Raw genomic sequence first — 119,690 nt, forward strand, 5'->3', positions numbered from 1 at the left:
AGCATCATGCTGTGGGGGTGCTTTGCTGCAGGAGGGACTGGTGCACTTCACAAAGTAGATGGCATCATGAGGAAGGAAAATGATGTGGATATATTGAAGCAACATCTCAAGGCGCATCACTCAGGAAGTTATAGCTTGGTCGCAAATGGGTCTTCCAAATGGACAATGACCCCAAGCATACTTCCAAAGTTGTGGCAAAATGGCTTAAGGACAACAAAGTCAAGGTAGTGGAGTGGCCATCACAAAGCCCTGACCTCAATCCTATAGAAAACGTGTGGGCAGAACTGAAAAAGCATGTGCGAGCAAGGAGGCCTACAAACCTGACTCAGTTACACCAGCTCTGTCAGGAGGAATGGGCCAAAATTCACCCAACTTATTGTGGGAAGCTTGTGGAAGGCTACCTGAAACATTTGACCCAAGTTAAACAATTTAAAGGCAATGCTACCAAATACTAATTGAGTGTATGTAAACTTCTGACCCACTGGGAATGTGATGAAAGAAATAAAAACTGAAATAAATCATTCTCTACTATTATTCTGACATTTCACATTCTTAAAATAAAGTGGTGATCCTAACTGACATAAGACAGGGAATTTGTACTAGGATTAAATGTCAGGAATTGTGAAAAGCCAAATACATTTAAACTAGGTTAAGGTGTATGTAAACTTCCAACTTCAATCGTGTGTGTGTGTATATATATATATATATATATATATATATATATATATATATATATATATATATATATATACAGTATATTATAATGTACTGACTATTGGTGCTGTGTGTTGTCCATGTAATTATTAGGCCATATGCAACACTACATTGTATCCTAGCTGCTCTTCCCCTTTCATATTAAGTAGAAGGAATATAACAGTCATTGTAACAGGTACTGTATTCTATTGTTGCGTTTTTAGAGCTAATGAAGTTTGTGTAGATTGTGTATAGTATTGTTACATTGCTTTTGTTGGAAATATATATGTCCTAGTTTTTCAGTAACACATGTTCCAATGATTATAAAAACCACTAAATATAAGTATTTAATAGATTAATCACTTTATTTATATCAAGGAAGTACAGTACCAGTCAAAGGTTTGAACACACCGACTCATTCAAGGTTTTTTCTTTATTTTTTACTATTTTCTACATTGTAGAATAATAGTGAAGACATCAAAACTATGAAAGAACACATATGGAATCATGTAGTAACCCAAAAAGTGATTACATTTTTTTGAAATATATTCACTAATTTCCTGTTAGAAATGATCACTTTTTTTGAGAATAATCAGATCCTCCTGCGACAAAGCTGGTCAAATTTAAGATCCCACATCTTTATTTGAGATTCTTCAAATAGCCACCCTTTGCCATGATGCCAGCTTTGCACACTTGGCATCTCACTTGGAAAGCTTTTCCAACAGTCTTGAAGGAGTTAGTCACATATGCTGAGCACTTGTTGGCTGCTTTTCCTTCACTCTGCCGTCCGACTCCTCCCAAACGATCTCAATCGGGTTGAGGTCGGGGGATTGCGGAAGCCAGGTCATCTGATGCAGCACTCCATCACTCTCCTTCTTGGTAAAATAGCCCTTACCACAGCCTGGAGGTGTGTTGGGTCATTGTCCTGTTGAAAAACAAATGATAGTCCCACTAAGCCCAAACCAGATGGGATGGCGTATCGCTGCAGAATGCTGTGGTAGCTATGCTGGTTAAGTGTGCCTTGAACTCTAAATAAATCAGACAGTGTCACAAGCAAAGCACACGATAACACCTCCTCCTCCATGCTTTACGGTGGAGATCATCCGTTCACCCACACCGCGTCTCACAAAGACACGGCGGTTGGAACCAAATCTCCAATTTGGACCAATTTGGACTCTAATATCCATTGCTCGTGTTTCTTGGCCCAAGCAGGTCTCTTCTTCTTATTGGTGTCCTTTAGTAGTGGTTCCTTTGCAGCAATTCAACCACGAAGGCCTGATTCACACAGTCCCCTCTGAACAGTTGATGTTGAGATGTGTCTGTGACTTGAATTCTGTGAAGCATTTATTTGGGCTGCAATTTGAGGCTGGTAACTAATGAACTTATCCTCTGCAGCGGAGGTAAATCTGGGTCTTCCATTCCTGTGGCGTTCCTCATGAGAGCCAGTTTCATCATAGCGCTTGATGGTTTTTGTGACTGCACTTGAGGAACTTTCAAAGTTCTTGACATTTTCTTAAAGTAATGGACTGTCGTTTCTCTTTGCTTATTTGAGCTGTTCTTGCCGTAATATGGACTTGGTCTTTTACCAAATAGGGCTATCTTCTGTATACCCCCCTACCTTGTCACAACACAACTGATTGGCTCAAACGCATTAAGAAGGAAAGAAATTCCACAAATTAACTTTTAAGAAGGCACACCTGTTAATTCAAATGCATTCCAGGTGACTACCTCATGAAGCTGGTTGAGTGAATGCCAAGAGTGTGCAAAGCTGTCATCAAGTCAATGGGTGGCTACATGAAGAATCTCAAATATAAAATATATATATTTTTTTTTTTTTGATTGAGTCCATATGTGTTATTTCATAGTTTTGATGTCTTCACTATTATTCTACAATGTAAAAAAATTAAGAAAAACCCTTGAATGAGTAGGTGTGTTCAAACCTTTGACTGGTAGTGTATATGTGTGAAATAGTTATCTATTCCATTTGTAATGTATCCTTACTTATATTTTGAAACACAACTGTATATTTCCGAAATGTTTTGAATAATAATATTAAAGGTATTTTAGTGTATATGTGAACCAAAGAAGGGTATGCTTACAAATATATATAAATACCGCCCTTAATATAACCAATAGATGGATTAAGATATTTGTATAGTAATGTGTAACTCAGTCACCACCCTTAACCTTAGTGCAATCTATGTTGTGTAATTGTAATATGTCTTTGTGAATCACAGTGACTGAAATGTTAGAACGTCACATGACTAGCTGTGGGAGGGAAGCTGAGCTCCGTCAGCAGATTTGCTGGTGCTTTATTTAGTGAGAACCACAATGCTAAACTATCTGGGGAAAGATTTTACCCTAGGGACAAAAGATTGTTTGTATTTTAACAGTGGCACATTTTTAGAGCGTTGACTGTTTTGAAGTATTTCACTTCATGAAGTGGGCCATTAAATGAAATATATCATACCTTTCAAATCTATAAACTATTTCATGGATTTTTTTGTCTTTACATGTGCACAATATTATCCTGTGAGAATCGACATGTTGTAAAAGACCAATTGTTTGTCATTGAGATGTTGATTTAAACAAAACAAATGCACAGTTATGGTGATGTTGTTTCTGTGATAAGATATATTGAATACATTCCTCAGTGGGATGGATATCCCCTGTCAAGGTAGGCACTTTAACCTCATACTATGTATAACACATTACTGTCCTATTTACAGCATTAACAGAAATCTCAGCTTTAATAACATTTGGGGGCATATTTTTGCTGTTCTTGTTAATGAGGTCCAATGATCATCTGCTATGCATCGCACTGTTTAAATAAATCTGTGGCTATAAGTCTGCTCGACTTGAGTGAAATGGCTTACTGTTTTTCATACCCTACTGTGTGCAGTGATCTTCCTATAGCACCCTCTGGGGTCCTGTTTTTGGTGGCTGAATAATAAAAAGGCTTTAGGTGACAGACCTGCCTTTATGGACTCAGGTCAGCCATGGGGAACAGCAATGATGTGGCTTTAGGTGACAGACCTGCCTTTATGGACTCAGGTCAGCCATGGGGAACAGCAATGATGTGGCTTTAGGTGACAGACCTGCCTTTATGGACTCAGGTCAGCCATGGGGAACAGCAATGATGTGAGAGCAATTTGGAGCTGATTTACCTCAGACACTCGGCCTTTGCCACCCACCATCCATCCATCATCAGATGCAACTGAATGCAGTCATCTCAATGGTGAAGTTGCATGTTCAAATACTCTGCATTTACAAAGTATGAATATTTCTGATTGCCCAAAAATGGAAGTTGCAATTCCACAGTACCAAAATCCAGTATGGGCAGTAAAAATTAACAATTCAGGTATTGATCTTTTCAACCATGGCCAATGAACTGATCAGCCCCCCACTCCCCCAGGCCAAAGATCTGGTATGAGCAAATGTGTGTGTATTTCCAGTGCCTTGTCCAAACTTTCCAAAGACTCTATGTGATTGTCATTCTCCATTCCTCAAATGAATCACCCTGGAGGGGAGTTTTATTGGCTGATCATCTCACAGCTGAGCTTTCACGAGGCCCTGCCGTGTACTCCAATCCTCCCATTAATCACACTTTGAAGATATTTCTCATAAAAAGCATCACACTGTGCTCCCTTTACATTTTTTTTTATCTCTCAGAGAAGCCCATTTCAAGGCTCTGCCTGGGTGCATTTTATTTGAATCCAGTGATACAGGAGCGGAGTGTTTCAGTGGTGCTAGGCGAGATACTACCCCCACCCCCTTGTGAGACACTCCTCTTTGTTTCACGGTTCACTGCCGTGATCATTATGGACGTGATGTCATTGAATGTTTCGTAAAGCAACACAAAATACAGGATTGGAAATTGAAATCATAAACCTTTCTTCTTTTCTTTGCATCAAAGTGTGTTAAATAAAGTGGTTAGTTGTTTGCATCAGTAATTGTGATAATATTGTCTGGCCTTAATTGAACTGATGCATAATTATAATTTGGAAGCAGGTGTCTGAGGCTCTTGAAATAATTGAAAGTTAATGAAAACAAAGGAGCTGCATTAACTGAACCAGCATTTGTATCATCCAATAATTGGCTCCTTTAGTCATCACAGTCCAGTGACTCAGCAGAGACGAATGGCTTCCCACAGTAAGTTACATTTTCAACCTACACTGGAACATAAATATTAGTCCTTGGACTTCTACACAATGCAAAATGTATCATCTCCAGACCTATATTAGCATCCCCAAGACTGTTTGAACAAAATGTCAATTTTAACAGAAACATGTAAGAGGAATATGTTCTAATTTGCATTGATGTCACAGCCTTTACATTCTCATTCATTTTTTAAAAGTTAACCAATCACAAATGCTTTGGAACAGCTCTCTGATATGGAGCATAAAATTCATATTGAATTGTTTTTCATATTGCTCCATCACCTTAATTTTAACCAAGCCCATCAATTCCAATTACAAGCATTATTAAGCTTTGATCAAGTCCAAAGCAGGCCTTTGAAAATAACAAGCATGGCTGATTTCCTCTCTATTTTCTCAGTCTCTCGGGGTAGACTGTCTATGAACACCAGACTGTGAAATGCCTGCTGTCTAACTGGCCACTGGGATGACCACCCTCCATTTCACACCATCCACAATTACAACTTATCTGTGCCCAACACACTGCCTATGAGGAGATGGTGGTCCTAAAAAGGCTTTAGTTTTCCTGTCCAGTTGAAAATGAACCAAACCCAAGGTTCAATCGGAATTAATTTAGCTGACCTATTCTATAAATCATTTACTGGTAGTTTGTCAGAATGTGTCCAGATATGGTATTGGTTTCATGTGCTTGTAATACAATCTTTCCATCGATTTTGTGGGATATTGATATTTGTGATGATTTGTGCTTTAGAGAGGTCTTAGATGCAGCATCTTCCTCCTAACCATAGCACAGGGAGTTTCCTCTCAACAGTATCTCTTTGCACCTCCAGCGTCCTCATGTGGTCACTGAGGTCCCAGACATTTTCCACACCATAGGGTTCTTCCCTATCCCCCCTCAACTATAGAGCTCTCCTCTCATATCTATCCATGAGTCTAGTCATTGGGTTCCTGATGTGCCAGATCCATCTCCCACCCTGGGGAATCACTGTCACATTATGCTCCTGATAGATACTGACATTCCCATTGTGCGCGGCTAGTCTAATGAAATGGTGATGATGATATTGACGGGGGCTCATTGCCATGCCACCCCCTTTTCGGTCTCTCTCTCTTTCATGCACGCACGCACGCACACGTACTCCATAAATAGCCTCTTAATAAAGACCATATCTTCTTAAATGTTGCTAAACATGTTTATTTTCATCCATGCCTCTATTCCAAAACTCTAGGCCAAGTGGAGAGGAGTGTATTATATTGTCATAATCATAGTTTATTCATTTCTTCTTTTGCAGATATATAAAAACGGCAATATCTCTCAGTTAAGGGTGTTTTAGCAGTGATGGTAACAATGACATTAATTATCAAACTGGGGGCCTGGGCTTTTCACTCATAATGCAATGATCATAGTTCACAATTATCTAAATAGCCTCTTATTGACCTTGTGGTTCACTCCCAGTGCAAGGCTTGATTTGTCTTGGCAGAAAGCAAATGTATAAGTGCAAGATGAATAGTGCGTCGACAGCAACTTGTTCATTTCTTTGGCTATAGTGTCTGAACCCCTAATGGGGCTCTTGTTAAAGTTGAGAAAGACTGCTAGTAAATGTCTCTCTTAGACAGTTTCTAAAGGCAATTAGTGTTTGCCAAGAGCAATTACACTGCAGCCATGCCCCTGTATGCTGATTACCATCATGTACTTTATAGGAACAAGAGGACCCACGGAATGTGACAGTAATGCAGTGCTCAGCCTCACTCTAACATGGTTCAGTGTTTCTAACATGAGGAGGGCTGACACTGCCAGGGTACTAATTATGAGCCATGAACTGGCCTTGCAGGGTACACGATGTCAGTGGTTGAAATGAAAATAATAAACAGTGATAACTGTGTGATAAACATTTCACCAGCATGAACCTGTACTGAACTGCCAGCTAAACACAGACTTTTCTCTCCCTCTCTGAGGAGGACTTTATCTCTGCCTCCCAGCACAGTATGTCTGTAAGATACAGCTCCTCTAACCACAGGCTCCCTTTATTTTGACAGTCTTCTCTTCCCCGGGGTAATGACCTGTCACCGAGGATTCATTAAGTTTATGTCATTAAAATACAAACCCGCTGCAGTGCACAATTCAATTCATTTTTTACACTCGGTCTGATTATGCCTGCAATCACTAAGCTCTGTCAGAATATGTTTGGAAGGCTCTCATTAGCTTCACTACTGGACCACAAGCAGAGAGCCAAAGCCAGACAGGAAGGAGATCATGGCTGGCGAGCACAGCTCTGGAAGATCCATTCACCATCATGACAGGCCAGGCCAGGCAGTTGGTGTGGTCAGCATGGCAGCCCAGAGAAGAGACAGCTCTTTGCCACGTGGTGCACGCTGAAGGATCAAACATGTGGACTGCCACATTTAACCCAGAGGTAATGTATTTGCTCTGCTCTAAAGAGTATTGTAACCCTTACCATAAATTAAAATATTGGTCATCTGATCTACCTACTAATTTTCTTGTCCAGATTGTTGCCAGTTCATAAGTAAAATATACTCATTTATTTTACAGGCTTCTGTGTTTAGCATTCGCTAGTATTGACATTCCCAAACTTTTTGGGTCCTTCTTCAGTAGTATTCACCATGAAAATGTTGACTCTCACAAAACGTCCAGGTCTGTTTCCTGAAAACTCCCCAGAGTATATTTTATTGTACTGTAAAAATTGATTTTCAGGTACACTAAGAATACTATATTTCCTTGGTCCAGACTTGCAGTGTAAATCACTTGGAGGACTGAATGGGTATAAATCTGTGACAGCCACATAGAGCGGCCCTGAGAGGAATGATGATTGCAGGGACTTAAGGCGTCAGCATGCTGCTAGTGAAATACTGAGTTTATTTATTTACTTCTAGTAGGATAGTGTCATTGTAGACACTAGACCGAGAATTGTTCACTGATTAAAAGTAATAGGGCCAAAAACTGTAATGTCACAAATGTAATACTTTAGCACAATATATGAATCATATGTATAAATAAAAAAAGTATTACCATAGTACTGAATTCAAGAATTGTAAATGCAGTATGCCTATAAAGGCACACATATTGTATTAATTTCTGTCCAGGAATGCAGATTAAGAATGATTTAATTCTTACAGTTGATCAGAGTCAGTGCTACGTGAGCCATGGTGATCATATTGCCAGGACCACCCATACGTAAAAATGTATGCACACATGACTGTAATTCGCTTTGGATAAAAGCGTCTGCTAAATGGCATATTATTATTATTATTATTATTATTATTAAAATACTTGTAGAAGGACAGAATTATTGTTGTCCTCCCAGCCTTGAAAGCATTGGCTATAAGGTGAATGCACCAATTTGTAAGTCGCTCTGGATAAGAGCGTCTGCTAAATGACGTAAATGTAAATGTAAATGTAGACCATTTTGAATATAATGTGTAAAAGGCGAGGGCAGATAATGACTATCTCTTTCTAGTATATGATGGGTGTAGTGCTTTGAAGTGGGGGTAATTTGGCCTCAAAATCAGAGCACAAAGGTATCCTTCCGCTGTGGAGATTTTGTTCCCAGTATGATAAATTGTCCCCCTTATAATGGCAAAAGGCCAGTAAAATGGAACTTTTACAACCACAGAGTTCATAGAGGCCTAGCCTAACATGCAGTACAATAAGCTACTGAATCCTTTCATAGATATCCTTCTTTGTAAGATAAATAATAAGCTTCCTTTAAAGTTAATGTATTTGCTTAATCAATACATTAATGTTTTGTACAATACAAATAAAGGTAATTGACTAGATGTATAGGTTTAATATTGATTAGTAAGTCTAATCTCTGATATTGAGAGATTCATTTCACTATCCAAACAACCCCCTGCATTTGGCAGATGTTTATCCAGTCCGCCACATTGGTTGATTCATCTCAGCTGTATTATTGTATAAACAAAATCAATGCTTTTCTGCTTTGTTTAATTTCACACCCCAACAAGAGTGGAAACAGTTGTTTACCTGTAATATAATTTTCACTCCAACATATAGGCTACTAAGTAATTTTGTTCACAGCAAGAGGCTGCTGTGGAAAGCTACTCTAGATCAGAGTATATCAAGTTGATCACATGGACATTCATACTGAAGGAGCTGCTCATGATTGACGAGTGGAAGCACAACCCTGAATAACTTTATTTCAAATGATATGATAAGACCTGCATCACAGAGATATTCAATGATGTATTCATTAATCTGTGCAACCCACGTTCCTTATGATAGTGATCTTCTCCCTTATCACCACACGATCCTCTTACCTTAACCTTGTCCACTCCTGCTCTGAGATGACAACAATATGCAGTGCTCCTCCCAATGATGGTACTGAACAGCACCATCCAGCACCTATGGAATCAACAACCATGTTGTTGTTTTCATTTACAATGTTTATGTCAGGTCGTCTATCATCCAACTGTTCAACATGAAATTCCTTTCTCATCAAAAGTAAGACCTGGAACATGATGGAACATCATGAGACACATTGATAAGGTTCCACTTGGCACACCTGTTTTGTGATGATTCCCCAATCATGAGATACACTGCCTTCAGAAATGTTTCATACCACTTGACTTGTTCCACATTTTGTTGTGTTACAGCCTGAATTCAAAATGTATTAAATATTTAAAAAATGGTCACCCATCTACACACACTACCCCATAATGACAAAGTGAAAACATGTTTTTAGAAATTCTTGCAAATGTATTGAAAATGAAATACAGAAATATCTCATTTACATAAGTATTCACACCCCTGAACCAATACATGTTAGAATCACCTTTGGCAGCAATTATGTCTGTGAGTCTTTCTGGGTAAGTCTCTAAGAGCTTTGCTCTTATTGTACAATATTTGCACATTATTATCTTTACAATTCTTCAAGCTCTGTCAAGTTGGTTGATGATCAAAGCTAGACAGCCATTTTCAAGTCTTGCCATAGATATTCAATTAAAGTCAAAACTGTAACTGGGCTCCTCAGGAACCTTCAATGTGGTCTTGGTAAGCAACTCCAGTGTATATTTGGCCTTCTGTTTTATATTATTGTCCTGCTGAAAGGTGAATTTGTCTCCCAGTGTCTGTTGGAAAGCAGACTGAACCAGGTTTTCCTCTAGGATTTTGCCTGTGCTTAGCTCTAATTCATTTATTTTTATCATAAAGAACTCCCTAGTCCTTGCCAATGACCATACCCATAGCATGATGTAGACACCACCATGCTTGAAAATATGAAGAGTGGTACTTAATGATGTGTTGTGTTGGATTTGCCCCAAACATAACGCTGTAAGTCGCTCTGGATAAGAGCGTCTGCTAAATGACTAAAATTTAAATGTAAACGTATTCAGGACATAAAGTTAATTTCTTAGCCACATTTTTTGCAGTTTTACTTTAGTGCCTTGTTGCAAACAGGATGCATGTTTTGGAATATTTGTATTCAGTACAGGCTTCTTTCTTTTCACTCTTTCACTTAGATTAGTATTGTGGAGTAACTACAATGTTGTTGATCCATCCTCAGTTTTCTCCTATCAAAGCCATAAACTCTGTAACGGTTTTAAAGTTACCATTGGCCGCATGGTGAAATCCCTGAGCGGTTTCCTTCTTTTCCGGCAACTGAGTTAGGAAGGACGTCTGTATCTTTGTAGCGACTGGGTGTATTGATACACCATCCAAAGTGTAATTAATAACTTCACCATGCTCAAAGGGATATTCAATATATTTTTTTTTTTTACCCATCTACCAGTAGGTACCCTTCTTTGCAAGGAATTGGAAAACCTCCCTGGTCTTTGTGGTTCAATCTGTTTTTGAAATTCACTGCTCGACTGAGGGACCTTACAGATAATTGTATGTGTGGGGTACAGAGATGGGGTAGTCATTCAAAAATCATGATAAACACAATTATTGCACACAGAGTGAGTCCATGCAACTTATTATGTCACTTGTTAAGCTTTTTACACCTGAACTTATTTATGTTTGCCATAACAAAGGGGTTGAATACTTATTGACTCAAGACATTTCAGCTTTACATTTTTAATTAATTTGTAAAAAGTTCTAAAAACATAATTCCACTTTGACGTGATGGGGTATTGTGTGTCGGCCAGTGACACCAAATCTAATTTTAATCAATTTTAAATGCAGTCTGTAACACAACAGAATGTGTAAAAATACTAGGGGTGTGAATAGTTTCTGAAGGCACTGTCTAATTCTAAAACATGGAAAATAGCCAATGCAAGGTGATTTAACATTATATGCCCTTCACATGAACAGCTTTTTTCTTTAGAGTGACCTTAAATAACCATTAAATAATAGCATAACAATTGTATAGCCGGCCGCGACCGGGAGACCCATGGGGTGGCGCACAATTGGCCCAGCGTCGTCCAAGGTAGGGGAGGGAATGGCCGGCAGGGATGTAGCTCAGTTGGTAGAACATGGCGTTTGCAACGCCAGGGTTGTGGGTTCGATTCCCACGGGGGGCCAGTATGAAAAAAAAATAATGTATGCACTCACTAACTGTAAGTCGCTCTGGATAAGAGCGTCTGCTAAATGACCAAAATGTAAATGTATAAATACATAGCCTACTAAACTGCTCAGAAGGGGTCTTTCCTGAGTTACTTTTTTGTTTTCTTTGTAACTTTCCATATCACACACATTCGTTTGTTTAACTGGATAAAATCGTATTTAAAATAACACATTGAACACACAACAAAGCTACAAGGTTTTAGTACCTTTTATTTTTGATGATGCCAGAACCCAAAGACAGTACAGTATGAAGATAGGCAGAAACTGCTTCTCCAATAGAAATCCTCGATCACGCTTGTATGCGATGTCATGGCGACGTTGGCTAGCTAAGCGCAAGCGCAGAAAAACGTCAACGGTTGTCTTGCGCCAAACTGCGCCTGTGCATGCCGTCAAATAAAAGGCACTCCTTCAATATATAGTTGTTTTTGACGAAAATGAAAACGTGTCAGTTTGTCAATTTCACAAGGTTGGAGTAATAACATGTTCAACTACTCAAGACACTGGCTCGAATCTAAATTGTGCTTTTAGATATCGAGAAAATTAACAACAAAGGAACAATGTTTCACTTATCTTATTGACCTCTCAAACCCCAAACCGCGGCCTTGTCTGCTTGGCAAGCGTTCCCGGAAGTCTCGCGATGTTGTGTCTCTGGGTTTAGAAACTCTCTCTTGCAGTGTACCGGAAGTGTTGCTATGTAGGCAATTTTGCCTATCTTTAGCATTATTCCGGAAACGGAGGAAAATAATAGCTACTGTGGCTAGCCAGCTAATCGCAGTTTCCCCACAAGAATATCCAGGGTTCGAGGAGACATGGGGGGAGCACAGAGCATCGAAATACCTGGAGGAGGATCCGAAGGTTATCACGTCCTCAGAGTATGGATCTTTGTTAGCACATGGGGTCATGCTAAACCACGAGCTGTAACTGGGATATCTGATAATGTGAACAACAGAGAAATGCTTGTCAACAGACTGAATGATGTTGCGGCCTTCAGGTTGCTGTAGCCTGTCAGTGTGTAGTTTAGGGGCTTCCTATGAGTAATTCACCACATGTTTGCCGTTCAGAAAACAAACAGTGTGTAGTGTAACCAATTAAACAGAGCAATGTCTGACAACGAGTGACAACCTGCTAGCTGATTTGGCTAGCTAGCTTGCCAGCCAGCCATGAAGCTAGGCCATCACTTGACTTGAGGAACCGGTCTGTCAATGTGCAGTGACGGGGTGTGATGTCCTTTCAATCCAGAACACATTTGCAAAGGGCGCTCTAAAAGTGTAATATAATATGAATATGCCATGTGCAAACCTCCTGTCTCAATTTGCAGGTGCAAGAGAATTCCCCTGGTCATCGTGCAGGATTGGAACCATTCTTTGACTTTATTATTTCCATCAGTGACACAAGATTGGTAAGCTGTCATTTCTCGAATTATCTACCTCCTGTATCTGTCAGATCCCTTGCAGCTCAAATATTTTCAAAGCCAGGGATACAAGACAACCAATAGGTGGACTAACTTTGTTTACAGGTGATGCACTTTAACATGGTTGTGACTAGGTAGTTACAACCAGAAGTTACTTTTTGTAGCAGGTTAGGAGAGCATTTTACCTAACCCTAGCCCTTTTCCTAACCCTAACCTAATTATCCTGATCCTGCTACATTCATTCTCTAAACCTGCTGTATAAGTTATCCTAACCTGCTGTGTAAGTTCTCCTAACCTGCTGTGTAAGTTCTCCTAACCTGCTACGAAAAAGTCACATCGTAGCTGTATACCACCTAGTCAAAACCCTTTAACATCTGCTAACGTCTTCATTTTTGTCAGAACAAAGATAATGACACGTTAAAAGACATGCTGAAGGTGAATGTGGAGAAACCCATCAAGATGCTGGTATACAGCAGCAAGACACTTGAGCTGAGGGAGACAACAGTCACACCCAGCAACATGTGGGGAGGCCAGGGGCTGCTGGGTGTCAGCATCCGATTCTGCAGCTTCGAAGGAGCCAATGAGAATGTCTGGCATGTTTTGGTGAGTGAATCGCCTTGAAGTTTAGAGCTGTGGACATGAATGAATGTAAAACTGGAAATGCCATGATGTGTAGCCTAATCATGATGTGAAGACTTTCAGTAACCAGAGTGCATTTATTTACAATATCGGTCTGTATTCTATTTCTTGTCCTCAGGAAGTGGAGCCAAATTCTCCTGCAGCCCTGGCTGGTTTGAGACCACACACTGACTACATCATAGGTGCAGACACTGTCATGAACGAGGTATGTGGAATGCCTTTCTTTAGTGACAATTCAATTATGTTCTCCCTACACTAAGCTGTTGATGATGATGATTGTTATAGTGTTTGACTTTGGTTTCCCCGCAGTCTGAAGATCTCTTCTCCCTCATTGAAACGCATGAAGGGAAAGGGCTTAAGTTGTATGTGTATAACACTGACACGGACAACTGTCGGGAGGTGGTCATCACTCCAAACTCTGAGTGGGGGGGAGAGGGCAGGTATGGCATTGACATTTGTTGTTAATTCATTTAGCTGACATGCCGATAGGCTGCCTCGTAGCACACTAACTCTCTCTGACCTTATTCAGCCTAGGCTGTGGGATTGGCTATGGCTACCTACACAGGATACCCACACAGCCATTTGAAGAGGGTAAGAAGATCAGTTTCCCTGGACAGATTCCAAGTGAACCGGTTTCCCCACTCAAAGATGGCTTCACAGAGGTAAAACATTTTTGTAAATTACCGACTTCTTTTCACTCCCAATACCTGCCAGTCACATGAGGGAATTTGTATACAATGAGAATATTCTACAGCTCCAGGTGTTGATCCCAGTTTTAATTTGTCCCTCAGGTTCAGCTCTCTGCTGTCAGTCCTCAACCTGCAGTGCCTTCTGCTCCTACTGGGTTGGAACAACATCTCTCTGACCTGTCAATCAGCTCAGCTCCTCCCACTGTCCCAAACGCTCTACAAACAGGTGTGCTAGGTATCACTACTCTTCATTTAGATGCATATTGCTTACTGACTTGATATCACCACGTAAAAGATTAGTATACTAGGTGATGACAGAGGAAGGCCCAAAAAATTGTCAAAGACTCCAGTCACCCAAGTCGTAGACTGTTCTCTCTGCTACCGCACGGCAAGCGGTACCGGAGTGCCAAGTCTAGGTCCAAAAGGCTCCTTAACAGCTTCTACCCCCAATCCATAAGACTGCTAAACAATTAATCAAAAGGCCACCCAGACTATTTACATTGACACCCCCCTCCTTTGTTTTTACACTGCTGCTACTTGCTGTTTATTATCTATGCATAGTCACTTTACCCCTACCTACATATACAAATTACCTTGACTCGGTACTGGTACCCCCTGTATATAGCCTCGTTATTTTATTGTGTTACTTTTTATTTTATTTTTTACTTTAGTTTATTTAGTAAATATTTTCTTAACTATTTCTTGAACTGCATTGTTGGTTAAGGGCTTGTAAGTAAGCATTTCACGGTAAGGTCTACACCTGTTGTATTCGGCGCATGTGACAAATAAAAATGGATTTGATTTGATTACGATGGTTTGTGTTTGTCCAAGGAGTACCTACTGTACCACTGTTGCCTAGCCAAGTCGGCCCCCTGCTAAGCACTGTACCTCCAATCCTCCCTGCTACCACGTTACCAGGTATGTGTTAGACACGGTTCTAGTTTGGTAACAATATTATCCTGCATGTATAATTTGCATGTGGCTTTGTGTATTTAATTATATTCATATTTCCTGTACAGGTCTAATGTCGTTACCCGGAGGCCTACCTCCCCTTCCCAACCTGCCCAATTTGAATTTCACTTTGCCAGACTTCGGCACTGTATCGTTACCAGGTATTGGAGGGATGCCACCAGCAGGTACTGTCAATGTTTTCAAGATTCTTTGATGGTTTTTAAGATGTACAGTACCAGTCAAAAGTTTGGACACACCCACTCATTCAAGATTTTTTTTCTTCTACATTGTAGAATAATAATAGTGAAGACATCAAAACTATGAAATAACACATATGGAATCATGTAGTAACCAAAAAAGTGTTAAACAATTCAAAATATATTTTCTATTTTAGATTCTTCAAAGTAGCCACCCTTTGCCTTGATGACAGCTTTGCACACTCTTGGCATTCTCTCAACCAGCTTCATGCGGAATGCTTTTCCAACAGTCTTGAAGGAGTTCCCACATGTGCTGAGCACTTGTTGGCTGCTTTTCCTTCACTCTGCGGTCTAACTCATCCCAAGCCATCTCAATTTGGTTGAGGTCGGGGGATTGTGGAGGCCAGGTCATCTGATGCAGCACTCCATCACTCTCCTTGGTCAAATAGCCCTTACACAGCCTGGAGGTGTGTTTTGGGTCATTGTCCTGTTGAAAAACAAATGATAGTCCCACTGAGCACAAACCAGATGGGATGGCGTATCGCTGCAGAATGCTGTGTTAGCCATGCTGGTTAAGTGTGCCTTGAATTCTAAATAAATCACAGACAGTGTCACCAGCAAAGCCCCCCCACACCACCTCCTCCATGCTTCACAGTGGGAACCACACATGCGGAGATAATCCGTTCACCTACTCTGCGTCTCACAAAGACACAGCGGTTGGAACTAAAAATCTCAAATTTAGACTCATCAGACCAAAGGACAGATTTCCACCGGTCTAATGTCCATTGCTCGTGTTTCTTGGCCCAAGCAAGTATTTTCTTCTTATTGGTGTCCTTTAGTAGTGGTTTCTTTGCAGCAATTCGACCATGAAGGCCTGATTCACACAGTCCCCTCTGAACAGTTGATGTTGATGTGTCTGTTACTTGAACTCTGAAGCATTTATTTGGGCTGCAATTTCTGAGGCTGGTAACTCTAATGAACTTATCCTCTGTAGCAGAGGTAACTCTGGGTCTTCCTTTCCTGTGGCAGTCCTCATGAGAGCCAGTTTCATCATAGCGCTTGATGGTTTTTGCGACTGCACTTGAAGAAACGTTCAAAGTTCTTGAAATGTTCTGCATTGACTGACCTTCATGTCTTAAAGTAATGATGTACTGTCGTTTCTCTTTGCTTATTTGCCACTGCTAAATGACTAAAATGTAAATTTGAGCTGTTCTTGCCATAATATGAACTTGGTCTTTTACCAAATAGGGCTATCTTCTGTATACCACCGCTACCTTGTCACAACACAGCTGGTTGGCTCAAATGCATTAAGAAGGAAATAAATTCCACAAATTAACTTTTAACAAGGCACACCTGTTAATTGAAATGCATTCCAGGTGACTACCTCATGAAGCTGGTTGAGAGAATGCCAAGAGTGTGCAAAGCTGTCATCAAGGCAAAGGGTGGCTACTTTGAAGAATATAAAATATATTTTGATTTAACACTTTTTTTGGTTACTACATGATTCCATATGTGTTATTTCATAGTTTTGATGTCTTCACTATTATTCTACAATGTAGAAAGTAGTACAAATAAAGAAAAACCCTTGAATGAGTAGGTGTGTCCAAACTTTTGACTGGTACTGTATGTTTATTTGAATACTACTTTCAGTAATATTGCTAAAATGTTCCACCTATGTTCCTCAGGTTTCCCTCCATTGGCCCCTCTTCCTCCCCTAAATCTATCCATGCTCAACTCCCAGCTGCCCCTGGTCCCAGGGGTAACTCTGCCTCCATCTGAGTTCACTCTTCCACCTGTCTCCGCAAGCATCAAAGTCTCCTATGAGCAGAGACCTGCCCTCATGCTGAATGCAAAATCCTCCAGTGCCCCAGTGGTCATTGACACATTGACAGAAACACTCCTCCCTACACCAGTGGCCTCCTTTGAACCAACAGAAGCAGCAGTGACCTCTGAGTCCTCCTAACAGAGAACCATCTACCAACAAGCTCTATTGTATTTAAAACTCAACAATAAATAATCTGGAAACACTTCTAGTTGTACTACTGAAACTATGGTTGCACCCCTAATTCTCCACTATTTTCTAAAAGTGTGTATACTTGCACACTTCCTGTCATGGATTTACATGCTCTGGATTGGTGTAATCATTGGCGAGTGTGTTTTTTCCCCCCACTGTTAAATTCATGATGGGAAGTGTGCAGCCAAGTGCACACTGGAAAAAGGGTGTAGAATCATGATGTAGCCATGGTTGTTGAAACAACAGCAAGAGTCCTCAGAAGGATGGGAGAATTGTGTGAGAGACCCACTTTAGTAAATTGATACTGCATTACAACAAGCTACGGTCTCTATTCAATCTGTGTTGCGGAAGTTCAGCTTTACAGCGTGATATAAATTTAAAGGCAATGTTCCTTTAGTGGAGACTGTATTCACGGTAAACGCTGCATACAGTGGGGAAAAAACGTATTTAGTCAGCCAACAATTGTGCAAGTTCTCCCACTTAAAAAGATGAGGCCTGTAATTTTCATCATAGGTACACGTCAACTATGACAGACAAATTGAGAAAAAATCCAGAAAATCACATTGTAGGATTTTTAATGAATTTATTTGCAAATTATGGTGGAAAATAAGTATTTGGTCACCTACAAACAAGCAAGATTTCTGGCTCTCACAGACCTGTAACTTCTTCTTTAAGAGGCTCCCCTGTCCTCCACTCGTTACCTGTATTAATGGCACCTGTTTGAACTTTTTATCAGTATAAAAGACACCTGTCCACAACCTCAAACAGTCACACTCCAAACTCCACTATGGCCAAGACCAAAGAGCTGTCAAAGGAACCAGAAACAAAATTGTAGACCTGCACCAGGCTGGGAAGACTGAATCTGCAACAGGTAAGCAGCTTGGTTTGAAGAAATCAACTGTGGGAGCAATTATTATGAAATGGAAGACATACAAGACCACTGATAATCTCCCTCGATCTGGGGCTCCACGCAAGATCTCACCCCGTGGGGTCAAAATGATCACAAGAACGGTGACCAAAAATCCCAGAACCACACGGGGGGACCTAGTGAATGACCTGCAGAGAGCTGGGACCAAAGTAACAAAGCCTACCATCAGTAACACACTACGCCGCCAGGGACTCAAATCCTGCAGTGCCAGACGTGTCCCCCTGCTTAAGCCAGTACATGTCCAGTCCATGACTGATCCGTGTAAAGGAAAGAATGAATGGGGCCATGTATCGTGAGATTTTGAGTGAAAACCTCCTTCCATCAGCAAGGGCATTGAAGATGAAACGTGGCTGGGTCTTTCAGCATGACAATGATCCCAAACACACCGCCCGGGCAACAAAGGAGTGGCTTCGTAAGAAGCATTTCAAGGTCCTGGAGTGGCCTAGCCAGTCTCCAGATCTCAACCCCATAGAAAATCTTTGGAGGGAGTTGAAAGTCCGTGTTGCCCAGCGACAGCCCCAAAACATCACTGCTCTAGAGGAGATCTGCATGGAGGAATGGGCCAAAATACCAGCAACAGTGTGTGAAAACCTTGTGAAGACTTACAGAAAACGTTTGACCTGTGTCATTGCCAACAAAGGTATATAACAAAGTATTGAGAAACTTTTGTTATTGACCAAATACTTATTTTCCACCATAATTTGCAAATAAATTCATTAAAAATCCTACAATGTGATTTTCTGGATTTTATTTTCTTATTTTGTCTGTCATAGTTGACATGTACCTATGATGAAAATTACAGGCCTCTCTCATCTTTTTAAGTGGGAGAACTTGCACAATTGGTGGCTGACTAAATACTTTTTTTCCCCACTGTATGTGAGCTCAAAGTAGCAATCAGCAGTAGAAACAATAATGCGTGCTCCCCACCCATTTTGGGAAAAAGCTGAGGGATGGGGCTGGGGAAATGTAACCACTCAAATTCATAGACAGAGCTATGATGCATGGACTGACTGTCCATGATATCAAAATTATAGTTTTAACCATGTTTTGAGGCTGTGTGTGTTTACAAACATTGGAGTAAAACAAGCTTATATTTCAACTATGGTAACCCATAAAGAACCTGAACTCTGCTCATGAGGCATTTAAAAGTTATATTCTCCAAGAATCAATAGGTCCATATCAATTTAAGTCCAAAAATTCTAATCGCGGAATCTAATGCTTCAGCTTGTACAAAAAGTACTAAAACAATGAATATGAATGAGTGTGTAATTGAATCATCCCTTTCTTGATTAAATGGGTGTATTTTTCGTCTTGTGTACTCTTTGTATGAGTTCACACTCATACTTTTAAAACCACAGGGTGTCAGTGTAGGACCACAATGAAATGTGACATTGTTCAGCTGAGTATATTCCTTTGCAATGGGATTGTTCATTGCGCACTCACAATTACAAAGTTCGTGAAGTGTACATGTTGGGTAAAAAATATTCATTACGGATACGTCATACTTTATATGCAAATGAAACACTCATGTTTGTTGCTAAAGATCCAAGTAGGTTCAAACAATTATTCCCCAAATGAAGTTCAAAAGTGTTACATGGAAATGTGCACGATTCACCACTCTGTAGGCCTAATGCACGTAGCATAGGGTCTATTGAGCCCTTCAACATTTTGTGCTAAGTTTTTCGATGGTCAGTGGAACAGAAGATATTGGTGCTGGCTCCCAGTTGCTGCTAGCATTAGAACCAACGCAAGCCTACTGTCTTATTGGGCAGTGTAAGGAACTCCATCATACCCACAAATAACCTGACGGTCACCTAGCTCTTCATTCCCCATCTCGTCGGTCGCAGATGCCTGACCGCAACGACAAGGTGTACTCATCCTACTTTTATCTTCCCCCGTTTCAATAATGACGCCCTTATCCATCAAAATATACACAAGTCAATGGAACACAGGCGCACTTCTCCCACCAATGTCTCCAAAAGAAGTCACTTATATGGCATGCTGTGATTTCCTGGTATTTATTATCATAGTCATCATGAATTATTTTTACAGAACTGTACAATTGTACCCAAAGTGGATCATACAGCCCTTTAAAAAGTAAGAGTAACATCAAAAGCAGCTAAATGAAAACACTCCAGGACATCAAATGTACAAGTAAGGGAAATTGTTCAACCTTGGTACAGAATGGTACAGCTGCAATTCAAAATCATCTTCTGTACAGAAAATATACATTTACTCTTGAAGGAATTATTTTAAATCGTCCTGCATATTATTCTGTACATTGCCATTTGTCTACATTTGGTTATTTTGTGCATTCAACATTAGTATGCTGCCTGGGCCTAAATGACAATAGATGCAACTTGTATGCTAAAATTACATTCTCATGGCTAATTGTACAACTCAAATTAAAGCCTAACACTTTCTCTGAAAACAAAAACCAAACATACAGCCAAATTGATGGTGAAATCATTGTTGAGCTACAAAAACTATGAATGTCCGCTCCTTAAGGAAACTCCTTGCAGCTTAAGCATTTGCACCCTTGCAGGAGCATGTTAATTATTCTAAATGGCGGGCTGCCAGGTATCCCTTAGGCTTCCACCAGCAAACCAAACTCACAAGTGTCCAGTCACATTTCTTTAAGGTACTTTGTCTGTAGCAGTGCGCTATTCAACCTTTACAATGTCATTCACTTATGTTCTTTAAACATCCTTTCATTAGTCTTTAGAAAACACCCATTTGAAACCCAGCACAGTCCAGGCGAAGGCCAAACTCCACACCATTCAGTCTGCAGTGTCTATGGCCAACGGACCCCCTCGTCCTTCCATACACCGCTAGTTGGCAGGCAACTCCTCTCACACGGTCCTGTGGGTGAGGGGGCTCTGCAGGCGTGGGCCAGCCAGTCAGTAATTCAGTCAGTCCAGGGCCAGCCCTCAGTATGAAATTATGCTGGAGGAGGCAGGTCCTGAGCCACCAGCACCCAGCTGCAGGTTCCCTGTAGAGTTGGACCTCCTCATATGAGGGAGCAGGTAAGAATCCCTTCCCAGCTGGTGAACATCAAACCTGTCCTCCTTCCTGTATGCCAGGCAGCGCCTTATAAAGGACTTAGGGAATAAAGGAGACATTGTTCAAAACACAGCACTGAGAACCAATTAAAATGAAACATTGGAGCAATATGTTGAGTATGCTGGTGATCATAACTTTTATGGCTGGACAGAAAAGCGTCTCAAAAGGGGCTGTAATGTCTGTCTGTGCCTTACTATGAACACTAGAGGTCTCGACAAAAGCAACGCTAAATACAGGAATTGATCAATCATAAAAAAATGCCAAACTATTATAAAAGAAGATTAAGTAGAAGTGACAATTGCAGTCAGATGGTAATATTCAGAACACAAATTCTCTCTCACCTTTGCTTCATTACTGGCAACAGGCTTGACAGGAAACTGAACTTCGGTTGCATTAAGTATTGTGTTCTCCTGCAGGATATCCTGCTGAGACTGATTGTGGCCGAACGGCTGAAACAGAAATAAGGCGACGAGTTAACATATTTTCACGACACTCATTTTCGTAAGTCAATAAAACCAGTTCTCTTTAAAACATACTTTTCTTCCATACAAACACTGGAAAAAGATGACGCCCACAGACCACACGTCCACCTTGTTGGAGATCTTTGGAGGTTCTTTGCCAACAACAAAACACTCCGGTGGCAAGTACCTTTGAGAAAACAAAAACAAAATGATATCTGCCCATATGTCAAGCATAATATCACCCAAACCACATGCTGGTCCCATGATACAGATGTGTATATGGTGGCATTTCTTTTACCAGTAGGTCCCTGCTCCTTGTGATGTCAGGTCCATGCCATCTGCACCGTAGCTGTCGTCATCCATGATTTTGGACAAACCGAAGTCTGTGATTTTGATTTCCCCACAAGCTGTGCCATCCACAAGCAGGATGTTACCTTGAAATTGGAACAGAACAAATGAGCACATAGCATCAGAAATAATTGGGAGCTCTTTACAGGGTTACCAGAATGGGATATAATTCCGGTGTGTGTGTGTGTGTGTGTGCGTGAGCGTGCGTTCACCTGGCTTGAGGTCATAGTGGATGATGGGGGGCTTGATTTCATTCAGGTATCGGAGAGCATTCACAATCTGCATGACGATGGAGCGGGCCTCCTTCTCAGACATCAGCTTGTGCTGCTTCAAGTAGAAGTCCAGGTCATTGCCTTCACAGTACTCCAAAACTGTGCAAAACCTGTGGGGGCATCATAAAAGGAGAAATGTGTAAAAGGCAGTGACGATAGGATGTCGTGAGAATATAAAGTGCATTCAGAAAGTATTCAGACCCCTTCACTTTTTCCACACTTTGTTACGTTACAGCCTTATTCTAAAATGGATTACATCTTTTTTTCTCATCTATCTACACACAATACCCCATAATGACAAAGCGAACAGGTTTTTACAAATGTATAAAGAATAATAAAATACCTTATTTACATAAGTATTCAGACCCTTTCCTATGAGACTCGAAATTGAGCTCAGGTGCATCCTGTTTCCATTGATCATCCTTGAGATATGTTTCTACAACTTGATTGGAGTCCACCTGTGGTACATTCATTGATTGGACATGACTTGGAAAGGCACACACCTGTCTATATAAAAAGGTCCCACAGTTGACAGTGCATGTCAGAGCAAAAACCAAGCCATGAGGTCGAAGGAATTGTCCGTAGAGTTCAGAGACAGGATTGTGTCAAGGCACAGATCTGGGGAAGGGTACCAAAACAGTTCTGCAGCATTGAAGGCTCCCAAGAACACAGTGGCCTCCGTCATTCTTAAATGGAAGAAGTTTGGAACCAGCAAGACATTTCCTAGAGCTGGCTGCCCGGCCAAACTGAGCAATCGGGGAGAAGGGCCTTGGTCAGGGAGGTGACCAAGAACCCCATGGTCACTCTGACAGAGCTCCAGAGTTCCTCTGTGGAGATGAGAGAACCTTCCAGAAGGACAACCATCTCTGCAGCACTCCACCAATCAGGCCTTTATGGTAGAGTGGCCAGACGGAAGCCACTCAGTAAAAGGCACGACAGCCCGCTTGGATTTTGCCAAAAGTCACCTAAAGACTCTCAGACCATGAGAAACCTGACAGAGCTTGAGAGGATCTGAATGGGAGAAACTCCCCAAATACAGGTGTGTCAAGCTTGTAGCGTCATACCCAAGAAGACTTGAGGCTGTAATTGCTGCCAAAGGCGCTTCAACAAAGTACTGAGTAAAGGGTTTGAATACACTCAGTGTTTTATTTTTAATACATTTGCAAAAGGTTAGAAAATCCTGTTTTTGCTTTGTCATTATGGGGTATTGTGTGTAGATTGATGAGAGGGGGGGAAAAACTATTACATTCATTTTAGAATAAGGCTGTAACGTAACAAAATGTGGAAAAGGTCAAGGGGTCTGAATACTTTCCGAATGCGCTGTATTGTCAGTACAATAAGCAAGGTTAACTTACGTGTCTGTGTCCAGTGAGAAGTAGTCATACAGCTTGACGATTCTGGGGTGGTCCAGCTGCTTGTGTATTCTGTACTCCCGACAGGCGTGTCTGCAACAAGGTGACCAGTTACCATGGGCAACCAACTGAATGACTCCAGGCAGTAGGAGCGCAGCGAAGTGGAGGTATGACTGATTGACTGGATAACCCAGACATTAAGCTGATGGAGTAGAATAATGATAGGCTTAAAGCCTGTGCATTACAAGTAAATAAATAAAAACTCCATCGTCACGGTGATTCATAAAACTGAATCGATACCGCCACAGTGTTGATGAATACAACATGCAGAAAATGGCAACGATTTAATGTCAAACATACTTGTGATAGTTCTCCTTTTTCTCCTCTCTCCAGTTCTTGTTGAGCTGGTGAATTTTCACAGCAGCATAGCGTTGCTCAATCAGGTCAAACGCCTATAACAGAAAAGTTCTGACTGGTCCATTCAAACAAAGACTTGTAGATGCAACTGATGAATACACAGGTTGAATATAAACTCACCTTGTAAACTTCACTAAAGCCTCCTCTTCCCAGAAGATGTAACAGTAGATACCGCTCGTTCAAAGTCGGATGGTCTTTGAATCTTTCAAAGAAACAAAACAAGGTCAGACTCTCTTTACGAATTAACTCGTTGGTAGGACTTTCACCAACTCAAAAACAACCAATCCATAGAAAGATTAAGTTCTTAAAGAGGGATCTCATTTTACATCGACTGGCAGAATGGAAAACACAGACATTCAGAATGACTTGTGACATACTGTGGCAAGCACCATGACATGGCCATTACTGCCTCTCCAGTGTCTAACTGAACAATCTCTATGGTTGTCAGCAGGAGCCCCTGTGCGTATGCCCTGACGTCACAGAGATGCCAGTGATCAGACTCACTGTGAACTGTCCTCGTTATTTATTCTCTTAAGTTCCCGAATGTGAAGGTTCCGCACTCTCTCCAGACGCTCCAGCTCCACCTGGATTTCAGCTTCTTCCTATAAATGATTCACACACACAAACATACAGAGGAACATCAGAGGACTGACTACAAGGAGAGGGGAGCTCATCAAAACCCACTTCTATACCTCGGCTGACTAGCGGTTGAATTGGTAGCAAGTCTGTCTAGGGCAATCCCTCTTGATGCTTATTCACCAGGGAAACAATAGAATTAACTATAGGTTGGGGATTGGGAAAATGTCCACAGAATCTCTAAGCAGAGTGGAACTGTTTGTGGTTCTATATCAGGGAACAGAGTCAGGATGTCTAATCCCTATTTAATTGACTTGATGATCAATGTGACACAGTAAACAAAAAAAGGTCAGCTCGTGATGCCTAGACCTGCCAGGTTGGCACACTGACCTTTTTGAGATGCCCGAGTCGTAGTTTGTAGATCTCTTCCTGCTCGTGGTACTCAGCTAGAGTCAACCTTTGGAATGAACCAACAAAAGACCATGAGAAAATGAAAGCAACAGGATCAGGCATCTTTGTTCATAGATATCTAGCGTCTTGGTGTGCTTAGCTAAGCCAAACGTCGGGAGGACAAGGGCACTCACAGCTGAGGTAGGCTGGGCTTGAGAAAGGGATCATTCTCCGCTCCATTCACTGCCTTGGTTTTGCGTTGCTTTGGCTCAGAGTTTGTGGTTGGTGCTTGGGAGTTGCTGGATGATGGGGGTTTCCTCTTGGCTAGGAGTTTTCTCTGCTTCTCGATTTCCTCCCTCTGTTGATTTATCCACTCTTGCTGTCTGCAGATAAAGATGTTCTAATCAATACAATTTCTGCCAAGCTTGTGTTTTACCCTGGATAAGGCTTTAGAATAAGAGGAAAATGATACACTTCAGTAGAAATTCCAGTACAAATTCTACAAATATATTTTCGATACCTGAACAGATTGAACTTTGTTGAAAGAGAACGACGTGTAGCTTGATAACCATATCACAGTTGAGAAAGTTAAGTTGACTTGAGAAAACTTTGACCCGGAGACTAAGATACTCAACTTGACTAGGTTTTGGAAGGCAAAGCCATCGGTCCACTGCTCTGTGAAGGAGGCGCCATGTCGCACAGTGGTGAAATGGCCTAATCGTAGTCTGTCCTGCATACTCTTTTCCCGGCACGCCTGCTTCTCCTGGGTGCTCTAGGCAACACAAACACAATGACAGACATCACTGACTGAGTACTCATACCACTGCACTCATACAGACTTGTCAATGTAAAAAAACTAGACGCGCTAGCTTCAGACATTTCGCCTTGAAATAAAAAGGGAAGTACCTTTTCTATGAGCAACTTCTTGCTCATGGTGATGCATTTATTTAAGCGTTCTTTGTACTTTTCAAGTAATTTCTGTTGTTCGTCTATCTGTCTCCTGAGATCACAGTTTGCCTATGGAGAAGAAACAAATTAGGTTTATCATATTACAATCCTAGTAAAACCAAAGCCCTCACTCTTATCGTAGAAATAAGACCGTTGCAGTTAACTTTCCAAGCATGTCAGTCTAGCATTGAATAACACACATTTTTGTACGTACTTTAAGTCTACGTGCAGCACGATGAGACGTTTTAATTGATCTGTGTGTTCAGTGGTGTCACAGTAATACATCACTGACGCTTAAACTCAATGAGGGAGTTAAGAATGTTCCGCTGATGTGTTGTTTGTGCCCATTAGCCATCTTTTCCTTACTCTAAGCAAATCATCTATTCTTCCTTCTTTTTTCTCAAGGTCCAGGTTCTTGTTACTTTCAAGGGCAGCCAACTTTAGCCCCGTCAGGTCAGTCTGCAATTAAAAACAAATAAAGAATGTGTTAAGAATTTGTTCTAAACACACAATCCAAAGTGCTGAACACACATACTATAGTGGTGGTCATCCTCACCTGCACACATTTGATTGCTAACTGCTTTGGATGCATCACATGGTCCCCAAAAGACAGACTCGTAGGCGATGAGCTGTTTTGCCTAGTCTGAAACCCAAGGGACAACAATTGTTAGCATATCTAAATGGTACCGTCAATTTCTTCGAAACATTGACTATGTTTAAAATGGGCCATTCGGTCTTGGACAAGGCTACTTGCTTTCTTCATATGTTTAAAAACCAACAAGCGATAAACAAATTGAAGTGGTTATGGGGTAACTTACACTGGAACCCTGCACGGAGTGGGAATGTGAGTTCTGGGGTGAGCGGATCACAGAGGGGAGACCTCTCACAGGACTGGACCCGTTCCCTCCATGGAACTGGAGAAAGAGAGGCCACCAGTGTGAGTGACATCATTGCCTGCCACTTGGCAACAAAACCGGAATAAAGGAGGCTTTCTGTGCCTGTTTTGTTTATTTCAGCGCTGGCCTCTGTGTGAAATGGATCACATCACGGCTTCAATGATATTCTCTAAAAACACAAAACCTCTCAGCTGAACATCAAACGTGGTGCTCCACTACACAGGGACTTAGCACGGCTCACTCACGTTAAGAGTAGAATTTCTATTTAACACATTTAGAATGCTGCTCCCCCCCCAAAAAAATAGTAACTTACATCAAAATAATCACTAATTTTGGGTCCTCGCACAATAGACTTCCCTGTGAGAGAGAAAATATAATTAGCATTGACTTTTATACAGCGATGACTGTATCTGGAGCATAAAAGAAACAGCTTGAGGAAAGTTACCTTGGCTGCTTTCTGACTGGATGTCAGGTTTCCTTTTTCTTCCTCTGGACAATTCAGAGTGTTTCTTTTCAGGAGTCTGTAAAAGAGAAACTGAGTTTCACTAATGACCACTATCATCTGGTAGGTTGTACAAATACAGTTATTTTGATTCCTTGAAAATGTCCAGATTAGGATTAAATGTCTGTGTTTGAAAAACAAAAGCATTGTGAATATACTGTAGCAGCAGCAACACATAAAACCCAAGTCTACAGCCTGCTAGGGAGTTCCTGAATGTAGGTGAACTGACCGACCAATGCTGCCTGCCGCCCAGTAGCTGACAAATGACGGGGAACATAGCCTAGTATCCAAATACAATGAGCACCTACCGAGTATGCAGGAGAGCTCCCCCTTTTCACGTCTGAGCTCTGCAAACAAAAAAGAAAGGCAGGAGGGGTACAGAGAATGAGTTCAACGTAAAACTAAAATACATAACTAATCTAGTTTATAATTAGCCTGTTTTGAAAGAGATTCATTGTAATGGAAAGCTTTAATGAGGTAGTTGTGCAAGAATTTCAAGTGGGGAGAGGATGCTTATCTATGACCGACGCAGCCCCTTGTTGGCAGTTTTGGGCCAAAGGCTGTGAGAAATAAAGAGGAAAAGCGACTACAGGAGATAACTAAACTGTAGCACAGACTAACTAGCCTTTTCTAATGTCTGTGATTCAAATCAGTTTGAGCTAAACATAAGAAAACAAGGTATCGCCAAACAAAGCAAGGAATCAGCTAAATTAACCATTTTCATTCATCAAGATAGAGGATATGAGGATTATTTCTGCCCTACAAAAAAAAGCATGCATAGAAATGCTTAAACTGCGAAAACACTAACCAAATCTAAGTCTAAAAAGAGGAGCCCATTTCAACAGAGCACAGGAATCCTCTTGATATTTTTACAAAACAAGATTTACAGGCCCCAGAACCAGGACAGAGCCTTGTGCAGGGAATCTGCTGACAGGTGCTGGTCTGACAGTGTCACCAGTGCATCATTAGAGAGTGTGTGACATATGGGGGGCATCTGTTTGGGTGACATCTGTGCAGATTCATCATCTCTGCGGCAGAGAGGGTTTATTCTGCCTCCTCTCTCTCCCCTCCTCGATCATGCTCGCACACAGGCCTCCATCAGTGACTTATTACAACAGCCGATGAACTACACAGAGGGGAGGGGAGCAGACAGTCACCCGCACAGTCAGGCTGCTTATTTACTTGCACACTCCACATTGCAGAGGTTCAGACTTAGGTTAACCTTACAGTCCACCACCCCACACACAGGCTGTGCCCCTCCAAATTGTAAGCCATTTGTGTTTTCCCTTCATTAGCAAGCTGTGCTGCCAAACACAGGAGAGCAGCGTGGAGGGAGGCTCAGACTCAGCATGCAGGATGAAGATGCCCGTGATCAAGCTGCCCTGGCAGAGGCACAGACCGTGTTTGTACAGAGAGGTAAGAGCTCGTGGCATTATGAGTCACAAGAACGCAGTTTAATTACAGCAAGATTCCGCACATTTTTACTCTCTAGCTCCATCTTAGGTTGCGTCTGACGTTTTCACCAGCGACAAGGAGGATAAGAGGGCCCAGCTCCTCTCCCTCTCTCTCCGTGTGAACTCCCTGCTCACACCAACCAGCCCACATCCAATCAAAACATAGGTCTAATCCAAACAAGATGGAATGTCAAAGACTAAAGAAACAAATCCAGAAAAGCCGTGGATACCAGTTATACTGTCCGACAGCCTGTTCAAACAAACTGCACATTGATGATAACATTATCATTTTTCACTAAAACTGTAAGAACATCATGTTAATAAACATACCTCTGACTCTTTGTCACTGGAGGACCCCAGGCTTCCAAAACTTTGATTTGAACATTCATTATTTGTCAAGGCCTGAAATCAAAACAGAAGTTCATTAGAATATTATTTTGAAACATAATTTTAGTGAATTTGGCAGTACGCCCAACTGGCCTCACAACCGCATATGATGTGTAACCATGCCAGCCCAGGACCTCCACATCCGGCTTCTTCACCTGCGGGATCGTCTGAGAACGGCCACCCGGACAGCTGATTAAACTGTAGGTTTGCACAAACTAAGTATTTCTGCACAAACTGTCAGAAACCATTTCAGGGAAGCTCATCTGCGTGCTCATCGTCCTCACCGGGGTCTTGACCTGACTGCAGTTCGGAGTCGTAACCGACATCAGTGGGCAATTGCTCACCTTCGAAGACCACTGGCACGCTGGAGAAGTGTGCTCTTCACGGATGAACGCCGATTTCAACTGTACCAGGCAGGTGGCAGTGTGTATGGCGTCGTGTGAGTGAGCGGTTAGCTGATGTCAACGTTGTGAACAGAGTGCCCCATGGTGGCGGTGGAGTTATGGTATGGGAAGGCATAAGCTACGGACAACGAACACAATTGCATTTTATCGATGGCAATTTGAATGCACAGCGATACCGTGACGAGATCCTGAGGCCCATTGTCATGCCATTCATCTGCCGCCATCAACTCATGTTACAGCATGATAATGCACGGCCCCATGTCGCAAGGATCTGTACATAATTCCTGGAAGCTGAAAATGTCCCAGTTCTTCCATGGCCTGCATACTCACCAGACATGTCACCATTGAGTATGTTTGGGATGCTCTAGATCGACGTGTACAAAAGCCGTGTTCCAGTTCCCACCAATACACAGCAACTTCTCACAGCCATTGAGAAGTGGGAAAACATTCCACTGGCCACAATCAACAGCCTGATCAACTTTATGCGAAGGAGATGTGTCACGCTGCATGAGGCAAATGGTGGTCACACCAGATACTGACTGGTTTTCTGATCCACGCCCCTTTTTTTTTTTTTTTTTAGGCATCCGTTACCAATAGTTGCATATCTGTATTCCCAGTCGTGTGAAATCCATCGATTAGGGCCTAATTTATTTATTTCAATTGACTGATTTGCTTATATGAACTGTAACTCAGTAAAATCTTTGAAATTGTTGCGTTTATATTTTTGTTCAGTATGCATGCATGTATATATACATAAAGTGTAATCATATTTTTGGGAGTGGCGTCAATGATTTAGCAGTGGCGGGGCACCGCTGCTAAATGAATATAGGGGAAACACTGTGTGAGTGTATGAGGATTATCGGGGGTTTGAGGCACGCTCACTCACTTTGGTTCCCCCGCTTGTGCTGCCAGTGCTACCCCCAGTGCTGCCACTGACCCCGCCCATGAATCGAGCCTCCAACAGCTCCTGTCTCCGGGGGTCCAGGCTGTGCAGCTCCTCCATGGTGTCTGGAAGAGAGGAGCAACACCTCAGAACCTGCACACTATCATATAAACCACTTATTGCCTACTCCTCCTAGCGTTGCACAGTATACCGAAACTTCTGTACTTATTCAATTAAACAAAAACAATCCTAGAATTGTTATGTTTGGTACTTCTGTCAAATGTGTCTCACATGATTGAGAGGATTAAGTCTATCAGCTCCCCTTTATAGCGTGAAGAGAAAAGAACCTGCTCCACTTACTCATTCATTGCTAAAGCCGTCTGGGCTGCTCCCCCACTCATGCTGCACAGAAGTTAACAGACTTGAATAATGCAAGACGGCATGTATAGAAGATGACACTGTTCATTACTGTTCGCAAAACAATGTCCATACATGCCAGAACACTTTTACAATGCAAGACGATACCGGTAGCTTCCAGATTTAATTGTAGGCTAACTTTCCTTGCTAGCTTACAGCTGAATGAATTTGTGATACCATAATGCAAAATATGATGAATTCAAAGCTGATTGTCACCAAAAACTTAATTAAACTTTAATTCACTTATTCTCTCTCACCACGAAAAACTCATTAACTTCTTCAACTTCATTACTTTCTTAAAGAGACAGCACACACTTTTATAATAGAAGAGATTGCTTTTTCTATGCAAATGCTGTTGAACAGTACAATAAAATAATAGCAGTTGCCAATGAAATAAGTCATAAATGGAAGGGATTGTTTGTCATCTGTAGCCCCATGAAATCAGCTAAAACAAGCTCAATAACTCAATGCATGCACACACTCCTATTGAATAATACGCATTCACCTGTATTGTGGATAGGCCTAGGCTACATCTTGATTTACCCAGTTTATGAATGGAGATTTACCATTCAATAAATGATTACCACTATGTTGTTTTGTAGTTAGATTGGTAAAAACAAAGTCAAATTGATTGTATGATTGTATAGTTTATTAATTCATATATACATGGGTCTCTATAAAATGAAGATACAAATGTTCAAATGGAATGATATTGAACTCAAAAGATGCCCAACAATTGAACAAAGCAGTAGCTGAGTTTCTTGGTCTCGATCAAGTACAATTCTTTGACTTTGGCTAATACGCCTTCTTTTATTTGTTTGCGGTATCGTTTTGGTATCGCGCATTGTGATACTAAACCTGGTATCGAAGTTAAAATGATGGTATCGTTACACACTCACATACCTGAAAGCAGATTAGATCTGACTGCATCATGATCATCACCTATTCCATACATCTTTACAGCTGGAACCAAGATGTGTCCCAGCCAACACCACTTCCCTCGGAACCAGGTTAGTTCAGTTTCATAGCTGCACAAAACAAAGACTTCCTGAGGGACATGGCACCTCTCCATGACATGAGTGCTATATGCCCTGAGAAATGGCTTAGTCCTGACAAACAGTAGGCTGAATTTAGCTACAGATTGTAACACCAGATGATGTGATTTAACAAAAAAAATGGGTATCCATTATACTGGGAGTTACAGGTTAAGTACTGTTTGGTGTAGCACAGAGAATTTTCCACTTACCTTAGCAATAAGGTCTTAATCCTCGATTCGTGGAAACAGGAGTCTCATAAAATGTCTCAATCAATGAGAGAAGACTCGAAATAGACAAGATGGAAGCGTACACATTGTTGGATTACTTCGTGGATAATTTTATTTATTTATTTTAATAACGGAGCATTTTCTAAATTCCAACAGAAACCCTGCAACTGGACATTTTATGAGACTCCTGTTTCCACGAATCGAGGACGACGACAGTAAATCGCCAAGCTAAGGTTGGTCAAAAATGATCTGTGCTACACCAAACAGTACCTAACCTGTAACTCCCAGTATAATTGATACCAATTGTTTTTTAGTTAAATCACCTGGTGTTACAATCTGTAGGTAGGCTGAACTCTGTATCTTCATGCAGCCTACTACTCAGTATCCTTGCGTCTATCCTCTGTATTCCTTTATACAAAAGGAAAACCAGACTGTCCGTCTTTTTATAATTTGTTCATGACAAAAATGAGACAAACAAACTACAGAAAAATACACCATTATCTGAAAACTGTTGCATTTCATTGATTTGCTCTGAAGCTCTGGACAGAAAAACTGAGATCAGGTATACAGCTAATTCAAGAAGGAAAGTCAGTTTCTGCCTGGCACAAAGTCTTAACTGCAAGGTAATAACACAATTGACTTATAATCCTGAAGGCCTTCGGAATAAGACTGAGAATTTGTCCTGGGGAATACCCTGATCTAAGGCTGCAGAGATAATCTGTTAAAACAAGGCATTACCACAGAGCTATCCATTAAGCACAAACTAAAATAAGGGTGTGATAAAGCAAAACTAATGAGAGGATTGTTCCCTGGTCACACACAAAAGAACAGCTGAAAGCAATTTCTGAAATGTTTAATAGGCTAAATGTCTCGTTACTTCATGTCTGAACAGAGAAGGGGAGACAATTTCCTTATACTCCTCAAGATACCATTCTATAAAAACTCAAATATTTTATATTGCTTAATCCCGGTACATGGCTGACAACATTCTGCCTGATGAGTGTTGGAGGCCAGGATAATAGGATAATAGCCTAGGCCAGTGGTTCCCAAACCTTTTCCACTCTGGATCCCCCATTCCCCACCACAGGAAAATCTGAATTTCCTGCAATTCTACACATTTTGCCATGTCTTATGTGTTTTCATGTGATATCTGAGGGACTCAAACATTCCAAGAAAATTAATGGCCTACAAAACCTAGTAAGTTGATCTGGACATTTTTATTTACAAGTTATAAATAGCTCTAAGGTCTGCAATGACAAGAGGAAAACTGCTGATGCATTACCCAATTTCAAAAGTTGCACCTTGTGCATTCTACTATTACAACTTCCAAGAGTAAGTTGAAAGCCTCAGAATTCCTAATGATTGTTTATTTTTTTTAATACACTGGCCTAGGCTAGATCTTCATAATTTGACATGTAAACAAGCACACAGCATTAGGCCTACAGCCGCAAAAACAGGATTTCAACTAGTAGGCTGGATCCTAAACAGTCCAATCCTCTTCCTTTTCTCAATCTCCCTCAAGCCTGAGGGACTCTGGGAGACAGCTCAGCTAAAGGAATTCTCCAGGCTACAGCCTCAGAGCAGACTCTGTGGGGGTCTACTTACTGACATGGCCTTGCTCTAATAAGCACTTTATTTTGGATCTACAAAGGGCTATGAGGTCTCATAACACCTGTTCAGTCAGTGCATCATGTCTGCCGCAACACTTCCACTGTCAAGAGTCAAGACCATAGATAATGCCAGAGAGACACTGATTTTGAATACACCTCATGGAATCCAGACATTAAAACGGAATTCAACAATACTCAAAATTGTATTGAACTTATTAGAACATTCTTTCATTTGCCCAAGTTAATCATAAGACACGAACAAAATGTATCAGTGATTGTATTTTCCCTGCTACTTTCTGAAATGGCACAGGAATGCCCTTATCTGTGTGTGCGGTGCACGCATGTCTACACCTTGTGTAGCCCTTAGCGATGATGCTAATGATAACCATCTTCTGGTAGAGATGGAAAGGCTTTCCCAAAAACCTACTCAATTAAATGTTAGGCTACTTTGTGGTTATGCCTACCTGCCAGAATGATATCATGATTACTTTAATCAATCCAGTGGCCAATCCAGTGGCAACTCCGCAATCACATGAGAGCTACAGAAACATCGCTAACCAAACAATGTATTTTGCTAGTGTGCACTTGCATTAAAGGGTAACTACACCCCAAAATCCAAATTTCTTAGACCTTTTTTCCCAGACCTTAAAAGTGGTTTCCTGATGTGGTTTAAGCATTGTTGTGGACTAAGAACATCCAATTGTTACTTTTCTATTAACAAAGTGTGATTTTGCCAGCGAAAACCTGAAAAATTGGAAAAACAACTAAACAGAATTTGGGAAAAAACTGAATCAGGCAAAAAATAAAACAGATTTTACAGGGCCCTAAGAATGCAATGTTATTTTATAGGGCACTACAAATGCAATGTTGGTCAAAAGTGAGTCTACATTTCATTTTCAAAAGGGCATTCGGGTACTGCCATAAATCTTCTGAATTCGGCTCAACTATCCAGTATAGTTGAAGACTGGGTGGAGGAAACGCCTAAATAAAAGCCCTATGTTTTCTGTGTCCAGTACCAGAACATTACAAGCCCCTCTACTCTGGTCAGTACGACCCATGGTGGTTTCCCATCAGCCTGTGGTTTAAGGCACCCACAGACAAGACGACACAGTTCCTCTACCTTGTCTAACATGAGCTTGGAGAACAATGCAGGCCTGTCTCCAAGACAATTCCCACTAGTGCAGTGGGCCCAAGGGACATGGGGCTGGCTGTGTCACTTGGCTTTCACATAAAAGAACACCAAAGTATCAGAGCTGGAACAGAGAAAAAACATCTATATCAAATTCTTCTCTGGCAGTTCTCCTTTAAAATCAACACCCTTACATCAACCTAGCAATTAGCCCACAAAATAGGCTTGTTCTGAAAAGATGAATGCAAGAGCAAGAAATTAGGCCAGATATCACTCATTAGCACTACCGTTGTCATTTGTTCCCTGTATCGGCATCACTTGACAAAATCCACAAGAACAATCTAACTACCCATCGTTCAATCTACTGTCCTATCCAACAATTTCTAATTTCACGAGAAACAAGACCATTCCAGCTCATCTTACCAAAATGTCCACAGAAAAAAATTATGCTTGCCAGCCAACTTCTTATTGCCAGGGAGCTTGCCAGCCATCTTATTATTGCCAGGGGATAGCCTAATCAGCAAGAACAAGTGAAAAAAAGACGAACTATACTGAACAAAAATATTAATGCAACAATTTGAAAGATTTTACAGAGTTACAGTTAATATAAGGAAATCAGTCAATTAAAATGAATGAATTAGGCCCTAATCTATGGATTTCACATGCCTGGGCAGGGGTGCAGCCATAGGTGGGCCTGGGAAGGCATAGGCCCACCCACTTGGCAGCCAGACCCACCCACTGGGGAGCAAGGACAAGCCAATCAGAATGAGATTTTCCCCACAAAAGGGCTTTATTAGCTCAATAATCCTCTGTAGGTCCTCTGTAGCTCAATTGGTAGAGCATGGCGCTTGTAACGCCAGGGTAGTGGGTTCGATCCCCGGGACCACCCATACGTAAAAATGTATGCGCACATGACTAAGTCGCTTTGGATAAAAGCGTCTGCTAAATGGCATATTATTATATTATTATTATTATTATTATTACAGACATAAATACTTCTTTTATTCAACGTATAAACCATGCCAAGGCATAAAATAGGCTAATTTAAAAAATAACTAATCTACAGCCTAGTTTATAGCTCATATCACATTCAAGCCCATTTAGGCTACTATTCTATTTGGACAGATTTTGGCAAGAGTGAAACCTCGCTTTGCCTCTTCCTTTCTGATACTATGGATGCATACAAGGACCGGACATTTTTCATTAAGAGCTTCATGGAAACATGCAACAATAGCAACCTTATCGTCTTACAGTTCAAAAGGCTATAGCCTATTATTGAACATGCAACTCCTGTTAGCTAATAAAATGCTAATAAAATGTCATTTTCAAACATTTGCCAAAACACAATTAGCGGAAAACAGTTCTAAACCTAATGCGAGCAGTTGTGACAAAGATTAAAATCTCAGTTAGAAATTTAGAAAGAGGGGGAATCTAATAGCAACAACTATGATGGGTTGCTAATATGACTACGATTGTGCCTTTGGCTTCTGGACAACGAAAGAAAGTTGATATGAAAACCAATTGAACAGGAGAGAAATGCTGGTTAATGGCATGAGGAAGTCCTTATAAAATAATTGCCTCTACAAATGGATTTTAGCAAGGCTACTTTGAAGCAAGTTAAGACATGCCTCATTATTTGAAGTAAAGTAAAACATGCAGGTTTCAAACAATTATACTGCCTCAAGCTCACATTGCAAAGTGGTGGGTTACGGGCTAATAGTCAACGGTAGGCAGACTATAGCCTATACATCCGAATGGCGAATAAGAGGCGCACTTTAATTACGAGTTGAGATTAAGAAATAATAATAGCTCCTTTTATATCATGGCCACCAAAGTTTAACACACGATTGCATTTAGATTTGTTTTTTGTTGCCCAATGACTGGACTTACAAAAGCAGGTTTCACTCCAGTAGCCTACAGACTTGAGCTACTCTTGCACGGTCTGACAGGTGGTATGCTATTCCACTCCTCAAACTAGGCTCTGTATGCTGTGCAAATGTGATAAATAAGATGCATGACTACTAACGAAAATACACACGCGCCAATTGAATTCAACATAATTATGCAAATTATCCTATAGACCAGTAAGTATGACTGGTCAAATGTATTTTTGGCAGCTAACCGATTAACGGTTAAATGTTAACATCCCTAATGTCAACTAGCCTACTGTGATTGGAGTTTGCTGTTCATCTGCATAGTCTGGTGGTCGCTGCAACACCAGATGCAGGCAGTCTAACTGCCAGGGAATGCAAAACAGTCGAAAGAAATAAAAAGACAACACCCTGGGGACACAAAGGATCAGGTACCACAGCAGGTTCCAAGGCACCCAAGATGGATGCCACTTTAGCTCATTTGTAGAGTAGAGGTGAAAAAAATGTGGTGCTCTGGGGTTCTAGGGAATCTACATACAAACCAAGGAAGATGCAGTGCAACACATAATGCTATGCATCTCCAGTTAGAAACATGCATTTGATTTAATGCAATTGTATGTAACAGCTGCCCAAGTGGAACTTGCATTATGTAGACTACGGTATTTAGCATTTTTCAGTGATACTGTAATCATAAGCAGCAGTTACGCATGGCAATAACATCATTCAGAAGTTCATCAAAAGTGGAAAAGTTGAAAGAATAACATGATAAAATTAAACAAATGGAAAACCATCCATGATTTACCACATTTAACCTAATGAAAACAAGCGAGTGTGGTGCCAGGACAACCTCTCCCTCAGTTCCTTTGTGTCCACATCACTTTTCTATTTTATGTAACCTTTATTTAACTAGGCAAGTCAGTTAAGAACAAATTCTTATTTACAATGACGGCCTACACTAAGACCTATCATGGTCCAAACACACCAACACAGTCGTGAAAAGGGCACAACAACGCCTGTTCCCCCTCAGGAGGCCGAAAAGATTTGACATGGGACCTCAGATCCTCAAAAAGTTGTACAGCTGCACCAGAGAGCATCCTGACTAGTTGAATCACTGCTTGGTATGGTAACTGCTCTGCATTCCGACCGCAAGGCGCTACAGAGGGTAGTGCGTACTGCCCAGTACATCACTGGGGCCGAGCTTCCTGCCATCCAGGACCTCTATACCAGGCTGTGTCAGAGGAAGGCCCTAAAAATGGTCAAAGACTCCAGCCACCCGTCATAGACTGTTCGCTCTCCTACTGCACAGCAAGTGGTACCAGAGTGCCAAGTCTGGGACCAAAAGGCTCCTTAACAACTTCTACCCCCAAGCCATAAGACTGCTGAACAGTTAATGCAAATAGTCCGGGTAGGCATTTGATTGACACCATTATTTTATTCTTATTTTTTGCACAGGCTTGATGTACACTCACTGGACTCTAACCACACACACATACTACACTGACACTCCAACACACACACAGACATGCATAGACGCCACACACACAAACACATTCCTTCACATACGCTGCTGCTACTCTCGTTTTTATTATCTAGTCACTGTTCCCCTACCTACATGTACATATTACCTCAATTACCTCGACTAACCCGTACCCCTGCACATTGACTCGGTACCAGTACCCCTTGTATATAGCCTCGTTATTATTTTATTGTGCTACAATTTTTCCTTTAGTTTATATAGCACATTTTTCATACTTCAAAAAAAAACATCTGCATTGTTGTTTAAGAGCTCATAAGTAAGCATTTCACAGTAAGGTTTACATCTGTTGTATGTGACAAATAACAGATTTTGATTTGAGAGTAAAGCGAGTGAGAGTAACATGATGTAGAGTGCTGTAATGTTATATCTAGCCAGTAGATATTTCAGTGCATCATGAAGTAACTTGAGAAATGTCATGTAACAAGGATGTAGCAGAGTTAATGATAATGCTTGCTGCCAAATATCATTATCCCCTTCACAGATTGCCTAATGATTTTAGGATTGAAATGAAGCAGACAGACAGGTGCTATAGAACACTTTTCAAACTGTTCTGAACCATGGGCCCCCATTGAATGTGCAGATTTGTCAGGAAATTAGCTTTAAAACAGCAATTTCTCTCTCAGCCCCATGACAAAACGTGGAATTTCAGGAAACTCGGTCCTGGCCCCCTCCAAAACGTGCATCCGCATAAAAACAATATGCGCATTTTGCCACCAGAGATGTGTTTCCATCAAATTGACCTGTTGCGGATGAAAGGCTGTTTGTGATGACCTAGTGCACGTGAAAATAACTTTTGCGGTTAAATTCCCATGTACCAAATAAAGAATATAAGTTATTAAATGGGTTTCCATTACATTTTCAACTCTACTGTTGAAAATGTGAGTTACATCGCTAATGTGCCCACTCTGGTCTTGGCACGTGCACTTTAGCCAACAGATCGCAGATACAGTGCGGTTACGATAGCCTACATGAGATTACTATGGACAAAAGAGTGAGATTATTTTTTATTTGCCAAATGCCAGCCAAGCATCGATCATGTCTCCAGATATTTATTAGAACGCTGAATCAACCGCGTGCACTTTCACCACCTTGTGAAGTTCATATATCTTATTTTATATGTAGCCTAACAAACTGCATGGTTTCCCAAGTCGTAGCGGAGGACCACACACCATATCATCGCATGACTTCAAATGTACTTCTATATGATGGTTATTATATTAATATTTGCACATAAAGCCATAATTTTACCAACAAAAAGATCCCACCTTGCTAGTGTATTTTGTTTTGTCAACATGTTGAACGTTTACAGACAACTTTGCTGTTTCTATTAGGCCTGTCATTACCTTTTTTATCCAACAGTACTTTACTCCCATAAAAAGGTTGGATGGAAACCTGGTTATAGTTAGAAATAATTTGTACTCTGCAAATTGACCGCAAGAATCCCAAACAGATGTAGTATTTGACAAAAACAGAATCATTTCAAACCTTAATAACATTGGGATATGATGAAATATGCCTCTATTTATGCATGGGAACAGATTCCCTAAATTAAAATTACTTTGAAATAGTTTCCTGGTGATTTTACAGTCTTATGTCCAAGACTATTATTGTTATTTTTTATTTGTTATGTTTTATTTTGCTCAGAAAATATAGACATCTAAGGAATGTGACCATCACAATGTCTAGAAATCAGTGCATCACTGCTGACAGAACATAATAATAATAATAATAATAATAACAACATGTACTGCTACCTGGTGCAAACAAAGATCACAACAATAACAAGGCATGCAAAGACCATCACAAAGACTTGAGTTCTCATGCAGAACATTTAGGCTGATTACTTGCCGAAAGTAATTTACACATTTTAGTCATTTAGCAGACGCTCTTATCCAGAGCGACTTACAGTTAGTGAGTGCATACATTTTCATACCGAGTAATCCACTGCCCTATTACAAACTATTGCCACCGTCCTGTCCACACAAACCATTTAATGTGCATGCTGTGCTGTTTTTAGCACAGTAATAGTTGATGGATACTTGATAGTCACTTATACTGTTCTTGATAGTCAATGAGTGCAATACAATTCTGATTACAAACACCAGTTTCTGAATCTGATATGCTCCATTGCACAGTGGGTTTTCATGACACAATTGTACTTAGCTGATTACTGCAATATAAAAACATACAATCCCAACTTCATGTCTAACTGTAAGTCGCTCTGGATAAGAGCGTCTGCTAAATGACTAAAATGTAATGTACAAAAAAAAGGCAAGGACGGTCGCCAAACACTATTACATTAGCTAGATATCGATAAGGAGTAAATCATTCTAGCTGACTACTGTATATATTCATGTAGTCCACAGAATCGCATGAAAATATCGCAATACTGAATCCATGGGTCCTCCATGTCACGTCCCTGTTTTAAATCAGACATCTTAGCTGGTTGGCTAGCAAATATAACATTTAACAACCGATAAAGTAATAGCCAACATTGTCTTTGTAGCCGGTAGAGACAGCTAGTTAGTAGTAACGTTAGCTAGCTACCTGATAGCAAATTCTGTATCGGAAACTTGCTAGCCAGTAAGGCAACTAGCTAGCTCGCTACTCCACTTCAGCATGTAAATAATTAATTAACTTATATCACGAGCAAAGTACCAGTAGTTTACAGTACCGTGCTTAACGTTAACTAATTAGCTAGCTTGCATCATACTATTTCTCATGGACATTTGCAGTCAGACACCACCAGTTAGCACTGTAGTGGCTAGCTAACGTTAGCAGGCAGCTGCCCATCATGCAGGCTTCCGTGTAACTCAGTCGCAATTAATTTCAAGACGATTCTTAGCACGTACCACAAAACGACTCACAAAACATGTAGCAAGTACTTTTGCTTCCAATATTATTTTACAGTACCTTCCTTGGCCTTCACCACTGCCGTGATTTGTTGCTGAGAAAGCAACCCTTGTTGTCGGGGACGTGGAGAGCTAGGGCCAAGATGGCGTCCCCTCCAAACTTCCAATGTTACTTTGGACACTCATCAAGCTACTTTTTGAAACGACAAAGCAAACAAACGCCGCTGTCAGTGGCAGTAAAATCTCGATTTTTGAAACCTGGTAATGTTTAGACATAAGCCCAGCTGCCACCGGTAACCTCACAAAATGTTGAAATTTAACATTTTGGACATAAACCTCCTCACACCTCTGCAGTGCGTCTGGAAGTGCCCTGTGCTGTTGTACCTTACTTCAAGCGTCACGCATCGTGTGCAAACATTATCGCGAGGTTCATGCACCCAGGCAAAATGTCACTGGTGAAAAAGCCATCAAAAGTATGTGTGAAAGAGAACGTATAACTGATATACAATATATGGAAGCCCGTTCCCGCCACCCCCAAAATAATTATGACTAGGAGTTAGTAAATCAGTAATGAGATAGTAAATCTGAATTATGAGATAGTAAGTCAGAATTATGAGATAGTAAGTCAGAATTATGCGATAGTAAGTCATAATTATGACATAGTAAGTCATAATTATGAGATAGCAAGTCATTATTGTGAGATAGTAAGTCGTAATTATGAGATAGCAAGTCATTATTGTGAGATAGCAATAGCAAGTCATAATTATGACATAGTAAGTCATTATTATGAAATAGTAAGTCATTATTATGAGATATGTAAGTCCTAATTATTAGATAGTAGTTTGGATCATTGAATAGTCCTTCAGTTTGACCCATTTTAAAGGGGCAATCTGGGATTCAAACATTAACAAAGCATTTTCTCCACCACTTTATTTGGTAAACAGCTGAGGAATGTGGCAGGAGAAATGTAACCACTGTCAAATACATAGACGCAAGGACTTCACATATGGATGCAAGGACTGACCATCCATGAGAACAAAATTATAGTTTTAACCATGTTCTGAAGCTATACAGTGTTTGTTTACAATTACATTTTCTACAAACAATGGAGTAAAACAAGCTTATATTTTGGGTTCTAAACGTTGCTCATGAGGCATTTCTAAGTTACATTCTACAAGAATCAATGGCTATATAGTAATAATTCAAATGTCAAAAAATGGATGTACCAATCCCAGATTGCCCCTTTAATGGATTGAATTGAATTAATTAATTAATTAAATCTGATGTCAACCAGATGTCATCAAACAGGCACCAACTCACATCAACAAAACTCTCCAATCAACAAAATCACCACAAACTCTATCTTGCTTTGTCTCACACACACACACAACGTGATTCATTTAATTTAGAAATTGATATAGCAGTACATAAACATGCACACACACACGAAAATATGGAATAAAATGTAGCCTATTGAATTCTATCAAAATTTGAGAATATTTTAACACTTGCATAGGCCTATTGATTCAACTCTAGCTAGCTGTATGGTGTCAAAATTGAATGAAAAAATTACCCACTATTTCCATCAGTATCTGTTACAATAATAAATTAGCTTCCAAGCACTTTTCACACTATGATCTACCTAAACGTTTTTTTTGCCCTAGAGTTAGACAATAAGCAAACATAAAATTACAATAATAGCTACTGAATAATATTTATTAAATACCATGAAATATATTTTAACACTTAAAAATAATACAATTACAAATTTAAAAAATACATTAGTAAGCATGTTTCTTTGTTGAAAAAGTCACATGTTTGGTTCTGTTTCAGGTAGGACTGTCAAAAAAACCGAGTAGTCCTATTATGACATCAGGGTTCCAATGTTTCCTAATTTTCACATTATTTCCCAGTGAAACATAACAAAATATTACACTGGAACGCTCTTTTCACCAGACATGCAAATCATTTCATAATTCAAACATTATTTTCAAAGAGCAGATGTGTGTCAGTTACAATGGAATCCAACATACTTTTTCAATCCATCATCCTCAGCCAAGAAGTGGGTGTACAACAGTTGTGGCTGCTGAGGGGAGGACGGCTCATAATAATTGCTAGAATGGCGCAAATGTAATGGCATCAAACACATGGAAACCATGTGTTTGATGTATTTGATACCGCTCCAGCCATTACCACTAGCCCGTTCTCCCCAATGAAGGTGCCACCAACCTCCTGTGATGTACGAAGTGGTAAGACTACAAAGATTTTGGTGGCAAAAATCGACTTTTAATTATTATTTTAGAATGTATTTCCATACAAAGTTGATTAAATACAGCATGATGTATTTGTTGAATGTTACTTCTTCTCTGTAAAAAGTCAGCCAGCATACATTTCCAACTTCTGGCTTGACTTTGTGTGCATCCTAAATGGCACCTATTCCCTATACAGGGCTCTGGTCAAAAGTAATGCATTATATAGGGAATAGGGTGCCATTTGGGACAGACTTCTGTCTGTCTTCCATCCACAGTGTATTCTCCTGAGGAACCAGCCTTGTCCAGCCCAGCGTCTAGTAATCAGCAGAACCAGAAGGCCGAACCAGAATGCCTCTACCCCGTCCCGGACGACCTTGAGGTGAAGCTGGGGAGAGCAGGCACCTCCAGAGTTCCAGACCACCTTCAGGCTGGCTTCCGCTACTGTGTCTGCATCCACCAGGATCTCACTGAGGGACCAGACTACCAGGGCTGCCCCTCCCCAGCTTTGCTGCCCTCAAAGCCCACCTATTGGACAGCTATAGGCACAGCGCGGACTGTAACCGCCTCCACAGTGACATGATCAGACTGTGTCCGTCTCTTCCTCCTCTATTGGTGTAGGTATCTGAGGAGCCATCCTCCCCCAGCCCAGTCCACAATGATCAGCAGGACCAGGAGCCTTTTAGGGCCCATTGTCTCTACCCCGTCCCTGACAGCCTTGAGGCGAAACTGGGATCAAGGCAAGGCAGATGCACTGACCACCTCCAAGCCAACTTTCTCCACTATGTCTCCTGCCAGGTCTGTGTGTTGTGTGCTATCTGGGGGGTGGGTGGTTGAGAATTGAGCAGAACACACATTTCTGTTGTTCACTGTAACATATGGACAATAAAGTTGTATTGTATTGCAGGTCTCCAATGAGGGCACATGCTCCAGGGCTCTGAGGGCTACCAGTGTGCCCTGGGTCAGCTGCCCTTCCCCAGCCTGGCTGCTCTCCTGTCCAGCTGGGAACCCCGGCAGGACTGTAGTCTCCTCTACAGCAAGATAATCAGGCGTTGTCCCTCTCCTCCTCCCATGGTGGTGGAACCAGTCAGGCCCCTCACGTAAGGAGCACCCGGGGTTTAGGCCTGCCCGGTCTTCAGGCCTGCGCACCTGCTCATCCTCTGTCTCAGCCGCAACGAGACCTCCAAGACACCCAAAGTGCCTTCATCCATACCTGCCTTCCAGCTCATCATCCTCAGTGGGGTCTACCAGGAGCCATGAACATCAACCATCTCCTGTCCCACCTTCCTCCTGCTCATCCATACCCTCCAGAAAGAGAAGACAACGTGAGCTATAGAGAGACCCCCAGGAGCCCCAGCCTCCAGCCCAGCTGCAGCACTCCATATCGGGGATTCGAGACCCACCAGCCTGGCCCATTCTGGATGCAACCCATGGAAAGGCTCCAGAGCTACCTCCCCCAGCCCAGCCACAGCAGTCTGACTCGGGGAGACGAGAGCCACCAGGCTGGCCCCAGCCCCAGCAAGAGGCGCAGGGAACCAGAGGAGGCACTAGAGGGATACCCTGGACCAAACTGCACAACACGGAGGGGCGGCAGAAGCAAGACAAAGTCAAAGCGCAAGATACTACAGACAGTGCTTGACTTGGACTAAAATAGGTACCGGTATATTTCGGTGCAGGAGCTCCACAATACTTTTGAGCTAATATTCTAGAAGAACAGGAGCTCAAGCAGAACATACTGTATGAGGTGCCGGTACTCGACTCCGGTGAGCTCCTGACCAAGTCAAGCACTGACTGACTGGCTACAGAGGAAAGCCCTAGTGTGTCTCCAGTGTTATGCCTAGGGCTAGGCCTACTATTTAAAGATTAATTGGTCATCAAGTTACATTTTTGGTTCTGGATTGTTTTGCAGTCCACTATTGACCTGGTATTTATTTGCAACTACTATTGTTACCATCCATGTAGTTATTAACTGGGTTGAAGGTACTGTAAGTATCAGAAAATACCCATACTATTTAATAGTTGTCATGTCCTTTCATGATAAATGTTAGGTAAATACCAATTGAAATAGGACGTTAAAATAAACCAGTTTATAATTTACTTTCAGAATATTATCCATAAACTAATTTACTCTGCATTTGATTAATTGAAATAACATTTCAATTAAATATGGTTTTTGTGCTTTTGATTTTGTTCACTGCATTACCAAATAAATGAGTTGCATTTCCATTTGATATCAATCAGATATTACATATTGCTTAGCATATAGGTACAAAACACAGATACCAGGTGCCAGAAATGGGATACATTGGCACAATTCAAGAATTTGCATCACCACAATTCATTAACATTTAGGTACTACCATAATGTCAAAAGTTTAATGTATATAATCCATATATTTCATCTACTGAGAAAGAACATACAACTTATTGTGAGTTATATTTCTGTTGTGTGCAAATAATTGGAAATCAATCACTCAACTACAACTATAGTAGGTGCAATTTTAATGCATTGTTAGATATCCAACTTTTATGACAGTATCATTCACAGATTTTCATTTTATGGGTTTACACAACATATAAAAATGTTTAATTAAATATTTATATGCATGCATACACTCAACCAGACAAATAAATTAAATTGGTCTTCTTACAAAAAGTGGGTTTTACATACATGGCATTTGAAACCCATAATAAGCACACAACAACCAGAAGGTACTTCCTTTGCACAATAGTTGACCACTCCCTCAGCCCGATAGTTGACCACTCCCTCAGCACGATAGTTGGCCACTCCCTCAGCACGATAGTTGGCCACTCCCTCAGCACGATAGTTGGCCACTCCCTTAGCACGATAGTTGGCCACTCCCTCAGCACGATAGTTGGCCACTCCCTCAGCACGATAGTGGACCATCCCAGTGATACTGTAAATGCATCACACGGACACATCTCACTGCACTGAGACATGCTTATGACCTGCTTCTGACCTCTGATCTGGATAGACGAGTCCGTGGTAAAGCCAACCTGGGGCAACATGTTCGTCCGAGCAGGGACAGTGTTGGTAGACTACGATGGTGGTGCTAGTGGTTGAGGTTTTTTGAACTTGCTTTGCATCCACACTCTGTGCATTACAACTTTCTTCCCTCTGTTCACCTGTAGTCGCCTATCCTCCAGATTCTGAATTTCTTCCAAACCAGCATTGGAAAATAAATGGTGAACTTCATCTGTGGTAAGAGTAACATAATATTACCACCACTAAATTATTTGAGATTAGACTTGAAATTATGTCTACACACAATATTCAGAGATACAATATTTACAGAGACTTTTGAATCAATTTACCTTTTGTGAAGAAATAAACACAAGTTCCATCTCCCCTTGAGTAGAAATTCTCTGACAAGCACCGACCTGTTGAGCAGAGAAAAGATCTCACTGTCATTATTAACAAATAGCCACTTTAGACAGTAAAATGTATTCACTACTAAGTATGAACTGCCTACCTATTTCAAATGATTATGATCTGCTGTTTCCCCCATTTTTATTATATTTATTTCCTCTGTCAAGTGTATACTTTGTGAAAATGCACTTTAAATAAAGTTAAGATTAGAAAGCCACCTTTTTTAAACCGTAGTTGTGATAAATCATATCTGCCATAATCCCGGAAGAGGAATATCCCTCCGGGTTTCAGGAATTGAGACAACCGGGTAACAACTCCTTGGACTCTGTCAAAGAAATCAATCAAACGACCAACCAATCAATTAATCAGTTTCCTTCTCAAAATAATAAGAGATTCTGAGTTTGTTTTCATTTGCAAAGGTATGATACACAAAATTGAGCAGTTGATGCAAAACTTCATAAGGATAGACATTTTCAGAGATGTTCATTTTATCATTCCAGAGCAAGGCTTCCCAGGAAATTAACATATACAGTACTGTACAAGCTGTAAGGTTTTTACAAGGGAGAAAAGGGGTAAGAATTTGACTGTACTCTCCTCCCCAATATGTTAGCTGTTCAGTTGCCAAATGTACTGTAGCATCTCAGCTGTGATTTCAGACAGAAAGTTAGTTAGCTAGAGACACAGCATATTTCAAAACCACACAGTTATACACCCACAGAAAATGCCTGCAGTAGAAGCCTTTTGACTTTGTCTTATGTTGTGACTGATAAATACAGTAACAAGCTGCTTCTAATGACCGAAGCGAATCAGCAATCAATGGCCCATAGTAGAGACAATATGCTCCATGATACTCCTGGCACTACACTCAATACTCACTTAGAGCTCAATAACAACCTGAACCATTAAAGATTTTACACAGCAAGAAAATGGCAGGAGGTACTGAGATGAAACCCCAGGACAGAACCAACTTACCTCCACATCAAATATAAAATGAAAAGTGATGGAATACAGGAAAATCTATTACGGCTTGCTGTGAGAGCTGGCTGGGAGCCAGCTATATCCATAATTCTAATCAGCTGCAATCTTCAGGGGCCTCAGTATGAAGTGAAATGTCACTGTTTGTTACAAAAAGCAAGCATCCAAATACCCAGTGCAAATGGATCTGCAGTTAGACTTAATGCCATTTTGAAGTGAATCATAAATAGGCTGCAAATAGGCACATACAGTACTATATATGAGGGGAAAGGGGGATACCTAGTCAGTTGTACAACTGAATGCATTCAACTGATATGTGTCTTCCGCATTCAACCCAACCCCTCTGAATCAGAGAGGTGCGGGGGGCTGCCTTAAATTGACAGCCACGTCATCAGCGCCAGGGGAGCATTTGTTGTTGGGGATTAACTGCCTTGCTCATGGGCAGAACAACAGATTTTTACCTTGTCGGCTCTGGGATTAAATCCAGTAACCTTTCAGTTACTAGCCCAACACGCCTACCCGCCAGGCTCCCATATTCTTTGCTACTTTTAAAGGGATGGGGTTAGCTACATGAACAGTACACCAGACCTTACATTCTAAACTGATCTGAAGCAGCATGCTATTTCAATGGGTATTTTGTGTATTCACTTGCAACTGCCTTATCATACAAGCACCACACAAAACATTTGCAATTAGCAAATGCATATAATCTGTATAAATAAACCCAGAATGATCTTGATTCAAAACACATACGGTAGTACAAAATAGCATAACCTCAGAGTGTGAGAGAGGGCCTGTTTTTGGAGGGTGGAGAGGGTTGGATTAGTAATGACATTCAGACAAAGCATGGGGAGGTGATAAATGAGAGTTGGCGCTCCTGCCTTTGTCTCCTAACCATCACCTACCGCTTGGGGTGAATGGAGGAGAGCACGAAGACCAGCAGAATAACATCCAGGCTCAGTGGAGGGAACGGAAAGTAGCCCACCTCATCACAGACGTCCTGAACAAAGGCGTGACACACAGACTGGTCATAGTTTGGGTGGTCCTACATGGGGGAAAAGAGGGGACTAAGTGGCCACTGATTCCAAATAGCACAATAATATCAATATGTTAACAATTAAACGCATTTATTGGTTAAATATAGTGGATAGCTTAAAACCTACTGTTGAGCTCTTATAATGGCAATTTGAATTTCTTAAAATTCTTGCTTAATTCACACAAAATAAAAATGGCCCTGAATGTATTACAAGCTCCTCAAAGACATAACAAATCCTACAGTTAGTTACGAAACCAAGATGGCGCTGCAGTGGATAGTAGCAGTCTTACGGGCTCCTGACCAATTCTGCTATTTTGTGGGTTTTTGTAAATGATTGTAAATGATTATTTTTTACATTATTTCTCTGCCATCATTTCCTATGACCGGAAACAGATTCTGGACATCAGAACAGCGATCACTAACCTCGATTTCGAAAGAGAGGCAGGTGAGGCAGCATCCTGACTGGACTACTGTACGTCGGCGAGCAAATAGACTGTCATTGCCCTCTGTTCTATTGGTGAACATGCAGTCACTGGAGAACAAACTGGATGAGCTCCGTTCGAGACTATCCTATTAACAGGACCTGAAAAACGGTAATATTCTGTTTCTCAGAGTCGTGGCTGAACGAGGACATGGATAATATACATCTCGCTGGTTTTTCTATACATCAAGACCGGACGGCAGACTCGGGTAAGATGAAGGGAGGAGGGGTGTGTCTCTTTGTTTACAACAACTGGTGCGCGATCTCTAATGTTAATGAAGTCTCAAGTTTTTGCTCGCCTTAGTTAGAATACCTCATGATAAGCAGCAGACCATACAATTTACCAATTTATGTAATGTTTTTTTTGGTAGCTGTCTATTTACCACCACAAACCGATGCTGGCACTAAGACCACGCTGTATAGGGCCATAAGCAAACAAGAAAATGCACATCCAGAGGTGGCGTTTCTCGTGGCCGGTGATTTTAATGCAGGGAAACTGAAATCCGTTTAACTTAATTTTTTACCAGCATGTCACCTGTGCAACTAGAGGCGACAAAACTCTAAATCACTTTTACTCCACATACGAAAACGCTTACAAGGCCCTCCCTCGCCCTCCCTTTGGCAAATCAGACTACAACTCTATCCTCCTGCTTCCAAGCAAAAACAGGAAGTAGTGACGCACTCAATACGGAAGCGGTCCAATGAAGCAGATGCTAAGTTACAGGACTGTTTTGCTAGCCAGACAGGAATATGTTCCGGGATTAATCCAATAACATTGAGGTGTTTACCACATCAGTCACTGGCTTCATTAATAAGAGCATCAACAACGTCATCCCCCCAGTGACCATACGTACATACCCCAACCAGAAGCCATGGATTACAGGCAATATCCACACTGAGCTAAAGGCTAGAGCTGCAGCTTTCAAGGAGCGGGACACTAATCCGGACGCTTATAAGAAATCCTGCTACGACCTCCGACAAGCCATCAGGCAAAGCGTCAATACAGGACTAAGATCGAATTCTACTACGCCGGCTCTGAGGCTCAACGGATGTGGCAGGGCTTGCAAAATATCACGAATTACAAAGGGAAACCCTGCCGCGAGCTGCCCAGCGACGCGAGCCTACCAGACAAGCTAAATGCCTTTTATGATCGCTTCCAGGTAAGCAACACTGAACCATGCATGAGAGCACCAGCTGTTCCGGACGACTGTGTGATCTCGCTCTCCGTAGCCGATGTGAGTAATACCTTTAAACAGAATAACATTTGCAAGGCCACGGGGCCAGACGGAATACCAGGACGCGTACTCAGAGCATGCGCTGACCAGCTGGCAAATGTCTTCACTGACATTTTCAACCTATGCCTGACCCGGTCTGTAATACCAACTTGTTTCAAGCAGACCACCATAGTGCCCGTACCCAGGAACACCAAGATAACCTGCCTAAATGACTATCCCACTAAGTGGAGACGCAATTCCAACGGCTCAGACACGAGACGTAGGTGGCAGGGTCTATAGACAATCACGGATTACTAAACACCTTCTTCTCCCGCTTTGACGATAACACGGTGCCACCGACGTGGCCCGCTCCCAAGGACTGTGGGCTCTTGTTCTCCGTGGCCGACGTGAGTAAGACATTTAAGCGTATTAACCCTCGCAAGGCTGCCGGCCCAGACGGCATCCCTAGCCGCGTCCTCAGAGCATGTGCAGACCCGCTGGCTGGAGTGTTTACGGACATATTCAATCTCTCCCTATCCCAGTCTGCTGTCCCCACTTGCTTCAAGATGTCCACCATTGTTCCTGTACCCAAGAATGCAAAAGTAACTGAACTAAATGACTATCGCCCCGTAGCACCACTTCTGTCATCATGAAGTGCTTTGAGAGGCTAGTTAAAGATCCTATCCCCTCTACCTTACCTGACACCCTAGACCCACTTCAATTTGCTTACCGCCCCAATAGATCCACAGATCTATCCCATCTGGACAAGAAGAATACCGATGTATGAATGCTGATCATTGACTACAGCTCAGCCTTCAACACCATAGTACCCTCCAAGCTCATCATTAAGCTCGGGGCCCTGGGTCTGAACCCCGCCCTGTGCAACTGGGTCCTGGACTTCCTGACGGGCCGCCTCCAGGTGGTGAAGATAGGAAACAACACCTCCACTTTGCTGATCCTCAACACGTTTTATAAGGAGGATGGGATCCACCCAAATCATTTGGGTTCCTGGATCCTTTCACAGCATTATAAGGCTGCGTTGAGATAATGACTTATCAATGACCCTAGCCCAGCTCAGTTAATCCCTACCATTTTTTATGTATTTATTTTATTTTTATTTATTTAACCTTTGTTTAACCAGGTAAGCCAGTTGAGAACAAGTTCTCATTTACAACTGCGACCTGGCCAAGATAAAGCAAAGCAGTGCGATAAAAACAACAACACAGAGTTACATATGGGGTAAACAAAACATAAAGTCAAAAATACAACAGAAAATATATATACAGTGTGTGCGAATGTAGTAAATTGTGAAGGTAAGGCAATAAATAGGCCATAGCGCAAAATAGTTACAATTTTGTATTAACACTGGAATGATAGATGTGCAAAAGATGATGTGCAAATAGAGATACTGGGGTGCAAATTAGCAAAATAAATAACAATATGGGGATGAGGTAGTTGGGTGGGCTAATTTCAGAATGGCTGTGTACAGGTGCAGTGATCGGAAAGCTACTCTGACAACTGACACTTAAAGTTAGTGAGGGAGATAAGAGTCTCCAGCTTCAGAGATTTTTGCAGTTCGTTCCAGTCATTGGCAGCAGAGAACTGGAAGGAATGGCGGCCAAAGGAGGTGTTGGCTTTGGGGATGACCAGTGAGATATACCTGCTGGAGCGCAGACTACGGGTGGGTGTTGCTATGGTGACCAGTGAGCTAAGATAAGGCGGGGATTTGCCTAGAAGTGATTTATAGATGACCTGGAGCCAGTGGGTTTGGCGACGAATATGTAGTGAGGGCCAGCCAACAAGAGCGTACAGGTCACAATGGTGAGTAGTATATGGGGCTTTGGTGACAAAACGGATGGCACTGTGATAGACTACATCCAATTTGCTGAGTAGAGTGTTGGAGGCTATTTTGTAAATTACATCGCCAAAATCAAGGATCGGTAGGATAGTCAGTTTTAGGAGGGCATGTTTGGCAGCATGAGTGAAGGAGGCTTTGTTGCGAAATAGGAAGCTGATTCTAGATCTAACTTTTGATTGGAGATGCTTAATGTGAGTCTGGAAGGAGAGTTTACAGTCTAACCAGACACCTAGGTATTTGTAGTTGTCCACATACTCTAGGTCAGACCCGCCGAGAGTAGTGATTATAGTCGGGTGCAAGCAGCGTTCGGTTGAAGAGCATGCATTTAGTTTTACTAGTGTTTAAGAGCAGTTGGAGGCTACAGAAGGAGTGTTGTATGGCGTTGAAGCTCGTTTGGAGGTTTGTTAACACAGTGTCCAATGAAGAGCCAGATGTATACAAAATGGTGTCGTCCGCATAGAGGTGGATCCGAGCGTCACCAGCAGCAAGAGCGACATCATTGATATACACAGAGAATAGAGTCGGCCCGAGAATTGAACCCTGTGGCACCACCATAGAGACTGCCAGAGGTCCAGACAACAGGCCCTCCGATTTGACACATTGAACTCTATCTGAGAAGTAGTTGGTGAACCAGGCGAGGCAGTCATTTGAGAAACCAAGGCGATTTAGTCTGCCAATAAGAATGTGGTGGTTGACAGAGTCGAAAGCCTTGGCCAGGTCGATTGCGGTTATAATATCGTTTAGGACCTTGAGCGTGGCTGAGGTGCACCCATGACCAGCTCGGAAACCGGATTGCATAGCGGAGAAGGTACGGTGGGATTCGAAATGGTCGGTGATCTGTTTGTTAACTTGTCTTTCAAATACTTTCGAAAGGCAGGGCAGGATGGATATAGGTCTGTAACAGTTTGGATCTAGAGTGTCACCCCCTTTGAAGAGGGGGATGACCGCGGCAGCTTTCCAATCTCTGGGGATCTCAGACGTTACGAAAGAGAGCTTGAACAGGCTAGTAATAGGGGTTGCGACAATTTTGGTGGCTAATTTTAGAAAGAAAGGGTCCAGATTGTCTAGCCCAGCTGATTTATAGGGGTCCAGATTTTTCAGCTCTTTCAGAACATCAGCTGTCTGAATTTGTGTGAAGGAGAAGCGGGGGGTGGGCGGGGGGGCATGGGCAAGTTGCAGCGGAGGGTGCAGAGCTGGTGGCCGGGGTAGTGGTAGCCAGGTGGAAAGCATGGCCAGCCGTAGCAAAATGCTTGTTGAAATTCTCGATTATTACAGATTTATCGGTGGTGACAGTGTTTCCTAGCCTCAGTGCAGTGGGCAGTTGGGAGGAGGTGCTCTTATTCTCCATGGACTTTACAGTGTCCCAAAACTTTTTGGAGTTAGTGCTACAGGATGCAAATTTCTGTTTGAAAAAGCTAGCCTTTGCTTTCCTAACTGCTTGTGTATATTGGTTCCTGACTTCCCTGAAAAGTTGCATATCGCGGGGGCTGTTCGATGCTAATGCACTACGCCACAGGATGTTTTTGTGCTGGTCAAGGGCAGTCAAGTCTGAGGAGAACCAGGGGCTATATCTGTTCTTAGTTCTGAATTTTTTGAACAGCTATTGTATGCAGCAATCATGTGCCCATGAACCAGATTTATGCTGTTAGCACTGAGGCGGTGTGCCCTAGTAGGAAGTCCACTGTGTGCAGCTCACCCTGCACTAACATAAATAACATGATAATATCTACTTCTGCTAAGCTTCCCAGTAAAACAATGAAAACAAGCAAGCATCCCAGAAAAGTGCTTAAAATAGCCCACGTTAACATACAGTGGGGAAAAAAAGTATTTAGTCAGCCACCAATTGTGCAAGTTCTCCCACTTAAAAAGATGAGAGAGGCCTGTAATTTTCATCATAGGTACACGTCAACTATGACAGACAAAATGAGAAAATAAAATCCATAAAATCACATTGTAGGATTTTTTATGAATTTATTTGCAAATTATGGTGGAAAATAAGTATTTGGTCAATAACAAAAGTTTCTCAATACTTTGTTATATACCCTTTGTTGGCAATGACACAGGTCAAACGTTTTCTGTAAGTTTTCACAAGGTTTTCGCACACTGTTGCTGGTATTTTGGCCCATTCCTCCATGCAGATCTCCTCTAGAGCAGTGATGTTTTGGGGCTGCTGCTGGGCAACACAGACTTTCAACTCCCTCCAAAGATTTTCTATGGGGTTGAGATCTGGAGACTGGCTAGGCCACTCCAGGACCTTGAAATGCTTCTTACGAAGCCACTCCTTCGTTGCCCGGGCGGTGTGTTTGGGATCATTGTCATGCTGAAAGACCCAGCCACGTTTCATCTTCAATGCCCTTGCTGATGGAAGGAGGTTTTCACTCAAAATCTCACGATACATGGCCCCATTCATTCTTTCCTTTACACGGATCAGTCGTCCTGGTCCCTTTGCAGAAAAACAGCCCCAAAGCATGATGTTTCCACCCCCATGCTTCACAGTAGGTATGGTGTTCTTTGGATGCAACTCAGCATTCTTTGTCCTCCAAACACGACGAGTTGAGTTTTTACCAAAAGGTTCTATTTTGGTTTCATCTGACCATATGACATTCTCCCAATCCTCTTCTGGATCATCCAAATGCACTCTAGCAAACTTCAGACGGGCCTGGACATGTACTGGCTTAAGCAGGGGGACACGTCTGGCACTGCAGGATTTGAGTCCCTGGCGGCGTAGTGTGTTACTGATGGTAGGCTTTGTTACTTTGGTCCCAGCTCTCTGCAGGTCATTCACTAGGTCCCCCCGTGTGGTTCTGGGATTTTTTCTCACCGTTCTTGTGATCATTTTGACCCCACGGGGTGAGATCTTGCGTGGAGCCCCAGATCGAGGGAGATTATCAGTGGTCTTGTATGTCTTCCATTTCCTAATAATTGCACCCACAGTTGATTTCTTCAAACCAAGCTGCTTACCTATTGCAGATTCAGTCTTCCCATTGCAGTGCAGGTCTTCAATTTTGTTTCTGGTGTCCTTTGACAGCTCTTTGGTCTTGGCCATAGTGGAGTTTGGAGTGTGACTGTTTGAGGTTGTGGACAGGTGTCTTTTATACTGATAACAAGTTCAAACAGGTGCCATTAATACAGGTAACGAGTGGAGGACAGATGAGCCTCTTAAAGAAGAAGTTACAGGTCTGTGAGAGCCAGAAATCTTGCTTGTTTGTAGGTGACCAAATACTTATTTTCCACCATAATTTGCAAATAAATTCATAAAAAATCCTACAATGTGATATTCGGGATTTTTTTTTACAGGCCTCTCTCATCTTTTTAAGTGGGAGAACTTGCACAATTGGTGGCTGACTAAATACTTTTTTTCCCCACTGTATGTATCTGAAGAAACAAGGTTCATTAAATTAATAACTTGCTAGTAACAGATGACATTCATATTCTGAATATCTCTAAAACTCACTTAGACAATACATTTGATGATACAGTGGTAGCAATACAAGGTTATAACGTTTACAGAAAAGACAGATATGCCAGTGGTGGAGGTGTTGCTCTTTATATTCAGAACCATATTCCTCTAAAGATTAGAGAGGATCTCATGTTAAATACTGTTGAAGTAATATGGCTACTGGTTAATCTGCCTCACCTAAAGCCCATTCTTGGGGGAAGCTGCTATAAACCACCAAGTGCTTACAGTCAGTATCTGGATAACATGTATGAAATGCTTGATAATGTACACTACAGGTCAAAAGTTTTAGAACACCTACTCATTCAAGGATTTTCTTTATTTTTACTATTTTCTACATTGTAGAATAATAGTGAAGACATCAAAACTATGAAATAACACATATGGAATCCTATAGTAACCAAAAAAGTGTTAAACAATATATTTCAATATATTTGAGATTCTTCAAATAGCCACCCTTTGCCTTGATGACAGCTTTCCACACTCTTGGCATTCTCTCAACCAGCTTCATGAGGTAGTCACCTGGAATGCATTTCAATTAACAGGTGTGCCTTAAAAGTTAATTTGTGGAATTTCTTTCCTTCTTAATGCGTTTGAGCAAATCAGTTATGTTGTGACAAGGTAGGGGGGTATACAGAAGACAGCCCTATTTGGTAAAAGACCAAGTCCATATTATGGCAAGAAGAGCTCAAATAAACAAAGAGAAATAACAGTCCTTCAAGACAAAGGTCAGTCAATACGGAACATTTCAAGAACTTTGAAAGTTTCTTCAAGTGCAGTCACAAAAACCATCCATCATGAGGACCGCCACAGGAATGGAAGACCCAAAGTTACCTCTGCTGCAGAGGATAAATTCATTAGAGTTACCAGCCTCAGAAATTGCAGCCCAAATAAAAGTAACAGACACATCAATATCAACTGTTCAGAGGGGACTGTGTGAATCAGGCCTTCATGGTCGAATTGCTGCAAAGAAACCACTACTAAAGGACACCAATAAGAAGAAGAGACTAGCTTGGGCCAAGAAACACGAGCAATGGACATTAGACCAGTAGAAATGTGTCCTTTGGTCTAGAGTCCAAATTGGAGATTTTTGGTTCCAACCGCCGTGTCTTTGTGAGACGCGGTGTGGGTGAACGGATGATCTCCGCATGTGTATTTCCCACCGTAAAGCATGGAGGAGGAGGTGTTTTGGTGTGGGGGTGCTTTGCTGGTGACACGGTCTGTGATTTATTTAGAATTCAAGGCACACTTAACCAGCATGGCTACCACAGCATTCTGCAGCGATACACCATCCCATCTGGTTTGGGCTTAGTGGGACTATCATTTGTTTTTCAACAGGACAATGACCCAACACACCTCCAGGCTGTGTAAGTGCTATCTTACCAAGAAGGAGAGTGATGGAGTGCTGCATCTGATGACCTGGCCTCCACAATCGCCCTACTTCAACCTAATTGAGATGGTTTGGGAGGAGTCAGACCGCAGAGTGAAGGAAAAGCAACCAACAAGTTCTCAGCATATGTGGGAACTCCTTCAAGACTGTAGGAAAAGCATTCCAGGTGAAGCTGGTTGGGGGAATGCCAAGAGTGTGCAAAGCTGTCATCAAGGCAAAGGGTGGCTATTTGAAGAACCTTAAATATAAAATATATTTTGATTTGTTTAACACTTTTTAGGTTCCTTATGTGTTATTTCATAGTTTTGATGTCTTCACTATTATTCTACAATGTAGAAAATAGTAAAAATAAAGAAAAACCCTTGAATTATTAGGTGTTCTAAAACTTTTGACCGGTAGTGTGTGTGATATCAACAGAGAGGTATATTTTCTGGTGGATTTAAATATTGACTGGCTTTCATCAAGCTGCCCACTCAAGAAAAAGCTTCAAACTGTAACCAGTGCCTGCAACCTGGTTCAGGTTATCAGTAAACCTACCAGGGTAGTTACAAACAGCACAGGAATGAAATCATCAACATGTATTGATCACATCTTTACTAATGCTGCAGAAATGTGCTTAAAAGCAGTATCCAGATCCATCGGATGTAGTGATCACAATATAGTAGCCATATCTAGCAAAACCAAAGTTCCAAAGGCTGGGTCTAATATAGTGTATAATAGGTCATACAGTAAGTTTTGTAGTGATTCCTATGTTGTTGATGTAAAGAATATTTGTTGGTCCGTGGTGTGTAATGAGGTGCAAACAGATGTTGCACTTGACACATTTATGAAATTGCTTATCCCAGTTACTAATAAGCATGCACCCATTAAGAAAATGACTCAAAAAATGGTTAAATCCCCGTGGATTGATGAGGAATTGAAAAATTGTATTGTTGAGAGGGATGAGGCAAAAGGAATGGCAAATACAGTGGGGAGAACAAGTATTTGATACACTGCCGATTTTGCAGGTTTTCCTACTTACAAAGCATGTAGAGGTCTGTAATTGTTATCATAGGTACACTTCAACTGTGAGAGACGGAATCTAAAACAAAAATCCAGAAAATCACATTGTATGATTTTTAAGTAATTAATTTGCATTTTATTGCATGACATAAGTATTTGATACATCAGAAAAGCAGAACTTAATATTTGGTACAGAAACCTTTGTTTGCAATTACAGAGATCATACGTTTCCTGTAGGTCTTGACCAGGTTTGCACACACTGCAGCAGGGATTTTGGCCCACTCCTCCATACAGACCTTCTCCAGATCCTTCAGGTTTCGGGGCTGTCGCTGGGCAATACGGACTTTCAGCTCCCTCCAAAGATTTTCTATTGGGTTCAGGTCTGGAGACTGGCTAGGCCACTCCAGGACCTTGAGATGCTTCTTACGGAGCCACTCCTTAGTTGCCCTGGCTGTGTGTTTCGGGTTGTTGTCATGCTGGAAGGCCCAGCCACGACCCATCTTCAATGCTCTTACTGAGGGAAGGAGGTTGTTGGCCAAGATCTCGCGATACATGGCCCCATCCATCCTCCCCTCAATATGGTGCAGTCGTCCTGTCCCCTTTGCAGAAAAGCATCCCCAAAGAATGATGTTTCCACCTCCATGCTTCACGGTTGGGATGGTGTTCTTGGGGTTGTACTCATCCTTCTTTGTCTAATCAGACCACATGACCTTCTCCCATTCCTCCTCTGGATCATCCAGATGGTCATTGGCAAACTTCAAACGGGCCTGGACATGCGCTGGCTTGAGCAGGGGGACCTTGTGTTACTAATGGTTTTCTTTGAGACTGTGGTCCCAGCTCTCTTCAGGTCATTGACCAGGTCCTGCCATGTAGTTCTGGGCTGATCCCTCACCTTCCTCATGATCATTGATGCCCCACGAGGTGAGATCTTGCATGGAGCCCCAGACCGAGGGTGATTGACCGTCATCTTGAACTTCTTCCATTTTCTAATAATTGCGCCAACAGTTGTTGCCTTCTCACCAAGCTGCTTGCCTATTGTCCTGTAGCCCATCCCAGCCTTGTGCAGGTCTACAATTTTATCCCTGATGTCCTTACACAGCTCTCTGGTCTTGGCCATTGTGGAGAGGTTGGAGTCTGTTTGATTGAGTGTGTGGACAGGTGTCTTTTATACAGGTAACAAGTTCAAACAGGTGCAGTTAATACAGGTAATGAGTGGAGAACAGGAGGGCTTCTTAAAGAAAAACTAACAGGTCTGTGAGAGCCAGAATTCTTACTGGTTGGTAGGTGATCAAATACTTATGTCATGCAATAAAATGCGAATTAATTACTTAAAAATCATACAATGTGATTTTCTGGATTTTTTTTTTCCTACTTACATGCTTTGTAAGTAGGAAAACCTGCAAAATCGGCAGTGTATCAAATACTTGTTCTCCCCACTGTAAGTCTGGCTGCACAACCGATTGGCAAACGTACTGCAAATTGAGAAATCATGTGACTAAACTGAATAAAAAGAAGAAGAAACTACACTATGAAACAAAGATAAATGACAAAGAATGATAGTAAAAAGCTTTGGAGCACCTTCAATGAATCAGATGGCTCATTCATCACAAAACCAACTGATATTGCCAACTACTATAATGATTTTTTCATTTGCAAGATTTGCAAACGTATGCATAATAATATGCCATTTAGCAGACGCTTTTATCCAAAGCGACTTACAGTCATGCGTGCATACATTTTTACGTATGGGTGGTCCCGGGGATCGAACCCACTACCTTGGCGTTACAAGCGCCGTGCTCTACCAGCTGAGCTACAGAGGACCACATGCCAGCAACAAACGCTGACACTACACATCCAAGTATCTGACCAAATTATGAAAGACAAGAATTGTAATTTTGAAATCCGTAGAGTGAGTGTGGAAGAGGTGAAAAACGTATTGTTGTCTATCAACAATGACAAGCCACCGGGGTCTGACAACTTGGATGGAAAATTACTGAGGATAATAGCAGACGATATTGCCACTCCTATTTGCCATATCTTCAATTTAAGCCTACAAGAAAGTGTGTGCCCTCAGGCCTGGAGGGAAGCAAAAGTCATTCCGCTACCTAAGAATAGTAAAGCCCCCTTTACTGGCTCAAATAGCCAACCAATCAGCCTGTTACCAACCCTTCATAAACTTGGTGTTTGACCAGATACAATACTATTTTACAGTAAACAAATTGACAACAGACTTTCAGCACACTTATAGGGAAGGACATTCAACAAGCACAGCACTTACACAAATGACTGATGATTGGCTGAGAGAAATTGATTATAAAATGATTGTGGGTGCTGTTTTGTTAGACTTCAGTGCGGCTTTTGACATTATCGATCATAGTCTGCTGCTGGAAAAATGTATATGTTATGGCTTTACACCCTGTGCTATATTGTGGATAAAGAGATACCTGTCTAACAGAACACAGAGGGTGTTCTTTAATGGAAGCATCTCCAACATAATCCAGGTAGAATCAGGAATTACCCAGGGCAGCTGTCTAGGCCCCTTACTTTTTTCAATCTTTACTAACAACATGCCACTGGCTTTGAGTAAAGCCAGTGTGTCTATGTATGCGGATGACTCAATACTATACACGTCAGCTACTAGAGCGAGTGAAATGACTGCAACACTTAACAAAGAGCTGCAGTTAGTTTCAGAATGGGTGGCAATGAATAAGTTAGTCCAATATATTTCAAAAACTAAAAGCATTGTATTTTGGGACAAATCATTCACTAAACCCTAAACCTCAACTAAATCTTGTAATAAATAATGTGGAAATTGAGCAAGTTGAGGTGATTCAACTGCTTGGAGTAACCCTGGATTGTAAACTGTCATGGTCAAAACATATTGATACAACAGTAGCTAAGATGGGGAGAAGTCTGTCCATAATAAAGCGCTGCTCTACCTTCTTCACAGTACTATCAACAACGCAAGTCCTACAGGCTCTAGTTTTGTCGCACCTGGACTCCTGTTCAGTCGTGTGGTCAGGTGCCACAAAGAGGGACTTAGGAAAATTGCAATTGGCTCAGAACAGGGCAGCACGGCTGGCCCTTGGATGTACACAGAGAGCAAACATTAATAATATGCATGTCAATCTCTCCTGGCTCAAAGTGGAGGAGAGATTGACTTCATCACTACTTGTATTTGTGAGAGGTATTGACATGTTGAAAGCACCGAGCTGTCTGTTTAAACAACTAGCACACACCCATGCATACCCCACAAGACATGGCACCAGAGGTCTCTTCACAGTCCCAAAGTCCAGAACAGACTATGGGAGGCGCACAGTACTACAGAGAGCCATGACTACATGGAACTCTATTCCACATTAGGTAACTAATGCAAGCAGTAGATTCAGATTTAAAAAACAGATACAAATACACTTTATGGAAGAGCGGGGACTGTGAAGCAACACAAACATAGGCGCAGACACATGCATACACACACAGCAGCTAATGGGGATCCATAATAAATACAAATACAGGGGCCCCACAAGGGTGCGTGCTCAGCCCCCTCCTGTACTCCCTGTTCACCCATGACTGCGTGGCCACACACGCCTCCAACTCAATCATCAAGTTTGCAGAAGACACAAGTAGTAGGCCTGATTACCAACAATGACTTGATAGCCTACAGGGAGGAGGTGAGGGCCCTGGCGGAGTGGTGCCAGGAAAATAACCGTCAACAAAACAAAGGAGCTGATCGTAGACTTCAGGAAACAGCAGAGGGAGCACGCCCCTATCCACATCGACGGGACCGCAGTGGAGAAGGTGGAAAGCTTCATGTTCCTCGGCGTACACATCACTGACAATCTGAAATGGTGAAGAAGGCGCAACAGTGCCTCTTCAACCTCAGGAGGCTGAATAAATTCGACTTGGCCCCTAAGACCCTTACAAACTTTTACAGATGCACAATTGAGAGCATCCTGTCGGGCTGTATCACCGCTTGGTACGGCAACTGCACCGCCCGCAACCACAGGGCTCTCCAGAGGGTGGTGCGGTCTGCCCAACGCGTCACCGGGGGCACACTGCCTGCCCTCCAGGACACCTCCAGGACACCTACAGCACCCGATGTCACTGGAAGGCCAAAAAGATCATCAAGGACATCAACCACCCGAGACACGGCCTGTTCACCCCGCTATCATCCAGAAGGCGAGGTCAGTACAGGTGCATCAAAGCTGGGACCGTGAGACTGAAAAACTGCTTCTATCTCAAGGCCATCAGACTGTTAAATAGCCATCACTAGCAGGCTACCACCCGGTTACTCAACCTTGCACCTTAGAGGCTGCTGCCCTATATACATAGACATGGAATCACTGGCCACTTTAATAATGGAACGCTAGTCACTTTAATAATGTTTAGATACTGCTTTCCTAATATATACACTACCATTCAAAAGTTTGGGGTCACTTAGAAATGTCCTTGTTTTCGAAAGAAAAGCAATTTTGTTGTCCATTAAAATAACATCAAATTGATCAGAAATACAGTGTAGACATTGTTAATGTTGTAAATGGCTATTGTAGCTGGAAACGGCTGGTTTTTAATGGGATATCTACATAGGCGTACAGAGGCCCATTATCAGCAACCATCAGTCCTGAGTTCCAATGGCACGTTGTGTTTGCTAATCCAAGTTTATCATTTTAAAAGGCTAATTGATCATTAGAAAACCCTTTTGCAATTATGTTAGCACAGCTGAAAACTGTTGTGTTGATTAAAGAAGCAATAAGAAAAAGCCATATCTCAGACTGGCCAATAAAAATAAAAGATTAAGATGGGCAGTCTGAGATATGGCTTTTTCTTTGCAACTCTGCCTAGAAGGTCAGCATCCCGGAGTCGCCTTTTCACTGTTGACGTTGAGACTGGTGTTTTGCGGGTACTATTTAATGAAGCTGCCAGTTGAGGACCTGTGAGGCGCCTGTTTCTAAAACTAGACACTAATGTATGTGTCCTCTTGCTCAGTTGTGCACCGGGGCCTCCCACTCCTCCTTCTAATCTGGTTAGAGGCAGTTTGCCCTGTTCTGTGAAGGGAGTAGTACACAGCGTTGTACGAGATCTTCAGTTTCTTGGCAATTTCTCACATGGAATAGTCTTCATTTCTCAGAACAAGAATAGACTGACGAGTTTCAGAAGAAAGTTTTTTGTTTCTGGCCATTTTGAGCCTGTAATCGAACCCACAATTGCTGATGCTCCAGATACTCAACTAGTCTCAAGAAGGCCAGTTTTATTGCTTCTTTAAATCAGCACAACAGTTTTCAGCTGTGCTAACATAATTGCAAAAGGGTTTTCTAATGATCAATTAGCCTTTTAAAATGATAAACTTGGATTAGCAAACACAACGTGCCATTGGAACACAGGACTGATGGTTGCTGATAATGGGCCTCTGTATGCCTATGTAGATATTTTTTTTTTTTTTTTATCAGCCGTTTCCAGCTACAATAGCCATTTACAACATTAACAATGTCCACACTGTATTTCTGATCAATTTGATGTTATTTTAATGGACAAAAAAAGTGACATTTCTAAGTGACCCCAAAATTTGGAACGGTAGTGTATATATTTCTTAATTCCATTATTTTACTTTTAGATTTGTGTGTATTGTTAGATACTACTGCACTGTTGGAGCTAGGAACACAAGCATTTCACTACACCCGCAATAACATCTGCTAAATATGTGTATGTGACCAATAAAATTTGATTTTATTTGATTTATATAGCCAGGTTATATTTACACATTATTGTTATTTGTTATTCACTGTTTATGTATTCCTTGTGTCGTTATTTATATTTCTACTTTACATTTTTGTTATCTTCAACTCTGCATTGTTGGAAAAGGACCGTAAGCAAGTTGAAAAAGCATGTGACAATTTTTGTTCAATTTGATTTGACAAACATACATCGATTATGCATTATGCAAAAAGATAACAAGGCATGTTGAATGTAAGCAATTTTGAATGAAAAACTATTTTTCACTTATTTTCTTACAGTTGCTGAAAGAACATTACCATTATCAGGTTAAAAGGGGATGAATAATACTCTTGGAAACTGAACCACTCCCCCCTAAAAAACATAAGCCGTTGTGGCAAGACCTTACACTAAAAGGTGCATATAACTGAAGGCACCCGTAAACACACCAGAACTTTACAGTATAGTTTGACAGAATTACATAATTTAGCTATTATGAGGTAGTTACTTCAAGCGGGCAATAGTCTTAGCAATGTGAAAAAAACGAGGTGTTTTCCTAGAGTTTCATGAGTAGATACGTAGCATTAATTGAGCAACATCATATTAAGCTCTTAAATAGGCTTGGAAAGGATTGCACCCATAAATCGCAAAGCAACTGAAAACAGAGAAGGATAAATGTAACAACCTCTAATGAGGGTACACAGTCTGTTCCTAGTAGATTGCTCTAGTCTCAGATTAAAGAGAATTGCTCTGCATCTCAAGGACCCTATACAATAATGTCAAGACTGCTGACATTATTGTAATAATGTCAGGACTGCTGGTCATGGCCATTTGATAAAAGACTGTCAATTCCAAGAGCATCAAATGTCCACCAGGCCTCGAATCAAGCAAGGTGAGATGGCAGACATTTTGAGTAGAAAAGAAAGATAATGTGAAAAACAAGACAAACAAGTAGCTTGACCGTGATGTAATAACCTGTTTGTAATGACGTTATTTCACCCAGATTTCAACCCGTTTGTAATGATGCAATTTCAACCAGATTTCAATCTGTTTCCAATGTTTTTTGTAAGAATCTCACTTGTTTGGAAAATTGTATCTAGATCTTTGAGAGCTTACCTTGACCAGCTGGACAGCACGAGGAGAAAAGTCACAGCAGTATAAGAATGCCCCTGTCCCTCTATAAGACAGCAACACAGATAGAGAACTTGTCAGCTTCATTTTATATCATTTTCACAACAAACACACCAAGAGAAAACAAAAAGGTATAGTGCCTTCAGAGAGTATTCATACCCCTTGACTTACAGTGCCTTCTGAAACTTTTTCCTCATTTTGTTACTTTACAGCCTTTCTAAAATGGATTAAATAAAAGCATTTCCTCAACAAACTACACACAATACGCCATAATGACAAAGCAAAAACTGGTTTTTATCATTTTTAGCAAATTTATAAAAAATTGAATCCGAGACATGATTGTGTCGAGGCACTGATCTGGGGAAGGGTACCAAAAAATTTATGCAGCATTGAAAGTCCCCCAAAACACAGTGGCCTCCATTATTCTTAAATGGAAGAAGTTAAGAACCACCAAGACTCTTCCTAGAGCTGGCCGCCCAGCCAAACTGAGCAATCGGGGGAGAAGGGCCTTGGTCAGGGAGGTGACCAAGAACCCGATGGTCACTCTGACAGAGCTCCTCTGTGGAGATGGGAGAACCTTCCAGAAGGACAACCATCTCTGCAGCACTCCACCAATCAGGCCTTTATCGTAGAGTGGCCAGACGGAAGCCACTCCTCAGTAAAAGGCACATGACATCCCACTTGGAGTTTGCCAAAAGGCACCTAAAGACTCTCAGACCATGAGAAACAAGATTCTCTGGTCTGATGAAACCAAGATTGAAATATTTGGCCTGAATGCCAAGCATCACGTCTGGAGGTAACCTGGCACCATCCTTATGGTGAAGCATGGGTGGCAGCATCATGCTGTGGGGATGTTTTTCAGCGGCAGGGACTGGGAGACTAGTCAGGATCGAGGCAAAGATGAGCGGTGCAAAGTACAGAGAGATCTTTGATGAAAACCTGCTCCAGAGCGCTCAGGACCTCCGACTGGGGCAAAGGTTTACCTTCCAACAGGACAACGACCCTAAGCACGCAGCGCTGTAATCGCTGCCAAAGGTGCTTCAACAAAGTACTGAGTAAAGGGTCTGAATACTTATGTAAATGTGATATTTCCGTTTTTTATTTGTAGTATATTTGCAAACATTTCTGCAAACCTTTTTTTGCTTTGTCATTATGGGGTATTGTGTGTAGATTGATGAGGGGAAAAAAACGTTTAAATCAATTTTAGAATAAGGCTGTAACGTAACAAAATTTGGAAAATGTCAAGGGGTCTGAATACTTTCCGAATTCACTGTATTCCACATTTCGTTGTGTTTCTGCCTGAAATCAAAATTGATTAAATATATTTCTCACCCATCTACACACAATACCCCATAATGACAGTGAAAAATAGCTTTTAGAAATGTTAGCACATTTATTGAAAATGAAATACAGAAATATCTCATTTACATAAGTATTCACACCCCTTAGTGTTAGAATCACCTTTGGCAGCGATTACAGCTGTGAGTCTCTATGAGCTTTGCACACCTGGATTGTACAATATTTTCACATTATTCTTGTTAAAATTCTTCAAGCTCTGTCAAGTTGGTTGTTGATCAGTGCTAAACAGCCTGATCTTTGTAGTTGAATCTGTGTTTGAAATTCACTGCTCGACTGAGGGACCTTACAGATAATTGTATGTGTGGGGAACAGGGATGAGGTAGTCACTCAAAAATCATGTTAATCACTATTATTGCACAGAGTGAGTCCATGCAACTTATTATGCGACTTAAGCACATGTTTACTCCTGAACTTATTTAGGCTTTCCATAACAAAGGGGTTGAATACTTATTGACTCAAGACATTTCAGCTTTTAATTTTTAATTAATTTGTAAAAATGTCTAAAAATATAATTCCACCTTGACATTATGGTGTACTGTGTGTAGGCCAGTGACACAAAATCTCAATTTAATCCATTTTCAATTCAGGCTGTAACACAACAAAATGTGGAAAAAGTCAAGGGGTGTAGAGTAGGGATATAAGATTTAAGTGTATAATGACAGGTAGATTGGCATTCATTGACTTAACTGTATAAGATCTACAGTAGCAATCAGTAAATATTTACTGAACAAAAAAGCTCTTAATCACACACCCAGCAGGGAGACTGAGGGACTAATACATTGGCTATAAGATAACATACTTTCCATTTCATTGAAGAGTCATTCATAGGATTATACATGCAGATCAAGGTTAAACACTTCCTCCTCCTTACTTTCCTCTCCTAGCCTTGCCATGTCCTCTGGACAAAATGTTCTATGCAAGATGACATCATTCTTTGGCAGAGGTTGTCTGCATAACAAAGTAAATATCAAAACATTTGCCTTCAAGAGAGACAATGTTATTCTAGAATTAGGTTTATTTCTATTTTTATCAACCATTGAACACCACAGGCTCAGTTTGTGATGTCATGCATCAATCAGTTTTTCTGATCCGAGTGTATAACAATATAAAAGATAATTAGACTGGATAAAACATATGTAATGATGTTGTACTTACTTAATAGAACTGACAATAGGATACACACTGTTACCAGCCCCACATCCAACCTATGACAAAAATAACATTCTGTCAAAATAGACATTTGACTCAACTACTGAGCCAGTGAAATCAACACCAAAGTTCTAACTACACACAAGCATTCTAACTACATAATATGTGAACAGTGTGGGGGGTAAGGAATAAAAGCAAAATGAAAATACCTCTAAGATCCTGAAAGTTGCATGTTCGCCTGGGAAAGAGCTGGTCTGCCTTGCAGCCTCTGCAGTGTCTCTCCCATCTTGATTACAGGACTGCTGGCAATCACTAGTCAGTGGATCTATGTGCTGGTGACTGGGTGCATGCTGCCGCTGCTTCCCCATCTCTGTGTCCCTGCCAGACACACCAGGCTCTGGGCATGTGGCCCGCAGCCCACACTGTCTCTCCTCAGTAGCACTGCTCTCTGGCCCCAAAGGAAGAAGCTCTGGGAACTCCAAGAACAGCCACTTGCGATCTTTAAAGAACTTGTCCTGGTGCATCTCATAAAAGCTGTCCCAGTATTTACAGGCGTCTACGTCATATTTGCCTGAGTGGGGGATGAAGAACAAAAACAACAGAAATATTAGTTTTCATATAATCAAAATTAAGAACATAATTTGCTAGGAACGTTTAGAAAAGGGCTACCTTGCTCTTCTAATGGAATGCGTAAGCTAGAATTATCGTCTGCCTTTTGTCTGGCTTTTTCTTTCTCTTCCTCAGACCATTTCACATGGTCCCTAAAACACAATCATTTCAACATGAATGTACTGTATGCTTGACCCAAAATACACTGCTGTGCCCTTTGACACAGTATATTATCAACTTCAGACTTCACATTGAAAGTTGCATTAAATAAAAATAATAGATGTGCAAACACATACCACATGTTATGCTGGAAGATGTCCTCAGAGTTGGTCAGAATCCTTGCTCCCAAAGGAGCAGGGGGTCGTCCCCCTCTGCTGTTTAGTCTGCAGGGAACCCTGCCCCAAACCATAGCCACTGAGGCTAGGGAGAGGTGTCGTAATCCTCTCATTTAGACTGTGGATTGGGAAAACCAGGCAAGAAACCGTCAATCAATTTTTATTATGGGATACCTAGCCCATTCAAATAGACTGTAAATGTTATTAAACATTATACCATCTATTCACAAAGCTGTCTGTAGCCTGAGGGGATTTTGCCGACGCTCCCAAAATGCTCAGTCTAAACACAAATACGCCTCGCACGCGAAACAGTTTTGAAAACACTTGGAATGTAACTTTAGTATAAGCGAGAAATCATTTTTATACATTATTGTATGCAGTTTAGGGTGCATCTTTGCTAGACTGCGCACAGTAATTGTATCTTTTGTATTTGAAAGATTCTTTCTCGCTTACAGTGCGCCTTCGGAAAGTATTCAGACCCCTTTACTTTTTCCACATTTTGTTATGTTACAGCCTTATTCAAAAATGTATTACATTGCTTTTTTTCCTCATCAATCTACACACAATACCCCATAATGACAAAGCAAAAACAGGTTTTTAGAAATGTTTGCTAATTTATATATATTTTTTAACTGAAATATCACATTTACATAAGCATTCAAACCCTTTACTCAGTACTTTGTTGAAGTACCTTTGGCAGTGACTACAGCCTCGAGTCTTCTTGGGTATGACACTACAAGCCTGGCACACCTGTATTTGGGGAGTTTCTCCCATTCTCCTCTGCATATCCTCTCAAACTCTGTCAGGTTGGATGGGGAGCGTTGCTGCACAGCTATTTTTAGGTTTCTCCAGAGATGTTAGATCGGGTTCAAGTCCGGGCTCTGGCTGGGCAACTCAAGGACATTCAGAGACTTTTCCCGAAGCCACTCCTGCGTTGTCTTGACTGTGTGCTTAGGGTCGTTGTCCTGTTGGAAGGTGAACCGTCGCCCCAGTCTGAGGTCCTGAGTGCTCTGGAGCAGGATTTCATCAAGGATCTCGCTTTACTTTGCCCCGATCCTGACTTGTCTCCCAGTCCCTGCTGCTGAAAAACATCCCCACAGCATGATGCTGCCACCACCATGCTTCACCGTAGGGATGGTGTCAGGTTTCCTCCAGACGTGATGCTTGGCATTCAGGCCAAAGAGTTCAATCTTGGTTTCATCAGACCAGAGAATCTTGTTTCTCATGGTCTGAGAGTCTTTAGGTGCCTTTTGGCAAACTCCAAGCGGGCTGTCATGTGCCTTTTACTGAGGAGTGGCTTCCGTCTGGCCACTACCATAAAGGCCTGATTGGTAGAGTGCTGCAGAGATGGTTGTCCTTCTGGAAGGTTCTCCCATCTCCACAGAGGAACGCTAGAGCTCTGTCAGAGTGACCATCGGGTTCTTGGTCACCTCCCTGACCAAGGCCCTTCTCCCCCGATCGCGCAGTTTGGCCGGGCGGCCAGCATTAGGAAAGTCTTGGTGGTTCCAAACTTCTTCCATTTAAGAATGATGGAGGCCACTGTGTTCTTGGGGACCTTCAATGCTGCAGAAATGTTTTGGTACCCTTTCCCCAGATCTGTGCCTCGACACAATCCTGTCTCGGAGCGCTACGGACAATTCCTTCGACCTCATGGCTTGGATTTTGCTGTGACGCACTGTCAACTGTGGGACCTTTTATAGACAGTTGTGTGCCTTTCCAAATCATGTCAAATCAATTGAATTTACCACAGGTGGACTCCAATCAAGTTGTAGAAACATCTCAAGGATGATCAATGGAAACAGGATGTACCTGAACTCAATTTCGAGTCTCATAGCAAAGTGTCTAAATACTTATGTAAATAAGGTATCTGTTTTTTATTTTTAATAAATGTTCAAAGATTTCTAAAAACCTGCTTTTGCTTTGTCATTATGCGGTATTGTGTGTAGATTGCTGAGGATTTTTATTTATTTAATTAAATTTTTGAATAAGTCTGTAACATAACATTTTGAAAAACTGAATACTTTCCGAATGCACTGTATATGAAAGTTCCAAAGGTTACCAAAACTGTATCGCAAGTGAGGCATATTTTCGTTTAGACACAAACCGTCGGGATTAAACAGAGCGTTGGGATTGTAGTTCGAGGGAGCCAGCTGTGATCAGTACTATCAGCTGAGAACCCAAGGGGGGCTGGCTGTACGGCTGTAAACTGGGTATACCCAAATTGTACCAACAAATTCTGATTAATCATAATGACAAGTCTGGGCAATTCCACGATAATGGAATTGAGCTGAGACTCAGATTATTCACTTAAAATGTACGCCAAACAAAAACCATTGATTTCAAAGTTTAACAAACCATACATCTATGCACAAGGACTACTTTTAACAATTTAAACTGACATTTTTATAAAAACACATTTACTGGAAGAACTGTGCAGATGCAAATTTGGTAACAGAATTTCAGTAAAATCTTCCTCTGTTTTTTGTGTTCACGTTTTCCAAAAACGTAAATATCTGCTCCAAATTAAGATTCAACGATGTCTGCAGAAAGAATGGGGTGTCAGCTATGACATGGCAAATTGACTTTTTAATGTACTACAGTAACTGGATTTACACCCGGTAACTGCATTTCATCATGGGTCCCTGATCTGTACTACACAGAAATGCATAATTATGGATATAAAAATGTAATTCTCTTCATGGTGATGTATCCTAAATAGGTACACAAAAAGGTATAAATATGCAATATCCTCCTTTGCATATCTGGGTATTATTCTACACACTGGCTATTTTAATGAGCTTGAGGTGCCCCCAAATAAGACCACATTTGGTTGGTCTGGACCGGACCAAATCTGAACCAATAATATACGTCTATGTTTCACAAGTTTGGACATCAAAATACAGCATAGATCTCAGTAGAGTACAGTAGAGTAGAGTACATTACAGCACAGAACAGTAGAGTAGAGTTCAGTACAGTAAAGTAGAGTATAGTTCAGTACAGTAGAGTATAGTTCAGTACAGTAAAGTATAGCCTAGTACAGTACATTATATTGTACTCGACTAGTATGCTCTACTGTGTACCGTACTGAACTTTACAGTACTGTACTCTACTTTTCTTTACTGTACTCTATTCTATTGTGCTGACTATACTGAACTTCTCTACTGTACACTACTGAACCATATTATACTTTTCTTTACTGTATTATGCTGTTCAATTGCAGAGATTCCGTTACAGATTTTGCTGATATTCCGTTACCAATTTGGTAACAGAATTTCGAGATTTAATAACTTAATTCATAAACAAAATTCATATCAGTAAAAACATTAACTAATTGATAGGTCTACCTTTACTTGTTACTTCTGTGAACTTTCATTATCCTCCCTCCTTGAGGGAGAGAAATGAGTAAATATCTTAAAGTCGCTCTGGATAAGAGCGTCTGCTAAATGACTTAAATGTAAATATGTGGGTTTTTGGAAACGGAATTTCAAGGCACAAGGCAATGTTTCTTACAGAAGGCAGAGATATTTCTTCAATACTAAAAATAAATTGTTGATATTAGTTGGCAAGGGTCTTCAACATTATTGTGTATTGATGTATTTATAATACCTTTTACGACTTTTTCCTGGTAGATATTTTATAAAGACCCCTTTCCCATCTGACCAGAAATCAAAGCCTTAGCTTTTTCCACATTTTTGGGGGATGGAACGTTTTGGAAAAATGTATATACAGTGCATTCGACAAGTATTCAGACCCCTTGACTTTTTCCACATTTAGTTACATTACAGCCTTATTCTAAAATGGATTAAATACAACATTTTCCTCATCAATCTACACACAATACCCCATAATGACAATGCGAAAACAGGTTTTTATAATTTTTAGCAAATGTATTAAAAATGAAACTATTAACCTATTAACGCGGGGCAAGCGTAGACAAGATGGCGTATTGAATAGAAATCGGTACAAAACACCTCAAGATAAAAACATAATATTCAAAATCAGTAAGTTAGACTAAATATTAGCATTTCATATATTTCAATCTGGATAATAACAGAAATAAGATCATAAGGCTAGAGAAATATATCGACAAATATTACAACAACAAGCAACACCCAAACATGACTGAAGACAAGCGTGGAGAGCCGATCCCCAAAAGGAAACGCGACTCATTGACTGATACAGATGATATATGCTTTTCACCACTGGGTATGGTAAGTGTGGAAAGCGACCTGTTGAAGTCGATAAATGACAAATTGGGCATACGCATACTAGAATTGGTCAGTAAAGACGTAAAAGAGTTGAAAGCGAGTCTTCAAATGAGTGACGAAAAAGCTTTGGTAATGGAGAAAGAAACCAAAGAAATAAAAGTGACAGTCTCTAAAATGGAAACGGACGTTAGGGAACTAAAAAAGGAGAACAATCTTCTGAGAGAAGCCTTACTAGACATCCAAACTAGATCGATGAGGGAAAATCTAGTACTTACGGGTATTCAGGAAAAGGAGGGAGAAATAACAGAGAATATTATGAAGGACTTCCTGCATACAGCGCTACAAATCCCACTCGAGGCTGTCGATAAAATCCAACTCGAACGTGTACATCGTTTTGGAAAAAGAGGACAGAAATATGAGCGTCCAATCGTTGCCAAATTTGCTTTTTTTAAGGATAAAGCTATGGTGAAAAGCCTAGGAAAAAGACTTGCTGGCACGAAAATAGGCATGAATGATCAGTTCCCGAGGGAGATTGTAGAAAGGCGCAAAGTTCTGTATCCAATCTTCAAGGAAAACAGATTAAAAGGGAAACGTGTTGCACTAGTGGTGGATAAATTATATATTGACAACCAAATGTTCAGAGACACAAAGACTACTCCATGGCTATTCTAAAAGTTGTAATAGAGGAGTCAAATATTGGAGCACCTGATACTAGCAATGATAGGGATTGTAATATTAAATAACATTTATAGTACGTATAGTATTTTATAAAAGGATAAAACGATATATATATATTTTTTGACTTCGTATCGCGGTTGTCGGGAGAGGTTGTGTTTTCTCTAGCAGGAGGTAAGCTTGGCTTCTTATATGGTGTTGAGTAAAGCTTAAACCATGTATTTAGATTGTAGGTAGGTATTGTAGTTAGGTATTATAGGTAGTTTACTCAGGTAGTTATTGTAGGTTATTGTAGGTTATTGTAGGTAATTATTGTAGGTAAGTATTGTATTCGGCGGACCCCGGCAAAGCACGAGGCCAGCTTACCCACTACTTGGACCAACAAAGCTAGCTAGCTAGCTAGCGGGTAGCTACTGGTAACTTTTAGCAACTGTGGTTAGTTGTTTCCAATGTTATTTCACGCTTAAGAGTACCTGTGATTGAGCCAGCTAGCTGCCTACCATTCAGCTGTTTTTCTAACCTCATTATCCGAGGCATTAACGTTAGGTGGTTGGTAGCTGCTGTACTTAATTACAGCTACTGATTGCAGTCTGCCACCCAGACAGCTGGCGTCGGGTAAGTTTGGCTTTATACATAGCTTGGGCTTTGTCGAGTAAGGCTTAAACTATGTATTTAGATTGTAGTTAGGTATTATAGGTAGGCATCGTGGGCTGTATATTATTAGGTAGTATAGGTAGGCATCGTGGGCTGTTGTGGGTAGTTGTTGTATGTAGTTATTGTAGGTTACTTTTGTATTCGGCGGTGCCGGGTGTAGCACGAAGCTAGCTAGCTAACTCACCTCCTGGATTAGCTGGCGAGTAGCTATTAGCAACGGTAGCAACTAAAAACAATATCCTTTTAGCCAGCTACATTCGTTCGCAGCGACGCCATTTTTCAAACAAAGTCAACACAGCAGCCATTGCTAGCTAGCCAACACTACCAGCTGGCTGTACTGTAGTAGCTAAATACAATATCTTTGTGCTAGCTAGCCAACGTTTAATCATTGCTGCGTTATGAAAGAACTAGACATGGACACGAATTATCTGTTTAGTGTGTTCACACACTATTGGTAGTTTGTTGTAACCAAGTATTGGTGCTAAACTGCGTGTTATTGGATGCTAGCATGCTAGTTAGCTATGGCGTCATAGTTAGCTAGCTGAATAAAGTAAGTTGAGTCTATTCATTGAAACATTGAACCGCTGTAGTTTACAACAATTCTAATTTCTAAAGTGGAAGTTGGGAGAGTTTTATTCGGGTGGTTCAGTGAAACAATTATAGTTTCTGAGGTGGAAGTTGGGAGAGTTATATTTTTTTGGTGAGGGAGGCCCTGCTCTCTCCTTTCCCAGATGTTTAGTTCATTTCATTCCGATCTCCTCTGCATTATTGTAGCCATCTGCTACAGCCTGTCAACTATGCCTCTGCCTATCCCTGTTCTCTCCTCTCCGCACAGGCTACACAAACGCCTCACACCGCGTGGCTGCTGCCTCTCTAACCTGGTGGTCCCTGCACGCACCACACACCTGGAGTTCCAGGGCTCAGGCAGCCTCTGGAACTGCCGTTCTGCCGCCAACAAGGCTGACTTCATCCCAGCCTATGCTACCCTCCAGTCCCTCGACTTCCTGGCGCTGACGGAAACATGGATTACCACTGAAAACACTGCTACTCCTACTGCTCTCTCCTCGTCTGACCATGTGTTCTCGCATACCCCGAGAGCATCTGGTCAGAGGGGTGGTGGCACAGGAATCCTCATCTCTCCCAAGTGGTCATTCTCAATTTTTCCCCTAACCCATCTGTCTATCTCCTCATTTGAATTCCACGCTGTCACAGTCACTAGCCCATTTAAGCTTAATATCCTTGTCATCTATCGCCCTCCAGGTTCCCTTGGAGAGTTCATCAATGAGCTTGACGCCTTGATAAGTTCCTTTCCTGAGGATGGCTCACCCTTCACAGTTTTGGGGGATTTCAACCTCCCTACGTCTACATTTGACTCATTTCTCTCTGCCTCCTTCTTTCCACTCCTCTCCTCTTTTGACCTCACCCTCTCACCGTCCCCCCCTACTCACAAGGCAGGCAATACGCTTGACTTCATCTTTACTAGATGTTGCTCTTCTACTAATCTCACTGCAACTCCCCTCCATGTCTCCGACCACTACTTTGTATCCTTTTCTCTCTCGCTCTCCTCCAACACTACTCACTCTGCCCCTACACAGATGGTAACGCGCCGCCGCAACCTTCGCTCTCTCTCTCCCACTACTCTCTCCTCTTCCATCCTATCATCACTTCCCTCTGCTCAATCCTTCTCCCTCCAATCTCCTGATTCTGCCTCCTCAACCCTCCTCTCCTCCCTTTCTGCATCCTTTGACTCCCTGTGTCCCCTATCCTCCAGGCCGGCTCGGTCCTCCCCTCCAGCTCCGTGGCTTGATGACTCATTGCGAGCTCACAGAACAGAGCTCCGGGCAGCTGAGCGGAAATGGAAGAAAACTAAACTCCCTGCCGACCTGGCATCTTTTCACTCCCTCCTCTCTACATTTTCTTCATCTGTTTCTGCTGCTAAGGCCACTTTCTACCACTCTAAATTCCAAGCATCTGCCTCTAACCCTAGGAAGCTCTTTGCCACATTCTCCTCACTGCTGAATCCCCCCCCCCCCCCCCCCCCCCCCCCCCCCCCCCCCCCCCTCTGTGGATGACTTCGTCAACCACTTTGAAAAGAAGGTTGACGACATCCGATCCTCGTTTGTTAAGTCTAATGACACTGCTGGTCCTGCTCACACTGCCCTACCCTATGCTTTGACTTCTTTCTCCCCTCTCTCTCCAGATAAAATCTTGCGACTAATGACTGCAGGCCGCCCAACAACCTGCCCGCTTGACCCCATCCCCTCCTCTCTTCTCCAGACCATCTCCGGTGACCTTCTCCCCTACCTCACCTCGCTGATCAACTCATCCTTGACCGCTGGCTATGTCCCTTCTGTCTTCAAGAGAGCGAGAGTTGCACCCCTTCTCAAAAAACCAACACTCGATCACACTGATGTCAACAACTACAGACCAGTATCCCTTCTTTCTTTTCTTTCCAAAACTATTGAGCGTGCCGTCTTTAGCCAACTCTCTTGCTATCTCTCTCAGAATGACCTTCTTGATCCAAACCAGTCAGGTTTCAGGACTGGTCATTCTTTTTTTTTTTTATATACTTTGTTTATTGAATTTTCAGTACCAGCATTTAGTAAATAATTGCACTTGGAAGTTATTTGGTATGAATATGGAACAACAATTTGAAGACAACGATACAGCAAGACATAGAGAGACAGACATGAAAGAAAAAATAGACATTAAATACATAAATAAGATAAAACAAAAACAAAAAACAAACAAAAAAAATAATAATAATAAAAAATAAAAAATATAATAAATAAAATTTACAAAAAAATTACAAAAAAAAGGAAAAATATATGTTTTGATCCAGTTGTTATAGGTCAGCTAGCACAGTTATTACCATCCTTAACATCCGAGATGTCGTATATGCACATACCAGGCTTCTTACATCACCAATATATAAATATACATCAATCTGGAACTGCAGGGAAATGTATTCCTTTAACATAAGAAAAGAAGGGAGCCCACTTTGCATAGAATTTGTCTACAGACCCATTGAGTGTCTGTTTTATTTTCTCCAACTTTATGCAATTCAAAATAGATTTAATCCAAAGAGCATGAGAAGGGGCTGCAGAGGATTTCCATCTAAGTAAAATTAATCGTCTCGCTAACAACGTGACAAAGGCAATTACATCCTTATTCATTTTGGTCAATTGTATTGTGGGTAAGGAAACTCCAAATAATGCAATGAGAGGGTCTGGCTCGATCTGTGTACCGCTTAATTCTGAGAGTGTGTTAAAGATGTCTTTCCAGAAACCAACAAGAGATGGGCAGCACCAAAACATGTGCACATGATTAGCAGGGGACTGGTTACATCGAACACAATTAGGGTTCACATCCTTGTAAATTTTTGATAGTCTTGCTTTGGTCCAGTGGGCCCTATGAATGAGTTTGCATTGGATGAGGCCGTGTCGAGCGCAAATAGAAGAGCTATGTACCCTTTTGAGTGCCCCTTCCCATAGTTCATCAGGTATTTCCTCACCCAGTTCCTCCTCCCAAGAGGATTTGATATTGTTTAATGAGATGGCTTGTAGTGAGCAAATTTGACTATAGATTATTGACAATGTGCCTTTCTGATTAGGAAGTGGGGTGAGAAATGTGTCGAACTGTGTTCCACCAGAAAGGTTGGGGAATCCTGGATCTATGCTGCGGACATAACTCCGGACTTGTAAGAACCTAAAAAAATGATGTCTGGGGAGACCAAATTTAGCTGATAATTGTTGAAACGTACTAAATGTATTGTTAGTATATAGATCTCTGAATCTTTTAATACCGAGATTAGACCATGTTGAGAAAGCACCATCAATCATAGATGGGGGAAAAGCTGGGTTTGAGGCTACCGGAGCCAAGGAAGAGGTTGTTTGAAACCCAAAGTGGCGCCTAAATTGATTCCAGATCTTCAATGTTGTTTTGACACATATATTATTGGTGAAGGAGGAGTAAGGGCCTGTAATAGAGGAGTGAGCGAGGGAAGACAATGATGCCGGTGTAGACGAGGCAGCCTCCATCTCCAGCCAAGTTGGGGGTGGGAGTATCACTCTGCTCTGCAACCAGTACTGAATGATCCTAAGGTTAGCGGCCCAATAATAGAATCTGAAATCTGGTAGAGCTAGACCGCTGTCTGGTTTGGGCCTCTGCAAGAGCTGTTTTCGCATCCTAGGAGGCTTTTTGTCCCATATAAAGGGTAGAATTAGGCCGTCGATCTTTTTGAAAAATGCATTGGGTAGAAATATTGGAAGGCACTGATAGAGGTATAAGAATTTAGGGAGAGTATTCATTTTAATAGAGTTAATTCTAGCAACTAAGGAGAGGTGTAGCAAAGACCACCGTTCCAAATCGTCCTTAGTACGGGTTAAGAGAGGAGCAAAATTGGCTTGAAAAAGGTTTTCAAAACTAATTGTGACATGTACCCCGAGATAAATAAAACTACTGTGAGCTATTTTAAATGGCAAGTTATGTAGAGGGAATTTTTTTGCAGCCATGTTAAGTGGCATCAGTTCACTTTTACTGAGATTTAGTTTATACCCTGATAAGTGACCGAAGGATGCGAAAGTGGCAAGGGCAGCAGGGACAGAGACAGAAAGATTGGATGTGTATATTAATAAATCATCTGCATATAAAGACAGTTTGTGTTCGTGCCCGTATCTGACTATGCCTTTGATGAGGGGGTTGGAGCGAAGTGCTATTGCAAGTGGCTCTATGGCGAGGGCAAACAGTAAGGGACTTAAGGGGCAACCCTGACGTGTCGATCTTTGCAAAGGGAAGCGATCTGATTGAGTGTTATTAGTCCTGACAGAGGCTTGGGGGGATGAGTACAGAAGTTTTATCCAGGTCGTGAATTTGGAGCCAAAGCCAAATTTATTTAGAGTGTAAAAAAGGTATTTCCATTCCACCCGATCAAACGCTTTCTCCGCGTCCAGGGATATAATGGCTTCAGAGGTATTGTCGACAGGAGGATTGTATATAATATTAAATAATCTTCGGAGATTGAAGAATGAGTGTCTATTTTTTATAAATCCTGTTTGATCCGGAGAGATAATTGATGGGAGGACTGTTTCTAGCCGCGTTGCCAGAATTTTGGCTAGAATTTTATAGTCCACATTTAGCAGGCTAATTGGACGGTATGATGCACAGTCAAGAGGGTCTTTGTTTTTTTTAAGAATAACACAAATGGTTGCTTGAGTGAGAGTATGTGGGAGAGCACCATTTACAAATGCATCATTGTACATTTCAATTAGAATAGGGGCTATTTTGGTGATAAACTTCTTATAAAACTCTGTCGGGTAGCCATCAGGCCCTGGGCTTCTCCCAGATTGAAGGGATTTGACAGCGTTAGACAGTTCTTCAACAGTGATCGGCTGCTCTAATTTTTTAACCAAATCCCGGCCGACCGAAGGCACAGAAAGTGAGTGGAAGAAATCATCCAATTCCAGTGTATCCGCTTTACTTTCAGAGGTATATAGAGACTGGTAAAATCTCTTGAACTCCTCATTGATCCCCCCAGGATCTAATGATATCCCAGATGATGTACGGATTTTTGTAATCTGAGATGATGATGATAGTTGACGTAACTTGTGAGCTAATAATTTACTGGCTTTATCTCCTTGTTCATAGTAAGTGCTCCTAGACTTGACAAGCATTTCAGTAACCTGGTCTGTTAATAGTGTGTCAAATTCTGCTTGCAGAGTTAAACGTTCCTTATAAATATCCGGGGATGGTGAAACGGCATAAATGTCATCTAATTGGGCAATACAGCGTGTTAACATAGATAACCTATTCCTTTTCAATTTGTTCTCATGTGCGGCGTAGGAGATAATTTCACCTCTGATATAAGCTTTCAAAGTTTCCCAGAGAGTAGACGCAGAGATGTTTGGGGTTCTATTTGTAATCATGAAAAAGTCGATTTGACTCAAAACAAAATTGACAAAGTGTTCATTACTGAGCAGTTGAGTTTTTAGTCGCCAAGGCGGTCGCTGATTGTCAAGATTTTGAAAAGCTACTTCCATAGTAACAGGGGCGTGGTCAGATACTACAATTGGGTTATATGAACATGAAGATATGGAGTGGAGGAGCCGGTCATCAACAAGGAAGTAGTCTATGCGCGTAAAAGTGTGGTGAACCGATGAGAAAAAAGAGTATGCTTTCCCAGTTGGATTAACCATTCTCCAAGGGTCTGAGACTGCGAATTCAGACATAAAGGTTCGAACAACTCTAGCTGAGGTTGATAAGGTGGTAGGTTTAGTGGAGGATCGATCCAATTGTGGGTCTAACCAACAGTTAAAGTCACCTCCTAAAATCAACATATGGGTGGACATATCTGGGAGTGTAGAGAAAACCGATTTGAAAAAATCACCATTGTCCCAATTAGGAGCATAGATATTAACAAGAAGAACCTTTGTATTGAGCAGCCTACCACTGACAATTATATATCTACCGTGGGGATCTGCGATCACCTTAGAACATGTAAAAGGTACCGATCTGTGAAGTAAAATAGCCACCCCTCTCGCCTTACTCTGAAATGAGGAATGGAACACCTGACCCACCCATCTGCACCTAAGACTTGAGTGTTGTGATACCTTCAGATGAGTTTCTTGGAGAAAGATGATGTGAGCTTTCAAATGATGAAGATGGTGTAGCACCTTACTACGTTTAATTGGGTTATTTATGCCCCTGCAGTTCCAAGTAAGAAAATTAAAGCCATTCCCTCCAGCAGTATGGGCTACACTAGGCTGAGTCATATCTTAAGAAAGAGAGGGGATGTGTAAAGGACAAGGTACAATGTAAACTGAAGATCTTAGTTGAACCTAAAAGCGCAAATGTAAAAAACAAAAACAAGCAAAGAAGCACAAAAAACATATACAAACTGTATACAAATAGAGAGTGAACAAACCCTTCCCTCACACCCGCCCTTGCCGAAGCATCTCCCCAAATGAGATGCAAGCAAAACCCTAAATACAAAGAAAGTTTAGAGCTAAGCATGATAACTCTTACTCTGTGCTACCTAAGATTAGTGACCATTTAACTAGAGTAAGCCAAACATGAATAGAATGGTCCCCAACAGAGTCTAAGGAAAACTATCCTCGATTAAGAGAGGTTTAACCTATAATAATAATAATATATAATTGGTCATTTAGCAGGCGCAGGTGGTAAATGATCAAACTGAAACAGCCATGCAGACCCCAGATATTGGCATTAGAGGCGGCAAACCTGGGCTGGAAATAAAGAGATAAAAAAGAGAATGACATTAATATGTCGACGAACCCAGCAAAGATAGCTTCGTTAGTCACCCATTCGGCCTGCTAGCTAGCCTGCTAGGAAGACCAGCCAGCCAACCATTTGTTACACACCATGCGGTACAACAGCCGCTTTCACGTTCTTGTTGATGAAATCTGCCGCTATAGCCGGGTCCTCGAATCTGTGCATGGAGCCGTCCGGTAAAGTCAGTCTCAAAACCGCAGGGTAGATGAGGCCGAACTTCACGCCCGGGCAGGCGTGTAGTTGGCGTTTCACAGCTCCAAAGCTAGCCCGCCTCTTAGCCACAGCTGTTGTGTAGTCCGCAAATATCGAGACTCTTTTACCCTTATGTAGAAGAGGGGATGCTTCTCCCGATCTTCTCAGTATGTCGTTGCGGACGTGAAAGAAATGCACCCTGATGACAAATGGTCGTGGGGGTTCTCCATCCCTGGGTCGGCTACGCAGAGTGCGGTGAGCCCGGTCTAGCAATGGCTTCTCCTCTAGCCCGAGCAGCTCCTGAAGTAGCTGGGCCATGTACTCCGTGGGCCTTGGGCCCTCCACTCCCTCCGGTATTCCCAGTAGACGAATGTTGTTCCTCCGCATTCTACTTTCCATATCTTCGCATTTATTATCGAGGAATGCCACCCTAGTTGTCAATGAGCCGACGTTAGCCTCTAGCTCGCTAATGCGAGTGCTGTGGTCTGTAGCCCCTCGCTCCAAATCCGATAAAGTCACCCCATGTGCGTCGAGCTTATTCTGTATACTCTCGATAGATTTTTTAAGCTCGTCTTTAATCGTTGATATCTCTGACCTGAGATTGGTAGAGAGACAGTCAATTTTTCCGAAAATGTCGGTTTTGAGGGTACCTATCACGGATTGCAGCATCTCCACAGTCAGTGTTTCCGTGGGGCCGGCATTGGCAGCGTTCGGTGGCGGGGGTGAGTCGGGAGAAGTTGCAGGCTTGTTGCGGCCTGCTCTTGCAGACTCTGTTTTTGGCCGGGTTGACGTCATTACGAATTTAAATTTATTAAACTTGAACCGAGTTGTTTATGGGTCTCTTCAGACGCCTGCCAAACAGAAATGTATGCAATTTTGCAAAGTTAAATATATAAATTTGGTCACTAACTCAGGAGCGATAGGGATACGCGTGCTACATCCTTGGCTTCCAACAGCGCCCCCCCAGGACTGGTCATTCAACTGAGACTGCTCTTCTCTGTGTCACGGAGGCTCTCCGCACTGCTAAAGCTAACTCTCTCTCCTCTGCTCTTGTCCTTCTAGACCTGTCTGCTGCCTTTGATACTGTGAACCATCAGATCCTCCTCTCCACCCTCTCCGAGCTGGGCATCTCCGGCGCGGCTCACTCCTGGATTGCGTCCTACCTGACCGGTCGCTCCTACCAAGTGGCGTGGCGAGAAGCTGTCTCCGCACCACGTGCTCTCACCACTGGTGTCCCCCAGGGCTCAGTTCTAGGCCCTCTCCTTTTCTCCCTATACACCAAGTCACTTGGCTCTGTCATATCCTCACATGGCCTCTCCTATCATTGCTACGCTGACGATACACAACTAATCTTCTCCTTTCCCCCTTCTGATAACCAGGTGGCGAATCGCATCTCTGCATGTCTGGCCGACATATCAGTATGGATGACGGATCACCACCTCAAGCTGAACCCTGGCAAGACGGAGCTGCTCTTCCTCCCGGGGAAGGACTGCCCGTTCCATGATCTCGCCATCACGGTTGACAACTCCGTTGTGTCCTCCTCCCAGAGTGCGAAGAGCCTTGGCGTGACCCTGGACAACACCCTGTCGTTCTCCGCCAACATCAAGGCGGTGACCCGATCCTGCAGGTTCATGCTCTACAACATTCGGAGAGTACGACCCTGCCTTACACAGGAAGCGGCACAGGTCCTAATCCAGGCACTTGTCATCTCCCGTCTGGATTACTGCAACTCGCTGTTGGCTGGGCTCCCTGCCTGTGCCATTAAACCCCTACAACTCATCCAGAATGCCGCAGCCCGTCTGGTGTTCAACCTTCCCAAGTTCTCTCACGTCACCCCCCTCCTCCGCACACTCCACTGGCTTCCAGTTGAAGCTCGCATCCGTTACAAGACCATGGTGCTTGCCTATGGAGCAGTGCCTCCGTACCTTCAGGCTCTGATCAGTCCCTACACCCAAACGAGGGCATTGCGTTCATCCACCTCTGGCCTGCTGGCTCCCCTTCCTCTGCGGAAGCATAGTTCCCGCTCAGCCCAGTCAAAACTGTTCGCTGCTCTGGCACCCCAATGGTGGAACAAGCTCCCTCACGACGCCAGGACAGCGGAGTCACTCACCACCTTCCGGAGACATTTGAAACCCCACCTCTTTAAGGAATACCTGGGATAGGATAAAGTAATCCTTCTACCCCCCCCCCCCCCCCCCAAAAAAAAATTAAAATAAAAATAAATAAAAATAAATGGAATAAATTTTTTTTATTGTAAAGTGGTTAACCCACTGGCTATAGGGTGAATGCACCAATTTGTAAGTCGCTCTGGATAAGAGCGTCTGCTAAATGACGTAAATGTAAATGTAAATATAACAAGCAGAATAATACATCTTTAAATACAAATAATTAGAACATGGCTTTTTTGGCGGGAGGTTGTTGTTTTGGCGGATGGTTGTTGTGGTTGGTCCTGTGTTCTCTCTGGCGTCCTTTCCCCCTTGCGGCAGATGTGGATGCGGGTGCGTTTGCACGCTCGGCCCATTTCTTCCGCAGTCAACCATGTGGTGTGCATTTTTGTGTTTGAAAAGGTGCGGCGTTAAGTGAGTGAGAGGGGAAATGGTTGCATATCCCAGAGCCGACCGGGGGTCTATGAGCAGGGGTAGTGAGAGAGAGAGCTTTCAATTTTGTGTAGATGAGGGATATACATTTTTAAATATAGTATACATCTAATCTAATTATTCATTGTCCTATCATGATGGAAAGATCCCTAACCCTATAACCTGGACACCCACCTGAGCGACCCATACACAAAAGAGAAGTTCCCATCTATTTTATGGACCTGCTGTGAATATGCAGCCTAAACAGAGAAATAAATGCGGTCAGAGACCTACTTGAGCAGCACCGCCCCCTCAAGATTCTGAGCCTGCCTGGCAGGGTTGGTCCTACAAAGCCAGAGCCCCCTGATGGGAGAGCATAATATACAAGGAAATTCTCAAAGCTGCTAATGAGAACCTTGACGACCTTTTACCTAGCCGGTGGGGATTCCGGTGGGGTACGCCCACCCAGGTAGTGGCAGTGCTGGCAACACTGGCTGCAGTAACCCATGGGGAGGGGGTCACACTCGGACAATCAGAGAGGGGGTTTATCATTGTGGCCCAGGTGGCACAAAATAATCAAAGGTCTGACCGCATGGAGATGCTTGGGAAAATGGTTACAACAGGGGATCAGAGTGTTTGTGTCTCAGGTGAAGAGGGTGGATCTGATCTCCATCACCTAGGACTTGACATAGATTAAGTAGATTAATCAAATCTCACATTGTTATCAATTTCTGCTCAATCTGCATGCTTTCTCAATCAGCTTTAACTGTATGTGCACTCGTAGATCAAGTTATTTCTCGAGTTGGGCTCTGGGATATAACAGCCGTTGAGTATCTGATTTTATGGTGGATTGTGGAGGAGGGGGGTTGAGTGTGTTGGAGTATGTGAGTATGTGCGTGTGTGCTTGTCTGGCATCTGTTGTGGGGGGGTGGGGATGTTGGGGGGGAGGGTATGGGATGGACCACGGGAATTATTTGCTAGGATAATAATTGCTTGTCAATGAATTAAATGTAATACAATGGCAATCCAGGTTATATGTTAGAATCCTATGCGTGAACTGCCGACATTATTACGCATATTAATTGATAATGATGGAAAATAGGATATGCATAATTTACAAATATATAGAGGTGAAAGCATTGGAAATGCTTTTGGCGGTTAATCTGCTTCTGTTTTGTGGGTGGCACTGTGTGCTGTTTTCGATGGATGGGTCCTGGCCTCTCGGGGCCTTAGGGATACGGAGGGACGTGGGTGGGATGCTGATCACTGGGATGACGGCTCAACTTGGGATGGGGAGGGGCTTTAGCGGGGGAATTAGTGGAGAACAATTGAAGGGTTACTCCGTAGCAATGCAAATATCACGGTACAGCTATATGGACACTCAATCATTACGCTATTTTCTATTGGTAAATTTACAAACATATATAATGATAAATAGACTTGAAACTTGTATCTCATTATGGTGTATGGTGAAATAAGTATAGCCAGTTAAAATTGCAATGGCTTAGCTGATAATAACAAAAGAAGAACAATATTTACATGGCTCAAAGAGAAGGAATATAATTAGGGGTGTAACGATCCATCTACTACATCGATGTATCGATTTATATTCCTATGATCCAACTACATCGATCTGTGCTCGGCGAGTTGGCCTTTTGGACAACATATATCAATCTAACATCGTTTTAAAATGTAATACATCGATTGTATCGATACTAGGAAATAACCCATCGGATTTAAGCACGTCAGACTTTATATGGATGTTTTTTCTTAGCACTTTTAATGATAAAGGCTTTAAACATTACTCGATTCAGTCTGCCTATCCGTGACGTCATCGCCCCACGCCAGCAGCAGCGCAAAGGCGCAAAGACAACAAAACATAGCATGGCGGACGACAGAGGAGAAGCCGACGAGCGAGAAATTATCAAGCCACCATTGCGGTCCTTACAAGAAACAGGAATCTAGGAAACTTCACCTGCACTGTCCAGTATCCAGGTATTTATTTCAGTCACACTGGTTGAATTTTTGGCTAAAAGGTTACTGAATCGATTTCAAGTCACTGAATCGTTTCGGATCGGATCGTTCTAAATGAACCAATATCGTCCTTGAATCGTATCGACAACCACGAATCGTGATACAAATCGAATCGTTGTTAAAACGAATCGTTACACCCCTAAATATAATATCTATTGTATACAGGAAACTCATTCAACAATTCGAGATGAAGTAGCGTGGAAAAAAGAATGGGGGGGGGGGGGGGGGGGGGAATATACTTCTCCCATGGGCAAAGAAATTCAAAAGGGGTGATGATATTAATTAATAGTAATTTCGATCCGAATGTGCAAATTGTCCAAATAGATACGCAAGGTAGATGGATTATTTTAAATATGTTATTGGACCATAAACAGATATGGCTCATTAACCTTTACGGACCAAATAATGATGATCCACAATTCTTTGACAATATATATAATAAATTATCAAGCCTGCAAGCAACTCAAGACAATATTATTATGGTGGGGGATTATAATACTGTTTTAAATAGCTCAATGGACCGAAAAGGAAATCACACCACAAACAATCACCCACATGCTCTTAAGGAAATTGTGAATGTCATGGATACATTAGAACTAGTAGATATATGGAGGCTTAAATATACTGATCTAGTGAGATATACATGGCGGAGACTGAATCAAGCTAGTCGTCTTGACTTCTTTCTTATCTCATTCTCGTTGGCACCAAAAGTAAAAAAAAGTGTTGATAGGGGACAGAATGCGGTCGGACCATCATATAATAGGCATAAACATTACTCTTACTGAATTTCCACGTGGGCGAGGATATTGGAAATTTAATCAAAGCCTATTGGATGATAATTTATTTATAATTAGAACAAAGGAATTTATAACTGACTTTTACCAACATAACATAGGTACAGCGAATCCCCTTATTGTATGGGACACCTTTAAATGTGCCTTTAGAGGCCATGCAATTCAGTACTCATCTCGAAAACAAAAGCAATTTAGGTCAAAAGAGTTTATACTAAGAAAGGAAATAGAAAGTCTAACAGAACAGATAGATGGCAATAAAAACTGTAACATAGAGGCTCAGAATAAATTAGAGGAAAAACAAAAAGAAATGGAGAAACTTATTCAAGAAAGATCAAGTGTAATATATTATAAAAATAAAGCAAACTGGATGGAATATGGGGAAAAATGCACAAAATTCTTTTTTAATCTTCAACATAGGAATGCTACCAAAAATAACTTAATGAAACTGGTTACAATTGACGGAGTCACCCATAATTCACCAAATGATATTTTGAAGGAAGAAACAAAGTACTTTAAGCATATGTTTTCTTTTCAGTCGCCTCCATCTCCTCTAACTGAAGCTAATTGTAGAGATGTTTTTTCTATTGATAATGTCAAATTAACAGCCACACAGAAAGACTCATGTGAAGGTGAAATTACAGAGGAGGAACTTCTGGATGCAATTAAAGACTTTAAGTCCGGGAAAACTCCAGGGTTGGATGGCATACCAGTCGAGGTATACCAAACCTTTTTTGATATACTAAGAGGACCGTTAAGAGCATGTTTTAACCACTCCTATGTAAATGGTAGATTATCTGACACTCAAGAAGAAGGTCTGATCTCATTATTACTGAAACAGGATACAAGTGGAAAATATAAAGATCCAGTCCATTTACAAAATTGGAGGCCCCTTACACTTCAGTGTTGTGATGCAAAAATCCTAGCAAAATGTATAGCGCATAGAATTAAAAAGGTATTGTCGGATATTATTCATTCTAATCAGACAGGTTTTTTACATGGAAGATACATTGGAGATAATATAAGGCAAGTATTGGAAACAATAGAACACTATGGAAAATATGGAAAACCAGGCCTGCTATTCATAGCAGACTTCGAAAAGGCATTTGATAAAGTTCGACTGGGGTTTATATATAAATGCCTGGAGCATTTCAATTTTGGAGAATCTCTTATAAAATGGGTCAAAATCATGTATAGTAACCCTAGGTGTAAAATAGTAAATAATGGCTATTTCTCAGAAAGTTTTAAACTGTCAAGAGGAGTGAAACAAGGTTGTCCACTATCGGCATATCTATTTATTATGGCCATCGAGATGTTAGCTATTAAAATCAGATCCAACAATAATATCAGGGGATTAGAAATACAGGGCTTAAAAACAAAGGTGTCATTGTACGCAGATGATTCATGTTTTCTTTTAGATCCACAACTAGAATCCCTCCACAGCCTCATAGAGGATCTAGATACATTTTCTAACCTCTCTGGATTAAAACCAAATTATGACAAATGTACTATATTACGTATTGGATCACTAAAAAATACAATTTTTACATTACCATGTAGTTTACCAATAAAATGGTCTGATGGTGATGTGGATATACTCGGAATACATATCCCAAAGGAAATAAATTATCTCACTTCAATACATTTTAATAGAAAGTTTGCAAAAATAGATAAGATCTTACTACCATGGAAAGGAAAATACCTGTCAATTTGTGGAAAAATCACCCTGATTAACTCTTTAGTATTATCCCAGTTTACCTATTTGCTTATGGTCTTGCCTACGCCTAGCAAACAGTTTTTTAAATTATATGAGAAAAAAATATTCCATTTTATTTGGAACGGCAAGCCAGACAAAATTAAAAGAGCATATTTATATAATGAATATGAATTCGGAGGACAGAAATTATTAAATATTAAAGCATTAGACCTATCACTAAAATCTTCAGTCATCCAAAAGTTATACTTAAATCCGAACTGGTTCTCAAGCAAATTAGTAAGATTGTCTCACCCACTGTTCAAGAAAGGCCTTTTTCCCTTTATTCAGATTACAACCTCTCACTTTCAGTTATTTGAAAAGGAAATAATCTCCCAAATGTCACTATTTCTAAAACAAGCCATAGAAATTTAATCCTCCAGAAACTACAGAACAAATAATGCAACAAATATTGTGGTTAAATTCAAATATACTAATTGACAAAAAACCTTTATTTTTTGACAGAATGTTTAAAAAAGGTATAATCTTCGTAAATGATATCATCGGTAGGACTGGTGGAGTTATGTCGCACATGCAGCTAACAAAAACATATGGAAATGTCTGCTCTACCCAAAATTACAACCAAATAATTGCAGCCTTACCGCAAAAGTGGAAGAGGAAAGTTGAAGGGGGAGAAAGTAAGGAACTTGTCTGTCGGCCTTGCATTAAAGAACATAATTGGTTAAGGAAAACTGTGATAAATAAAAAAGTATATCAGTTTCACTTAAGGACCAAAGGATTGACAGCCGTCCCATATAGATTGCAAAATAGTTGGGAAGAGATCTTTGACGTACCGATCCCATGGCATAGTGTTTATGAACTGACACGCAAAACGACACCGGATTCAAAAATTAGAATCTTTCAATTTAAATTATTATATAAAATTCTTGCTACCAATAGAATGTTATTTATATGGGGGATACAATCTTCCCAGCTCTGCAGATTTTGCTGTGAAGAGACAGAATCATTAGATCATTTGTTTTGGTTCTGTCCATTTGTAGCTTGTTTTTGGACACAGGTCCAGGAATGGCTAAAGGATTGCAATATTTACCTGGAACTAACCTTGCAGATAGCATTACTGGGTGATCTGAAAAGTCATAGTCAATCAATCAATAATATAATAATACTTTTAGCAAAAATGTTTATTTTTAATTCACAATCTGTAGAAGCAATGAGAATAGAAAGGTTCAGAACTTTTGTAAAACATCACAGTACGGTTGAAATATATATGGCAAATATAAATCCTATATGGATGGTGTTAAGAGATAGATGGGAGGTATTGAATAGAGTTGAAGGATGGGACTAATAACAAATAACAACAAATAATAACAAAGATAGCTAATAATGTAAGCATACTGTGTCCATAATAAGTATATAGGTTGTATGTTGGGAGCTTTTGGGAAAGAGCACAGTTAGAAAGATATGGCATATAGAAGCAAACCGGATGGACATCATGAAAATGATCGGAGAGGTTGAGAGTAGAAGAAGTTCAGGAGCAATAAATTTAAAAAAAAATATATATATATATATATATATATATAGATATATAATAGAATTATTGTAAAAGTAACTCTGTCCATAAGGTGTAGATAGTAAGTATAGACCGGAAGTAGAGGCCTGGGCGTTGTTGTTCACTAATTTACTCCAAGTAGGGAAAGGATGGTGGGGTTGAAAAGTAATAAAGGGGAATATATATATTTTTTAAAAAACATTTTAAAAAAAACATGGGGGATTGGAAGTGATGCAGACAATTACATTGATAGAAGATACAATCTATCTGCAATATTAAGCTGATCCATTCCCCCCCAAATAAAATAAAATAAAAAATAAAAATAAAATAATAAAATAAAAAAACTGAAATGCCTTATTTACATACGTATTCAGAGCCTTTGCTATGAGACTCGACATTGAGCTTAGTTACATCCTGTTTCCATTGATCATCCTTGAGATGTTTCTACAACTTGATTGGAGTCCACCTGTGGTAAATTCAATTGATTGGACATGATTTGGAAAGGCACACACCTGTCTATATAAAGGTCCCACAGTTGACAGTGCATGTCAGAGCAAAAACCAAGCCATGAGGTCGAAGGAATTGTCCGTAGAGCTCAGAGACAGGATTGTGTCGAGACACAGATCTGGGGAAGGGTACCAAACATTTCTGCAGCATTGAAGGTCCCCAAGAACACAGTGGCCTCCATCATACTTAAATGAAAGAAGTATGGAACCACCAAGACTCTTCCTAGAGCTGGCCGCCCGGTCAAACTGAGCAATCGGGGGAGAAGGGCCTTGGTCAGGGAGGTGACCAAGAACCCGATGATCACTCTGACAGAGCTCCAGAGTTCCTCTGTGGAGATGGGAGAACCTTCCAGAAGGACAACCATCTCTGCAGCACTCCACCAATCAGGCCTTTATGGTAGAGTGGCCAGACGGAAGCCACCCCTCAGTAAAAAGGCACATGACAGCCCGCTTGGAGTTTGCCAAAAGGCACCTAAAGAACTCTCAGACCATGAGAAACAAGATTCTTTGGTCTGATGAAACCAAGATTGAACTCTTTGGCCTGAATGCCAAGCATCACGTCTGGAGGAAACCTGACACCATCCCTATGGTGAAGCGTGGTGGTGGCAGCATCATGCTGTGGGAATGTTTTTCAGCGGCAGGGACTGAGAGACTAGTCAGGATCGAGGGAAAGATGAACGGAGCAAAGTAGAGCGAGATCCTTGATGAAAACCTGCTCCAGAGAGCTCAGGACCTGACTGGGGCGAAGGTTCACCTTCCAACAGGACAACGACCGTAAGCACACAGCCAACACAATGCAGGAGTGGCTTGGGACAAGTCTCTGAATGTCCTTGAGTTCCCTAGCCAGAGCCTGGACTTGAACCCGATCGAACATCTCTGGAAAGAACTGAAAATAGCTGTGCAGTGACGCTCCCCATCCAACCTGACAGAGCTTGAGAGGTTCTGCAGAGAAGAATGTGAGAAACTATCCAAATAAAGGTATGCCCAGCTTATATACATTTGCAAAAATGTCTAAACCTGTTTTCGCTTTGTCATTTTGGGGTATTGTGTGTAGATGGAGGAGGGGGGGAACCATTTAATCAATTTTAGAATTAGGCTGTAACTTAACAAAATGTGGAAAACGTCAAGGGGTCTGAATACTTTCCGAATGCACTGTCTTAATAAAAAATATTCAGATTTCATTTGACACCCAATTTGACGTGCTCCTATGAACTTCACATGTTGTTGATCATGGGTCCTTTTACATGGAAATTACTGTCTCTCAAATTGCATCCTCTCTTCATTGAAAAAATAAACTCACTAGTGCATATTCAGAGACAGCAAATTCATGCGAATATCCATTGAGCTATCAAAGATTGTAGAAAATCAGAGGGAACATGAGAAATGCCCACTTCCTCTCTGGATGAACCATGAACTCGGTAATAATAACAAACGGAAGTAGCTGGGAAATGGATGAAACTACACATTTGGGGAAAGTGATCAAAGCAAGTATTAAAACTCAAATCAAAACTATACAATTACATTAAACTGTAAATTAGACACGAAAGGACATTGCCATAGGTTATGTTTAGTTTATCAGTGGCATGTCCCTCTATCACGACTTTGAAGTGTGCCCTCAAGAATTGCACATACCAGCATGCTGCAGTGCATTTAAGAAACCCACGCGACTGCAACACTACTTTGAAATGCTTTTCCAACTAGTTGGATGTTATTGAGGAAAATCTTAAATTCTAACTAATATTGGACTCAGAAATGTAAAATCTAAGATTGTTTGTTAGATATGAACTTCATAAGGAAGGAAGTTCATCGTCTCGTTCAACACAGACTGCTAGCTAGCTAACATGATTGAGCTAGTTATAAAAGAACGGCTAACATCACCGTGTGTAGCTAAGGACACGTCATTTTAGCAGTCATGACTGTTAGTTATACCCATTTAATTATCATTATCTAAAGGACCAGGTTTGTATAGACAAATGAATCAATTAAATGGTTGGAGTATCGAATACCGACGTGGATAACAATTGAACTGTGCTTACCTTGCTTTGTTTTAGGCACACTGTCTGGTGTTCTTGGGTTGTCACTAGTTACCACAGCCACAAAGTAAATATTGGCTATATCGTAAAAATGCAGCTTTATAGTCTTAATTTAAGGTCAATAATAATAATAATAATAATATGCCATTTAGCAGACGCTTTTATCCAAAGCGACTTACCGTCATGCGTGCATACATTTATTTGTGCATACATTTATTTGTGTATGTCAAGGTTAGCACAGCAGTCTGGTTAGGTTTAAAATCAGATTTTAATAAGATAAATTGTAGAAATAGGCGGGGTTTAATTAGGACTTTGCTGTGCTGGTAACGACCTTGTTTTTGTGTGGAGTGGACAAGCCCCTGTGCATTGAGCGCCCCCTAGTGACGCCTCAGCTGAGAGGGAAAACGTTTGCTGCATACCTGGACCTGAGATTTAGAGCCATTTTTTTATGCTGCCACTTTGTCAAGAATCAACTTGAAGATTCTAGTTGAAGGCTTTTATTAATTAACTCCAGGACAAAGACTAAACCAAAGTCAGGACCAAGTCCTTATTTACTATTTTTTGCAGTAACTCTCTTGCACTGACTGATTCTATGCACACACATTGGACCACACATACTTACACTGACGCCACACACACACTTTCACACTCACCACATACGCTGCAGCTACTGTCTATCTATCCTCTTGCCTAGTCAATTTACCTCTACCTATATGTACAGTACATAGCTACCTCAAATACCCCATACCCCTGCACATCGACTCGGTACTGGTACTCCCTGTATATAGTCATGTTATTTTTTACTCGTAATTTGTATTTGTTATTCACTGTATTTATTCCTTGTCACTTTATATTTTAAATTTAATTTATCTTATCTTTAACTCTGCATTGTTGGAAAAGGACCCGTAAGTAAGCATTTCACTGTTAGTCTACGAAGCATGTGACAAATAAAATGTGATTTGAAAATCCACAATATCTTATGAGAGTGGGATGATTTATTTGGAAAATGATCAGTGCTGCTACAGTAGGTATAGCCCTTGATGACTCTTAGTTCTATTACATTACACATAATAATAATTGGAGAAGGCATCTTCTGTACGGGGGCGTTTTGTTAAGAGCCCTAACGCTTGGTCTGAACATTAACACGCATCGCTTGCGGGACGGTTTTGGAAGAATAAGGACCTTATCTTTCATATAAGCAATAAATAATTTTCAAAAAGGTTAAATTGATACACACCTTTTATAGGGTTAGGGTTAGTGTTCCCACAAGCCATATTTCCATGTTATGGCGTGTTTACAGAAGCCAGAGGGACCACCTGTGTTAATTAGTTATGTAGCATGCTCCGAACACCTGTGTGTAATGAAGGCCGCCAGAAACGTGTTATAACTGAAAAATACTGTCAGCTGCAACTGTGATAAAGCCGGTTAAAACGGTGTATTTTGCATTTGTTAAATTATTTTGATGTGATATGAAAATAAAGGGCTTTATGTTTCTAGAACCGTATTGCAATTGAGAATCGATTCACGTTTAGATGGCTGTTTTGGCTGCCAGAGCCAGTCTACCTCTGAAAATAACATAAGGTCCTTGGACCTTACATGAGTAATGGTAGGCTCCTTAAGAGTACATCTTGGCCTACAGTAGGTAATGTGTATATTTTATTTTCAAACTACATTATGTGGCATTGTTATTATGCTGCATTACATGACTACCATCAGGAACTACTGTAGGCTTACTTCTGTTCGATGCAACGAAACCACACCAGACTTTATATCCGTCAAATCCCATGCAGTCGCATTAAAGTTCATGCAGCCGCGTTACAAGTTCAAACACTTGAATGCATAATGTGCTATTGTCTAGCCTACACCTCGATTAGACTGATGGGCTATTAATCCCCCCATCCAAATGAACATAGAAAACATGCATTAGCCTGTCATTATTTATATCATCGATAGAGCCTACACTTTCTTTCGCCGTTTTGGACTTCTAACGCGGTAGGGATAATAAGGAAGGGACTTGTTGGTGATTCACAGTTCGATATAGTGAAGGCGTTTTCCATCACAGCTCATCGAGATTATGCGAGTTAACATAGTGTGTTGTCCTAGCAAAATTCTTGCTTGAGAAATTGCTCTTTGCTAAGAAGCTATGTTTGTTTCTTTTTTTTAAACAAGCACAGTAAGGTACTTCATTGTTATCCAGATAAAAAAACATCTGCATTGGACCGTTAAGCATATTAAGTATCCTGCTGCTAGTGTGTCAGAGCCTTTTGTGCATGTCATTTTCAGATGCAGGTGTCTTTGACAGGCATTGTCTTTAACTGTCACAACAAATGTATTACTGAGAAACACAAATAATCCCCAATAAAAGGATGTCTAGATGGCTCAGCTGGTTGGGGCATGGTGCTGGCAGCACCATTCTTATGAAGTCAATTTATGCGTGGCTCACAAATACTTTGGGTGCTAAATTGCTTTGAATGAAAGCTTCTACTAAATCATTATACATACACTTATTTGACATACTCTGATCAATATAATTACAGTAAATTCCCTTTGAGAAAAGGTCCAAAGTGCTTTGTAGTTGTCATACCCAGTACAAATATCTTCAATATTCCCGCTGTACACATTTCTAAATACGCAAAGAATGGAATGCAAGACATTAAGTGCTGTTCTCTGGAGTCTGACTGGATCTACTTCCATCGTGATGACTCAGGAATAATCATCCATGTTGCACCATAAAGTGAGTCTAAAACCCCCCAACACAGTTGTCCACAAGACCATGCAGTCACTGCGGCATTATGGTATTTAGGTCAGTGCTATTCATCAGTCAGATTTCACACAATGATATTTCTCCTATACCTTGTCTGAATCTTGAAATACTTTCCCCTTGTGTGCTGAAAATTCTGAGTGAACTGGAGAGTGAGTCACAGTTCGATATAGTGAAGGAGTTTCCCGTCACAGCTCATCGAGATGATGTGAGTTAACATAGTGTTTTGGCACCTTTTTATCCATTGGTCATAATCAGTGGCGGCTCCTGAAAAAATTCTCAGGAGGGGCAATTTTTCTGATGATTTAGGTGACCTACACACATTTAAAAAAAGATATGTCCAGCAACAACATGAAGACAGGGGCAGCATATAAGTCAATACCAGAAGCATTTATTGACTGATCTCAAAAGTGTTGGCTTACCAGGGTTGGTGGAGCCCTCAGTTTCATCTTTGCCTCGCAAAGCTAACTCAAACACTCCGCAAAACTTCACACACTGGATTAGCCGGCTGAGGATGTGGCGGTTCTTGCTAATGTCGTAGTAAATATATTTGTTATAGTGAATATGGAATATGATATGTTGAGTAAAATGTTGTGCTAAGATCTATTTAGGTCAGGAGCTGGTTATAAGTTCTGTTCCTATCCAATAACAATGGACAAAAGGGTCCTATCTTGTCAGCCTTGTCAGCAGGTGGCCAAGGACAACACCCACGCCATAGGCCTCTCAGTTCTTCCAACTCACGAGTTCTTGCTCTGAGGACACACACACACACAAACACACACACACACACATCATCACTGTTAAACACACACACACACACACACACACACATCATCACTGTTAAACACACACACACACACACACACACACACAAATCCCCTCTCTTAGGCTGAACATTTGAAGACAGAGAACCCGACTCAGAGCCAATGCAACAGTGACAGTAGCCTGCAGGGGACCTCGCCCAACTCATCAGGACCAATCAGAAGATCAGAACTACTAGATTGAACCTACTTCATTTATTGCATAAAATGTCTGCACACAATGTTTCGGGGCTCTCTTCAGATAATAATAATAATAATAATAATAATAATAATATGCCATTTAGCAGACGCTTTTATCCAAAGCGACTTACAGTCATGCGTGCATACATTTTTGTGTATGGGTGGTCCCGGGGATCGAACCCACTACCTTGGCGTTACAAGCACCATGCTCTACCAGCTGAGCTACAGAAAGTGGATACTCATGGATGCGCATTGCAATTGTAAAATGTCAACACAATTGGAGACACCACGTCATTTTTGGAGACATGTTATTGACAGTAAACTATTGTAGATGCGACTGCTAACTAACTAAAACATTTTAGCTGGCTAGCTAATCATCTTAGCTAAATGTGGGGCAAACAATTCAGTTATTTACCGTTAATTTGAGGGATTGGGGTGAAAGAAATCGAGTTACATAGTGATACTTTACGATATACTGTATTGACAATATCGCAATATTTTAGCGCTAGTTGGCTGTACCTGCACCAAAACACCATTATTGTTCCTTCATAGCTTGTTCTCAATCTTTTCACATTGGGAGCCAATTTGTTTTCAGCACTTTTATTTCCATGACTGATCAAAACTCGTTCTCATGGCTTTCTGATCCCTCTGCAACAGACATATGGTGCGCAATAAAATCACAGTATCTAATCGCAATACGTATAGAATCATGAGACTCGCAATGCTGATGCATATATCTTATCGTGAGGTTCCTGGCAATTCCCAGCCCAAGTTCATTTGCCACAACAAATCTCTTCGCTAGCAAACGCGATGTCTTCTCCAAAACGGCAATGTGTCTCCAGCAATGTTTACTTTTTTGACGTTCTATGGCATCTCCACTTTCCAAGCATATATGACCACATGTAATATTTTGGTAAGTGATGCAAATAGTGAACTATGTAGGGCCAGGATGTAAAATATATGTAGCTGCAGCAATTTCTCTTATCTGATATGGTAAGTAATGGGGCTTAATTTATAGCTCCCTAAGAGTTTGACGAACGGGTCCGTGAACGCGATTCCAGATATATTTACCTCTGAATAAACTGCCTTTATTACACCATATCCACATCCAGTAAACTTGTGATTATCAACACTAACCTCATCGTTGTGGCGGCGGACAGCTAGCCTGTATCCCTCGTCATCCAGTTGAGTGAGTGGCAATGTCTTTTTTTCGTTCGTACCAATTTTTGGAAAATCCTCGGGTGTAGGACTTTCCGCCTTTAGTAGAAACCTGTTGAATTATTAAATTTGGTCTGGGAGGTCCTAATTGTTTCGTTGCCAATTTATCTTCATTTGTTCGCCGACAAAAAGGAACTTATTTCAAACAATCCACTCTTTTCTCAGTTACGTTCATGGTTACGTAACGTATGACGAAAGCGCGTAAGTGCAAGCCCACAGACACCCATTGCGATTGTATTGAAGGCTCTGAAATTTGAAAAAAATAGATTTTACATGGGAGTCTATGACAGAAGTTCTGGGCGATTTTCAATCTGACTGAAATCGCCCCAAAAGGGGGTGGAGCCATTTGAAGCACGACTTTAGCCTGATTCGACATTTAGTGGCAGTGTGGCACTGTGGCAGATCAGACGTATAGATTACAACACTGATAACTACTGTTGCCGTGATATAATTGATTAGAAAAAAAATCCCTTCCTTTTCCCGTTTGGCAGTGCGTCGCCCATATCGCCCTATTGAACAGGCCGTCCCTGGTCATAATACATTTTCTCCATCATAGAGATATGAGGGTTAAAAGTGCCTTTCTTGCTGTACTGGATTCATAAAACACCTCCATAGGCTACCTCCCAGATCAGTATCACAAGTGTGTGGTGTGAAATAGGAATGCGTTTTTTGCATATCCTGTGAAGAGTTTACACAAATATTAGCCTCTTAGCTCTTATTGCGGGACCTTGAAACCACTGAAACGAGCAACATTAAACTCACCAGTCAGCTTAATGTTGCTCATTTCAGTGGTTTCAAGGTCCCGCAATAAGAGCTAAGACGCTAATATTTGTGTAAACTCTACATAGTTGTGTTCTGTGAGTGTCACTGAGTAGGTAATGATTAAAACCGGGTGCCAATTGAATTCGGCCATTCCTCCATCCCTCCATCCCATGCTAAATCTTACTTGAAGTAGAATACCCATCTCAAAACAAAAATTATCCACACAAAACCGACGGACACAGCAGCGGACAGCGCGAACAGGAATTGCTTGAAATTCTTCATCGCCAACACTGGAAAGGTTGCCTCACTGCTGTTAATGTGAGTAGCTTATGTATACTGATGAGAAGTTGGACTGTTGTCCTGACCTGACTCCTGACTAAATTACTTTGAATGACAATTCAGGGGCATTCCATGCAGCCAAATTGGTTATTGCTGGTGAGTGTTTTTGTTGATGCCTCTTGTAACATGCTACTTCAAAGACATTCTGGATGGTGGAGTATGAGAATGAGCTTGACCTTCTGGCTATTGTGGAGGTGACCCACAGAGAGGATGAGGGGAAAGCCCACGTCAGACTCCACGACAACACTGGCGCATTACTGAAGAGGGTTCCGCTTGTGGAGTCATGGGATGTGGTGAGTTCTTTATAATATTGTATATTATATTGTGTAAAGATATCCTGACCACTGCACTCTCGTTTTGTTTCAATGGAATGTAAGCTCGGGATGGTCGAACAAGGCTAGTGTAAAGGAGAAACATTTGTGAATCTCTCCTTTTCAAATGATTTTAATAATATATTCTCTTTTCTTGTTTCAGACTTACAGCTACAATTTGTTCTTTGACAGAGATACAATTCTTTATATTGAACAGATTAAGAATAATAACTTTTGCTGCCATGTCTACAAAATCATCAGTCGTGGACAAGCAGATGAGTGAAATGATCACCTGAAGCTGGGATAAATCATGGGACATTCCTTCCAACTGCTAATTATGTAATTAAAAAATATTCCTAAAGTAAATAGCCCTGTTGAATATGTTTTTCTACTTATTTTTTCCCGCTTATTTCTTTGCCAATAATGACTACATGTTGTCATCCTGTTCTTTTCAAGATGTTGTTGGTACTCTAATAAAGTCTGAAATTGTCATTAATGTTTTATTATTCCAATCCACCTGTTGCCTAACTGGGCTACTTCTACATTTTATTTTTAGGACCAGTGGCGGCTCCTGAAAAAATTCTCAGGGGGGGCAATTTTTCTGATGATTTAGGTGACCTACACACATTTTAAAAAAGATATGTCCAGCAACAACATGAAGACAGGGGCAGCATATAAGTCAATACCAGAAGCATTTATTGACTGATCTCAAAAGTGTTGGCTTACCAGGGTTGGTGGAGCCCTCAGTTTCATCTTTGCCTCGCAAAGCTAACTCAAACACTCCGCAAAACTTCACACACTGGATTAGCCGGCTGAGGATGTGGCGGTTCTTGCTAATGTCGTAGTAAATATATTTGTTATAGTGAATATGGAATATGATATGTTGAGTAAAATGTTGTGCTAAGATCTATTTAGGTCAGGAGCTGGTTATAAGTTCTGTTCCTATCCAATAACAATGGACAAAAGGGTCCTATCTTGTCAGCCTTGTCAGCAGGTGGCCAAGGACAACACCCACGCCATAGGCCTCTCAGTTCTTCCAACTCACGAGTTCTTGCTCTGAGGACACACACACACACACAAACACACACACACACACATCATCACTGTTAAACACACACACACACACACACACACAAAAATCCCCTCTCTTAGGCTGAACATTTGAAGACAGAGAACCCGACTCAGAGCCAATGCAACAGTGACAGTAGCCTGGAGGGGACCTCGCCCAACTCATCAGGACCAATCAGAAGATCAGAACTACTAGATTCAACCTACTTCATTTATTGCATAAAATGTCTGCACACAATGTTTCGGGGCTCTCTTCAGATAATAATAATAATAATAATAATAATATGCCATTTAGCAGATGCTTTTATCCAAAGCGACTTACAGTCATGCGTGCATACATTTTTGTGTATGGGTGGTCCCGGGGATCGAACCCACTACCTTGGCGTTACAAGCGCCATGCTCTACCAGCTGAGCTACAGAAAGTGGATACTCATGGATGCGCATCGCAATTGTAAAATGTCAACACAATTGGAGACACCACGTCATTTTTGGAGACATGTTATTGACAGTAAACTATTGTAGATGCGACTGCTAACTAAATAAAACATTTTAGCTGGCTAGCTAATCATCTTAGCTAAATGTGGGGCAAACAATTCAGTTATTTACCGTTAATTTGAGGGATTGGGGTGAAAGAAATCGAGTTACATAGTGATACTTTACGATATACTGCATTGACAATATCGCAATATTTTAGCGCTAGTTGGCTGTACCTGCACCAAAACACCATTATTGTTCCTTCATAGCTTGTTCTCAATCTTTTCACATTGGGAGCCAATTTGTTTTCAGCACTTTTATTTCCATGACTGATCAAAACTCGTTCTCATGGCTTTCTGATCCCTCTGCAACAGACATATGGTGCGCAATAAAATCACAGTATCGAATCGCAATACGTATAGAATCATGAGACTCGCAATGCTGATGCATATATCTTATCGTGAGGTTCCTGGCAATTCCCAGCCCAAGTTCATTTGCCACAACAAATCTCTTCGCTAGCAAACGCGATGTCTTCTCCAAAACGGCAATGTGTCTCCAGCAATGTTAACTTTTTTGACGTTCTATGGCATCTCCACTTTCCAAGCATATATGACCACATGTAATATTTTGGTAAGTGATGCAAATAGTGAACTATGTAGGGCCAGGATGTAAAATATATGTAGCTGCAGCAATTTCTCTTATCTGATATGGTAAGTAATGGGGCTTAATTTATAGCTCCCTAAGAGTTTGACGAACGGGTCCGTGCACGCGATTCCAGATATCTTTACCTCTGAATAAACTGCCTTTATTATACCATATCCACCCTGTCCAAAGTCTCTACTTGGTCTCAGTTCTCCAGTAAACTTGTGATTATCAACACTAACCTCATCGTTGTGGCGGCGGACAGCTAGCCTGTATCCCTCATCAAGTTGAGTGGCAATGTTATTTTTCCGTTCGTACCAATTTTTGGAAAATCCTCGGGTGTAGGACTTTCCGCCTTTAGTAGAAACCTGTTGAATTATTAAATTTGGTCTGGGAGGTCCTAATTGTTTCGTTGCCAATTTATCTTCATTTGTTCGCCGACAAAAAGGAACTTCTTTCAAAGACACAATCCGCTCTTTTCTCAGTTACGTTCATGGTTACGTTACGTTACGTATGACGAAAGCGCGTAAGTGCAAGCCCTCAGACACCCATAGAGATTGTATTGAAGGCTCTGAAATTTGAAAAAAATAGATTTTACATTAGAGGCTATGAGAGACTTCTGGGCGATTTTCAACCTGACTGAAATCGCCCCAAAAGGGGGGGGAGCCATTTGAAGCACGACTTTAGCCTGATTCGACATTTAGTGGCAGTGTGGCACTGTGGCAGATCAGACGTATAGATTACAACACTGATAACTACTGTTGCCGTGATATAATTGATTAGAAAAAAAATCCCTTCCTTTTCCCGTTTGGCAGTGCGTCGCCCATATCGCCCTATTGAACAGGCCGCCCCTGTTTAGGACATATGAAGGAAGTCTCTCAATTTCATAATTTACTGAATAACAGTGTTGTAAATGTTTTATATTTTAAGAAGAGCTGTGAATTAAGGGCCTGATCTGTTTGTGTGTCTGTTGTGAACAACAGTGTGAGCAACTTCAAAATAAAAATCCCCTATTGAAACTGATGCAAACTGATAGAAATAGTGAAAACATGACCAAATTGGATTAGATAATGCTAAACAAGGTTGGAATGTTTTTATATAAAATCAACAAATATTAAATATATATATTTTAAAATAAAAATCAGTTAATCACACTGTGGATGTATTTGAATTCAGAATTGCATTGGGGGCATACTTATATGCACTGTACAGCCTAATTTATGGATTGTGCACCTATGAAATGGGGTACAGCCTACTCAGTGACACTCACAGAACACAACTGTGAAGAGTTTACACAAATATTAGCCTCTTAGCTCTTATTGCGGCATTTGCGGGTCTTGAAACCACTGAAACGAGCAACATTAAACTCACCAGTTAGCTTAATGTTGCTCATTTCAGTGGTTTCAAGGTCCCGCAATAAGAGCTAAGACGCTAATATTTGTGTAAACTCTACATAGTTGTGTTCTGTGAGTGTCACTGAGTAGGTAACGATTAAAACCGGGTGCCAATTGAATTCGGCCATTCCTCCATCCCATGCTAAATCTTCCTTGAAGTAGAATACCCATCTCAAAACAAAAATTATCCACACAAAACCGACGGACACAGCAGCGGACAGAGCAAACAGGAATTGCTTGAAATTCTTCATCGCCAACACTGGATTAACGGAGGAAGTGACTTGAGGTGATGTCTCAAACTAGAGGAATTTCAAGAGGTTACTCGGGGGGATGGGTCATAAATCATGATTTTCCAATAACTGGTCTGCAAGTCTGCAAATGTTTTCAAATACCAAAGTTGTGTAACCTCCTTTGTTACAAAAGGGCCAGACAGACACATAGCAGTTGTGCACAACATTAGAGTGAGCAATAATAGAGGAATCAGCAGTTCTCCTTCAAAATAAAAGTCCCCCATTGAAACTGATGCAAAAATGATGGAATCATGCCACAATTGGACAAGATAATGCTAAACAAGGTTGGAATATTTTTATAAAAATTAAACAAAAGACAATTAGTTAATTTGAAAAATCTGAAATCGCACTGTGGATGTATTTGAAGTCAGAATTGCATTGGGGGCATATTTATACTCTGAACAAAAATATAAAACGCAATATGCAACAATTTTAAAGATTTTACTGAGTTACAGTTCATATAAGGAAATCAGTCAATTGAAATAAATTCATTACGCCCTAATCTATGGATTTCACATGACTGGGAATACAGATATGCATCTGTTGGTCACAGATACCTTTTTAAAAAGGTAGGGGCGTGGATCAGAAATCCAGTCAGTATGTGGTGTGACCACTATTTGCCTCATGCAGCGTGACACATCTCCTTCGCATAGAATTGATCAGGCTGTTAATTGCGGCCTGTGGTATGTTGTCCCACTCCTCCTCAATGGCTGTGCGAAGTTGCTGGATATTTTTTGTTTTGTTAATTTTACCAGGGAACACATATTGAGATCTAGGTCTCTTTTTCAAATGTGCCCTGCACAATACAACACAAATAAGTCAGGAAGTGGTGCCGGAGAAGATGGCTGCCGTTTTACAGCCCTCTAACCAATTGTACTATTATGTGTGTTTTTTCGCGTTATTTGTAATTTATTCTGTACATAATGTTTCTGCCACAGTCTCTTATGACCAAAAAGAGCTTCTGGATATCAGGACAGCGATTACTCACCTCGTATTGGACTACATTTTTTCTTCAACGAGTCGGACGCGAAGGATATCCTACAGACACCCGACAAGGCCCAAATCCCCGTCATTCGCATGAGAAAGAGACAGAGATATCGTGGACGTAGGTCGGGGTGCCTTGTAAGGATCCGACGGCGAGCGAGTAAACTGCCTCTTCCATCAATCCTATTAGCCAATGTTCAATAATTTGAAAACAAATTGGACGACCTAAGATTAAGGTTATCCTACCAACAGGACATTAAAAACTGTAATATCTTATGTTTCACAGTCGTGGCTGAACGACGACATGGACAACATACAGCTGGCGGGATATACGCTACATCGGCAGGATAGAACGGCTGACTCCGGTAAGACAAGGGGTGGCGGTCTGTGTATATTTGTAAACAACAGCAGGTGCATAAAATCTAATACTAAGGAAGTCTCGAGGTTTTGCTCGCCTGAGGTAGAGTATCTCATGATAAGCTGTAGACCACACTATTTACCAAGACACTTTTTATCTATATTTTTCATAGCTGTCTATCTACCACCACAAACCAATGCTGCCATTAAGATTGCAATCAATGAGCTGTATAAGCCATAAGTAAACAGGAAAACACTCATCCAGAGGCAGCGCTCCTAGTGGCCGGGGACTTTAATGCAGGGATACTTAAATCTGTTCTACCTAATTTCTACCAGCATGTTAAATGTCCTTTACTCCACACACAGAGACGCATACAAAGCTCTCCCTCACCCTCCATTTGGCAAATCTGACCATAACTCTATCCTCCTGATTCCTGCTTATAAGCAAAAACTAAAGCAGGAAGCACCAGTGACTCGGTTAATAAAAAAGTGGTCAGATGACGCAGATGCTAAGCTACAGGACTGTTTTGCTAGCACAGACTGGAATATGTTCCGGGATTCTTCAGATAGCATTGAGGAGTACACCACATCAGTCACTGGCTTCATCAATAAGTGCATCGATGACATCATCCCCACAGTGACCGTACGTACCCCAACCAGAAGCCATGGATTACAGGCAACATCTGCACTGAGCTAAAGGGTAGAGCTGCCGCTTTCAAGGAGCGGGACTCTAACCTGGACGCTAATATGAAATCCCGCTATGCCCTCCGACGAACCATCAAACAAGCAAAGAGTCAATACAGGACTAAGATTGAATCGTACTACACCGGCTCTGATACTTGTCGGATATGGCAGGGCTTGAAAACTATTACAGACTACAAAGGGAAGCACAGCCGCAAGCTGCCCAGTGACACAAGCCTACCAGACAAGCTAAATCACTTCTATGCTCGCTTCGAGGCAAGCAACACTGAAGCATGCATGAGAGCACCAGGTGTTCCGGATGACTATGTGATCACGCTCTCCGTAGCCGATGTGAGTAAGACTTTTAAGCAGGTCAACATTCACAAGGCCGCAGGGCCAGACGGATTACCAGGACGTGTACTCCGAGCATGTGCTGACCATCTGGCAAGTGTTTTCACTGACATTTTCAACATGTCCCTGACGGAGTCTGTAATACCAACATGTTTCAAGCAGACCACCATAGTCCCTGTGCCCAAGGACACTAAGATAACCTGCCTAAATGACTACCGACCCGTAGCACTCACGTCTGTAGCCATGAAGTGCTTTGAAAGGCTGGTCATGGCTCACATCAACACCATTATCCCAGAAACCCTAGACCCACTCCAATTTCCATACCGCCCCAACAGATCCACATATGATGCAATCTCTTTTGCACTCCACACTGTCCTTTCCCACCTGGACAAGAGGAACACCTACGTGAGAATGCTATTCATTGACTACAGCTCAGCGTTCAACACCCTAGTGGCCTTAAAGCTCATCACTAAGCTAAGGATCCTGGGACTAAACACATCCCTCTGCAACTGGATCCTGGACTTCCTGACGGGCCGCCCCCAGGTGGTAAGGGTAGGTTACAACACATCTGCCACGCTGATCCTCAACACGGGGGCCCCTCAGGGGTGCGACTACGATGAGAGCCTATAGGGAGGAGGTCAGAGACCTGGCCGTGTGGTGCCAGGATAACAACCTCTCCCTCAACGTGATCAAGACAAAGGAGATGATTGTGGACTACAGGGAAAAAAAAGAGGACTGAGCACGCCCCCATTCTCATCAACGGGGCTGTAGTGGAACAGGTTGAGAGCTTCAAGTTCCTAGGTGTCCACATCACCAACAAACTATCATGGTCCAAACACACCAAGACAGTCGTGAAGAGGGCACAACAAAGCATATTCCCCCTCAGGAGACTGAAAAGATTTGGCATGGGTCCTCAGATCCTCAAAAAGTTCTACAGCTGCACCGTTGAGAGCATCCTGACTGGTTGCATCACCGCCTGGTATGGCAACTGCTCGGCCTCCGACCGCAAGGCACTACAGAGGGTAGTGCGTACGGCCCAGTACATCACTGGGGCCAAGCTTCCTGCCATCCAGGACCTCTATACCAGGTGGTGTCATAGGAAGGCCCTCAAAATTGTCAAAGACTCCAGCCACCCTAGTCATAGACTGTTCTCTCTGCTACCGCACGGCAAACGGTACCGGAGTGCCAAGTCTAGGTCCAAAAGGCTTCTCAACAGCTTCTACCACCAAGCCATAATCCCCTGTAGCTCAGTTGGTAGAGCATGGTGCTTGCAACGCCAGGGTTGTGGGTTCGTTTCCCACGGGGGGCCAGTATGAAAATGTATGCATTCACTAACTGTAAGTCGCTCTGGATAAGATCGTCTGCTAAATGACTAAAATGTAAAATAAGACTCCTGAACAGCTAATCATGGCTACCCGGACTATTTGCACTAAAATGTGATTTGATTTGATTTTTATACACAACATATACATATACTGTATATACACACACATTAAAATGGGTCATGGGAAGCACAAGTAAAACATCACAAATCACCTAGAAAAACAGTTAAATTTCTCCACAAATAAGACCCCTGTCAATATTCTAAACTGCCCGAACGGCACCAGAACATTATGATTAAATGTATTTTGAATTTTGTTCCAGAAATATGGTGCTTTAAAACTAAAAACAGATTTACCTAGCTTGGTGGAGACCCTAGAAACGTCAAGAGTTAACCAATCCTGTGAACGGGTTAGGCAACTCAGGTGTCTATACTTCAACAGCAAAGTTAGATAAAATAGAAGTTTATGAAGTAGGGCCTTGGAAACAAAAAGATAGTAATGTAGAGATCTACGGGTCTTTAGCGAAGTCCAGCCAACCTTTTGATACAGGATGCAGTGATGAGTATCAAAACTGTCACCTGTAACAAAATGAAAAGCACTATGGTAGATGGTTTAAGAGTAGTAGCAGCTGCACTTTAATAAATAATATCACCATAATCAAGAACAAATAAAAAGGTTGACTAAATAATCTGCTTCCTACTGCTTAGAGAAAGGCACGATCTGTTTCTGTAGAAAAAGCCAACTTAAAATCTTAGCTTCTTAACCAGCTCATCTATACATTTTTTAAACGTCAAATCCATATCAATCCAGATGCCTAAGTATTTACAGTTGAAGTCGGAAGTTTACATACACTTAGGTTGGAGTCATTAAAACTTGTTTTTCAACCACTCCACACATTCTTGTTAACAAACTATAGTTTTGGCAAGTCGGTTAGGACATCTACTTTGTGCATGACACAAGTAATTTTTCCAACAATTGTTTACAGACAGATTATTTCACTTATAATTCCCTGCATCACAATTCCAGAAGTTTACATACACTAAACTGACTGTGCCTTTAAACAGCTAGGAAAATTCCATACAATTATGTCATAGCTTTAGAAGCTTCTGATAGGCTAATTGACATAATTTGAATCAATTGGAGGTGTACCTGTGGATGTATTTCAAGGCCTACCTTCAAACTCAGTGCCTCTTTGCTTGACATCATGGGAAAATCAAAAGAAATCAGCCAAGACCTCAGAAAAAAAATGGTACACCTCCACAAGTCTGGTTCATCCTTGGGAGCAATTTCAAAACGCCTGAAGGTACCACGTTCATCCGTACAAACAATAGTATGCAAGTAAAAACACCATGGGACCACACAGCCGTCATACCGCTCATGAAGGAGACGCGTTCTGTCTCCTAGAGATGAACATACTTTGGTGCGAAAAGTGCAAATCAATCCCAGAACAACAGCAATGGTCCTTGTGAAGATGCTGGAGGAAACAGGTACAAAAGTATCTATATCCACAGTAAAACGAGTCCTATATCGACATAACCTGAAAGGCCGCTCAGCAAGGAAGAAGCCACTGCTCCAATACCGCCATAAAAAAGGCAGACTACGGTTTGCAACTGCACATGGGGACAAAGATCATACTTTTTGGAGAAATGTCCTCTGGTCTGATGAAACAAAAATAGAACTGTTTGGCCATAATGACCAACCGTGAAGCATGGGGGTGGCAGCATCATGCTGTGGGGGTGCTTTGCTGCAGGAGGGACTGGTGCACTTCAAAAAATAGATGGCATCATGAGGAAGGAAAATGATGTGGATATATTGAAGCAACATCTAAAGACATCAGTCAGGAAGTTAAAGCTTGGTCTTCCAAATGGACAATGACCCCAAGCATACTTCCAAAGTTGTGTCAAAATGGCTTAAGGACAACAAAGTCAAGTTATTGGAGTGGCCATCACAAAGCCCTGACCTCAATCCTATAGAAAATTTGCGGGCAGAACTGAAAAAGCGTATGCGAGCAAGGAGGCCTACAAATCTGACTCAGTTACACCAGCTCTGCCAGGAGGAATGGACCAACATTCACCCAACTTATTGTGGGAAGCTTGTGGAAGCGTACCCGAAACGTTTGACCCAAGTTAAACAATTTAAAGGCAATGCTACCAAATACTAATTGAGTGTATGTAAACTTCTGACCCACTGGGAATGTGATAAAAGAAATAAAAGCTGAAATATATCATTCTCTCTACTATTATTCTGACATTTCACATTCTTAAAATAAAGTGGTGATCATAACTGACCTAAGACAATTTGTACTAGGATTAAATGTCAGGAATTGTGAAAAACTGAGTTTAAATGTATTTGGCTAAGGTGTATGTAAACTTCCAACTTCAACTGTATGTGCGGGAACACGTTCAATTGGAGAACAATCTAATGAGTGAACATGTAGTTAATCTGAAACATTCTTGCGAGAGTTTAAAAACAACATGTATTTCGTTTTGCCCGTGTTAAGCACAAGTTTTAAATCAGCAAGGGATTCCTGACTGTAGTTTTGACACAGCCATATCAACAGTCGGGGCAATAGCATACATAATAGTATCAGCCGCATATAAATTAAGTTTTTTTTTTACAGAATGACCAATGGTGTTTATATGAATAGTGAAGAGAACAGGTCCCAAAATTGACCTCTGTTTATGCACTTCAAGAAATTCAGACGTAACCCCATCAATCATGATGGCCTGGGTTCTTTCACTAAGATAATCATGAAACCATGAATAGGCGTCAGTGTGCAGGCCTATCGAAGACAACTTATTCAATAAAATAGCTTGATCAACAGTATAAAAAGTTTTTGACAGGTCGGCAAACAAAGCAGCCCATTTCATTTCAGTGTCGAAAGCATTGACAAGATCATTAACAACTAAAGTGGTTGCCATAATAGTGCTATGCTTAAACCCAGATTGGTTTACATTCAAAATACATTTCTCAGATAAAAAATACCAAAGTTGTACATTTACCAAGGATTCAAGAATCTTAGCTAGACAAGGAAGCCTTGAAATGGGGCGATAATTATTAAGATCACTACTATCCCCGCCCTTATGGAGTGACAGCACAAGAGCCGATTGCCGTACTTTTGGAATATTTCCTGATTACAATGCTAAATAAAAAATGTGGGTTATTGAGCCAACAATGATGGGTGCTGCACTCTTAAGCAGACCGGGATCTAATTGGTTGGCCCCTGTGGATTTCTTGTTGTCTATTGCTAGCAAAGCATCCAGGACTTTTTTTGTAAATAGCCTAAAAGAAAAGCTTTGACTATAATTTCTCTGATCATTCAGCAAGTTTCCCCTATCAGCATCCAGCCCAGTATCATTGTGAATAGGCTTAAACATTATTTCAAAGAGATAGCCTGCTGAAATAAAATGGTGATTAAATGCATCAATGATGGCATTTTTGTCCGTAATGAGGCCAGTGTCTGAATTAATTTGTCGTGGCTGAGAGGAGGAAGTAGAACTCTTCAGGGATTTGACAGTTTTCCAGAATTTAGCTGGGTTCCCATTACAATCCAAAAGAGTGGTTACATAATAATCAGATTTAGCTTTTCTTATTTGTCTTACACAATGATTCCATAGTTGCTTAAAAGCTTGCCAGTACGGGCCTAAGCCTGTCTTCCTGGCCTTGACCCAAGCATCATCTATTTTATGAATTACTTCTGATAATTCCGGAGTGAACCAGGCATTCAACCTACCTTTAACCCATAGTTTTTTGAAGGGAGCATGATTATCCACAATAGTATTGAAGACGGAAAGCTAAATCAGGTTCAGGGATAGCTGAAATACAATCAAAATAAAGATCATGTAAAAAAGCCTGTTCACTGAAGTTTTTTAAGTTCCTATTTTTGATGACACAAGGCTTAGATTTTTGTATTCTCACATCTCTAACACAAACAACTGGGCAATGGTCACTAATGGCCTGGGGCGAAGACACCAGTAGAAACATATTTTTGGATGTGGATATTGGCGGGAACTGGAACACGCTATCGTACACGTCGATCCAGAGCATCCCAAACATGCTCAATGGGTGACATGTCTGCAGGACATGGAAGAACTGGGACATTTTCTGCTTCCAGGAATTGTGTACAGATCCTTGCGACATGGGGCTGTGCATTATCATGCTGAAACCTGAGGTGATGGCGGCAGATGAATGGCACGACATTCCTCAGGATCTCGTCACGGTATTTCTGTGCATTCAAATTTCCATCGATAAAATGCAATTGTGTTCGTTGTCTGTAGCTTATGCCTGCCTGCCTGCCCATACCATAACCCCACCACTTCCATGGGGTACACTGTTCACAACGTTGACATCAGCAAACCGCTCGCCCACACAACGACATGCACGCTGTCTTCCATCTGCCCGTTACAGTTGAAACCGGGATTTATCTGTGAAGAGCACACTTCTCCAGCGTTCCAGTGGCCATCGACGATGAGCATTTACCCACTGAAGTCAGTTACAACGCCGAACTGCAGTCAGTTCAAGACCCTGGTGAGGACGACGAGCAAGCAGATGAGCTTCCCCGAGACGTTTCTGACAGTTTGTGCAGAAATTCTTCGGTTGTGCAAACCCCCAGTTTCATCAGCAGTCCAGGTGGCTGGTCTCAGACGGTGAAGAAGCTGGATGTGGAGGTCCTGGCCTGGCGTGGTTACATGTGGTCTGCGATTGTGAGTCCGGTTGGACGTACTGCCAAATTCACTAAAACAACGTTGGATTAAGGTAGAGAAATGAACATTAATTTATCTGGCAACAGCTCTGGTGGACATTACTGCAGTCGGCATTGCACGCTCCCTCAAAACTTGAGACATCTGTGGCATTGTGTTGTGTGACAAAACTGCACATGTTAGAGTGGCCCCAGCACAAGGTGCACCTGTGTAAATTTCATGCTGTTTAATTAGCTTCTTGATATGCCACATCTGTCAGGTGGATGGATTATCTTGGCAATTGAGAAATGTGAATGCTCACTAACAGGGACGTAAACAAATCTGTAGACAAAATTTGAGAGAAATAAGCTTTTTGTGCGTATGGACAATTTCTGGGATCTTTTATTTCAGCTCATGAAACACAGGACCAACAATTTACATGTTGCGTTTATATTTTCGTTCAGTATATATATATATATATATATAATTTTTATTTTTATTTTTATTTATTTTTTACTGGTGAGCTTAATGTTGCTCATTTCAGTGGTTTCAGAGTCCCGCAATAAGAGCTAAGATGCTAATATGTGTGTTAACTCTTCACAGTTGTGTTCTGTGGGTGTCACTGAGTAGGCTGAATCCCCATTTCATGGGTGCACAATCCATAGGTTAGGCTGTACAGTGCAATATGAATGTCCAACACACCATAGACTGACTGGAAAGGTGATTTCCCACAATCAAAGTCCTGTGATAAGAGCTAAGACGCTAATATTTGTGTAAACTCTACATAGTTGTGTTCTGTGAGTGTCACTTCTGTAGGCTGATACGCCATTTCATGGGTTCACAATCCATAGGTTAGGCTGTACAGTGCAAATAAGTATGCCCCCAATGCAATTCTCAATTCAAATACATCCACAGTTCGATTTCAACAGATGTTTTATTTTTGGGGGGTCAAATTAACTAATAATTGTCTTTTATTGATTTTGTATAAAAACATTCCAACCTTGTTTAGCATTATCTAGTCCAATTGTGGCATAATTCAATTTTTATTCGTTTTAATCTATTTCAATTCGGGACATATTTTGAACAGCAAATGGTGATTCTTCTATTGGTTCTCATGCTAATGTTGTGCACAACACACCGGTGATCTGTTTTATAACTGCTGTGTCTGTAACCTGGTCTCAGAGCATTTCGTATCATTCTTTACATAAATACTTCACATTCCATTTAGTATGATATGTTACATTTCGTATGGTATGTATTAATTTGTGAATGTCCATAATCATTTTCATATGATATGTTACGAATGACAATTCGTATTATATGTTACGAATTTGCAAAATATGTTACAAATTTGCAAAAACGTACGTTAAGGAATTTGCAAAACGTATATGTTACGAATTCCAATTTGTTGTGGCTAATGTTAGCTAGGTGGCTAACGATAACGTTAGCTAGCTGGCTAATGTTAGCTAAACTAGGGGTTAGGGTTAAGGTTAGGAGTTAGGTTAAAGGGTTAAGGTTAGGGTTAGCTAAAAGGGTTAAGGTTAGGGTTAGGGAAAAGTTAGCTAACATGCTAAATAGTTCCAAAGTAGCTAAAACGTAGTAAGAAGTTGAAAGTTGCTAATTAGCTAAAATGCTAAAGTTGTCTGTGATGAGATTCAAACATGCAGCCTTTGGGTTATTATACATTCGTGTTATACGCCCACCCCTTCCACCCCGACCAATCATCATCCTTTCATTTTTGCCTTAAGTAACCTTCTGTCTTACATAACCATACCAAAAGTAACATATCATACTAATTTGAGTGTCCCGGATTGACCGATTACTATGTTACCTCTAGTCTATGAGACCAGTCTGTTCTGTATGGCCCTTTTGTAACAACGGAGTTTACAAAACTTTGGTATTTGAAAACATTAGCAGATTTGTTATTGGAAAATCATGACTCATGACCCCCCCTTCCCTCCCCTCAAGTAACCACTTGAAATTCCTCTAGTTTGAGACTACACCTCAAATCACTTCCTCCATTAATCCAGTGTTGGCGATGGAGAATTTCAAGCAGTTCCTGTTCGCTCTGTCCGCCGCAGTGACCGTTGGTTTTGTCTCGATAATTTTTGTTTTGAGATGGGTATTCTACTTCAAGGAAGGTTTAGCATGGGATGGAGGACTGGCCGAATTCAATTGGCACCCGGTTTTAATCGTTACCGGGTTCATTTTTATGCAGGGAATTGGTGAGAAGTTTGTGTCTGTTTATTGCTCTCTCTAGTACAGAATTCAGCTAGATCTGAAGCGATTGAGTTTGGCCGAGACAGTCTAAATTTTAAAAAAGTTATTTTGATCTGAAAGTTATTTCAACAAGCAGTTTGCAACCTGGAATATTTTTCTCACAAGATTCCGAAGTAACCCAAAGAAAAAGGCTACACTGTATCTATTCACTGTCAGGATACTATTATTGAAAGAAAGATGCATTGTTTTCTAAACCAGTCACTGTTTCAGTTGTTGGCTTTATTTTCATCAGTTTTGTTGTAGACAAATGTTAGAGCACTATCTATGCTAATGTTGCCCTGATGCATTTCTGAGTAAAACAAGACCCTTTGATTCTTTACAAAAGTTTAAGTTAACGAGTTGTACTCAGTTTTGCTACCAACATTCCAGACCATTTGCATTCTTCCACTTGAAGTAGGCTACCTCCCTGAGTGTCCTTGAGTGTAGCCTGATTAACTTAAATGACACAGTAACTTTGATTGGTATTTGCCTTTGATTACATTCGTTAAAAATTAACTACTATTAGCCTACACCACTTAAACTAAACTAAATGAAAACTATATAATGCGATGAAGGTCTTATTTTATGTGTAGAAGTAGGCCTACTTCATAGTGATGTCAAAAACAGGATGTTACAACATCTGGTATGTATAGCAAGAATTGCTAATCTCAGAGTATTATTCTCATTCAATCACTTTGGATTTAATGCATTTTGATGATTAAACATCAGTTGAATAAGTAGGCTATTTTTGTCTGTTTCAGCCATTGTCGTGTATAGGTTGCCATGGACCTGGAAGTGCAGTAAGTTAATGATGAAGTTTATTCATGCTGGCTTAAACATACTGGCCTTCATTTTCGCTGCCATATCTTTGGTAGCAGTATTTGACTTCCACAACTCACAAAACATCCCCAACATGTACAGCCTGCATAGCTGGGTGGGGCTAGCAGCTGTGATACTTTATTCACTACAGGTAAGCGCACCAAAATATATTGGGTAGCCTATTATGATGCTGTAGAAATGTCCTTAATGAATGCTTCATTATATTGATTATATTATTATAAAGCTTTGTCATAAACCATCATTCTTATTGATTTTTTTCTAACTATTTAACTACAGCTCTATGCATGGACACGTGTGTAGGCTGTTTATGAAGTACATTTTATGGCACAGTAAGACCGGTATAGCCCATTCCATTCTTCATTACAGTGCTTGACAGAGTTTCCTGATGTTTCCCTCTTTTACTGAGCAGCTTGTCCTGGGAGTGTGTATATACCTGATACCCATCACCCCAATATACCTGAGAGCAGCATTTATGCCCCTGCACATCTACAGTGGCCTGTTCATCTTTGCCAGTGTCATAGCCACTGCACTTATGGGCATCACAGAGAAGCTCATTTTTGGCATGTAAGTTTTATAACACAGGAAATATGGGACATACACTAAACTTTGGTACTGAGAGACCCCATTTTATAAACATATTACATCTATAGATAACTCTTCTTTGTCTCTCAGGAAAGATCCCAAATACAAGGACTCTCCCCCAGAGGCCACCTTTGTGAATGTACTGGGAGTACTGATAGTTATTTTTGGAGGAATCATCCTCTGGATCGCTACTCACCCCTCTTGGAAACGCCCCAGTGAGCAGGTCCTGCGCTCCCTGCCTACTAATGGGGGTGGGTCAGCTGGCACCAAAGTGGGCACTGCCCTGTCTCAACAAACTGACCCGATTGACCCCAAAGGCAATGGAGATGCCAGGAGAAGGAGCTGTAAATTGGAGGACTCAGGACAGGTCAACTGAGTAACATGAAAACCAACTGCTGGTTCTGTCTGTCTGTTGATGCTTTAAAAAGTTGCATTTATCTACTGGCATTCCCTCAGCAAATGTAAGCCTTTGTCCCAAATAGCACCTTGAGGAATTGTTCCCAACAGTTCCAGAATGTTGATTTTTAAACTGTTTTTTTATTTGATGTTATTGAATGTAATGGACAATGATTTGATAAAGAATTTAACTAGCCTAATGAAGATTAGACAAATAATCATAAAATATACTGAACAAAAATATAAACACAGCATGCAACAATTTCAAAGATTATACGGAGTTACAGTTCATATAAGGAAATCAGTCAATTGAAATAAATTCATTAGGCCCTAATCTATGGATTTCACATGACTGGGAATACAGATATGCATCTGTTGGTCAGAGATACCTTCAAAAAAAAAGTAGGGCCGTGGATCAGAAAACCAGTCAGTATCTGGTGTGATCACCATTTGCCTCATGCAGCGTGACACATCTCCTTTGCATAGAGTTGACCAGGCTGTTCGTTGTGGCCTGTGGAAGGTTGTCCCACTCCTCTTTAATGGCTGTTTATTTATTTATTTATTTGACCTTTATTTAACCAGGTAGGCCAGTTGAGAACAAGTTCTCATTTACAACTGCGACCTGGCTGTGCGAAGTTGCTGGATATTGGCGGGAACTGGAACACACTGTCGTACACTTCGATCCAGAGCATCCCAAACATGCTCAATGGGTGACATGTCTAGTGAGTATGCAGGCCATGGAAGAACTGGGACATTTTCAGCTTCCAGAAATTGTGTACAGATCCTTGCGACATGGGGCTGTGCATTATCATGCTGAAACATGAGGTGATGGCGGTGGAAGAATGGCACGACAATGGGCCTCAGGATCTTGTCACGGTGTCTCTGTGCATTCAAATTGCCATCAATAAAATGCAATTGTGTTTGTTATCCATAGCTTATGCCTGCCCATACCATAATCCCACCGACACCACGGGGCAGTCTGTTCACAACGTTGACATCAGCAAACCGCTCACCCACACAACGCCATAAATGTGGTCTGTGGTTGTGAGGCCGGTTGGACAGCTCTGGTGGACATTCCTGCAGTCAGCATACCAATTGCACGCTCCCTCAAAACATGAGACAGCTGTGGCATTGTGTTGTGACAAAACTGCACATTTTAGAGTGGGCTTTTATTGTCCCCATCACAAGGTGCACCTGTGTAATGATCATGCTGTTTAATCAGCTTCTTGATATGCCACACCTGTCAGGTGGATGGATTATCTTGGCAAAGGAGAAATTCTGACTAACAGGGATGTAAACAAAATTGTGCACAAAATGTGCGTGTAATATGCTTTTTGTGCTTTTGGAAAATTTCGGGGAACTTTTATTTCAACTCATGAAACATGGGACTAACACTTTACATGTTGCATTTATATTTTTGTTCAGTATACATATTCCTTACATTTTTGTACCTTTTATAATGATTACATACTGTATTCAATGTTTTTATTTTCATTTACGCAGGATTTACAGAACCAACACATCTTTAGGGAAGGAATCATCATTGATGTGAGGGGTGAATCCATTATAATCCAAATATATGTATTATTACATACAGGTCTACCTAAAGGCAATATAGGCTAACACAAATTTCATCATTACTTTGTTCAATGCACTATGGATTTCATTCAGTGAGGAATTCATGCTTAATAGTATTAAAGCATATTTTACAAATGATTTAGTAAGTTATAACATTACCAGAATGTTTGTAGACATGATAATGTCTATATACATTTTTGTTGCATTATGATCAGTAGCTCTATGTTTTTATATTATCTGTAGGGTCATTAGAATTTCATACCCTCTTGGATCCAAATCATAGTTTTACATGCAGATAAATTGTCAGGACTTGGACATGCACCTCTCCACTAACACTTATCTTCATTAGCCGCAACTGGGATCGTAGTACTTTGAGCAGACAGTGCTCCCTACTGGCGCAGTAAGATCATTGCCAGCAAATCTCTGCTGCTGATATTCATTTGACTGTCGCTCTTCGGCAACCGTAATTCCGCAATCCACATCCGTTGTGTTGGGTCATGGCTAAAAGGGATCCAGCTTCTGTCAAATTAACGTTGGATTGACTTTTCGTAGCAGATTAGGAGAATTAACGTAGCAGGTTAGGGGAATTAGGTTTAGGTTAGGAAAATGGTTAGAGTTAGCAAAAATGCAACAACAAAAAAAACGTGAATTTGACAAAAGATGGATCCATTCTAGCCATGACCGTTGTGTTGGGGTCGTCATTAGTTACCACAGCCACAAAGTCAGAAGGCCCGCCTACTCAACCAATCAGATGAGGGAGTGTGATGACGCGTATGCCGGGTTAAGGTTCGTGGGAAACGACCAATCAGATGAGGGAGTGTGACGCGTATGCCCGACCGGCTTGCAGGGCAGACGAGAGACATGCATTTCCAATACATGACCAAAAGTATGTGGACACCTGCTCATCGAACATCTCATTCCAAAATCATGGCCATTAATATGGAGTTCGTCCCCCGTTTGCTGCTATAACAGCCTCCACTCTTCATGGAAGGCTTTCCACTAGATGTTGGAACATTGCTGCGGGGATTGGTTCCATTCAGCCACGAGCATTAGTGAGGTCGGGCACTGATGTTGGGCGATTAGGCCTGGCTTGCAGTCAGCGTTCCAATTCATCCCAAAGGTGTTTGATGGGGTTGAGGTCAGGGCTCTGTGTAGGCCAGTCAAGTTCTTCCACACCGATCTCGACAAACCATTTCTGTATGGACCTCGCTTTGTGCACAGGGGCATTGTCATGCTGAAACAGGAAAGGGCCTTCCCCAAACTGTCTAGAATGTCATTCTATGCTGTAGCATTAAGATTTCCCTTCACTGGAACTAAGGGGCCTAGCCCGAACCATGAAAAATAGCCCCAGACCATTATTCCTCCTCCACCAAACTTTACAGTTGGCACTATGCATTTGGACAGGTAGCGTTCTCCTGGCATCCGCCAAACCCAGATTCGTCCGTCGGACTGCCAAATGGTAAAGAGGACAGACTATTTTTATACGCTACGCGCTTCAGCACTCGGCGGTCCCGTTCTGTGAGCTTGTGTGGCCTACCACTTCGCGGCTGAGCTGTTGTTGCTCCTAGACATTTCCACTTCACAATAACAGCACTTACAGTTGGCTGGGGCAGAAATTTTACAAACTGACTTGTTGGAAAGGTGGCATCCTATGATGGTGCCACGTTGAAAGTCACTGAGCTCTTCAGTAAGGCTATTCTACTGCCAATGTTTGTCTATGGAGATTGCATGGCGGTGTGCTCGATTTCATACACCTGTCAGCAACGGGTGTGGCTGAAATAGCCGAATACACTAATTTGAAGAGGTGCCCACATATATAGTGTAGGTTTAGCCTACTCCAATATCTGCATTGTTTTTAAAATGACATGTAGACAAACAAATTGACACATCTTGCATTTAGATGTTTTTTTTTCTTCAAAATCCACAAGTAAAATGTACACAGTTTAACAGAAATATCTATATTTTTTAATTGGCAGATTTTTTTTTTCTGATTTAAGAACACTTCAACCCTGTTACTTTATTTGGCACCTAGGCAGTTACTATAGTCATTTATTTAACTAAACATAGCTTTGCAGTCCACATTGTGCTCCTCTGTAGCTCAGCTGGTAGAGCACGGCGCTTGTAAAGCTAAGGTAGTGGGTTCGATCCCCGGGACCACCCATACACAAAAAACGAATAATGTATGCACGCATGACTGTAAGTCGCTTTGGATAAAAGCGTCTGCTAAATGGCATATCATTATTATATCATCATTTTGGTCTTTTGTACCAGTTTCAGTGTAGTGTGTAAATCGCTCTGGATAAGAGCGTCTGCTAAATGACGTAAATGTAAATGTATACAAAGGCATGGTCTTTAAACTATGGATTTAATAATAATTGATTGGACTTACCTATAACTTTTCTAGACACCCAAAGCTCTTTACAGTGTGAGGGGAAACTCACCACCCTAACCCCACTTACTTAATATTTATTAGTAGTTATTGGGACACCCGTTTAAAGTCCCATCTTCTTATATTTTATTGATGAACATTCCATTGTTAATTAAAATGAAATTAATGTTGTAAAAGTGTATGGTATAAATTACAG

General features: G+C 41.3%; 3 protein-coding genes and 1 pseudogene across 6 annotated transcripts; 2 read left to right on the forward strand and 2 right to left on the reverse strand.

The window, feature by feature from the left end:
- Positions 1-12,073: 12,073 nt before the first annotated feature.
- On the forward strand, positions 12,074-17,302 carry LOC311130115 (Golgi reassembly-stacking protein 2-like). 2 transcript variants are annotated; one of them, XM_084162798.1, is made up of 10 exons: positions 12,074-12,260; positions 12,707-12,787; positions 13,199-13,402; positions 13,557-13,643; positions 13,748-13,878; positions 13,968-14,100; positions 14,230-14,362; positions 14,959-15,045; positions 15,147-15,263; positions 16,961-17,302. In XM_084162798.1, the coding sequence occupies exons 1-10, from the start codon at positions 12,198-12,200 to the stop codon at positions 17,236-17,238; spliced, it is 1,314 nt and encodes a 437-aa protein (XP_084018924.1). In that variant the 5' UTR covers positions 12,074-12,197; the 3' UTR covers positions 17,239-17,302. The 2 variants fall into 2 exon arrangements, with proteins under 2 accessions (XP_084018924.1, XP_084018925.1); XM_084162799.1 differs by having other exon boundaries at positions 14,230-14,353.
- A 2,917-nt stretch (positions 17,303-20,219) lies between these two features.
- LOC311130106 (serine/threonine-protein kinase tousled-like 1-B) lies at positions 20,220-41,612 on the reverse strand (annotated as a pseudogene). The gene is made up of 22 exons (XR_014615328.1): positions 41,312-41,612; positions 30,574-30,695; positions 29,227-29,298; positions 27,751-27,789; positions 27,386-27,461; positions 27,254-27,297; positions 26,863-26,958; positions 26,601-26,687; positions 26,411-26,503; positions 26,003-26,113; positions 25,732-25,868; positions 25,291-25,479; positions 25,097-25,163; positions 24,635-24,732; positions 24,251-24,332; positions 24,074-24,165; positions 23,717-23,806; positions 22,302-22,471; positions 22,040-22,175; positions 21,817-21,928; positions 21,622-21,729; positions 20,220-21,318 (listed from the first exon to the last, which is right to left on the reverse strand). The product of XR_014615328.1 is annotated as a serine/threonine-protein kinase tousled-like 1-B (transcript).
- Positions 41,613-45,983: 4,371 nt separating this feature from the next.
- Positions 45,984-92,945, reverse strand: LOC311130122 (tRNA N(3)-cytidine methyltransferase METTL2-like). 2 transcript variants are annotated; one of them, XM_084162805.1, is made up of 10 exons: positions 92,820-92,945; positions 68,556-68,712; positions 68,320-68,411; positions 67,860-68,221; positions 67,657-67,706; positions 65,128-65,188; positions 48,770-48,909; positions 47,108-47,214; positions 46,835-46,900; positions 45,984-46,716 (listed from the first exon to the last, which is right to left on the reverse strand). In XM_084162805.1, the coding sequence occupies exons 2-10, from the start codon at positions 68,705-68,707 to the stop codon at positions 46,559-46,561; spliced, it is 1,188 nt and encodes a 395-aa protein (XP_084018931.1). In that variant the 5' UTR covers positions 68,708-68,712; positions 92,820-92,945; the 3' UTR covers positions 45,984-46,558. The 2 variants fall into 2 exon arrangements, with proteins under 2 accessions (XP_084018931.1, XP_084018932.1); XM_084162806.1 differs by lacking the exon at positions 92,820-92,945 and adding an exon at positions 89,819-89,838.
- A 20,539-nt stretch (positions 92,946-113,484) lies between these two features.
- Positions 113,485-117,243, forward strand: LOC311130124 (plasma membrane ascorbate-dependent reductase CYBRD1-like). The gene is made up of 4 exons (XM_084162808.1): positions 113,485-113,675; positions 114,471-114,679; positions 114,959-115,113; positions 115,222-117,243. The coding sequence occupies exons 1-4, from the start codon at positions 113,489-113,491 to the stop codon at positions 115,505-115,507; spliced, it is 837 nt and encodes a 278-aa protein (XP_084018934.1). The 5' UTR covers positions 113,485-113,488; the 3' UTR covers positions 115,508-117,243.
- Positions 117,244-119,690: the final 2,447 nt, after the last annotated feature.

Source organism: Coregonus lavaretus (assembly GCF_964263955.1).
Source record: "Coregonus lavaretus genome assembly, chromosome: 5".
Taxonomy (NCBI): domain Eukaryota; kingdom Metazoa; phylum Chordata; class Actinopteri; order Salmoniformes; family Salmonidae; genus Coregonus; species Coregonus lavaretus.

Bases quoted from the DNA above. Each gene is read 5' to 3' on its own strand.
- LOC311130122 (XM_084162805.1), bottom strand. From the start codon at position 68,707: ATGAGAGGATTACGACACCTCTCCCTAGCCTCAGTGGCTATGGTTTGG. The intron at 68,412-68,555 runs GTATGTGTTTGC...ATTGTGTTTTAG, and splicing joins ATCTTCCAGCATAACATGTG to GGACCATGTGAAATGGTCTG. The intron at 47,215-48,769 runs GTAGGTGATGGT...TTTCTTTGACAG, and splicing joins TCCTCCATTCACCCCAAGCG to AGTCCAAGGAGTTGTTACCC.
- LOC311130124 (XM_084162808.1), top strand. From the start codon at position 113,489: ATGGAGAATTTCAAGCAGTTCCTGTTCGCTCTGTCCGCCGCAGTGACC. The intron at 113,676-114,470 runs GTGAGAAGTTTG...TGTCTGTTTCAG, and splicing joins CATTTTTATGCAGGGAATTG to CCATTGTCGTGTATAGGTTG. The intron at 115,114-115,221 runs GTAAGTTTTATA...TTTGTCTCTCAG, and splicing joins GAGAAGCTCATTTTTGGCAT to GAAAGATCCCAAATACAAGG.
- LOC311130115 (XM_084162798.1), top strand. From the start codon at position 12,198: ATGGGGGGAGCACAGAGCATCGAAATACCTGGAGGAGGATCCGAAGGT. The intron at 12,261-12,706 runs GTATGGATCTTT...CTCAATTTGCAG, and splicing joins AAGGTTATCACGTCCTCAGA to GTGCAAGAGAATTCCCCTGG. The intron at 14,363-14,958 runs GTATCACTACTC...TGTTTGTCCAAG, and splicing joins TCTACAAACAGGTGTGCTAG to GAGTACCTACTGTACCACTG.